General features: G+C 37.1%; 15 protein-coding genes and 2 pseudogenes across 22 annotated transcripts in view; 7 read left to right on the plus strand and 10 right to left on the minus strand.

The window, feature by feature from the left end:
- The first annotated feature begins 5,600 nt into the window (after positions 1 to 5,600).
- LOC121800778 (monothiol glutaredoxin-S12, chloroplastic-like) lies at positions 5,601 to 8,760 on the plus strand. Its single transcript, XM_042200284.1, has 5 exons — positions 5,601 to 5,947; positions 6,070 to 6,143; positions 7,628 to 7,702; positions 8,128 to 8,154; positions 8,460 to 8,760. The coding sequence occupies exons 1-5, from the start codon at positions 5,673 to 5,675 to the stop codon at positions 8,525 to 8,527; spliced, it is 519 nt and encodes a 172-aa protein (XP_042056218.1). The 5' UTR covers positions 5,601 to 5,672; the 3' UTR covers positions 8,528 to 8,760.
- An 8,192-nt stretch (positions 8,761 to 16,952) lies between these two features.
- On the plus strand, positions 16,953 to 19,128 carry LOC121752870 (protein LOW PSII ACCUMULATION 1, chloroplastic-like). Its single transcript, XM_042147963.1, has 4 exons — positions 16,953 to 17,231; positions 17,833 to 18,405; positions 18,575 to 18,625; positions 18,852 to 19,128. Exons 1-4 carry the CDS (start codon positions 17,062 to 17,064, stop codon positions 18,988 to 18,990), a joined length of 933 nt encoding a protein of 310 aa, XP_042003897.1. The 5' UTR covers positions 16,953 to 17,061; the 3' UTR covers positions 18,991 to 19,128.
- A 136-nt stretch (positions 19,129 to 19,264) lies between these two features.
- LOC121752875 (photosystem I reaction center subunit IV B, chloroplastic-like) lies at positions 19,265 to 20,503 on the minus strand. Its single transcript, XM_042147965.1, has 3 exons — positions 20,161 to 20,503; positions 19,726 to 19,791; positions 19,265 to 19,480 (listed from the first exon to the last, which is right to left on the minus strand). Exons 1-3 carry the CDS (start codon positions 20,389 to 20,391, stop codon positions 19,376 to 19,378), a joined length of 402 nt encoding a protein of 133 aa, XP_042003899.1. The 5' UTR covers positions 20,392 to 20,503; the 3' UTR covers positions 19,265 to 19,375.
- Positions 20,504 to 21,722: 1,219 nt separating this feature from the next.
- LOC121752877 lies at positions 21,723 to 27,158 on the plus strand. Of its 4 annotated transcripts, XM_042147973.1 has the most exons (6): positions 22,272 to 22,646; positions 22,885 to 22,968; positions 23,253 to 23,314; positions 23,709 to 25,426; positions 25,963 to 26,110; positions 26,458 to 27,158. In XM_042147973.1, exons 4-6 carry the CDS (start codon positions 23,756 to 23,758, stop codon positions 27,045 to 27,047), a joined length of 2,409 nt encoding a protein of 802 aa, XP_042003907.1. In that variant the 5' UTR covers positions 22,272 to 22,646; positions 22,885 to 22,968; positions 23,253 to 23,314; positions 23,709 to 23,755; the 3' UTR covers positions 27,048 to 27,158. The 4 variants fall into 4 exon arrangements, with proteins under 4 accessions (XP_042003911.1, XP_042003907.1, XP_042003914.1 ...); XM_042147977.1 differs by lacking the exons at positions 22,272 to 22,646; positions 22,885 to 22,968 and adding an exon at positions 21,723 to 21,998; XM_042147980.1 differs by lacking the exon at positions 22,885 to 22,968.
- Positions 27,159 to 27,293: 135 nt separating this feature from the next.
- LOC121752890 (tetraspanin-18-like) lies at positions 27,294 to 30,910 on the minus strand. Its single transcript, XM_042147982.1, has 6 exons — positions 30,559 to 30,910; positions 30,152 to 30,251; positions 29,312 to 29,392; positions 29,132 to 29,236; positions 28,181 to 28,369; positions 27,294 to 27,686 (listed from the first exon to the last, which is right to left on the minus strand). The coding sequence occupies exons 1-6, from the start codon at positions 30,777 to 30,779 to the stop codon at positions 27,615 to 27,617; spliced, it is 768 nt and encodes a 255-aa protein (XP_042003916.1). The 5' UTR covers positions 30,780 to 30,910; the 3' UTR covers positions 27,294 to 27,614.
- Positions 30,911 to 31,908: 998 nt separating this feature from the next.
- On the minus strand, positions 31,909 to 33,497 carry LOC121800788. 4 transcript variants are annotated; one of them, XM_042200296.1, is made up of 3 exons: positions 33,335 to 33,497; positions 32,721 to 32,966; positions 31,909 to 32,161 (listed from the first exon to the last, which is right to left on the minus strand). In XM_042200296.1, exons 2-3 carry the CDS (start codon positions 32,951 to 32,953, stop codon positions 32,071 to 32,073), a joined length of 324 nt encoding a protein of 107 aa, XP_042056230.1. In that variant the 5' UTR covers positions 32,954 to 32,966; positions 33,335 to 33,497; the 3' UTR covers positions 31,909 to 32,070. The 4 variants fall into 4 exon arrangements, with proteins under 4 accessions (XP_042056230.1, XP_042056235.1, XP_042056224.1 ...); XM_042200301.1 differs by having other exon boundaries at positions 32,721 to 32,972; XM_042200290.1 differs by having other exon boundaries at positions 32,721 to 32,993.
- An 11,609-nt stretch (positions 33,498 to 45,106) lies between these two features.
- On the minus strand, positions 45,107 to 49,555 carry LOC121800804 (zinc finger HIT domain-containing protein 3-like). Its single transcript, XM_042200308.1, has 9 exons — positions 49,338 to 49,555; positions 48,371 to 48,473; positions 48,209 to 48,240; positions 48,086 to 48,130; positions 46,487 to 46,642; positions 45,943 to 46,031; positions 45,770 to 45,820; positions 45,601 to 45,679; positions 45,107 to 45,309 (listed from the first exon to the last, which is right to left on the minus strand). Exons 2-8 carry the CDS (start codon positions 48,442 to 48,444, stop codon positions 45,650 to 45,652), a joined length of 477 nt encoding a protein of 158 aa, XP_042056242.1. The 5' UTR covers positions 48,445 to 48,473; positions 49,338 to 49,555; the 3' UTR covers positions 45,107 to 45,309; positions 45,601 to 45,649.
- Positions 49,556 to 50,567: 1,012 nt separating this feature from the next.
- Positions 50,568 to 53,714, plus strand: LOC121800809 (26S proteasome regulatory subunit 4 homolog A-like). The gene is made up of 6 exons (XM_042200313.1): positions 50,568 to 51,178; positions 52,166 to 52,411; positions 52,708 to 52,877; positions 52,949 to 53,165; positions 53,251 to 53,391; positions 53,537 to 53,714. The coding sequence occupies exons 1-6, from the start codon at positions 50,702 to 50,704 to the stop codon at positions 53,618 to 53,620; spliced, it is 1,335 nt and encodes a 444-aa protein (XP_042056247.1). The 5' UTR covers positions 50,568 to 50,701; the 3' UTR covers positions 53,621 to 53,714.
- An 884-nt stretch (positions 53,715 to 54,598) lies between these two features.
- On the plus strand, positions 54,599 to 56,663 carry LOC121804102. The gene is made up of 2 exons (XM_042203647.1): positions 54,599 to 55,733; positions 55,990 to 56,663. The coding sequence occupies exons 1-2, from the start codon at positions 54,840 to 54,842 to the stop codon at positions 56,527 to 56,529; spliced, it is 1,434 nt and encodes a 477-aa protein (XP_042059581.1). The 5' UTR covers positions 54,599 to 54,839; the 3' UTR covers positions 56,530 to 56,663.
- A 7,119-nt stretch (positions 56,664 to 63,782) lies between these two features.
- LOC121800815 (uncharacterized protein At4g13200, chloroplastic-like) lies at positions 63,783 to 66,344 on the minus strand. Its single transcript, XM_042200321.1, has 3 exons — positions 66,059 to 66,344; positions 65,547 to 65,701; positions 63,783 to 64,191 (listed from the first exon to the last, which is right to left on the minus strand). The coding sequence occupies exons 1-3, from the start codon at positions 66,240 to 66,242 to the stop codon at positions 63,976 to 63,978; spliced, it is 555 nt and encodes a 184-aa protein (XP_042056255.1). The 5' UTR covers positions 66,243 to 66,344; the 3' UTR covers positions 63,783 to 63,975.
- Positions 66,345 to 68,719: 2,375 nt separating this feature from the next.
- Positions 68,720 to 70,878, minus strand: LOC121800971 (annotated as a pseudogene).
- A 9,578-nt stretch (positions 70,879 to 80,456) lies between these two features.
- On the plus strand, positions 80,457 to 83,388 carry LOC121792070 (annotated as a pseudogene).
- Positions 83,389 to 83,705: 317 nt separating this feature from the next.
- Positions 83,706 to 95,908, minus strand: LOC121792077 (actin-related protein 2/3 complex subunit 1A-like). The gene is made up of 14 exons (XM_042189876.1): positions 95,828 to 95,908; positions 94,911 to 94,987; positions 94,638 to 94,732; positions 93,602 to 93,671; positions 92,545 to 92,614; positions 91,979 to 92,052; positions 91,861 to 91,897; positions 90,682 to 90,763; positions 85,240 to 85,328; positions 85,069 to 85,154; positions 84,458 to 84,518; positions 84,034 to 84,131; positions 83,852 to 83,932; positions 83,706 to 83,775 (listed from the first exon to the last, which is right to left on the minus strand). The coding sequence occupies exons 1-14, from the start codon at positions 95,867 to 95,869 to the stop codon at positions 83,706 to 83,708; spliced, it is 1,032 nt and encodes a 343-aa protein (XP_042045810.1). The 5' UTR covers positions 95,870 to 95,908.
- A 2,613-nt stretch (positions 95,909 to 98,521) lies between these two features.
- On the minus strand, positions 98,522 to 101,114 carry LOC121792086 (B3 domain-containing transcription factor ABI3-like). Its single transcript, XM_042189889.1, has 6 exons — positions 99,648 to 101,114; positions 99,462 to 99,554; positions 99,055 to 99,155; positions 98,902 to 98,948; positions 98,745 to 98,821; positions 98,522 to 98,662 (listed from the first exon to the last, which is right to left on the minus strand). The coding sequence occupies exons 1-6, from the start codon at positions 101,112 to 101,114 to the stop codon at positions 98,522 to 98,524; spliced, it is 1,926 nt and encodes a 641-aa protein (XP_042045823.1).
- A 21,409-nt stretch (positions 101,115 to 122,523) lies between these two features.
- On the minus strand, positions 122,524 to 123,833 carry LOC121752905 (DNA damage-repair/toleration protein DRT100-like). Its single transcript, XM_042148004.1, has one exon. The coding sequence runs from the start codon at positions 123,738 to 123,740 to the stop codon at positions 122,640 to 122,642; it is 1,101 nt and encodes a 366-aa protein (XP_042003938.1). The 5' UTR covers positions 123,741 to 123,833; the 3' UTR covers positions 122,524 to 122,639.
- Positions 123,834 to 131,755: 7,922 nt separating this feature from the next.
- Positions 131,756 to 134,151, minus strand: LOC121752912 (transcription factor bHLH130-like). The gene is made up of 6 exons (XM_042148016.1): positions 133,411 to 134,151; positions 133,138 to 133,289; positions 132,908 to 133,066; positions 132,763 to 132,828; positions 132,470 to 132,538; positions 131,756 to 132,369 (listed from the first exon to the last, which is right to left on the minus strand). Exons 1-6 carry the CDS (start codon positions 133,865 to 133,867, stop codon positions 132,313 to 132,315), a joined length of 960 nt encoding a protein of 319 aa, XP_042003950.1. The 5' UTR covers positions 133,868 to 134,151; the 3' UTR covers positions 131,756 to 132,312.
- Positions 134,152 to 139,355: 5,204 nt separating this feature from the next.
- Positions 139,356 to 142,013, plus strand: part of LOC121752922 (LOB domain-containing protein 4-like) — a 2,735-nt gene continuing 77 nt past the window's right edge. The window contains exons 1-3 of one of the 2 annotated variants that reach the window (XM_042148033.1): positions 139,356 to 139,652; positions 139,714 to 139,899; positions 141,549 to 142,013. The exon at positions 141,549 to 142,013 is cut by the window's right edge and continues 77 nt beyond it. In XM_042148033.1, coding sequence (XP_042003967.1) covers positions 139,720 to 139,899; positions 141,549 to 141,836 — 468 coding nt within the window. In that variant the 5' untranslated portion in view covers positions 139,356 to 139,652; positions 139,714 to 139,719 and the 3' untranslated portion in view covers positions 141,837 to 142,013. The remainder of the gene's footprint in view (positions 139,653 to 139,713; positions 139,900 to 141,548) is intronic. The other variant, XM_042148027.1, reaches the window with a different exon arrangement.

Here is a 142,013-nt window from a genome sequence, read left to right on the forward strand (position 1 = left end):
TATCCGTCAACAAAAAATAATTTTACTAGTAATAAATAACACCGAGCTTTATGTAAATTTAATAAAGTAAGAGAGGGAGAGAATGTAGTTAATGCATTGTTAGGGAAAAAAAGGAGACTCACCTTAGTGTAGTTAATGTATTGTTAGAGAAAAAAAGGAGACTCTGCCTTAGTTAAGAGAGAAATTTATCAAAAAATGATAGAAATTAATTTGAGCAGACAACATAAAATGGAAAAATAAGAATACTTTTCGTGGACATATATAGTAACAATGACACAAATAAGCATAAAAACACAAGAAATATAAATAGGGTCGCCCTGAACTCTAACCTGACACCTTCAATGTGTTAAGTTAACGGGATAACCAACTACATCACACCACCATTTGTCTTTAGAGTTACTCGAGACCTTCAATGGCCATTTCGATTAGATGGCTTGCTCAAATGAACCTCGTATACATTAGTTAATACTAGTCCCTCCGTCTACGAAAAATAGTCTCATTTTGCTATTTTGGGATATTAAAAAAATAATTCAATTTCTAAATAGAAAGTTTATGTCTCGTACTTACCCACTTTTTCTCTTCTCTCCCATACTTTACCTACTTTTCTCCTCATAAGTCTTGCTTTATTTACTTTTTCTACCTTTTCTCTTACTTTACCAATTTCATATTAAAAATCGTACCGTCGACAATTGGATTATTTTTTGTGGTATTTAGATGGTATGCACATGATATATGTTGTTCGTTTTGTTTTGATGGTCTACTCAGTTTCTTAATATTCAGTAAGGCAAATCGAAGTCGTGGCCTCTTTTATGCCAAAATTAATCTCGAACCAAACATATTATATAAATTCAAAACATATGTATATTATATAAGATTTTAGCTCTTAGACATTTATTGTCTATGAAACATCAAAACTTGGATATGAATGCGACCGAATGCAAACAAAATATATCCACTGATCTCAACTTAGTGCACCCACAGATCCCATATAGTAATTTATTCCACAAGCCCTTAGGAAAACAAGTCACATGTTTCTCCATACCATGACCCAAAATCTTCTGATTTGATGGCCCATTGTATAAAACTAATAAATAACCTATCTAATATATAAAAATTTCATTTCAATGCCCACAGTCGTAACATATAAGTCTGGGCTATATTAATGCATATATCATCGAATCATTCCAAAATGTAGGATTTCCTAAAATTGACCGGTAAGCCGTTGCCAACTCGCCTATTAGTTTTCTTGAACAAATAAGAACATTAAAACAACGTCATTCCATTTCAAAATATAGCAAAAATAATAAGTATCACAAAGCATTCTTTTGTATCTAATTTTGTTTTCTAGATCCGCTATGGCAGGAAGAAGTATGCTTCTCAACTATACTAGACTACCCTATTGTGTAGTGTGTGTTTCTTCTTCTTGTGAATTATTATTCTTCAATCACTATAGTAATGTCTGCTTCTCCATTCATACACCCCTAGCAATCACCACATGGACTTCAATTTCACTTACTATTGTTCTCATGTAATTTGTATACACTCACACATACATTGTCCCTTCCATGTCTTGCATGTTCCTCTATTAAATTTGTCATCTTTTGCAACTTGCAACTTATTACTAGCCATTCCCAACAATAAATGATACTTTACTTTAATTGACTTTTTTTAGTCCTTATGTTACACTCCTTCCATCATCCAAAAAGAAACATCAATGCATCTTAGAGTTTTAATAAAAAATTATCGCAATACTGCTAGTATAGTAAAATATACTTATAAGTGAAGAATGAAGCTAAATGAAAATTTCTTATTTTTCGCGAATGGACTAAAATAACAAAAGAGTACTACGTTAAGATAACTAATTATGTTCTTCTTTTTCTCTTTTCGCAATCGTCCAATAGCGATTCAAGTGGAGTCGTGGACTTGACCGATCCCATCCCCGGCCAGGCCCATGAAGGCCAAAAGCCTCCACTAAATTTGACATTGGGAATTGCCATTGACTCCATAGTGCAACAATTTCATCCCAACCATATAGTGTAAGAGTTTACTTCCATTCTTCATACCACCAATTACAGAGACAACCACCGCACCACCCTTCCTTATACACTATGTCCGATCCTACGAGTTTCGGCCCACCATTGCGTGCGTCGACCCTTGTACAAAGAGCCTTCATGTTGTTGACAAGAGTGTCCCAACTCTAGTAAGACACAACATCAAGCTCACAAGATTTAGGTTTCCTTGAAAGAAAGCAAGAAGTAGACAGAGTCGAGCCAATGAGCTGGAGATGCCGTTGCCTCATCATAATGTCCTTTTCATAGATGGATTGAGCTCAACTTCTAAACCAATCATATAACACTATATCATTGCATTATTGGAGAATTCTCCAAGAATATAAGGCAGTTTTGATGAGATCAAGGTATCATATTTGGATGCATGAATTGACTTGAGAGAGATGAAACTGACTATTCATTATGATCTCAACCCCAGATGGGGAGCACCATCAATTGCAATTTTCAATATATTTCTGACAAGGTAAATAATCTGTCTATATTCTGTCTGAATATTTTTTATTAGCACAACTACTGCATATTAATGTTGTCTCACTTTGAATAACTTTAGATGTAGCAAAATGGGCAAAAAGTTTCACTGAGAACTAATGTATTTCATCCAGTATATTTAAGGTTTGCAAAAATATTATGCAATTTTATAGACAAAGGGTATTTTTGAAAAAAATTCTACAATTTGCTTTATGACTACTAGTGATTTCATAGCTCCAAGCAACCAAAATTCAGTGTCTTAAGTAATCTGTAAGAATATTACATTACTTTGCATTTTGGTTGACATTAAAATTGGTGGATAAATGAAATTGTTATGAAATTAAGCTGGACTATGAGTACTTCAGCCCAATAAATATTATGCAGTTGATGGACTCCTCAAAGTTAAGAGGGCTTATCTATGTGGAAATTTTTGGGTATAAGAGTTATACTCATATTTATCCAAAGTTATTTGAATTGTTTATTTTGGGCAATAAAATTAGAATATGGTGTTTAATGAAAGTTAAATTTCGCAAGAAAAGAGAAAATATATCACTTATTTGAAGTTATTTCGATAAAAAAAAATTATTTACCTTGTACCTAATCCTGAGTACAAGCAATACTTCCTCTCTCCGTGAAATGTTGTCCACTTTTTTTGGCATTTCAGTCCGTCCGTGAAATGTTGTCTACTTTACTCTTATTTTTTTCCATTTTCGGTAAATGAAGTCCATTTTCCACTAACTCATTACACTCATATTCTATTATAAAACTAATATATAAATGTGGAACCTACATTTCACTAACTTTTTCAACTCATATTTCTTAAAACTCATGTCGAGTCAAGTCAAATATGGTCAACTTTTCGGGGACGGAGGGAGTATTTAGCAATGGTGAAAGAAGAGGGAGGTGGCAGCGGATGAGGAGAGTGAGCGTACCAGATTTTTGGCTATTATACATGACTATGTAGTACTTCTTCAATTCCTTCATAGTTGAGTTATTTATATATATGATAACTTTTTTCTCTTTCTTACTTTACTATCTCTTACTTTATTCTCTCTACTTTATTCGCTTTATACTTTATTCTCTCTACATTTTCCTCTCTCTTACTTTTTTTTATCTATTTATTTAACACACCCAACATTCTTTTCTAAAACTTCGTACCAAAAAGTTTTGCCACAACTAAGAAGAAACGGGGGGAACACTATATAAAAAACCTTATATATCAGATAAAGTTTATGAATTAATAGACATGAAATATAACTTAATTAGTTTATTATTTTATACTATTAATAAATATGGGATTCGAGTTAGACATGAGAGCACCCACAACCATGCTCTTGCCAACGAGCACGGTTGTGGGCCCGACCCCACGTTTTCTGCCTGCTCTTAGGCAAGAGCACAACACCCACAACCGTGCTCTTCCGCAAGGACGAGCACATGAGTCCCACTATTCCATTATTCAATTTAAATAAAAACATTTCCACAAAATTAAAATAGATTACACATACCCGGAATAATATTACAAAATACATTAAAAATTAAAAATTACATAATTAAAAATTCTAAAAAATAAAAATTACATAATTAAAATCCTAAAAATTAAAAATTTCATAATCAAACTCCTAAAAATTAAAAATTACATAATTAAATTCATAAAATTAAAAAACCACTACTCGTGGCCGAATTTCACCCACATGTGTGCAACGAAGGAATTCATCACCGAAGGCTGTACGAATGCCCTCGCAAAAATTTTTAAGACAAAGGATTCCAGTGGACTCACCGACATGCAAATACTCGTCGAAGAGGTCGGCCGTTTATCCAGTAGCGAGTTGTCGGATGATATACGTACACTTCTGCAACGCCGAGAGACTTTGCTGACCGGCTGCATCTGGACCTGTTTGGAAGAATTCAACACGGGCGGACAATGTGTTGACAATACGCAAAAACAAGCGATTTGACATGCGAAAACGGCGCTTAAAGTAATCTCCCGGAAACCGCAGCGGGTCGGCAAAATAGTCGGCAACGAGCCTTTCGTGGGCTCCCTCCCAGTCACGATGGATGTAGCGGCGAGTTGATCTAGTTGGTTGAGGAGGAGGGGCGGAGGTATTCGCTGCGTCATATGCTTCATAAGCGGCACAATGTTGTTCGTAGTATTCTTGTTCTTCGCGCTCCGCTTCTGCAATGAGATGAGTGAAATCCATTTGAGGTTTTGAGTGAGAGATGAATGTGTAGATAAGTTGTATGAAAAATATGAATGAGAGATGAATGAGAGATGATTTGATGTGAAAAATGGATGATGAATGTGTGTATTTATAGATGATTTTGGGAAAAAAATTTAAAAAAATAAAAAATACAGAAAAACGGGCAAAAAACAGCCATTTTTTTGGGATTGGGAAAATATTATTTTTTTATTTTTTGGTATTATTTTCGATTTTTTTTTAAAAAAAATTTTCCAACGGATATGCCGTTGGCCAATCACATGCTGACACGTCGCCTGCTCGCTGGCACGGACGTTCTCGATGCATCGAGCAGCGCCGTGCCAGCAGCGGACAGCGGTGTCGAGCCGCTGGCACGGACGGACGGACGAGCGCCTGCTCTCCGATGAGGGGAACTAACTAAAAATTCCAACCACAAATTCGTTGCACATATGCAAATATCCTCTAGGTGATTGTTAAGCAAATAAACTAAGAAAAATATTCTTAAATCAATATCGTAATTTACCAATAAAGTTTAAATATGATTATTGGATTATACTACTTTATTAGTCTCACAATAAGAGTCCTATTTTATCATTTTTATCCGTCTCACAGTCAGAGTCATATTTAACTTTTATCATATTTGATAAGTAGGTTTCACATCCACTAACTCACATTCTATTATAGAACTAATATATAGTGTAAAAAATAAAGTGAACCACACGTTTCACTAATTTTTTAACTCATTATTTTGTACTATATTTTTTAAAATTTATGCCCACGTCGAATAAATGTGACTCTGGGAATGAGGGAAGTATATTGTCTTTCACAGTAGAATAAAATATTTTCCCAAAAAATGAAAATAATTAAAGAACTAAATTTACACTTGGATAAAGTGTTCCAAATCGAACTTTGGCAAACGCATTCTGCAGAAACCTTGGCGATGGCATCAATGGCGGTGACGTGTCGTTTTACTGTTAAAGGCTTCGAGTCCAGGTCACTCTGCTCTCGTTCACCCTCTCTCCCCCAGTTTCATTCTCTTCCTACTAATCGTCGGAGCAGCGCCGTCGTCTCTTCTCGAAAGCCCGAAAATGTCGGGCTCCTCCGCATTCGGGCCATGAGCTCCGACTCATCGGGTTCCGGGCCCCAATTGGAAGTCACTGTGAAGAACACCATTGCTCAGAACCCTGTCGTGGTTTACTCCAAAACTTGGTGCTCGTAAGTGCATCACTGAATTTGCTTTTCTGTTTTCTATGTAATTGCTTCGCTGCTTTATTTCTTCATCATTTCGGATTTAAATTGTTTTGTTTTATACTTTTTGGGGATTTTCCCGGTGTTAGGTACTCTTCGGAGGTGAAATCGTTGTTCAAGAGACTTGGCACGGAGCCGTTTGTTATTGAATTGGACCGATTAGGTATGATTTTGAGCTATACCTTTTTCTTTCCATGGCGGAATTGATGTGATATTCTGTGTTATGGCTCATCTGCAAATTGGTGCGGATTTATTAGACATCCCTAAATCTAATGTGATGATAGTGAGTTAGAATTTGTTAATAGTTCCTGTGTTTGTTTGAATGTAGGCATATTTCAGTAGGATCAATCTGGAGAAGTCTTTGAAGAATAGATTGACTTAATATATTGATAAAACACATTTGAAGAATAAGATGGTCAAGCAAGTTCAAAACTAATCAACCTATTAAATTAAATGAGAGATTGACTTGGATTATTTTTATCGATCCATCTTATCGTTCAAGGTAAACTCTATTGTGCTACGAACATTTGCTTTGTATTCATACAATACTCTTACTATAACGTTATGAGAATACTTCTTTGGGCGTAGTGTTTTTGTTTTTAGCTAAAGCTTTGGGTAGGTGTTTGCCTGAAAGAAGGATGAGTAGTTACAACTTACATCTATAATATGCTAAGCAGTAAGCACTCAAGAGTGGAAGCCCTAGCTCCAACTAAATGCTAGCTAAAAGGTGGAGGATTAGCTCACACTTGAGCACCCACTCATAATTGCTTATGGTTTTGATGTGGGATGGTAACATACATCCCCTCAAAGAAGGTGGAGGACTGGCTCACACTTAAGTACCCTCCCATTATTGGTTATGAGTTCAATGTGGGATCATAATATCCATCCCCATAAATACCTGAAGTCAACAGATGTCTCATTTTGTTGGGTGCCTTCGATCGACCTAGGCAGGTCACCTTGCAGCCCTCTTTTATTATAGAAGTTATATACATACCGAGATCAAGCAGGTCGGGTTAGGCACTTAAGAAGTTAAGAATGATAGCTTAGGTCACCTCCGAGCCCCTGGTCTTGTGCAGTCCTCTCCCCATGTAAACCTCTTCCATACACATCGAGATCCATACGGTGGGGCAAATTTTAGGCACTCAAGAATGGAAGCCATAACCCTACTTAAAAACTATCTCAAAGGTGAAGGATTGACTCCCACTTAAGGATCCATTTATAATTGCTTTTGAGTTTAAGCTCAAAGGCAGAGAGGGCTGACTCCCACTTTAAGTACCCACCTATAATTGCTTATGGTTCGACGTGGGATGAGGTTTCATAGTTTATGGATTAGACAAAGAATTTGATCTTGCATAAATAGTTTGAAGAATGAGAATTAAAATTGAATCCATATAAAAATAAACATGGCTACAAACAGACCTAGAGGCTGAAACCATGCGTTTAAGCACTCAAGTTGAGTTTGCTTATTTCTTTTGTTCAAAAAGTGTCCACTTTAAAGGATCAGTGATCAACTCCTGCTGTAGACACATCCAAAGTTTAGGATTGAACATGATAAATTTATTTAAAATACCAATGTCATGGAAAGATGTGCAAACTTGTTTTTGCCTAAAGTGTATTGTCTGTGTCATGAACTATTCCCTTTTTCAGGTGCTGAAGGATCACAACTGCAGAAGACTCTAGAAAAACTTACTGGACAACATACAGTTCCCAATGTCTTCATAGGTAAGGAGCATTAGAGATTGCAGTTTAACGATTAAATATTCCATTAGAACTGTTCTCATTAGAAAACCATCAGCAAGGCATGGCTTGAGCAACGACGCATTGCATTCACTGAAAATTAATTTAGTTTTGCTATGCATCAACCAAGAGAGCTCTCTCGATTTCTCTCTCGCTTCCTTATGAGTTCCATGCGCAAAGCAATATTTCCTGAATTCATTCTTTTCTCTACACTGTTTTCAACTAAGTTAATAACAAAGTTTGTGATAGCACAAACTTTTAACCACTACATCGGTGTAAAAGAAAATGAAAACTCATCACAGTAGTATTTTTCCACTCATGGTAGATTTCTGTTTACATTTTAATTTTCCTTTCCTACTACTATTATTATTAAGCATTTATATCTAGAATTAATTGATCTTTCATGGCAGGGGGCAAGCATATTGGCGGTTGTTCAGGTACTTCTTTGCTTCTCATTATAGCTTCTTCTCATGATGCAAATTTCAGAAGCATATCTATATTTTTTGCTAAAACAAAAATATCTAAAGTTTTCAACGTGTCAAAATAGTTACTTGTTTGTTTTACCAATTTTTTTCTGATATATTCCTGCTAGACGATGTTTAACATTTTGTTTGAAAAGTTTAGATCCCAGTCATTAGATGGAAGTGGGAATTTTGTGATCTAAGATTTTTCCATGATTTAGTCGTATATTTGAAGCATTCATACATGAATCATTAGTGGCTTTTGGTTGTTGACGTTGCAGATACTATCAAGTTGTATCAGGAAGGGGAGCTGGAGACTTTGCTATTCGAAGCTGGTGCAAAAAAGTGAAGGTTTGTGATCTACCACCACCCAATAATACGCCATGGCTTCTCCCTGTATCTTGTTCATCTACATCTAGAGAGAGAGAGCGAGATGATTTTCATGTCTGGTCTATTGACTTTGGTGAGAATGTGCTTAACTCTATGTTTCTATTTTTTTCAAGTTCTCGAACTTTGACAAGAGTTGTAATTATAGTCCGAGAATGAGAACCCGTCTGAATAACCATGCCGGATTTTCACTTAGCTTTTGCATTGACACCGTAATTTATGATCCGATTTAAGTTTAAACATTCGATTGCCGACGTTAAGTTATATGTAGTCGTCGCATGCTCAAAGTTGAGATGTATGGTGATGGAGTACGTACTAAACAAGCCCAATAGCAGTGACGGCCCATCAGCCCAAAGCCCAAGGAAGAGTATCAGTTCGGCATTACCAAAGAGTTCGGCCCCAGCCTACAGCTCGGTAAAAGCCGACCAATCAAGCTCTACTCTCAGATCGGCAAAAGCTGCTCGGCAATAGTTCAGCAGTTCGGTCTCAGTATTCGACCGAACTGGGAGATAGTGGACTCATGCAGAACCTCCACGACCTCCACTACACGATCTATTTAGTGGTGGACCCATGCAAGATCTCATGATCTCCACGACATCCACGATCTAATTAGTGATGATGTAAGCCACGACCTAATTAGTGATGATGTAAGCCACGACCTAGTTGGTGGTGATGCAAGCCACGATCTTAGTTCAATGTATATATAGAACTTAGATCGGATAGAGAAGGTTAAGCTCTCTAGAGATAAAAGATCAAATAGCAAGTCTGTATTGTAAGCTGTAGAAAACAGATCAAGCAATACAATTCTGCCCTCTTTTCTTCCCGTGGACGTAGATTTACCTCAGTAAATCGAACCACGTAAATCTCTGTGTCGTGATCTGCATTTTCCTGCATTCATCACCATCAAAAATTCGCCAAACCATCACTGGCGCCGTCTGTGGGAAACAGAGAACCAAATTTGTGATAAAGCGAATTTTTGACCCTTTTTCCACCCCAAAAAAAAATGCATACCAGATCACATACTACCCGTAATACCGTTCGTGAAAACCATGAGGAAGCTAGTCCAGCCCGCAGGTCCGGAAAACAGCCTCGGGAGACATCTACTTCCAGTTTTCATGATGAAGGAACAAGCCGCTCAAAAGGTCCACACACCAAGTCTTCCCAGCAGCCTGATTTGAATGAGGCTGTCAAGCTGTTCTTGGCTGAGAAGCAGGATGAGTTCTTAGCCTTCCTGCAAAAAAGCCAAGAGCCGAAGACGAAAACGGTGGATTCTCCTTCCTCATCCAGACATGAAAGTCACTACCGCAGTAGTGCCGTGTCTTCCAGGAAGAAGAATCCTCAACCCCGACATGTTCCTGTTCCTCCTCGGTACCGGAATCACAGGAGATCTCCATCTCCTCCATACCGAAGAGATGTCGGGTTCGCCATGTACGGAGCATTGAAGACTCCGTTCTCGGACGATATCACCCGAACTCCCCTTCCACAGAACTACCGAACTCCGTCGATGACTTATGACGGGTTGGTGAATCCTCATGACTTCCTGGGACGCTATCAGTATAACATGGCGAACCAGGGTCTCAATGAGGTCCACATGTGCAAGCTGTTTCCCGAGCTGCTTATCGGGAACGCAAGAAGGTGGTTCGATAGCCTCCCCCAAGGCAGCATTAGATCTTACCGAGATCTAATGGATGCTTTCCACAGGAGGTTCTTTCAGAAAGCGGAAGCCCGAATCACTTCGGCTCAGCTGCTTTCTATACGTCAAGGTCGCGACGAAAAGATCAGCGACTTTATGACGAGGTTCCACAAGGAATGCCTACAAGTAGATTATCTCAATGATCTACTTGTCTTTTCGGCATTCCAAAATGGAATCCTGCCCGGAGCTCTCTACAGAAAGCTCGTGGAATGCAGTCCGCAAACAGCTCAAGAGATGTGGGACATTGCGGACCAGTTTTCTCGTGCCGATGAGGCAGACCGTCGAAAACGGTCTTTAGACAGCTCATCTAGAGAAGACAAAAAGAAGCCCGATCATAGCGATCAGAGGTTTCCTCGCCGAACTCCTTCCCCACTAAAGGAGGGATAGCGGTCATCCGAGGTGATCAAAAAAAGCGAGTGTTTGCAGATTGCGCTTAAAAGTGCCGAGCAAATCAGCTCGGCACCATCAAGCATAGCAATCACAGCAGCCGGAGTCAGAGGCAGGCGAAATGACCGAAGTCACACCGGAGCCGAACTCGATGGTGTACGGCACTAAAGCCGTGATTCCGGTTGAGATCGGCATACCCAGTCCCCGAACTCTTAATTTCTCAGCAGAACTGAATGAGGACGGACTGAGAGCCGAACTAGATCTGGCCGAAGAAAGAAGAGAATTGGCCTGCATAAAAGCAGCCAAGTACAAGGAGCAAGTAGCCCGGTATTATAACCAAAGGGTGAAAAAGCTGCAATTTCAAGTGGGAGATCTCGTCTTGAGAAACAACGGAGTAAGCCGAGCAGAAAAGCTGGGCAAACTCGAACCCACATGGGAAGGTCCATATCGGGTGCCAGAAGTCCTCGGCAAAGGGTCTTATAAATTGACTCACATGTCAGGAGAACAAGCACCCCGAACATGGTACGTTTCCAACCTCAAGAAGTTCCATTTGTAAGAGACAGTCCGGTCAGTCAGTCTTGTGTCTAGTTCGGTCCTAGGGGTATGTGCTTTCTTTGTTTTTTACTTGCGTTTTGTTTGTCTATATGCGTTGTGTCTGTCTATGTGCGTGTCGTCTCTTACAAATGTTACTGAGGTATCTTGTTCTTCAAAGGCTGATCCCCTTTTTAGAACATATATAAGCCAACGATTGTGAGTCCAAGCTTCTAAGGAGGATACAAGACCACAATTCAGCTTAAAAAACAAGCAGTTCGTCTGAAACGAACTGCAACAATAAGCCAACGATTGTGAGTCCAAGCTTCTAAGGAGGATACAAGACCACAATTCGGCTTAAGAAACAAGCAGTTCGTCTGAAACGAACTGCAACAAAGGGAAAGTCCGATCCACGCGATAAAACTCGCCGAATTAGGACAAGGGAAAGTCCGATCCACGCGATAAAACTCGCCGAATTAGGACAAGGGAAAGTCCGATCCACGCGATAAAACTCGCCAAATTAGGACAAGGGAAAGTCCGATCCGAGCGATAAAACTCGCCAAATTAGGACACAAGCTTAGTCCGGTCAAAGAAATTTACTTCATAAGACCAAAGACGAGTCCGGTCAAAGAAGTTTACTTCATAAGACCAAAGACGAGTCCGGTCAAAGAAGTTTATTTCATAAGACCGAGGACTAAGTCCGGTCAAAGAAGTTTACTTCATAAGATCAAAGACGAGTCCGGTCAAAGAAGCTTACTTCATAAGACCGAGGACGAGTCCGGTCAAAGAAGTTTACTTCATAAGACCGAGGACGAGCACGATGAAATTTTTTCGCTGAGCTATAAATACGCAGTGATAGAAGCGAAATGAAGATTTCATTTATTAAAACTTGTTCGGCATACAATTCTGCTGCCCTACGAGAAGGCGTTACGCCATTACAAAGGACTATTCTACTGTCCCTGGTTGCTAAAGTTGAGCCATCTATTCACAAAATCCTCGTGAAGCCGAGTTCGGGCGTTCTCGGCAGCTGAAGAATAAGCAGGTCGACGAGATGCTCTAATCGACCTACCGCCTCTTCCCTGAGCCCGGGAAGCTCTAGCACCTCGGCGGCGAAGAGTCTCTTCACGAAGCATTTGTTGATCTTGCTCACTCATAATCACAGCTCCTCTACGAACTTCAGTCCGTCCTTGTCTTGACGTTTCCGGTTGCTCCTGAGTCCGTTCTCGTCTTGACGTTTCCGGCTGTTCCTGAGTTCGTTGCTGACTTGGAGTAGGGTTTTGAGCAAGTGAATCAGGGGTTTGAGCTGGAGTGTGACCATCTGTTGGCGGGAAATGCCTAAGGAATCTCTCGATTGAGGGACGCCGGGAAAGAATGATGTCGTACCGAGAAGCCCAGCGCCGGATTTCACGACTTGTTGACAAGCCGAGCTCTCCAGCGCATTGTTCCTCCGGAGTACATGATATTCCTCCCACAGTTCGTCAACTCGTTCCTGAACTTCAGAGATGGTCATTCCCCCGCGCCTGCAGATGAAATCCTCATACGCAGTCCTCTCAGCGACGGCGGTATTCAGCTCGGCCTCCAGATCTTTCTTTTCGGACTCTAAGTCCTTATTGTCGGCCTCCAGCTTCACTGAACGAGCCAAGAGTTCGTCATTCTTCACCTGGTCAGCTATGGCTCTTTTCTCAGCTTCGTCTAAAGCCGAAGAGTACAGCCGCTTCCAGTGAAGTACCTCCAGCTCCTTAAGAGTTCAGAATATAGAGCAGCTATGTCAGTTCGGCATTTCAGATTACTGAGCAGGTAGTAAACCACAACAGGAGTAAAAGAGAGTACGAAAGGCTATACGAAGACACAAGAGCAGAAAGAAGAATTTTTTCATTCATAAGAAAAATTTTTTTCTACACAAGGGCTTCAAGGCCGTTTTACAAGAAGGAAGAAACTAAACTAAGAGAAGGGAGACGAAATCATACTCCGCCAGCTTCGTCTCCGCCTTCTCGGTGAGGTTCAGCTTCCTTCTCCTTGTCTGCTTCAGCTTCAGCCTCGGCCTCCCTGCTCTCCCCAGCCTGCTCGGCGCCACCGTAGCCGATCTGCTGCGCCTCCTGCTCGGCCTGCTCATCGCCGGTCTGCCGCTCATGCTGCTCGGTCTCACCCTCTCCATGGAAAATTGGAGCGGGTGAAACTGACCCTATGGAGGCAAAGATAGCCTCCATGTTCTCATCGCGGTCAGCTCGGCAACTACGAACTTGGTCTGCAGAAAGCAGGACCGAGGACGAAGCAAGCTCCTCAAGCACCGGCAGACTCTGAAGCCGAGCTGCTATCTCTCGGCCGTACAGCGGCAGGATGACTTCGGGACCCTGCTCGGCTTTATCGGTCATCAGTTTCAGCAGATCACCGACAAAGGCTGAAAATTGGTTGCTCAGAAAGAGTTTCTCCGCGAAAGCACGGAGAGCCTCTCCTTGGGCAACCACGGCGGCAGCATCCCTCCGTTTCGTCTGCTCTCGCTGGATGACGAGCTGGTTTTTGGCAAACTGAGCTTCATCCTGGGCCGAAATCCTAGCAGCTCTGGCTTTCTCAAAGTTTGCCTCAGCCTGCTCGGCCCGGTGACAAGCAGCCGCCAACTTCCTCTGCATCTCAGCATAGTCGTTGGACGCTTTGGAGAGTTCAACGGCGACGAGCTTGGAGAGCATATCGTTCCTCTGAAAATGGAAAAAGCAAAAAGTCAACAGAGGGGCCACAAAAAATACAGAAAAAAGCAAGGCCAGAAAATCAAGAAGAGAATTCACCTCGGCGAAGTCCGTGGGCCATAAAAAGGGCTCACAGATATGTTCCGAAGGAGGCGCCAAGACCACGTCTTTCTCTGGCGCTCTTGGGGGCTTCTGGGTCTTCCCCTTCCTACTTACCGAAGTCGACTCCGGCTTCTTTGGATCCGAAGAGGTCTTTTGCCTCTTCGGATTCTTCTCGGCATCAGGCGCCGAGCTGGTAGCCTTCTCTTTCTCCGGCTCCTTAAGCTCGGAGGATTTGCGGCTAATCTTATTCAGCATGTACACTGCCAAAAAGCAAGAAAACAAGGTTAGTTTTCGTCGTCAAGGCAGTAATGCATAAAAAAGAATTCCTCACCCTCAGTCTCTTCGTCCGAAGACGAGGAGTCGAACACGAAGTCGCCCTTGACGAGCTCAGACTCCAGGTACTGCTTCCTAATCATAGGAATCTTATTGAGCTCGGCCTCGAGCTCGTCCAACGGTTCTACCCGAGGATGAGGAATAACGGACTTCGGCCCTCTCCAGGAAAAGTCCGAAGCCGAAGTCCTATTATAAAAAAAGAAGCGATTTTGCCATTTCGGCCATTTGGTTTTACAAAAGGCTCTAAAGGGCTGTAAAGGGATCAAGTAAAACCAAGATCCCTTCCTCTTAAACTGGAAGAAATTAAGGATTGCCCTCAGAGACAGATCCTTGTCTAGCCTACGCAGTTCGGCAGCAAAGGCCGATAAGTGCCTCCAAGAGTTCGGAGTCACCTGACCTAAAGGGAGTTGAAAAAAATCTAGCAGCTCTACAAAGGCAGGGGGAAGAGGGAAACGAAGCCCGCATTCCAAGCCGGCTTCATAAACGGTGGCGTAACCCCCCGGCGGCGAGTCAGCCCTATGAAGGTCGTCGGGAATCGCAACCTTCCCCCCAGGAAAAAAGTATTTTTCGTGTAAAGATATCACAGTATCCTTGCTCAAGATGCTGTGAAAATACTCTACGGTCTTCTCCCCGGATTCTTTCCGGCTAGAAGACCCCTTATCCCCTTTCCTACCGCTACCTGACTCAGAAGAAGAAGAAGACATGGTTCTTACTCTTTGAAAGTCTGAAGAAATTCTTGAAAGCGGAAGGAAATTTTTTACGCAAAAGAGAGAGATTGCAGAAGAAGCAATAGCAAAAGTGTTCAACTGATGAAGAAAGGACGTATTTATCAGATTCGGAGAAGATTTCAAAATCATCGCACCGTTTCGAATCCCACCTTTTCAGGATTCAACGGCCGGATTTTACTGTCGCATTTAATGCAGTCACGCGCAAGGCACGTCCCCTAACGTCAGCCTCCCCCGTACCTTTATCCAGAATGCCGAAGTGACTCGCTTCACCGAAGTGATTCACTTCGCTTTTCGGGGGGGGTAGTGATGGAGTACGTACTAAACAAGCCCAATAGCAGTGACGGCCCATCAGCCCAAAGCCCAAGGAAGAGTATCAGTTCGGCATTACCAAAGAGTTCGGCCCCAGCCTACAGCTCGGTAAAAGCCGACCAATCAAGCTCTACTCTCAGATCGGCAAAAGCTGCTCGGCAATAGTTCAGCAGTTCGGTCTCAGTATTCGACCGAACTGGGAGATAGTGGACTCATGCAGAACCTCCACGACCTCCACTACACGATCTATTTAGTGGTGGACCCATGCAAGATCTCATGATCTCCACGACATCCACGATCTAATTAGTGATGATGTAAGCCACGACCTAATTAGTGATGATGTAAGCCACGACCTAGTTGGTGGTGATGCAAGCCACGATCTTAGTTCAATGTATATATAGAACTTAGATCGGATAGAGAAGGTTAAGCTCTCTAGAGATAAAAGATCAAATAGCAAGTCTGTATTGTAAGCTGTAGAAAACAGATCAAGCAATACAATTCTGCCCTCTTTTCTTCCCGTGGACGTAGATTTACCTCAGTAAATCGAACCACGTAAATCTCTGTGTCGTGATCTGCATTTTCCTGCATTCATCACCATCAAAAATTCGCCAAACCATCATATGGTGCTCAAAAGTTGCGTCTATATCTTGAACAGCCGTGTACTCTGATTGCACCCTTTTCATAATACTGTCGGATTGGAACGTGAGAGCCCTTGAGTTTGGGGTTTCAATCTTTGCAAGAAGTGACATATTAAATAAAGCATATGCTAATAATTTATAAATAAATTTCCAACGTAAGAATATATAGATGTTATCGATCCATAAAATTATTTCATCATAACCAATTGGGTTAATAATTGAATCTGTCGTGATAATATCAATTTCATCTCAATCTTTTTAAATGATCAATTCTATATAATTTTTTTATTTTTCAAAACTTTTTTCATCGGATTTTCATACGAACAATTGATCCGTGAGATGACGTGTCAGATGATGACTTTTAGAGCATCTCCAATGGCGGAAGTCCGGTCGGACGTCGCGACGGGCGACCGGGACGTCCGCCATTGTGGCGTTTAGGGTCGGATACGGACGTCCCGTGAGGACGTCGGCGCGACGGGCGGGTGGACGTCCGCCATTGTGGCGTCCAGTCGGACGTCCGGTCGGACGTCCCGTTTTTAATTTTTTTTTGTAAATGTTAATTGTTTTTTTAAATTTTTTTTGTATTCTCGGTCAAATTTTATTTCCGTAAATGTTAATTGTTTTATTTGTAAATGTATGATTTTTTTAATTGCGGGATGTCCTAGTGGGAAGGGCGATGAGAAGGGCGGATTGTGCAGGGGATGTCCTAGTGACGTGGCAGTGGGATGGGAAGTCCTAGTGACGTGGCAGGAGGTGTTTTTGGGATGTCCTAGTGGATGTCCTAGTGGGATGTCCGCCCACTAGAGATGCTCTTACTCATGAACAAATAAGGTGTATAGATGATATTAATAAAAATACAAATTAGAAAAATCAGAAAAAAAATTCTAAATAGTTACTAGAATACTCCATAATCGATATAATTGCAAAAAATTGGATATCGATAAATTTTAAAAAATGAATAAAATTATTAAATCACCACAAGCAAAAAGATCGTCGTGGCTGTATAGAAACAACGAGCACTCTGAATTTACAGCCTCAGAATATATAGTGGCAGTGACAGTTAGCCAACTATCAGTCTGCGCCAAGTGCTTGCCATGGCCGCGCTGCCGCGGCTCCCTACCCTCCTAATTGATTGCCCGGCATCTTTCCTTCACCGTCACAGTTTCGCCGTCACGAAAATCGACTACTCAATACGGCGCCGGAAAGGTCGATCCTCCGCCGTCACGTGCTCTGCCTCCAGAGGGCCTTCTTCGTCTGAGATCAGGTATCATGCCAATCCATCAAAACTAATTGCCCTGCTTTTTCATGATGTGCGCTACTCTTAATAATCAATCACATTATTGTGTTGGTTAGCTAAATGTGTGTATTAAGGATAAACACGATGGCACGTTTTTAATTATTCTGAATTGAATTATGGTGTAGTTTCATCAACATACGAGTATCGCTTAATTAATTGCTGTGTAGTACTTGTGCTAATATTCACTTCCCTTAATTAGTAGAGATTTTGTGCCCAAAATTGTTTTATGTTAATGGATGCTCTTAAATTCAATGTTGATTAGGGTTTATATATCTAATTAACTGAAGCTTTTGGTGTTCAATCTACTCTTGTGCATAACTGTATTTGAAGCCAATCTTACATTTGATTATGTCAGTATGAATTTGTACTCTTATTATTCAAGGAAATGAAACTATGACTTTTATAATTTCCTCTCACTTACTTCTGACTCGATGCATTGATATGATGTTTCACCTTGTGTCACAAACTCACATTATTACATTTCTTCGTTTCAGAATGTGAGGTGTTCATGTCGATTTCTATTGCTTCAGATAACAAGTGATCAATAACCATTTTATTTGTTGTCCAGTTCCACGGCCAAAATACGAAGTGAAGTTCTGTCTCCATTTCGCACAGTTCGAATGTTCTTTTATATTGCTTTTATAGCTAGTGGTTCCCTTGGAGGATTCATAGCCCTCAGCCAGCTAGTTGGTGCCCTTGTGAATCCATCAAGAGCTGCTGATGTCACCGACATCCTCAAGGATCTAGCCATAGATATAGGAGCAGTCTCTGCTTTTGCATTTCTTTATTATAGGGAGAACAATGCTAAGAACGCTCAGGTGGCTAGGCTTTCAAGAGAGGAGTTTCTCTCGAATCTCAAGCTTCGTGTGGATGAGAGGAGGATTGTTCCTCTCAGTGCTTTCAGGGGAATTGCGCGCCTTGTTATCCTAGCCGGTCCTGCAAGCTTCATCCAAGACTCGTTCAAACTCAGTGAACCTTTCTCCGACAGCCTCCTTGAAAGGGGGATTCTTGTTGTACCATTTGTGACTGATGGAGGTTTGCCTGAATTTGAGTACGAAGAGAAAGAAGAGACGAAGGATATTGATTCGAAAAGGAAGAGGTTGTGGCAGCTAGCGCCCGTTTACACTGCTGAATGGAGCGAGTAAGTTACTCCTAATTGTGTATACATTGAACAAGGAAGAAAAAAGCAAGTCTCTACATTTTCTTTTTGCGCTGATCCTCATTCCCTGCTGTTAGTTGTCATCTCATGTTAGTTGGAAAGTTGAAAAGAAAGGATTAATTTTTGATGTTTTCGTGTAAACCGGCAACAGGTGGTTGAATGAGCAAAAGAAACTGGCTAAGGTCTCTCCTGAATCTCCGGTGTAAGTCTCCTTAAAAGAATTTCTCAGTGCATTATTCTTGTTTGTGGCATCTCTGTGTTTGGGACTGAAGCTTTTGAAATCAAAGTAGGGGAAACACTAGGATTGAGTATTTGAAGAATAAGATGATCGATTATGATAAAAAAAAATAATCAGACCATTCTATCATACAAAGCAAACACTCCTATAAATTTAATATAGGGATCTGATTCTAATTGTTGATGTCAAGGTACTTGTCTCTCCGTATGGATGGCCGAGTTCGAGGCAGTGGTGTCGGCTATCCTCCATGGAATGCGTTTGTTGCGCAGTTACCACCGGTGAAGGGAATATGGACAGGCCTCCTCGACGGCATGGATGGTAGAGTTTAATAAGCTATATAAAGTGCCTTCCTTCATACTACATATTCAATTGTTATTTCTATACTTCGTTTATATGTATTTTAGCAATATACAAGATGGAATAAGTTCGTCGGTCATTAAATTTTTTTAAATTAATTTAGTTTGAAATGATGGAATTTGTCAATGTTACCAATATTGAAAGGTTTGGTGAATCGATGGCCGCTCCCGATATGCAAAACTTCTTTTACGATGAAGGCATCAAAACGTTATAGTTTTAGAATTTAATGAAATGGATAGGATAGTGTAAATCAGGCAAAAATAAACACACGTTGAGACTGGGAAATGTATGATACAGATGTTTGAGATAGAAATTAAATAGGAAACAATTAAGGATGATACAAATTAATCAAAGAGTTCATGCAACGGCTTCCACTTCATCCAAAGCGTAGTTGTTTGTAGATACATTTGCATAGTTCACTTTGTTGAACCGCACCACCACTGGGTACCGAGTCTTTGGGTCCTGAATCATTTTAGCATTTTAGCAAGTAAATATTATAAACAATTAGGTAAAGAGTCGATTTTGTCTTATTGGTTTTAGTGCTTTAACGAAAATGTTCCAAAAGTGTCCAGACAAGTTGCTCAACGGTAGATGCAATCTCATCTGGAAAACTTTTTGTTGGGACATTTTTAACCTAAAAATATGGAAAATATTTGTTAAATCACTAGTAAAAAATCGAACAATATCTACACGTTAGGTTCTCTTACCTGATCAACAGCAACAACCGAACCAACACCCTTGTACCAGTATGATTCCTTCCTAAGGATTCTCACCTGCAAGAATCAATGAATTATAATTCCACTACTTAGGTCCAAGATCAATAGTTCTGTTTTTGTATTTTGGTTAGTGTAAAATTAGGCACTTTCTATTTTTACTGAGTTTATCTCCCTAACGAGATGGATGGGGCATTATATTCTAATTGTACTAATATACTATCAAATTATCAATATTTTCTTTCTATCTTTCACTATCATACTTCACCAATTTTGCATTAAAAATAATATTATCAATCAAAACTATTGACAGTAAATATTGATTGTAATCGAATGATAACGATTCCTTCAAAGCAGCTATCGTTAGCATAAAAATCAAAGCTGGATTTATGATCACGACAGTTGAAGAACATGCAAATTAGTTACTACCTTAGAGCCTCTTGGGGGGCCAACTGGCGGCGGCTTGGCTACTTTAGGGGCTTCGGCGGTGGCGGCTGGTTTATCGGCCTCTTCCGCTGCTGCCCTTACAAGGAGCCTAAAGCTTCTGGTGTTGTTGGTAGAGAAGCAGACCATGTTGGCCTTAAGAGTGGTTGTGTTTGATGACACATTTTGTGCCAACACAAATCCACATGCAGCTGATGCTATGCTGCTGCTTGCCATTTTGCTCTTCAAGATTCACACAACACAACCTGTTTTTGGTGTGATTGGATACAAACAAATTAGATTTAATTAAGGAAAGTGAGGAGATTTTAGAGATGCATTGAATTGAGGGGATATCTTCTTTTCTGGACTAGAGAGCTATGCTGTTGCTTTAGCCATTCCGGATCTGCCACGTGGACACCATATCCCCTTCTTTTGGATAATGTCATCTATGCCATTTCTATTCTCTTTTTTTTCCTTTGTTGGTTTGGAACACCCTCAATCTCCGTCTACGAAATTATGGAATGTGAAGAATCTAAGTTGAATATTTAAGAGAAAATTGCATTTATATTAAATTTGTAATACAATATAATTATATACTTAATAAATTAATGAAAGTATGAGATATATTTATCAAATATAGTATAATACTGTTAAAAATCAAATAAGATAATAGTACTAGTATACAAATGACAAATAATACTTTATTTTGCAGATTTAGAGGTGGAAAAATATTCAAAATCTGAAAATTTGATCTGAACGAAACCGAAATTTAAAATTCAGGTTGTATATTTTGAATTTGGTTCGGATGTTAGGATCAGATATTTAAAAATTTGAAGTAATTCAAAATATATTTATTATACAGTAATAAAAATATTTTAATTATAATCCTAACAATATAAAAACTTTGTGTTAAACAATTTTTATGATATTTGATGATGCGTAGTATTAGATTTTCGGATTTCGGCATTGGATTTTCAAAATTTTATTTTTAGTATTGGAATTTTCAATTTTTATATGTTTTTATGCAATTTGGAATTTTTTGGGACTGGATTCATTTTTCTATAGTATTTTGGATTTTCAAATCGAATTGGATAAAAATCTAATATGAAATCCAAATACTCACTAGACAAAGTGAAGTGACTATGGTATACACTTTGATGACATTGTTAATGCATTGCGTCTGTCCTTTAATTATAAGCATAATGAAGCACAAATAAATGATTTAACATTAAAGATGGTTTTGGTAATAATTAAAAATATATTTTGAGTGGAGATTATGAAAAGTGAAAAGTCATATCATAGAAATAATAGTAATTGAATTAATGTATATTAAAGGTTATACTATATTATTGTACACTGGTGGTATCCATAATATATTATGTGGTGGAAACCATAAATAGAAATATACTCAATAATTTGTGTACCCACTAAAATTTAAATAGAACATTTTAAGTCATAGTATGAAATACAATTAAAGCTAGTAATTTTCATTAGTAATTATATTTTTAATTAATGAATTATAATTAAGGTATACAGTAGTTTGACTCGTATAAAAAGAATGAATAACATTAACCGAATTCCGGCGACATTCACGACGGAGTGTGGATTCCGGCGAATGCTCCTCTTTCACCGTTGCCTCTTACTTCAGCTACTGATCCGCTGCTGAACCTAATCAAAACTACTCGTTTTCACTTGGAATATTTTGAAGAGACTGCATTGCTTCGATGCTCGCATTATTTGAATTTCCTGCTTCAAAATTCTCTCCTTGAGTGCTCCGACAATTTCGGCGGTGCTTTCTGCTGCAATTCTGCCTTGTTGTCTACTTGCGATCTCGCTATCTGAAGGTACAAACACCGTGTTGGAATAAGTTCTACCTTTAAACTTTCATTTTTCCTGCTGTCTTCGCAGGTTCAGCTTTTTTCCGTGATGATTTTTTAATGAGTGTTTGCTTTAAAATGTTCATTTTTTATATAATTTTTTGTATTTTGCAAACAAAATTGAAGTTTAACCTTCCACTTTTGCTATGGTGATGAACTTTAGCACTGCTCATATAGTAGGAATTCTGATTTGGAATTTTAGGCATACATGTGACTACAAATGCCTATTATTAGGGTTAAAAATCGAGTAGTGTGGTCCTGAGACTGTTTCTCTCCGTTTTAAATAAATTGCTGTCTCTATGGTTCTTCGATTGAATCAGTATATATTGGAGGAACATGGAGTTCAAAAGGGGATATTTGGTGATTGGTCACATCTTGATGTGAGACATCATGGAAATATGCCGTAAATTCCTATTTACAGGGCTGTGTGTGCTGTGAAGTATTGTCTTTGTTATTCTTTCTGCATTTGTTCCTTTCTGCACATTAATCTAGGGGAATTTGTTCTTTACTTGATTGGCTCGATGGCTCTTCACCTTTAATTCTCATTTGCCCCTTCATTCTATTGTACTAATTGCCCAACCTTTTTGTATCTCTTTAGAGCTTCAACTTCTTTTGGTAATGAAGATCCCTCTCTCTCTCTCTCTCTTGCTTTTCTTCTTGTTAATATTCTTGGTTGTGGTTGTAGAGTAGGGAGGTTCCTTTTGCGAATGGTGGTTGCAAATTTTAAAAAGCACCTTTATGTATATGTTTTCAACAACTTTATGAATATCCATTCCTTTTTGTTTTCTTTGTGGCTTTTATTTTAGTCATTCACTATTACTGACTTCTCTTTTCCTTTTTTTGGGGGGTGGAGGGGTGTGTGTTTGAATTGTTACATTGTGTTAACGACTGGCCTCTTCAAGAAACATAGGAGTATCTGCAAAGAGACTGCTCAATGGTAAACCACATCAAGCTGGTGCTGAGATTCCTATTTTGTTTATTGAAATATTCTGTCGAGACGATAGGATTGAGTAGGCTAGCTCGGTTGTATCGTTGCCATTAGATTTTATTTCTTCATACATAAGCTAACAAATGAATGGCCTTGCATGATTCTTGGCAAGTGAAGATGTTCATCACGTAATAGTTTCACTTAGTCCTCAATTTTTTTTCCATTGTCGTCTTGCTATTGGTATGTGGACCATATTGTCATGGTTTATAGTGATATTGTATATTTATTTACAGGTTTGCAACTATTCAGGAGCAGGTCAGATGGATCAAAGATAAGTCTTGCTCATCCAACAGATGTAAGAGTGTTAATATCTTCAAACCATTACAGCTTTCAACTCCCAGTTGCAAGATATCTTTGTTTAGAAATCTCGAAAACAATTCTGCTATCTACATCTCACTTTACAAACATATGACATCTGCAATAGGAATTGTTTCCTGCATTCCTAAAACAATTTATAAATTCTTTCTTGTGTTTTTTTCTAACAACTTTATTACACATGATTTGACATCTACCATTGAACAATTCTACCAAAACCACCTCTCTCAGTTTCAGTTATTAGAATTCTCAATACTCTAAAAGCTCCATCAAACACCCTATTAGTTTATTGATTTGCAACATATATAAGTTTTTCATCTTGTGCTTTCCTGGTTGACCTTCATAATATATGTCCTGATGTTTTCCTACTGCAGTGTTTCAGAGCATGAAAGTACTCAGTGCATAAGACCGGTCCATCCAAATGGAGTCAAGAAATGATCCACCTAATTTGGTTGCTAAATTAATGGGACTTGAAGCCCTTCCCAAACAGAAGCCCGGCTCAGTTGTTCCAAGAAACCATTCTGGAGGTTATCCTCGAAATAGTTCGGATGTCTCTATGAGTTACTGGAAACAACAGGATGAATTCTCTCACTACCTTAATCCAAATGAACACAAAGCTACTCTTGAAATTCGGCAGCAACCGCAGAGATCAAGTCACGTGGCAAGATCTAAGAAGACAACAGATGACAGAAAGATGGGTCTTGTTCGTCAGAATTTTATTGAAGCAAAACGCCTTTCTGTGAATGAAAGACATCGTCAATCTAAGAAATTCCAAGATGCACTAGAAGTTCTGAGTTCCAATAAAGACTTATTCCTTAAATGTCTGCAAGAACCACATTCAGTGACCTCTGAGAATCTTTACAGTCGGCAGTCTGCTTCCAGTCATCCAGAGACAAAACGGATCACTATTCTTAGACCTACAAAGAGGATAGAGAACAATGACTCTGTGGAGACTGGGATTAGAGATACAAAGAAAATAAAGAAAGGGGCCTCTCCTCAGCAGAATGGACTGGAGAAAGTTCAACCAGGAAGTTCCTCTCCTGAAGGTCTTAATTGTTACAAAAATCCCTCTCTACCGACAAAAATTGTAGTTTTAAAACCTACACGTAAGAAAGCATGTAATGATATGACTGTGGCTTCTCCACATTCAGAACAACCAATGTTGCTGCAAAGGGAAGACTTCTTTAGGCATATTGAAGAGGGCGAGGGTCAAGAATCAAGAGATGTAGCAAAAGGAATCGCTCTGCATGCCAAATTTGGCCAGCATCACAAAAATGGAGACTTGATTTCGTCTGTATTATTGAATGACTACATAGGAGATGATAGCTCATTTAATAAATTAGAACTTGGTTACGTCGGTGATAATCTCTGTCATTCAGAGGCCATATCATCTGTATCTAATCTTTCTGGGGATTATGTTGATATGCTTAGCCCTTACTCTACCTGTACTTCATCTCGGCCATCTTATTCTCCAGAATCATCAGTTACCAGAGAAGCGAAGAAACGTCTTTCTGAAAGATGGGCCATGATGCCACCTAATGAGATTGGTCAAGAACAAAAACAATATCAGAGAAGCTCCAGCACTTTAGGTGAAATGCTCGCTTTAACTGAGACAAAGCCATTGTATTCTCATGGCGAAGAAGGCAGTTCAAGCCAGGAATCTGGGGACTTTGATTTTCTCTTCGTTAATCAATGGAGAAGAGATGGAGAAATGGATAATCCACCAAGAAATCTGATGAGGTCAAAATCTGTTCCAGTATCTGGTTGGATTGGAACAGGGTTGAATATTGGCAGTTCAGTTTCAAGAGAGGAGAAATCAGAATCTTATAAGGAGGATGGAAAAGTAAGTTATGCTAAATCATCACTCAAAGGAAAAGTTTCAGGTTTGTTTCTCTCGACGGAGGCCAAAAAAGCCAATAAAGAAACGTCTGTAGTGTCCCATACCAAAGATGGCTTTTACTTGCATCCTGGAGACATTGATAGGACTGTAGGTCTTAATGACAAAGGGTCCATTCATGCTTTTTCCCCGTTGGAACCATCAAGAACAGCGCCGTCCTCTGAATCCATTTGCACAAAGATGATGTCTCCTGAGGTAAATTGTCCAAATTTCTTGTACTTTGTTTACATCTTCTGCTTGATGCATATGTTTTTTTTGCGATGATCAGAGATGTAAGGATTGGTCATATACCTAAGTTGATGCTTTTAATGATGCTTTCTTCATCGGTTACTTATCACAATAACAGTCATTTTCCACTGCCAGTTTTTCTTTTCTGGTTTACAGCTCTATGCATGGTAATTGATTTACTGAGTTCTATGTGCATTATCCAGAAAAAAAAAGTCTCTTTTGAAGTTATGAAAGGTGGTCATACTGTCATAGTGCTATCTAACAGTCACAGATAAAGAAATATGCAGAATTACTTCATGCTTAGTTTGTGATAATAGTCTAATTTTGTGCACTGCTCTGGGTCTTACTTTGGCTACCGCTTGCCTTTGTGGGGGCATTTACAAACTTGTGATTGCAGATGTGAAACAGTCAACTCTATTTCATACCCACCAAATTTAACTGACCAAGTGATTTCTGTACTGGGAAACCTGGAGACCAAATAACATGATTTGCCACTTTTTCAGAATGGATTGGTCACAGAGAAACTCAGGGCATCTCGAAGCCTAAGCAAAAATCTTGACCAGCCTAGCCCGATATCTGTCTTAGGTCCATCATTTGAGGAGGAGTATATACAAAAGTCAGCTTCTTATTATGCTAAGCCTGAACAACAAGGTAACATTCATATCTCTCGAATTTCTTGAAATCTGCTTGGTTCTTTCCATCCTCCCATTTTGCTTTTGTTGAGGTGAAAGCACACTTGCTTATTATATTTATATAGCTGTATACCCAGTTATTCTAATAACCACAGTATATAAAATCTGCTAGACATTTGTAACGAAAAAAATACTTTCCAAAACATCTGACCTCAATCTTTGTATCAAAAATAATGCACACAGTTCCAGTCTTGTCTTTACTTTCCTAGGTTATAATCTATGAAGAATGGATGGATATAAAACAAAATGCATTTTTACATTTTCTTATTCTGTATTTCTCAGTTTCTTTCCTTCTCACCAATTCAGGAGTGGAGTCCCCCCGTTTATCTATAGGATCACGTATGATTGACAAATCGCCACCTATCGGGTCCATTGCACGAAGTCCTTGTTCGAATGACCCCTTTGTAAATGCAGGCTCTTCTCACCCCTCCAAGAAATTAACCACCAAAGAAACAGATGAAGAAGAACGAAACGGCCTTTTCTTTATCAAGGGATTATTAGCTGAGGCTGGTCGCCAATATGAGGCCCGTCCTACCTCGTATGTGACAAGATGTCACTCACTTCAGAGCCCATTGGACCCATCTTTTAGAGGCCAGAGTATTAACTCTCAAGATGACAAGAATCTGCCGGATGGCACGCTAAGGCAGAAGCAAGCAGTTCAACAACTCGTGCATGATTGTGTAAATGCAGCATTAGTAAATGCAGGATATGACTCACACCTGGGCCAAAGACTCCATACATCCACTATACCCAACTTGATCGGGGAGAAGGTACTAGGCAATGGTTGGATCAATCATTTTGGGTTGGAGATGGATGATTTATGCAGGAAAATCGAAGGGAGGCTGCTAGAAGAGCTAATGCAGGAATTGGTGGTTGAATTGGCATGTAGAATGTAACAAGTCTTCATTCATTTAGTTAACAGCTTGTACTCTGCTATAGCTTAAAGACTCTGACCATTCTTGTACTATGCTTTGACTCCATATATTGATCATAGCTGTTACAGGGCATGAATATTTATTGTTAAATTTTGTTTTTTACTATATATTGATATATAAAATACATACAATTAGTAACAAGGGTTAAATGATACTAATATAAATATAGAAAGGGTTATTTGTAGGCAAATAACCCATATAGATATGTTACAAATAATAATGGGTTGTTATTTCAAGTAGAAATGGGTGGAAACATCAGTGTCTAAGAAGAAATGGTTTGGTCCCTGAATACTAATTACAGAAAAAACAAATAGCACACCAAAAAATTACAAAGAATCTTCCCTTTTCCATAATGATAACCGTAGTCATCCACACCATATTTGGATCAATATACACCACACAACTGCAAGTAACAAACTCTATCTAGCCAAACTTAATAAATCATATAAATATAAATCTCACATAAAGCTGATCACCATTACTGCTCTTCATTTGCTTCAAGAGATTTCTCACTCACACTTCATAACATCAGCTGCTGATGCTTTTGGATTCACCAAATTTTGGTTTCGCGTCACTGCTGCTGCTGGTATTAAGTCCATACTGACAGAAGAAATTGTATAAGAACAAGAGCAACTCTACAAATTCAAGACGCCATCTACTAGCGAAAACAAAAATGTATGCCTATACGGAAAAATCCAATACAGTATCTCTGAATATATGTCCATTTTGAGTATGAAAGTGCAAACTGAATCCGAAGCCTACCATTAGTCTGCTATCAAAAGCATTTTCATAATCCTAAACAAGTAAACAGACCATAATATACTCAGAGCGAGTCTAAATTGTGAATCTTGCATTTTCATTCTGTCAAAATAAATTTTCAGTCAACTAGTTCAACATTCTGATATATCTGGCATATGATTTGCTACTAAGAACCAAAGCATGTGCAAGCGGACAAGCACAGCACCTGTATTAGATGACCGAAACATCACAGGACACTATTTCTTTCATAATTTAGTTGAATGAATACCAAAAGCTTGAGCATAGTGATGTTACCAGCACAGTTTGTATTTTTTAGTAACTTATAAGGTACTGACCTTTTCTCTCATCCTTACACTCCAGATATCAGAATCACCTCTAGCTGAACCAGATGCTTGGCCTGAATATGGACTAACCAATGGTTCCCTACTGCTATTACGGAAACCATACTCAGCCTCGAGATCGTCATCTTCATTCTGACTAGAAACCAAGGATCTCAGTACTACAGCAAGAAGTACAGATAAGACCTGTAAAAGTAAAACTGCTTAACTGTGGTTTCAAAATATTCCTTCTTGAATTACTATCAAATACAATGGAGATGCCATATCCATTAGTAATCATGATACAGGTTTTTACTTTTTAGAATATATAATAGTAATAGATGTTGTATGGCATCATAAGGCTAATTTCTAATTTACTACAATCTCGCACGATTGGTAAGAGGTGTTGCAGGCATCACCAACCATGCACCTGGATACAGAAGGAATAAGCATATTGCAAACTTATAATAGCAGAAATGCTGGACAAACCTCTGTATAGTCAGTTCCAAACTTGAGTATCAGGGATATGTAGGAGAGATTTTCAAAGTTTCTTAGGTATTCCATGATCTCAAGAACTACTAAACATCCTCTCAGTTCAGAATTAGCTGTATGGAAGCACATTAGTAACATAGGTTTGAATAATATATTGCACTAAATCCTGTCTGTGACATTTTAAAGTTTGCTTTTGTTATCCACTCTCAAATGGTAAATAAACACTGAGTGGAAAACTCATTAACGTCTGAGAAACTAATTGACCACAAAATTGGTTGTACACATATACCTATATGCAAACTGCCCCTAGGAAGCAATGAGCTTCTAAGGCATCTTGGTTTTTTATACACTAACTAGACAAAATAGTAAACATATTGAATCCAAGAATTTCACAATTAGTGTAAGCTGACACATGAAAACTAAATAGAAAATCACAATTGACATGCTAGTATAGTCGTACAGAAGACTAAAACGTGCCTGTACACTAAGAATAACAATGCCGACCCACATAAAGACATCAGCATTATCATTGATGAAGGTCCACAATCTGTCAAGTTCTCCAGTGGGATCAAATGGGATATCCTGAAGAATAATTACATCATTGGTAAGGCACAAGGATGCACTGAAACATCAGCAATCAAATGATCGCAGGATTACCTTCTCCCATTGGCGATCAAGAGCAATGAAGATCACTAAACCCACTTCCGATAAAATGAATAGGGTAGTGAGTACAGCATACTGAAATTATATGGTCAAGGATATACTTATTACACATTCGGGATGGCTCATAAACTTCGGTGTCTGCCATAATTCTTCCAACTAAAACAAACAAGGTGCAGTTTTAAAACAATTACCTAAGTCTAGGTGGATATAAAATGTGAACATAACATCAATTATTCCTCTCAGGACCAAATTACGTGCATTAAAATGCACCTTGATGACAACAAATCTACAAAAGTGAAGTATGAAGTATGAACCATCAGCCTCCATCTTCCTAGTTCCAGCATTGCCAATAGATATTTTTCAATACATTTTTTCTTTATACAGCTCAGGATTATAATGTGTGAGTGAAAGTAATATCTCCTTCTACTCCTCTCACTTTCTTAATTCTCCATGTTAGCAGCCTCTTGGCTTTGCATTGACTACAATTTAGTACAGTCCGCATGTAGAGCAGTTTCTACTTTCTATGTCAAACAGCATCATCCATGAGAATTATACAACCAAAGTAGCAGAAGATGGTTGCAAGTATGGCAACAAGGGACGTTCTCCGCATCTTCTTCCTCTCAATACTTCCCATGATTTCCTAACGTTTTAAAAAGGAAAAGGACAAAAACACCACCACCATCGAACATCAGATTGTTCTAACACCTAAAAAAGTCCAGAAATCTAACAGTCTTGCTGATAAACAGAAACATTAACAAATAAAAGGTAACAATATTCTAGTAATTCCATGAGGGCGTAGGGAGAAAGAAAAAATTGGACTGAGCAGAAGGATACAAAGCAAAGGCAACAGCCGCTGATGGCCTCCGCACCAATGAATCCAACGAAACTGATGAAGACTATCAAAATCCCAGTTGCCAAAAATGCATATGTAAACCTATACATGACATAAAAAGTTCCAATTATTGCATCAGCTTCAACCACAACACTTACCCTCAACCATAATTCCAATTGGGAAAATAACCGAGCAACAAAATTAAAGAAAAGTGAAAACTATCAAAATCCCAGTTGCCATAAATGCATAACCAATTCCTAACATAAAAGGTTCCAATTATTGCATCAGCCTCAAGCACAACTTTCCCTCAACCATAATTCCAATTGGGTAAATAATCGAGCAATAAAATTAAGATCGAAAACAAATATATTAACGCGAACAATTAACAAAAAAGGTAAAATTTTAGTACCAAGGAGCTGGGAGAGAGCTGAAATTGAAGGTGAGCGCATCGTCAGGGTTAAAGACGCCGGAGTTAGGGCGGAATCCGGAATCATTAGGCGGAGGGTGGTGATGCAATTGATTAAGCACATATGCAGAATATATAATTATGACAACACCCACAAATGCGTTGAGGAAATTGAGGAATTTGAGGATGAAAGCTAGACATGTATGGGAACATGGCGTTCGCATTTCGATTTGAGAAATGGAAATTTTGACTTTCGATTAATCTGCAGCAGAATGATTCCTTTTTGAGTATGAGTTCAATAAAATTTCATGACGTTTAAAGGCTGAAGACTCGTTCCCATTAGGGCTTATCCATAAATATTCAATCTTTAAAAAGGATATTAATATTTGTGCATTCCATTCCATTCCATTTTCTTACAGTGAATGAAATTGAAACAATGTTTTTTTTTTCTTACAGTGAATGAAATTGAAACAATGTTTTTTTTTTAAAATAAATGACACCTCTTATCTTTTTTCAGCATTAAAGTGTATATGAGTATGAAATAACCACAAGTATTGTAGTCTAATGGAGCCCTTTCTATTTGAAAACTCAATAAATAAATAAATAAAGTTCAGACATGAATTAGGAAGGCTTATCTGTAAACAATTTTGTCCCGTTGATTTAATTTACAGTAAAGGTCAGGCATGCCTTAAAATTTATTACTCCCTCCATCCGCAAATAGGAGTTTCGTTTTTCCATTTTAGTCCGTCCACAAATAGGAGTCTCGGTTCACTTTTACCATAAATGATAATAGGAGCTCATATTCCACTAACTCATTCTATTCACATTTCATTTAAAAATAATATATACAAGTGAAACCAATATTCCCCGAACTTTTTTTCCACTCATTTTTCTTAACATTTCTTAAAATATACAAGTGAGACTCATATTCCCTTAACTTTTTTCCACTCACTTTTCTTAATATTTCTTAAAATACGTACCGCCAAGAAATGGAACTCCTAATGGCGGACGGAAGGAGTATTTTTTTAAAGGGAATTAAGAATATTGTAAATTGTAAGTTGAAGAGTAATCTTAGAAATGAGACTTTGAAAAAAAAATTAAAACAGCATTCAAAGTGTAAAGACACCAGTATTTAACCTATCAAACAGATCCAGACGCATATTCTTTCCAATTTGGTAGAAAAAAAAACCTATCAAACAGATCCAAAATGAAAATTATAGGTCAAAAATCCATGTTCAAAGTTCAAACAAGGTTCAAGTTAGTATTACAGAATTAAATAGAAAGGAATAACACAAAAAAGTTATAGGCAACTGCAAATTGCAACAGAAGCGATAAAGGTTATAATCATATCCATATCAAAGCAACTATTGAATATTATTGATAATCACCAAAATATGTTGCAGGGTTGAACATATGCAACTTGCATCTTAAAACATGATCACCAGAATGCTGCACTGCAGAAAAAGTCATAGATCGCTAGCGTTTCATATAAATTTAGATGAAATGAGATCATCTTTATCGGCCACTCTTTTTAGCACGCTTCCCTTGCCCTTTCTTTGGTGGCCCCTTCTGGCGACGCTTCAACATTTCAAGCCTGCTCAGTCGCCTGCCACGATAAATTAAATTAGAATTGCAGCAATTTGGTTCTAAATAAACGAAAGAATTGTTCTTTTAGGACCATTCCAATTCTATAATGTTATCATCCCTATTTGCTGAGAAATCAGTCCACAAGAACACTATCACATCAACTTTCTTACAACCATACTATTTCTCACACACTATGCCACACCCACAGGTGCTAAGCGCTAGCAGCCCTACAGAGTTTATTTGTGGAGGCTAACAAGCATAATTGGGGGAATTGTTTCATCTACTTTATTCAGGTTGCATGACTGACTTGAGATTAACCGGAAAACAGATTATTGATTTTCCCATTAAACGTAGTTCAAAATTACCTACGATTGACAACTTGAAAAATAGGTGGCTTAGTGTCCTTATATCAGTCTATAATCTATACATAGAGAATGCAACTCAGCTAATTTTGTTCGAATAAGCATGCTCGATCCAAATGCCAGTAGCACCCATGTTATGGTTAACAAGCCTCACAGTCTCTATCATCTATGCAGGTAATACCAAACAAAATCAAGAAAATGGGTGGAATCTCTTACTCTTGTTCCGTCTGAGCCATCACACGGGGATCGTCCCTGTTGATATCATAAGGATACCAACCTGCAACTTTGTCACCAATGAGCTTCTTGCGAAGTATTTTGTTGGCGGATCTTTGACCAGTTGGGTTAAGAAAGTGGCCGAAAATCCTAGCTCTAGCTTCAGTGACTCCTCTGATGGCCACTTCAGCCAGCGCTTTCTTCAAGCCTCCTCCTAAGCTGCTCCCCACACTCATTTCCCTAATCTCACTATTTCTGACTTGTTCAAAGGGTAATCTGGAATTATGAGTGATGAAATTGCTTAAACTTTATAGGTAAATCAGGGTAATAAACGTAAAACAGTAACCAATAAGCTATAAATCAACCCAAACACATTATCGCCCATGATAAATTAATGTCTAGGGTTAACGAAAGTTTTAATTTGTTGATCGAAACTACTATTGATTTCTGGAAATGCTACCATAAGGAAAATATCAACTGAAACCTAATATCAACTGAAAGGATTAGGAGGATGAAGGTTAGAATTTACCGCAACAACAGAATATGCTTTAGCTCTAAATGCGTAGGAAGGAAGTCACAAATGTTTTAGCCCTAATTATATTAAACAGAACACTCACCGTCACCGTCAACTCCACGTCTTGCGGAAGGGAGGGGTCTCGGATTGCGGCGGTGCTACTTATGCGAACAGTGACTGTGGGCGGCTATCCTCGCCGGAGGTGAATTTGTGTGTGAGATAGAAAGGTATGAAGGAAAGAGGAGTTGGGATGGGCCTTTTTTCTGTTGGGCCAATACCCCAATAATTTTAGCTCAAGCATTTATCTTTATTAAATATTTTGTTAATTAATTTACTAGAAGTGTATATTGATGGAGTATGACTTTCATAATATCATTATCAATGAAATGGAGTATAAAAACCGATTACATGCATATTAGTGTTACTAAGGGTGAGCATTCGGGGTTCGGTTCGGTTTTTTGCCCAAACCTAACCAAAACTGAAAAATCGAATGTCGTTCAAAACTCAGACCGAACTGAACCCGAAAAACCGAAAATTGAACTTCAAAAATCGAACAAAACCGAATAAACCGAAAAACCGAAAAAAAAACATACTATATATATGTAATTTATTTATTTTATATATACTAATAGAATATATATATATATATATATAGGGGAGCGTTATTCTCCTTTTCACATCTTAGATCCTTTTTCCTTCTTAATATTACACGTTAGATCTAAGGCATCAATGGATCAGATTGATTCTATAAAACTGGTTCCGTGTTGCATTATAGAAGGTGGTTGTATGCATTACAGGGTTATTATTGACATTTGACGGAAAAGTAACTGCCACATTTTGGTATCTGCGAATAATGCACCACATGGTCACGAGTAATGCATATAATTGACTATATAATGCACAATATGTGAACTGCAATGCATACGAACAAGATGTGCTGTGTTATGATGTTTGACACACGTTTCTTGTTTCCCCTAAGGGTTTAATAAGCTTAGGGGCTAGGGTATAGTACGTAGACATGTATGTAATCTTCACATGGTAACGAGTAATGGATATAATTGACTATATAATGCACAATTTGTGAACTACAATGCATACGAACAAGATGTGCTGTGTTATGATGTTTGACACACGTTTCTTGTTTCTTCTAAGGGTTTAATAAGCTTAGGGGCTAGGGTATAGTACGTACGCATTAATAACAAATTATAAAACGATACGAATAATTCATAAAATTGTCACGAGTAATGGATGTTATTAACTATATAATGCACAATATGTGAACTGCAATGCATACGAATAAGATGTACCATGTTATGATGTTTGACACACGTTTCTTGTTTCCCCTAAGGGTTTAATAAGCTTAGGGGCTAGGGTATAGTACGTAGACATTACTAACAAATTGTTGTTATTGGAATATACGTATGTGCATTATTTGGTTTAGGTAGTGCATTATGTAGCTGTTAATTGTCATTATCTCAGTATATTATGCATTATTAGAGGTATTGTGTATATGGGTTAATCAACGGATTGAAGATTACATACGTGCATTTAGTAATGTCTACGTACTATACTCTAGCCCCTAAGCTTATTAAACCCTTAGGGGAAACAAAAAACGTGTGTCAAACATCATAACATGGTACATCTTATTCGTATGCATTGCAGTTCACATATTGTGCATTATATAGTTAATAACATCCATTACTCGTGACAATTTGGTGAATTATTCGTATCATTTTATAATTTGTTATTAATGCGTACGTACTATACCCTAGCCCCTAAGCTTATTAAACCCTTAGGGGAAACAAGAAACGTGTGTCAAACATCATAACACAACACATCTTGTTCGTATGCATTGCAGTTCACAAATTGTGCATTATATAGTCAATTATATCCATTTCTCGTTACCATGTGAAGATTACATACATGTCTACGTACTATATCCTAGCCCCTAAGCTTATTAAACCCTTAGGGGAAACAAGAAACGTGTGTCAAACATCATAACACAACACATCTTGTTCGTATGCATTGCAGTTCACATATTGTGCATTATATAGGCAATTATATGCATTACTCGTGACCATGTGGTGCATTATTCGTAGCGGTTTCCAGCCATTATTAGATTACTATTGTACCCTCATAATGCACAAAATAGGACAAATAATGCAACACGGGATTAATTACTCAATGTTGATCTTGACCGTCCATTTCTCTAATCTAATAGCTGATATTAAGAAGGAAAAAGGAGGGAATATAGGAAAAAGGAAATGAATACATCCATATATATATATATATATATATATATATATATATATATATATATATATATATAGGTTAGTGATCAAGATATAACTAATTTTAAGTGTATAACTAGAGAACAAATCTCAGCCACACATCTTAATACTTCAAATTAATCATATGGCTTAGCTATTTTTACCTGTTTTAAATAAAAAGTAATTAAGAAGGGAATTTTTGGAAACTAAATTCAACTCCAACCGTCTCCTTCTAATTTCCAACTCCAATTTAAAAAATGAGGCTTCTATTCACACTCATTTTCCTCTCCCCTCTCTTCCTCCTCTTCCCAGCCTCCGCCGCCGAGCTCAAACGCTGTTAATTGGAGCAGATTCATCATCAGTATCATCGCTGCTCTCACTTAATGGATCTGGAGCATCTACGGGTAGAGCTCGCTTCGTCTTCTTGTCATCGTCGCCGTCCATCCCTCCGCCACCGCTCGCCGCCGCCACAGATATGGAGAAGATCAGACGCTTAAGCTGGAAATTAATTACTTCTCTTCTCTCTCTAGCTAACAATTAGTATTTCTCGATCGCAAGCAGAATGGAAGAAGGAGAGTCCTATTTGTTGATATGAAATTGGGAATAAATGCAGTTTGGAAGAAAGATTACAGCTTCAAATTGCGTTATGTACACACATTGTGATGATGAATGTGATGGAATCTGCAGATTCATTTTTTGAAGAAGAAAATATATGTGATTTTGGCTAGGATTGTGGAGGTGGAATATGAAATGTATAGTGTCAAATGATTTAAATAGTCAATAAATATACCATTTTTTTAATAAAGTTCAACTCTCGAAGGTAGCAATGACTTTAAAGACTAGATTTCTACTACAAAAATATTGTGAAATAGTAGACATTTTTAACGTAATGTGATGGCTACAATAAATCAGACATAATGAAGGTGATGAATTTCTATTAACATGATTTTACTTCACTCTGATTAACAAAACATATCACTATTAGCATGATTTTACTTCACTCTTATTTATAAAATACATCACTCTTAGCATGATTTTACTTCACTCTTATTTACAAAACGCATCACTCGTAGCATGATTTTACTTCACTCTTGTTTACAAAACACATCACTCTTAGCATGATTTTACTTCACTCTTGTTTACAAAACACATCACTCTTAGCATGATTTTACTTCACTCTTGTTTACAAAACACATCACTCTTAGCGTGATTTTACTTCACTCTTGTTTACAAAACACATCACTCTTAGCGTGATTTTACTTCACTCTTGTTTACAAAACACATCACTCTTAGCGTGATTTTACTTCACTCTTGTTTACAAAACACATCACTCTTATTATGATTTTACTTCACTGTTGTTTACGAAACACATCGCTCTTAGCGTGATTTTACTTCACTCTTGTTTACGAAACACATCACTCTTAGCGTGATTTTACTTCACTCTTGTTTACAAAACACATCACTCTTATTATGATTTTATTTCACTGTTGTTTACAAAACACATCACTCTTGGCGTAATTTTACTTCACTCTTGTTTACAAAACATATCACTCTTAGCATGATTTTACTTCACTCTTGTTTACAAAATACATCACTCTTATTATGATTTTACTTCACTGTTGTTTACGAAACACATCACTCTTAGCGTGATTTTACTTCACTCTTGTTTACGAAACACACCACTCTTAGCGTGATTTTACTTCACTCTTGTTTACAAAACACATCACTCTTATTATGATTTTACTTCACTGTTGTTTACAAAACACATCACTTTTAGCGTGATTTTACTTCACTATTGCTTACAAAACACATCACTCTTAGTGTGATTTTACTTCACTCTTGCTTACCAAACACATCACTCTTAGCGTGATTTTACTTCACTCTTGTTTACAAAACACATCACTCTTATTATGATTTTACTTCACTGTTGCTTATAAAACACATCACTCTTAGAATGTACAATTTCCATTTTTTCACATTTACATTTCACGCACTGAAAAAAAATGTACAATTTCCATTTCATATGCAGAAGATGCATATATGATACATCGATCTATCTATTTGTCTCTATATTCTCCTTCACGCCTCACAGTCTTCTGCTGTGCCTGTAAAAAACAATCACTTTTTATTAGCCGATTTATAGTTCCAGAAAAATTTATAACAGATGCAAACATTCCTATTTATTTTCATCTAAACACGAAAAAACTTGTTGAATTTTTTTCGATTTCATTCTCGAACATGGATACAATGAATGCATGTAACATATGCTACAATTCTAAAGCAGTGATTGCTAATTTTAGAGAAGAAGTACCTGCAGTCTCTGATCTTGGCTTGAATCTTTGACGACTACTGCCGTTCACGAGCTCGGCTGAATCCACTCACCTGGTGGCGGAAATCCGATCTCGATCCACTGTTTTTGCCTCTGATTCCACTTTCTCTATCCTCAATTTCATCCAAATTCAGACGCTGCTCGTCGGGTTCAGACGATGAGAGAGCAGAGAGGATCAGAGCGATATTGAGCGCGGTTGGTGTTGAATATGGTTTCCAAAAATGCCCTTTTTAATTAATTTTTATTTAAAACATGTAAAAATAGCTAAGCCATATGATTAATTTGGAGTATTAAGATGTGTGGCGGAAATTTGTTCTCTAGTTATGTACTTAATGAGCATTTGCCTTAGATCACTACTATATATATATATATATATATATATATATATATATATATATATATATATATATATATATTGGTGTGTTAAAGTCCTTCGCAGCTTTTCAGTCCAATGATCTTTTTAATCACAGCCCTTGGATCCTTGAATTGAATGGTTGTGATGATCTGCATTATCTGACGAAAAATTTGCATTATTAGTCGGTGTGCATTATTCAACTAAAACTCTGCATTATTACACTATAATGGTGCATTATTAGTCGGTGTACATTATTCAACTGAAAATCTGCATTATTAAATGACACGTGGCATCAATCTAACCGTTGGATGACAAAATCGTGGGGCTGAGATTAAAAAGAATAATAGAACAAAAGATACAAAATATGTATTCATTTCCTTTTTCCATCTTTTGTTTTATTGTTATTTTCAATCTCGGCCATTCAATCTGAAGATCTAACGGCCCCAAATAATGCCAACTGATTTTAAATTAAATCAATTAAAACAACGAGAAGGCTATTTTAGGTACATGCAAAAGTGGTTGTTATGGAAACTCCCATGATTTTCTCTTCCAAAATCTCAGCGGTTATTCTCTATTGAGATCACGTTCAATCTATGTTATCTCCCAAAAATTTTTGCGTCTACACTCCATTGATATCATTGCGTAAGTTCGTCGTTTTTTTGGTGTTTGAAGAAAACCGATTTTTTATTTATTGCATACATCGCCGATTTCTGGTAGTGCGTCATTGGTGGTTTGGATTAACTGAACAATGGAAGAAGGTACATATTTTTTTCCGTTCCAACACTGTGTACTCCTACTTCTTCGCAGATTGCAGAATTGGTGGATTAGTCAATCGTATTTGATTTTTAGTTTTGTTAACAAATGTCACGAGTACTATAGTAATTATGTAGGTTCACTGCTCGACACACCGGTCTGGTTGACGCCAAACGGCGTCCAAGTCCACGAGTTTCAATCATTGATCTAGGGTTTAGGGAGCATAGCGGCTAGGTACTTTGTCTTAATTGATAAACGTAATGTACATATACTAGCATGTAATGGTTGTTTTAATTTATGTAATGCATGTTTAATGATCTATAATGTATATTTTAACTGACCAGTGTAATTTAACTTTGGTCGTGTTTGATTGTTCGTCGCACGTTTCATGTTTTACCAAAGGGTTTAGCTATCCTTGAGGCTAGGGTGTAGTATGTAATAAGTTTTAAAATCGGCGTCTAAGTAAACGGGGTTCAGATATGCAACAAGGGTTTATAAATCATATCTGCTCGTTAGCAATTTTTAATTAATACACGCAATGTACATATTCTAGTATGTAATGTTTGTTTTGAGTTATGCAATGCATGATTTGTGATGTTTAACGTATGTTTTCACTGACTTGTTTAATTTAAGTGAAGCCGTATTTGAATGTTCGTCGCACGTTCCTTGTTTTACCAAAGGGTTTACCAATCCCTGAGGCTAGGGTGTAGTATGTTCTAAGTCTAAAAACGTTGTCCAAATACACGAGCTGCAGTCATTCATCTGGGGTTGCACATGTATAGCGCGTAGGTAGTTTTTTTTACTGATACACATAATTTACATATTGTATAGTATAATGAGTAGTTTAGTTTCTGTAATGCATTATTTGTGATATGTAATGAACATTTATCCTGACCCGTTTAATTTAAGTTGTGCCACGTTTGGATGTTTGGCACACGTTTCTTGTTTTCCCTAAGGGTTTAACAATTCTAGGGGCTAGGGTGTAGTATGTACACATTAATAAAAGCATTAACAAAGACCACGAGTTTGAGTTATAAAATAGTGTTTTGTTATAATTGCAGCTATGGATTATTTTTGACTGATTTACATAATGCACATATTATACAAAATAATGGTTGTCTTAGGTTCAGTAATGGTCAAAACATGACCTGTAATGTACATGTCTGTTAAGCCCTTCTTATTTTCGTAGGTAGAGTCGAAGAACTTGGCAATTCTCTTCAAGCTGGTACTCCGTCAACCTCCGCCTCTGAAAAGAGGCGGATGATTGAAGAGTTTTATCGTATGGTAAGGCCTGAAGTAGTTGAGGTCCATCCTCCGGATGTCGTGAAGACCAAGGGCCATGCTAGCAGCTCAGCGAGCCATCTGATTTCGAAGAGAGAGAAGGCTATAAAGGATGCTACTAGGCCTCTTAGACGGTGTAAGGCGTGCGATGAGATGGGTCATCACGACTCCAGAAATTGTCCAATGCTTAAAGAGACGGCGATGGAGAAAGAGACGTGGAAGGGCAAGAGGCCAGCTTGACTCAGTTTCGATACACATAACATCAATGTTTTTTTTTGTACTGAGTAGTCTTGTGATTCGAATGGATGTCATAGTATTCCCAGTGTCAACATTTACCACATCTTGTTTTTGCATTATTACAATGTTTTTGTTCATTATTGGATTTTATCTCTTCATTTACTCTATATACTTGGGAGATTAACTCAGTGAAGTACCAATGTGCATATTGATACTTCATAATGCCAACTATATTGCAAATAATACATAATGCATAGCATCAATCAAATAATGTACATATGTATATTCCATTCACCACTTTTCCCACACCAGCCAGTAAGCAGACACATAATGCAAAATACTTGACAAATAATTCATCCCAGAACATAAATAATGTAAATTATTAATTGACTAATGCGCACATTGATACTGACAAAAGCAACAATTCACCCATATACACGATAATTCTCATAATGCGTACTATATTGCAAATAATGACAACTACTTGATAAATAATGCACAACCTCAATCAAATAATGTACATGCCAACTATTTGATTCGTAATGCATAGCCCCAAATTCAGTTTGTTATAGCAAAACGCACTTAACCATTTGTTCAAAATATACCACGCCACAAGTTGGCTGTGTCCACTATCCAACATGAGTCTACACAAATTTTGACTGTTTAAATAATCAATCCAGCAATTAATTGTCCCATCAACCTCCATCACACCGGCCTAAAGGCTCACTCACTCCAGCCCATAACTTTCGGCCCACTGTTCGAAGTTGAACTTGGCCGGTCGCTCTCTCCAATACCTCGTGGCTTTAAACTGGTTTGTGCCACCTCTGGTGTTGTATGCACAAGTAAGGAGCGTCTTTGCAAACTTGATTCTGAACATCTCTAAGCTCTTTGTGCTTTCTGCGCTCAGCCCGCACTCCCAGTCCTTCTCCTTCTCCCCGAAGTACGTCTCCATATGGCGCATGACGTACACCCCAGTCTCCAATGTTACTAAGTTGTTCCTCCAGGGCATTGTCACCACATGAGTACTGCATTTTCGTACTAGCCCTGCCATCTTGGGTACTTTGCACTTGGTAAGTGCATCCGCCAAGAATTGTTTCTACAATAAATAGTAAAAGTGTGTAAGAAATCTGTATAATGTACATGTACAAACTCGGGTAAATAATGCACATATTTATATTCCATTCACCAATTTTCCCACAACCGCCAGGAAGCAGACACATAATGCAAAATACTTGTCAAATAATGCATCACAGAACATAAATAATGTGAATTTTTAATCAACAAATGCGCACTTTGAATCTTCACTGAGTTAATTCACCCATATACACAATACTTCTCATAATGCATACTATACTGCAAATAATGACAACAACTTGATACATAATGCACAACCTAAATCAAATAATGCACACATTTATATTCTATTCACCAATTTCCCCACACCACCCAGCACGCAGACACATAATGCACAATACTTGACAAATAATGCTGCCAAGAACATTAATAATGTAAATTTTTGATCAACTAATAAACAATAATTCTCATAATGCATAATATATTGCAAACAATGACAATTGCTAGCTACATAATGCACAGCCTCAATCAACTAATGCACATATGTATATTCCTTTCACCAATTTTCCCACAACAACAAGTAACCAGGCACATAATGCAAAATACTTGACAAAGAATGCATCCCATAACATAAATAATGTAAATTTTTAATCAACAAATGCGCACAAACCAGTCTTGCAATTACCCATCCAGCCATTTACCAAAGATGTAGATGAATGCATAATGCAAGCCTAATTGATGTAGAGCTACTGATGCAATTATACAGTCAATCAACTTGTTTGGTTACCTGCAGCGTGTGTAGGTTGAGAGCGCGACGAACGACCTCTTTTAGTCATTGTAAGTCTGTCATAAAAACAAGAAATAAGATTCCCGAATCCATCATTTTAAACCAAAAAAAATGTTTGTTTTCGGAGTCAGAGAAAACCCTGACGAGCACCATTTTTTGATTTCGAAAGGTCGCAACCAAGTCGATCTTAAAATCATTGATTTTCGTGTCTAAAAATTGATAAAATCGACTTCTAGTCGGGCTTTACCATCATCTACCGGGTTCAAATCATCAACAAGAACAGTTATGTTAGACCTACCTCGTCGACGCGGTGAACAATGTAATCGTCCGCTTCCGGAATTCGAGTAGGACAGAGAAAACGACGCCGAACGGTGGTGGCGGCTAGGGTTTGACGTTCAATGGAAGTTGGGGAGACTGGAGGCGGAAGAGTGGAGATGAAGATTTGAGTTTGGAATGAGAGAGAATGAATCGACGCTGGGACGTGTATCAATTGCCCGCTTAAAATTCGCACATTCCTTTTTTGGTGTGGTTTTAATTTGGTATTTTGATGTGTAATTTTCGAGCTTTTATATTAATGGATTAAAAACACACAAGTTTAATTACATAGCTCTAATATTACAACCTATCTGCAAGAGTACATAGTCAGCTGTAGTACTTCGAGTGTCGAACCACAGGGAGGCGTAGATTATTTAATTCCAAAACAAACAAAAGACAAAATTAAAAAGGACTTTGTTTTGAAGGTTTTGATATCTATAAGCTAATGATAAAATTAAGCTGCAAGTTAACTAAGGAAAGACTAATCAGATGGGAGAAACATGTCACTCCAAGTTGCTCATTAGACTTGAATCATTCTACACCTATATCGAAAGCACATATTTGGGATTAATTAATCAACCTAATCGCGTGCACTGAACATGTTTGCGACGTATAATTCATAGTCAGCTGAACACTTGTTCCATGAATTAACTTTCAACGATATTAAATTCATGCGGAAGCGCGGGAATAAAATATCATCTACTATAAGAACTTACCTAATCCATTGTCAAATTATCCTCTGAACAATTCAAATTCAACAACACATCAATTGATTAGTCCATCCAAGTTCATGTTAAAGAGACGATAAGCAAGGATTAAAAAATCTATAACGATAGAGACCTCTAAAGTGATAGAATCTAACATTAAACACATCAACGATGTCAAAACGTGAATTCAAAGGTGCAGATACGTTCATACAAGTCTAAATCACAACTTGGAGCAACATAAAGAGCTTAGCCTAAGCACATGGTAATAATAATAATTAAAACCGTAGGAAGCTTGCTCTTGTTGAGTGGAATGGAGATATGGAGATGGATCGTCGGATTTTCTTCCTTCTCTTCCTTCTCCTCTCTTTCTCTCCTTTCTTCTCACTTTCCCCTCTGCCAAAAACCGTCACTCTCCCTATTAAAAAAACGTCCCCTCAACTCCCTCTCTCTTCTCCTTTTTGTCTTCTTTTTCTTCTGCCACCTTCTGCAGTTTTTCTCTTTTTTTTTTCTTTTCCTCATGAAACTGCCTCATTTTCCATCATGAAACGCCCGAGAAACTGCTACCCGGCCGGGTAGAATTTTACAATTGCAAAATCACCCGGCCGGGTGGCCAATTTCTTGTACTTGCTGGAATTTTCACACAACTTTTTCACCATCCGAGTTTCATTCCTTATTTCACCATTCATTCATCTTCCTACACCACAAAACATACTTTTGCAAGCATCAAACTATATAAATCATGTAAAGTTAGGGGAATAAAAATGTACAATTTGATTCACATCATATTTTTACTAGTTTACCCTCATAATGCACATATTCCTATCTATAATGCAACACGTGATAGTAAAATAAGAATCCATCCGGTCCCTTGATTTATCTAATCTAACGACCCAGATTTAGAAGAAACTTAAATCTAAGGGATGAAAAGGAGATTAAGGCTCCCCTATATATATATATAATATAATATTAATAATACATATAATATACTATATTTTATAGTAGAATATATTAAAAGAATATATATATATATAATATTAAATTAATAGAATATATATAATATTATTTAAAATATAGTAATTCGGTTTTTCGGCTTTTTTTCCACCTGAAACGAACCAAAATGAAAATCGAAATATTTGTATTTTCAAAACCGAACCGAACCGAAAAATCGAAAAAACCGAACTGAATTTCAAAATTTTGGTTTGGTTTGGTTCGGATATTCGGTTTCCGATTTTTTTGATCACCCCTAAGTGTTACTATTCATGCATTTTATGTATCTTAACGTAATTACATTTGTTACATTTAATTAAGCATGATAATTTTTGACATGACATATAAACAAACAAAATTGTCTTATTAAAAATGAAACGTTCCTAAAATGGAAACAACATCAACTCTACGTATCATTTTCTTTTACCTTATTCTCTCTTTATTAAAAAAATAACATTACATAAAATCTTGTGTTGAAATAAAATGTATTATATTTAATGGGACAGAGGGAGTAGATGAGTGTCTCCCAACACTAGATTATTCTCTTTTAATTTTGTGTTGAATTCATGTCATGTTCAAGTAACTCATTAATAATTATATTACCATTTTAATAAATTTAATACTTTATTAGAGTTATGATTATGTTTTTATTTTCTCACTTTTGCATGCTGCATTTATTCAATGCTTCTTCACCAATTCCCCAAGGGTTCACTCACGGTCGTTGTGTTGTGTTGTCGAGTTTGTGTCATTATATAGTTGCCACAATTTGGAAGACTACAATTAAAATGAAGCCAACTTCCACTATCCAACCCAACCAAGCAAAATAACTGAAGGACTAGTTAATCTCAATCTATCGATCTAACAAAATTCTTTCTTTGGTGTCCAAACTCATAACAATTGTTCCATTGTATTTTCATTTTGGTTTATCCTTCCTCTTCAATACCTTCTCTTCTTGATTTCAACATATACTTAATGTGTGGAGGCTGCACAATAACATCCAAAAAACTAGTTAATGACATCAAAATTCAAACTATTACAACTTGATAAATTAGACTCATTCCAACAAGAATTTAAGTAATCATAACTAAAACTGCACACAATAATGTAGTATTTGCTCATTTAACCAGGATCTAGCGGCCTTTGGGGCATGGTTGAATGCATTCTAGCCATGGTTTTAAGAGGATGGCGAATCAGAGCACCATACCGAGATGTCCAAACTAGCAGCACCATCGATATGCATAAGTAACAGAGCAAGTAAGAAAGAGTTATATTACCTACAACTTAACAAGGATATTGTTGCAAAATCATGGCTGTCCAGAATACTCAAGCATCAGGGACAATGGTAGACAAGATCTGCGATGCGAATAATGTATGCAAAAAGGCTAAAATACCGCTGCGTCCACACAGGTATTCACAGTAATACCTAAATATATTAAATGATACCTTTTCTGCAAATTGACTAAATGATTCCTCCTCCATGGCTTTATCAAGCTCCTATTGAAGAGAATGCAACAAAATGTTCACAACTCCAAAAAGTAAAATCACAAATTTGAATATCCAGGAATTCTAAAGAGGATTTTTTTCAGAGAAGGAAGAGCATCATTGATCACACTTACGCTCTCAGGATCTGCAGAGCAATCAATGCTGTGTATCAGTTTCTGAAGCTTTTCATTCTTTACCGAATCACGAATTTCATTGGATGAAGCTGCAGGAGAAGCAGAAGGAAGTGTTGACACCAGTGAGTTTGAAAGACCTTGACGGTTAAAATGCTAGAATAATAGGGAGAAATGGCTTAGCATTTGTCACAGTTAGCTAAGAATAAGGAGGTTTGTCTTAGACCGACAAAGTCTAGCTAGAACAGGGAAACATGGGAATAAAATGAGTCGGGAAATCAAAATGATTTGGAAAAGCATAATATACGGTGGCAAATCTTACTCCATTCACATGATCATATCAGATGGTGGGGGTCATAAACCCTAACTCTATTAAACTGAACACAACAGCTGCCTCCCACAGCCAAAATGAAAATTTCTGATATAGTTTTCACTATAAGATCGGACAAAAGATACAGAAATTCAAAATAGCACCACAGAAGAAGCCAGCAAGGTTAAAATCCTAGGCATGGGAATTTCAGCATTCAGAAACTGGCATGAAACTTACCAACAGACTGCAGTTGTGACTCTTGCAACACCTCACTTGGCTCATCCACATAAGGGGGTTGGTAATCATTTGTTGTTGAACTAGGAGGTGGTTGGTTATCATTTATCGTTGAACTAGGAGGTGGTTTGTTATCATTTGTTGTTGAACTAGGATCTGCTGCAATAATTAAATTGTACACGACATGACAATATAAAATAAATGTGAGAAACTTATATACTAGTATGCAATAGAAATATCAAGATCATACTGCAAAACTATTGCAATGAACTAGGTTTTCAGTTTATGATTCAGTGATTCACACATCAAATATAGCTAGAGTAAATTATAAGTAAATACTTCCAGCAGAAGGCCAACTAAATGAACTAATAAGAATTAAGTAACATAACCTGTCAAAATATGAGTTTATTAGAAACAAATGAAGCTCCAAAAACAACGGTGTTTTGCAATCTTGAGGATTTCTGTAGTATACAGTGTAGTTTATTTTAGACTCCTGGTTGAGCTATTTTTAGTAACTTAGTTACAGTGATATACTTGCGAATTTATTGTCAAGCCATCGTTAGCTGCAAACTGTTATTAGCAAGTTGTAACCAATTTTTACATCAGAAGGTGACATCAATTCAGGTATTTTACTGTCCCTACTTCTCTCTCCACATTCTTCCTCAGACCGCAATACCCCCAAACTGAGACTGAAGTTGACACTAAATTCTTCCCGAATTCGCCTATTTGAGCTGAATCTCAAGTCTCAACTTGATTCTTTGGTTTCAATAGTTAAATTGGTGACAAGTTTTATCAGATCAAGCTGTACGCATACTTTGACATGTAAAACATACACATCTTGATGCTCATATACATATTTTTGAGAAATGAGAATGCATATTAAAGGTAGCGTGGATAATGGATCTAAAGGAAAAGGCTATCACATAATGAAGGTTGACATGGATGCAGCTAATGACTCAATAGAAAATTTCCAGCCAGAATCCATGATCAATGGTTGCTGCACTACACATACATAGTAGCCCCTGCGTGCATATAATGATATACACATTACACAACGAATGATCCACATGCCAGTTTAGTTCCTTTGATGACAGGCTATAGTACAAGAAATCCAAAAAATAAGACATTTTATGTCTACCTTTTCTTGTCACATTTGGCAATCCCAAAAATATCAGATGCAAAATGGGTGTAGAAAATCATAATAAAAAGATAATTTGCTGAACCTCAGAGGCAGCTTGATTTCAGTATTCAGACAAGCAAATAATCTTGAAAATTTGAAATACATATAAGCAAAGGAAAGAAATTCATATAACTGACACGTTGAAGGAGGTCAAACAAACCATCTAGACAGGAAGACGTGGGCAAGCAAATTAATGAGAGCATGTCAACATAATAGCTAACAAATCTCCATGTGCAATCGTAATTCATCAGAGGCATCTCCATACAAAATTACAAAAACAGACCTCAAACATAACGAAATCAGTACTTCAATCATGAACACAGGTTAATCAGGAAACAACATTGTAATACGTTCAGACCCTTATTAACTATAGCTGCAAGGACACAACAACCGGCATTGAAAGAAGAATGGAAACTACTTACAAACTTTTTCTTCCTTTAAAGATTCTGTCTTCTGGCAAGGAACTTCTGTAATAACATGGAAGGAAACACTTCAGTGCTTGAATAGAAAGGATACCAAAACCTTAGGTTAGACTATTGGTTTACCTTTGTGTTTCTTGAAGCAGGCCACAGAACAACTTCGAACCAGCACCAGCAATCAATGAAAACTCATAATCAATGACTAATAAATGCGGAAATTAAAACTTGAAAAATGAGATTCTTCCAAAAAATATTCACACACTCGAAAAGAACAAGAGATCGACTTACTAGGTTATTAAGCAAGTAGGGCACTTGTACTTAGATTGTGCGTCATCACACACTTGACATTTCTTTTGCCCCATAAAATAGTGTAGTCTGCAATTTCAGCACTCTGCATCATAGCAGAGAAAGGTTTTCAGTTCGTTTGATGTTAGCTTTCCTCATGTTATCAGAGTTCACTTCTTGTCGTTGGAAATATAAATATAAATATAAATATAATAGTTTACCATCCACTAGCTAAACAGAACTGAACCAAATACAAATATTCGGTTCGGTATGGCGAAAACCAAAATTTCAAAACCTTGCAAATCATCAATCTTAGTATTCTATAACTAATAAACTTAAACTACATCGCCTAACCAGAAATTCAATATAAATAGAGAGAAAACACTACATATGTCCCATTAACAACATCCCAAAACAACTTTTGGGTTGCCTCATTTATAATGTCTCAAACTCAAAAAATAGCTTTAAATTGTCTTACAAGTAGGGTCCCTTTAATATATTGACACAAAAACTGCATTTCTTATTCTCGATGATGGATCCTTCAAGGACGTAATTGATGGGATGGAGGGAGTAACATTCTTGATCAAGTTTAATTTATTTTCAAAAGTTTAAGTACTCATCTAATCGCTCAAACCTATACAATAAGACAAGACTCAGATGTTAACATTTCCAGATATTGTGCCCACCTAAAAATCTATTGAATTGGGTCAAGAAAATATACTTTACGAAATTGGTACTCATCATTCTGCAGAAAAGAAGTGTGAGTAGATATCAACTTTGCCATATCTGAATCATGACCAAGAGTTTGCAAGGTCTGCATTTCTGACCTTTGTTACCTCTGTGCAACTTGATTCAATTTACCAATGAAATTCAGTTACTCATACATCGATAGTTATACTCCCGTTAACACTGATATACCATATCTAACACAAAGAATCTCAACCCTAATGATCTTATACAGAACACTCACCGTCGCCGCCACTCCTCGTTCTGCGGCTTCGAGAGAAGAAAGGATGGTTGCGGCGGTGCTACTTGTGCGAACAGTGGCTTTCAGCGGCGACACTCGCCGGAGGTGCCAGGCGGTGAATTGTGAGAGATTGAGATGGAAGAAGATGAGCTCAATATCAGTGTCTTGTGTGTGAGAAAGATATGAACGAGGAGAGAGAAAAAAAAGTAAGAGGATTCTGTAGCATCTCCAAGTGGGTAAGACTAGAGTATTCAGTATAATAAGGCAAACGTCCCAACAGCCACACTACTTTTTTGTCCACGCCCCAATTTTTTTATCCGCCAAAAAAAAAAGATTTTCGCCACTATAGGCGGACACTGTCAATAGCCCCAAAATTTTATAATCATCGAAATTTAAATAATTATAAAATGAGCTAATTGAGACCGAATATTCGTTGTCGCCATATGGAATTTAAATAATTATAAAACGAGCTAATTGGGACCGAATATTCGTTGTCGCCATATCCCGACGGGTGAGAAGAATAGCCGTCATATCCCGACGGCTGAGAAGGATATCCGTCATATCCCGACGGCTGGGAAGGATTGCTGCCATATCTCAGTTCGTGCGAGCCGGGTGATTCGTCGTCTCCACCGTGCATTTTTTTAGAGTGAAAGGGTAGATAGTGAATGAATGGAGAGTGTGTGAAAATGATGTAAATGGATGGTGGAGAAGTGGTATTTATAGGGTTAATTTTCGAAAAAAAAATTGAAGGGGGCGACCGGCGCGGCGATGGGCGACCGCCACGTCCTCGCACATATCTCGCCACTCGCCCTTCCGCCCCGTTTTTTTTATCCGCTTCGGGGCGGACGTCGCCCCCACTATAAGCCGCCCTGCTATCGCCCCCTACGGGGCTATAGCCGCGACTTTACTATAGTGGGTACCCTAAGATATATGGAGATGTATATTTCTTATTTACCTTTTTGAATATGTTATTATATATTTTTAAAATAATAAATTCTAAATAAACTAAAAAGGGGCAAACAAAAATAATTAACCTTTTATCTTTTTTATCAAGAAAAGGTAAAAATATTTTCTTAAAAGGAAAGAGGTATAATTCTTCTGCAAATTGGAGTATGAAATTTTATAAAAAAGAGGTAAATATGATATTTATTTCTCTTTATTTTTCATTTATCTTTTTGCTTTGAGATGCTAGCCCTATTTTATATTTAGAGAGAGAAGGAAAGAGTATTTTGAATTTGAAAATATCTGCCAACAGTTAACATTGTTTCACCATTCTTTCTTGAACAGAAAGACTAAGTCCATAAATTTGTCAAACACCATCGTTTAAGGTTTCAATTTCCCCTCAATCTCCACCCCTAATTCACACCATGGGTCAGGGCACTCCCGGCGGCCTCAATCGCCAGCTCCCCGGCGACCGCAAGAGCGACGGCGACAAGAAGGAGAAGAAATTCGAGCCGCCCGCGCCTCCCACGCGCGTCGGCAGGAAGCAGCGCAAGCAGAAGGGGCCCGATGTGGCGGCGCGGATACCCACGGTCACGCCGCTGACTAAGTGCAAGCTGCGTCTGCTGAAGCTGGATCGAATCAAAGATTACCTGCTGATGGAGGAGGAGTTCGTGGCCAATCAGAAGAGACTGAAGCCGCAGGAGGAGAAGACGGAGGAGGACCGCTCCAAGGTCGACGATTTGAGAGGCTCGCCGATGAGCGTCGGGAATTTGGAGGAATTGATTGATGAGAATCACGCGATCGTTTCGTCCTCAGTGGGGCCAGAGTATTACGTCGGGATCTTGTCGTTTGTGGATAAGGATCAGCTCGAGCCTGGATGCGCGATTCTTATGCACAATAAGGTATGCTCTTCTTTGCTCTCAATTTGAAAAAATCGGTGGTTTTCCATTTTATAGTCTTTTCATAGTTATGTGCTCTGAACAGAAAAATGGTGAGATTGGGCATCTGTTGAAGTTTTATTTTGTGGTATGGATTATGTAATTTTGATTTTAAGCCATGGCATTTCTTAGAGTATCTGGTTTTCCTCTTTGATTTACACTTAAGTATGTGAGAACTTATGCTTCCTGAAAAGTATATAATCCTTTAAGTCTAGAGCTTCAGGTTGGAATTGTTCTTGAGTTTGTGTTGTTAAGAACTTATGTTAACCTTGTATTTGGGAGCAGTAATCCTCACAGAACAATTTAATAGTCTGTAAAGCTTAGACCTAGAATTTGAGAGTTGATCTTCTATCTGGATTGTCACTCTTCTTGCTTCTGTATTGTGGGCTTCACCTAGCATTTGATATTGAGTGGTGTGTGTGTTAGGATTTATGCAATTAAAATTTGGTGATGGCTCTACGAGAAGTTCAGTTGAGATTGTTCTATATCATTTGAAATTATTTTCTCCATAGAATAAATTATGTGAAAATTCTGAACTCGTGAAAGAAGATGAATGTTCATTTAGAATCACAATAACTTTTGAATGCTGATTAGAATGATTTTACTTCTCCATACCATAGAATAGTAGTTCCAAGTTCTTTTTTGGGACTTCCACTCCAGATTATGGGACAAAAGGAATTTTGCTTTTAGGTTCATGGATTAGTTAAGGCTTAGTGAGCTGAGTAGGCTTCTTAAAGTTCATACTTGATTCCTTTGACTGGATTTATGGACTTTGTCGCGAAAAAGGTGATGCATGTATTTTATTTTGCATCAAAAAAAATTTCCAGAAAAAACTTATCTTAAGAAAAGCAAATCCTTTCCTTGATAAAAGAGGGCAAATGTGGTGAATGAGTTCCCCACACAGTTACTGCTCTGTGAATCTTATATTGGGTGTCCCTCGTCTTATTTCAGGTTCTATCTGTTGTTGGACTGCTTCAAGATGATGTTGATCCGATGGTATCTGTGATGAAAGTTGAGAAAGCTCCATTAGAGTCGTATGCTGATATTGGTGGTCTGGATGCCCAGATCCAGGAAATCAAGGAGGCAGTTGAGCTTCCATTAACTCACCCAGAATTGTATGAAGATATTGGTATCAAACCTCCGAAAGGTGTCATTTTATATGGAGAGCCTGGAACAGGCAAAACTTTACTTGCAAAGGTACGTGAACTCGATAGTGGGCACTGGCCTTCTATGTCTCCCTTTTGATCCCATATATGGACTTACCGGCTTAAGCTGAAAGAAATGTGGGAAATGGGGAATTTTTTTGTGGTTGTAATTGCTTACATGTCACAATGGAAGGCCGTACTTTGTGGATGGTTACTTCACATGGCTTCCCTTAAAGTGGATTATGCCATTCTGTCCTTGATCTACTGATTGATTTACTCAGTTGGTTTACATCTTCAGTTTTTGTCTGTAAAGTGCTTGGTTCTCATTATACTCTTCCAAATTTCTAGGCAGTGGCAAATTCTACATCAGCAACTTTCTTGCGTGTCGTTGGAAGTGAATTAATTCAAAAATATCTCGGTGATGGTCCTAAATTGGTGAGAGAGCTTTTCAGAGTTGCCGATGACCTCTCACCCTCTATCGTCTTTATTGATGAAATTGATGCAGTGGGTACAAAAAGGTAACATCAAGATGATTGCTGCCTTTTACTCTTGTGCCAGGGATTTTATTCGATAAACTTTCCTTGACCAGGTATGACGCCCACTCAGGTGGCGAACGCGAGATTCAAAGGACTATGCTGGAATTGCTGAACCAGTTAGATGGTTTTGATTCAAGAGGAGATGTAAAGGTAATCCTTGCAACAAACAAAATCGAAAGCCTTGATCCTGCTCTCCTTCGTCCCGGTAGAATAGATAGGAAAATCGAGTTCCCCCTTCCAGACATCAAGACAAGGAGACGTATTTTCCAGGTATGTGTAGGTAGCTTACGAATTATGATATGTCGCCAAAAATAGCCACCAGAGTGAAGTAGAATATACGTTGTGTGATGCTTAGATACACACATCGAGGATGACACTGGCTGAGGATGTCAACCTGGAGGAATTCGTCATGACCAAAGATGAGTTTTCGGGAGCTGATATCAAGGCCATATGCACGGAAGCCGGCTTGCTTGCTTTGAGGGAGCGGCGAATGAAGGTTAGATAAACCATTTAATTAAGATAGTTTCATCTGGTGAGGTCAAGTTTATAAATATGAGAGTAGTTTTAATTTGTAAAGAAAAACTTATTAGGATTGAAATAGACAAATTTATATGTTGACATTTAATTTTCTATTTTTTTAGGTGACCCATGCTGATTTCAAGAAGGCAAAGGACAAGGTTATGTTCAAGAAGAAAGAGGGAGTTCCTGAGGGGCTATATATGTGAGAATATTTTCACTTAGCTTTTTAATGTTGACTCATCATTTACTAAGATGAACTGAATTTTTTGGATATTCTAAAATCCTTGATCATTTCTATCATTCGAGCTAATTTTAATTGATTTATAGTAGTATCACATTGGAATAATAGAATTGGGAAAATCATAGTAAGATTGAACAAAAACGTATGAACAAAAACTTAGTAATCAACATAGTACTCCCTCCGTCCCTATGTAGTAGAGGCGTTTCATTTTGAGCATTCGTTTTGAAAAATTGATAATAAATAATTAAAATAGAAAAAATTTAAAATAAGAGAAAAAATAATATAGAGAAGACTTTTAACTATATTATTCTCTTTTTTTACTTTACTTTTTTTACACTTTAGCTATTTATTATATTTTTTCAAAATGAGTGCTCAAAATGAAATGCCCCTGCTACAGAGGGACGGAGGGTGTAATACTCACCATTTCGCTTTTGGTGTTTTGATATTTGGGTCCTTTTTGTGCTGCTTTGGGGGTTTCTTTAGGTCTTTGATATGTTATGTGCAACTAGGGGTGGCAAAATGGATAGCGGGTAATTTCCATTTCGACCCGATACCCGCCGGGTATTGGGTACCTGTGACCGGGCGATAACGGGAAACGGGGTGGATCGGGTAGTACTCCCTCCGTCCCACATTTAGAGTAACAATTAGTTATGGCACGAGTTTTAAGAAATTAGTAGAGTGTGTATTTAATGAAGTGAGAAGGTAGAGTGTGTAATAAATGAAGTGAGTAGGTGGAAAGTGAGATAGGTTGACTTTTTTTAGTTAAAAATTGTTTCTTCTTTCACTTTATTTAATTTTGGTTGTTTAAATAAGTTAGACTTATTATTTTTAATTTTACAGCTTGGTTACTCTATTTCCTTTACATAAAATTAAGATAGGACAAAATTAAATTTTAAACTAAAATTTGAACAAGGAGCAATCACCTAATTTTCAGCCATCACATCAACACAAATTTGAAGAGGGAATTCATTCCATTTTCATTTACTCAAACCTCCAAATTAAGGAGGGAAAAATAATTTACAATCCCATGGAGGGAAAAATCCAAAATCAAAATAAAGGTAATCTACCTCTATAAATACATTCACTCCACATTTACACCAACAATTGCCAATTCCACTTACCTACACACCAACCAAAAGGTATTTATATGTAAATTCCCCTCAGAGCAATTTCATCATAGGGGAATGGAAATGGATCAAGATATGGAGCAACAGATGGAGCAACAGATGGAGCAGGAGAATATTCAGGATGCAGAACTGGAGCCAGGGCCGAGACAAGGCCTGAAGTTGAGCAGCCAAATGAAGAACCATATTGTACAGTTCCTACAACAGCAATGCCAAGCTGGAGCACTGCCCCATGGTTCATTTCAAGAGGCAGCCAATAGATTCAAAGTGCACAGAATTACAGTGAGCCGATTATGGGGGATAGCCAAACAGCAAATGTCAGATGGGCAGCCTGTTATCATGAGGGGCAGAGCATCAGGATATAAAAAGAAAACAGGTACAGTACATTTTGATGATGAAAAGTTCAAACAATTGTCTTTTCTTGAGAGATCTTGCTATAGAAAGCTTGCATGTAAAATGGGTGTTAGCAAGACAACAGTTGGTAGATGGGCAAAGAGTCACCTGATAAGGCCACATACAAATGCCATAAAACCAGCACTCACTGAAGCAAACAAAATCAGTAGAATGAGATGGTGTCTTACTCATATTCAGCCAGCTTTGGATGAAGGAAAGCTTCTTTATCATGCTATGCACAATACAGTTCATATTGATGAGAAATGGTTTTACATGACAAAAGCTTCAGACAGATACTACCTGTTGCCGGATGAGGATGAGCCTTACAGGTCTTGCAAGTCAAAAAGATTTATCACAAAGGTGATGTTCATGTGTGCTGTAAGTAGGCCACAGTTTGGCACAGATGGTCAGACCATCTTTGATGGTAAAATAGGCATATTCCCATTCACAGAACAAGTTCCAGCCAAAAGGAAGTCCAAGAATAGGCCAAGAGGGACATTAGAGACTAAACCTATACCATCAGTTAACAAGGAAGCAATGAGAGAATGTCTCTTGAATCAGGTATGGATATTTTTATCCCCTCACCTGCCTATTAGACATTGATAATGTCATCATTTAGCATTTTTTACATTGATTCATTCATCAAAGGCTGCAATTTTGCAAATCAGATCCAACAAACCAATAAAAGGCTGCATTTTTGCAAATCAGAGCCTCCAAACCTTCAAAGGGGTGGCTAGGTTCACAAAAACACAACCTATCAGACATTGATACTGTCATCATTTAGGATTTTTTACATTGATTCATTCATAATGCACAGATTATTCCAGCAATCAAGGCAAAGTGGCCAGCCAATGCAAGCAAGGATATCTATATCCAACAAGATAATGCCAAACCTCACCTAAGATCTTTTGACTCACAATTTGATGAGCTTGCAAGTTCAGATGGATTTAAGTTCCATCTAATCAGCCAACCAGCTAACTCCCCAGACACCAATGTATTGGACCTAGGCTTTTTTAGGGCCATTCAATCACTACAAGATGATAAAGTAGCAACCAACATAGATGAATTACTGGGTAATGTCTGGAGTTCTTTTGAGGAACTCACACCACAAACTCTGAACAATGTTTTTTTAACATTGCAAAGCTGCCTCAGTAAGATCCTTGAAGTGCATGGAGGCAACAACTACAAAATACCCCACTTGAACAAGGAAAGGCTGAGAAGAACAGTGGGGCTTCCTACATCCCTAGAAGTTGGGGAGAATTTGGTCAAAGAGAGCTTGGAGTATCTGCTACTACCTCAGAATGATGTGGGTGCCTCATATGACATAGGGCATTTAATGAATGTTTTACAGCTCTAAATAATCTACTTGGATGTTAGGGTTTACAGTATAAGCATCAAAGTAGTTTGGTGTTTAGGATGTAAACTTGTTTTTTTGGTTATAGCCTACATTTTGGGTTAGGTTTAATAGGCTGATTTCTGTGGAATGGTAACTAAGCCTGCTTGTAAATCTATAGACTACATTTTGTATGTATTCAAAGGCTGTAATTTTGCAAATCAGAGCCTCCAAACCATCAAAGGGTGGCTAGGTTCACAAAAAAACAACAAATACAGAGACATCATAGCTGAGCATGCATAACTCTCAGAAAAATATCATCACAGAGGAGCAACATTGCAAATCAGACCCAACAAACCAATCAAAGGCTGCAATTTTGCAAATCAGAGCCTCCAAACCTTCAAAGGGGTGGCTAGGTTCACAAAAACACAACCAATCCAGTCAATAAACAGATAATCAGATGTTATTCATCACAAAAACTTCATCATATGACATCAAACAAGATCAATTCATGCCAAAACAGCCTCCAAACCAAGCAAAGGGGTGGCTCAGAATTGAGAAAATACCCACAGTTTAGATGAGATCTTTCATGCCAGGCAACAAAATAAGCAGCATAGCTTTCTCATTCTCGGTGTACTCCACCTTTGATGAAGAAGCTGGTTGAGGTCCAGATTCGTCACAGGAGAGGGACGGTTCAGACCCGTCGAAGCCCTCAGCCGGCGGTTGGCGTTCAGACCCGTCAAAGCCGTCAGACGGTGGCTGGATTTCAGATCCGTCGAAGAAACAAGCCGGTGGGGGAAGCTCAGATTCATGGACGACCTCAGACCCATCAACGCCCGCAAACCATCTCCGATGTCCAGATCGGTGGTAACAATCGACCACACGGTCGATTTCCCACCGTTCAATCACTTCCGGTGGTGTATCAGGGACTATTAGGGTTTCACACTCCGACAATGGATCCCAACCTTCCGCCATGAGAAGCGAATAGAGAGAGACGGGAATGGTGGAGTGATAATAGTAGGAGCCGATTAGGGGTCCAACAATTTAGATCGGCGATTGGAGTAGGAGGCGATTAGGGTTCGGGAATGGGGGAGACGGGAAATGGTGGAGAGCGAGAGTAGATGAAAGTCAAATGAGGGGGGTTGGGGGGTTGGGGGTGGGGTGGGGGGGTTATGTTTTTTGTTTTTTATTTTGGGTTTATTTTTGTGTTTATAATGGCATTTGAGTGTAATTTTGTTGAATAATAGGGTAAATTTCTATGTCCAAAAATGGAAAATTCTAAATGTAACTCTAAAACTGGGACGGACTTTTTTGGCAAAATGTCACTCTAAAACTGGGACGGAGGGAGTATGTTTTAGAGTTTTGACGGTAGCGGGTATACCCTCCGCAACCCGCACAGCTATATCCGTTAGTCCCAATAATACCCGATATTATTAGTATTAGCTATATACAATCTTTTAATACTTTATGGAATCTAAGTGTTTTAAGATATCTTTTGAAACATTTTTACATTCCAACGAATATTTAGTTGAAAACTCACCGAAACTAGTTATAGAGTTTCCCCTCACTTTTATTCCTAATCTATTCAAACTTACCATCAAAATTAATTAGGAATTTATATTGTCGACTATTAGAGTTTTCAAATTTTCTATTTTAGTTAATTAGTAGTAACAAATATTTTATGTCCCATAAATTTACTTTCGGGTCGGGTACGGGATACCCGACACGGGTATCAGGTAATCCCGATATGTTGCGGGGCAGGTATTGAAACAACAAATTTAGTTGAAATCGGGTACGGGTACCCGACTTGTCGGGTGCGGGTACACGCGGGTAACCCGTTTCGCCACCCAAGTGCAACCTTAAGCTAACTAGTTTTTTTTTTTGGTGTTGATAGTGGGATTAGCTCGCCCGTCTTTGGATGCTGGCTTAGTGTTGCTTTTTTGTTCGCTGTTGTTTTCTATCTCATTGTTGGCCTTTTGAACTTTAAATTTGCATGTTGTACCTTTGCTCGTCATTTTTAGTTTTGACCTTTTTGAATGCATTATTTAAATTCTCAATTACTTATTTTTGACGACCTAAGCAAAATAAATTGGGTCACAATTATGGTTATATTATGAGTTTAATTGGTGTATTTGATGGACTGAACCAAACACTTTTTCTCTATTTTTGTCCTACGAAAGAACTGTGGTTGCTTACTTTTATCGGTGTGACCATAACTTGACATTCTTGAAATAAAATATAACACTATTAATCACATAATTAGTTTGTTACTACTCCTACTACATTTTTGTGAATCAATCCACAATATATTTGACATAACAATTCAGATTTCGTTCTTTTATGGGTCGTGATTTTCGTCTTACGATCTACCTATTTTAAATTAAAGATTACAAATGATTTGATTTTTTAATTTGAAAATCATCCACACGATCGATATAATTTATTTAACTGATTTTTGTCCATTAACAGTCAAGTAAGTAGAACAATTACGTTTTATACTTTCTTTTTATAAAATAATTGTGTTCAACTGATATTTGTATGATTTCTGGCCCTCGGCCTAAGAAATCATTCATAAGCTCAATATGATTTTATTTTTAAATTAATTCAGAATATTCTGAATGTTGATTTTACTTGTTATTATTTGCATGAACAGTAAATAGTTTGAATAATAAAATGTTAGACATATTTATCAGTAAAAATTGGTAAGATATTTTTGCAAAATTCCTTCCTAATAGTGGTGTTCTGAATTCGTTTTTCTAATATTTTTCTGGCACAATTTTAAAAATGATATTAACATATTGGGGTGTGAAAAATCAAGGTTATGTATTTTGAGTCAAGTAATTTAAATGTTTGATCTCTTATATTGTTACAAATTGATTGCTAGTTTTATTTATCTTTACCCAAAATAGCATTAGCATTAGTGAATAATAGTCAAAATAGAAAATGAGTATTATTACAAAAATAAAAATAAAAGTATTATGGCATAAAACCATTATGTCAATAACTCACTTCTTTTATTTATATACCAATATTAAAAGCCATTGGACATAAAATATGATTTCGTTTCCAAAATGAAATATGCAGTTTAGGCATGGCAAATAATCTTAAATATCAAAGGAATAAATGTCCATTATTACAAGAAATTGCAATTTAAGTGTGACAAATCATGCCAAAAATTATACCCAAAAACTGCTATAAAAGGCGAAACCAGTAGTAAATGTTCTCCATCAATTTCAAACAAAATTTATCTGTCAATTTCAAAATTAAATTTCTAGAAAATGGAATCGAAAAGAGGTCCTAGCATCATAATGGCTGTTTTTGTTGGACTCATTTGCATGTCTTTGCTCTCAAGCTCTGTATCTGCAGGCAAGTGTATTTATATATCTATCTTTTATTTATTTTAATTAATTAATTTTATATATACATGTCTAAACTATTGAACTATCTTTTTATTTTTTATTTTCAGAGACACGTGACGAAGTAACAAAGATTCTTCAAGGACCATGCTCAAACTATCCAGATTGCAATGATCATTGTGTTAAATCAGGATATGCAAAATATGGAGGAGAATGTATTCCACTTGTTCCTGGAAAACAAGATCTTGTTTGTGTGTGTTTAGTGCCAAATTAGATATTGTTATGATGATACTCATAACATGGGAATTGTCAACCTATTTCCCTTCGATCTGTTTGTTTTGATGTATAATTAAATGAACTCGATACTTATATACTCGTATGGAGCATATATTTAAAAATTTCCCTCTTTTTTTCAAAAATATTTCAACTGAATTTTCGTTTACTTGTCAATTCATTTTCATGAAAAATGTTAAAAAAACATATATAAATACTTATTAAAAGTATAACGTGCACAAATAATAGTGGAGTATATAAATAAAAAAAATATATATCTATATTTACTATCCAATAGTTATACGTAATTATATAATAGTAATTCATATTAAGACATTACATTGTGTTTTGCCAGCCCCATTATCAGATTATTCGTGCGGATTCGTGTCGTATTATTGTCTCTGTATCACAATTCAATTAAAGTAACAATTGATTCATGAATTTTTACTCTTTCAGGCCTGTGGAAAGGTAACATGATTCCTTAAATTTTAAATTTTAAATTTCTGTGTTTGATTTGAATTTTAATCAAACTGGAAAAGTAATCAGAATTATGAAAACAAGAAAAATAGTACCAACTTTCCATTATTCCGAATCATAACTTTTCTTAGGTATACATTTTTCTAATTTTAGGATTCTTATATATTTCGGTATTTAATGAAGTGGAGTATAATTTTATTATTATTATTATTAATTAATTTTTAAAAAATATTAAAACTATAAAACATACTTAAACTATGATTACAATTATTACAATAATTATAATTATTATCATAGAGATAATTAATAATCTATTATACAATTACGACATAATTATTTAAATTATGAATGAATCATATAATAATGAATTATTATTAATATTATTATTATATAAATTAATAGTTAATCAACAAAGTTAAAATTTTAAATTATAAATTTTATTCAATTATAATATTAATAAATAATTTTAATTATAAATATTTATTATTATGATGGAAAATTTATATTTAAAGTATCCATCATAATAATATATATAATAATATAAATATTATCATTACATTTTTAATTTATTTACAAATTTTAAAATATATTATTATTATAACTCCTGTCCACTTTTGCCATTTTCGTTTATCCCCCACTAATTGTCCACTTTCTTTTAAATGGTAAGTAGATCCACATTCCGCTAACTCTTTCTATTCACATTTTACTACTATAAAACTAGTATATAAAAGTGAGTCTCATATTCTATTAACTTTTTGAATCCACTTTTCGTTACATTTTTAAAACCCGTGGTACCAAAGTGGACAATTATTGGGGACGGAAGGAGTATTATTTTATTACTAAAAATACTTATTATTCCGTACTATATTTTTAGGTTATTGTTTAAATGAACTACATAATTTAAATCTTGATATTTTCTAACATGGGAGAGTAAAATTTTTAGGAATCATATTCTCATATTTCATATTTCATATTTCAGAAATCATTTTCCTAAATCTTTTATTTTTATTTATTATGACACGTGCTCGATTATTTAGATAATTATATACTATTGACCTAAAATAATTCTCACCATTCCGTAATCAATTTCACTTGGTACGTCGAATATTACAATGTATTATTAAATAGGATTTTTGGTAAGTGCTCAGAGAAGAAAAATTTTTAAGAATCATATTCTCATATTTCATATTTCAGAAATCATTTTCCTAAATCTTTTATTTTTATTTATTATGACACGTGCTCAATTATTTAGATAATTATATACTATTGACTTAAAATAATTCTCACCATTCCGTAAACAATTTCACTTGGTACGTCGAATATTACAATGTATTATTAAATAGGATTTTTGGTAAGTGCTCAGAGATTAAATATTCCTCCAAATATTACCTAATATTAATGATTAAATATACAATTTGTTAGTTAATTACGTACTACTATACTTTTGTGAATCAATCGATTAGATTTGGTTTTTTATAGACATGATTTAACTTTGGAGCCATGGTGATTACTATAATAGGATTAAATTTATTAGTTAGAAAAAAAAAGTATGCATTTTAAAAAATTCTGATTCATTTTAAAATTTTGAATATTTTATTTGAATATCTACTACGATCTACCTATTTTAAATTAAAGACACTACAACAAAAAAAATTCACTAAAGTTATTTTTAATACAAATAAGGACGTTAATTTGTGTTTCTAAATATACCAACAACGTTTTAAAAAACGTCCTTAATGTTGGTGTCCCAACTAAAATTAGAGGACGCAAATGGAAGTGTCATAAAAATAAAAGATTAAGTTAATTTGTCCTTAATTTAGGGACACTTTCTTTTGCGTCCTAAATTGATTTTATTTTTAAAAAAACTTTCCAACGCAAGTGATTGTGTCTCAATTTTTGTGTCCCTAAAAGATAAGCTATTTTTTTAGTATGATTACAAAATGATTTGACTTTTTAATTTGAAAATCATTCACACGCTCAATATGAATTATTTTATCTGTTTTTTTTTCATTAACAAGTAACTGGAACAATTAAAACTTATGCTCCTTTATTTAAAATGTAACCAAATTTTACAACCAGATTTTATCTGTTTATTTTTTAATTTGAGCAGTAAAATTATCGTACTACCAAATTTTGTGAGCACCGTATTAGTTGTTAGCAATAATAGTTGTTAGCAATAATAGTTGTTAGCATTAATAGTCTATGCTTGGATATATATTCACTCACTAATTTATAAATCTCTTAGGCCATAAATTTTACTAATTCAAACTCATTTTTATATGGAGTACAAAATGTAGTCGAATAGTGCTCAAATTATTCATTTCATTTACAATATGCTGGCCCAAGCAGTCATGCATGGACATAAATACACGTCCAATAAAATAATTTTTTATACAACAAATATATGTGACCGCACAACCAAAAACTAGTTTATTTGAAAAAACATAAGTTTATTTATGCATTTAATTAAAATATATGGATGTATATATAGTACATGGAAAGTGCATAATATTGTGGTCATATATTTATGATTTGCGTATAATTTTTTTACTTTTTTGGAACCATAAATGTAATTAGTGCATACTTTAATTCAAATTTTAAAAATAATAGAAAGAAAATTCAAATATTAAAATAAAAAATGAGGTTAAAGGCTAATAAATCTTTTTAATTTGTCCACTTACTATATTTATTATTTTAATATATAATTAATAAATCAAATTATTAATATAACCTGATTTTGGTTGTACAAAATTTGGTTGTTTATCATCCCTCTTTTTTATATATCTCCCAATATTAAAAAGCCACGGTACATAAATGTAGATTTGGTCTTATAAAATAATGTTGGCAAATCAATCGAATAAATTAGACACGTCAATTCAGATACTGGCAAATATATAATCCCAAAATATCAAGAGGATTATATGTTAATTAGTAGTACAACGGTAAATTGCATTTATGACAATAATCATGCCGTAATTACTCGAACCCTCGACATATAGATTGGAGGTGAAGCGTCTTAACCTTTCACTTTGATTTTTTTTACCTTTCACTTTGATTTTTTTTATTTAGACGCATAATTCGTTGAATATGATACTTTTTGAGTAACCCCCCCTAAGAATACTCTTTTGCTGCATTTTGTTTATTGGTTGAAAAATTTTTCATGCAAAAATATTCTGAGTAAGCCATCTTCTCTTATTTTCATATAACTAATGACAAATATTATTATCTTAATATTTCTATGATAAATTTGCAATAAAAAAGAATACACATTGCATGTATTGTAAATAACAGCAATATTCCTTCTGCTCTATATTGCAGGGCAAACTATGCAAGGGGCAGTGATCATACGCAGCATCACTAATGATCAACCATCATTGGGAGGATTGTCCTCACGGTCGACAGGCTCCGATTGCAGGGACGAGGTTGTAGAGTTCACAGACTCAGCAGGTGAGTATGTGTTCGATGCTACACCATTCACAGCTGATGTCTTGTCTGCACCAGACTTAGCCTGGGGAACGAGCCCTTTCGCTTCCATTGCTGCTTGCTCTTTGGCCCGTCGAGCCTTTTCCAACACCTCATTCTGCAGCAACATATACAACTTAGATCTTAGATTGCCACAACTGGCAATTCTTAGAAGCCTTGTTAGAAACAAACTATACTTCAACTGAAAAAGATTACATTTACAATTCAAAGACAGGGCAGAATGCATATAACAAATAGTAGCAAAGGCACATTTGATTCACAATGTACTATTATCGTAGCTTACACCGGTAATGGCTTGCAAATGTAGGACATACAACATTGTTGTATTTCAAACTGACTATCACAACAGCACATGAACTAAATAACCTTTCATGCTTTGGCTTATAGCACAATGACTTTAAGATTTAGCTAGCGACAAGTTTGCGATCTTGAACTTTTTCAACTTTTATGAGTACTAATTTTAGATGATTTATTCGTAATTGGTCATCTCTATGTCATATGAATGCATAATCATGATCCAAAGCTTCAAAAGACATCTACTTACCAATATGAACCACTATTCATATTACACCAAATCAAATTATCTGAGTCACCCCAGTTTTGAAAAGTGGAAATTCAAGAAATTAATTAAACCACTGCCCATATTAAGCTGGGCGAGAGCTACACTCTTTTTTGGTATATCTCGAGTGTTGAGATTTCTTGAGAAAATGTTACAGTCTGTCAAACAATTTAGTTAAGGGAGACCATGATGTGACCATGTCACAAACTGATTATTGATCCATCAGAATTTTTCTCCATGAAAACAATGTGAATCATTCAATCATGATAATAATCAAGTAAGCAAATTTGAAACATAATGACAAATGAACCGGTTGTTGGCACAGTGGAGTATCACATTACAAAATAAGGATGAATTTAAAAGGCTTGTTTTCATACACTTGAAAAGGTCACAAACATTTCCAAACACAACAGGACTTGCTAGACTCTTCATGTGTCTAATTTCTCTCAACGACATTTAAAAATCGAAATACTATTTAATCCTCTATAGTAAGGAGGTGTTTACTTTGAGTGATAGGATAGATAGATAGATAGATAAAAATAATACAGTACATCCATGGATTGATTAATTTTGAAATTGTTTGATTATCCAATGCTTCAAATACTCGATCATAGATTCATATGTCCTTTCAAACACCCCATAAAGGAATTAGGGGCACCACAGCATATCATGGCCTAAAAACAAAAGCAGATGGAGTGTAGAAACCAGTTCTCTCTCCAAAGCTCACAAGCATCACACCAGCCCATTCAATGGTGAATTATCCCTTCTACACACTCAGCTATACAAGCATATGAATGACAAATGACGCAGCAGCTAATGAGCCAAAGTGTCTGGTAAGATATAGCCCCCTCATCACATGACAAGAATCGTATACGCAAGCAGTGATTTAGTACCTGAAATTCTTCTACTTGCTTCTGTTGTTCAGCTTGCAATCTGCCAATGGAGCTCAAAAACTCACCCACGACCGACTCTACACGCTCATTAAGTGCTTCAGCCACTGCCTTTCCCAAGAAAAATGCATCTAAAATTGTTCTGCTCTCATTCTCACCTGAAAAATGACAACTTTTTCTTAGGTAACGAAAATAATTTTCATCTTAAACTAGCTTATTGTCATTACAATCGACATAATTGTCTCAAATCCCTATCATAGTTACAAATTGTATTCCCATTCTGAACTGATTTTTTTTAAAAAAAAGGTAATTTCCAGTACAGACTTGTTTATAGCATAGAATTTGCAGTTCCGATATCTCAATTCCAACTCTATGAACAGAAACCTAAATAGCTGGAACATAAACCGTAAAGAGCAACCACCAAGAACACATATAGAGAGAGGGGGGATTACGGAAATTAAACAAAATCGGGTATTGAGATTGATAGGCGGAGACAGTAGAGAGAAGAGGCGTACCGGAATTGCGAGTGCAGTTGCAGCTGAAAGTAGTGGATGGAGATCTGGAGGAGTGGAGGTGAAGGTTGGAGGGGGAAAGGGGGAGGGCAGGTAGCTTAATAGAGCAGCGAGGGACATGGATTATGGATGGGGAAGGAATCGAATACGAGGGTGGGCAATGGGATGCTGACAATCGCCCACTCATTTCCCTTCTCCCTTCGTCCTCTCTCTCTCTCTCCCCGATTACAGACGGTGATGAACTGATGAAGTCCAGAAGTCGTAGGCGTCTCGTAGATTTACTGGACACCACCCGATTAAAAATACACAAAATTTAGTTATTCATAGGGAGATTAAAAAATATTCATAGGGAGAATGAAAAATATTCATAGGTTATTAATTATATTGATTTTTAAGGATTAGTTATAATCTATGTATTCAATTTTTGATGTTATATTAAGTCCTACTAGTATTTCAAACTCTCCTTTTCTGAAAATTTCATGATTTTGAAGAAAAAAAAATTATGTCCAATCTTACACAACATAACAGTGAAATGATGATCCAACTTGTTACATACTTCAAGATTAGTGTTATTCTCATTTATCCTAGTTAATCCATATAAGAGCATCCACCGCTCTGACCAAGATTCAAGCCACAGGTCCCCTCCCAAGTCATCATTCCGCTAAATTTCAGTCCCAGACTACAACTCCTCTAACCCTACAGGCCACATCCAAGCCATAACTATTAAATTACACTATTCACAACTACAACATATTTTAATCGTAAAATAGAATACATTGAATAATTAAAACATGGAAAATTCATTGTTCATTCCAAAAAAGAAAATTACAAATCCTAGAAAAAAAATTACAAGTTCTAGAAAATAAAATACAAGTCCTAAAAATTTTAAAAAATGAAAAAACTACTTCTTCATTTGTGCGCGAATGTAGGCTATCATCTCATGGTGCAACTCGAGCTTGAACTCCGACATTGTCGAGGTATCCCTCGATGTCAACTCCGTCAGCTGGCCCATCCGCAAAGTAATACTCATATCCGACATAGAGTCGGATATCTTATCCAAAGAAGGATTAGGTGGCGGCGGCATAGTGGGGTAACTCGTAGTTGCCTTCCCCTTCGCTTTCCTCTTTGCCGATTTTGTTCCCATCAGACGGCTTTGAGTACTAGGGGATGAGATGAAGACGTCATCGTCCGTCACTTTGAGGTCGATTGTCGGACCTCCTTCGCTCGAAGAGTAGTTTTCGGCGGCGGAAACTTTGGTTCTCTTCGGCGCCCCACTTGCCCCTGGTTCTTCCCCACCGGTGTACTTCAGGCTCTTCTCGACAATCTTCCAAACGTCGTAGTACTTGAAGTGCTTCTTCCCGTCAGAGTAAAACTCCTCCCTAGCTTTCTCCACGAGGTCCATCTCGTTGTGCCCGCTCGGCTACATCCGGACTACGTTAGTTTACTTGCCATTCCTCTTGTTCATCTCCTTCTGGACCCGACCCCAATGCTGGCGTAGCTTCACGTAGCTACGCTCGAACATCATTCTAAATCGACTAACGTTATATTTCTGGGCAATCCGCTCCCAGAACACTTTGCTGCTCTGCTAGTTGCAGATGATAGGATCCTCGCAGACGTCGACGAAGTTCTTGGCCAGCCACAATGTCTCATGCGGGCTATACTTCTTCAGCCCATCATCATCCGCAGCCGCAGCCTTGCCCTTGCCCCTCCCTTCAGCGGGCTCCATATCACTAATGACGTACTCATCAGTGCTAACTGGCGATGGTATTTCCATGTTGGGCGCCACCCCCGGACTAGGTGTTGCATTTGGGTTGGGCGATGCCGGGAGGTACCGGTTATTGGTATTGACGAACTCGTCTATCGTTCGTCTCTGTTAAACCACTCCATAGCAGCCACAAATAAAATTTAGAGGATAGAAATGGAGAAATTGTTGGAAGAATGTTGAAGAAATGGAGTATAAATAGGAAAAAAAATAAAAATAAAAAAAATAAAATAATGGGGCTTGCGGTCCGGCCCGAAGCACCTCCAACGCCGGGCCGGGACTCGTTCGGGCACGGCCCGAGCACCTATAATGCACAGCCAGGACGGGACCTGGGCGCGGCCCGGGTACGCGACTGCGTCACCAGGTGCGGCCCAGGCCGCGAATATGCTCCCTCCAACGCGCGAAGCCGCGGGCCGGAACCCCAAGTGCGGTCCGGCCCACAGCGCTAGTGATGCTCTAAGAATTTGGTAAATTGACTCATCGTTTCATTGTTGTAAAGTGGGATATAATTAATTTTTCTAAATAAAAATTGATTGTTTATAAACCATGATATAGGTATATGTCTTTAAGATGACGAAAATTAGGGGCAACAATTATAATTATAATTATAATAAATTGCGCTAGAGGTTTCTGGATATTTTGAGGTACTTCTTTTTAATTCTTGTATTTTTTAAAAAGTAGTAAAAAATATATGAAATGGGTTTTCCAGAGGCTGATGCAATTTATTTCATAAAATATTCATCAGATAGTAAAAAATAGGGACTTTGTATATACATAACTTACTCCTCACCGGGATACAAGGAAGGGCCTTCTTTTTTCTTTTCTTCTTAGTTCTTACTATAACATCACTAGAATTTTTATCGCTCATATAATAAAATATACATTAAATTCGAAACATGAAATTAAGATTATATAAATCCTACCATTTAAAATTTACTGGGTCCTCAAATAAGTTGACCCAATAATAAATCTTTATCTAGTCCATAAACATAATGAAAATACAAATATACCCAATCAAAAGAATCAAGAAGTGGGTAACTCCACAATCTAAAACAACCCATTAATACAAATGAGACCCTTTATTCGTTACATCGATCTCCACAAACTTCCCATCTCCACACCACATATACACATATCATTCATATAAACACAACACAATTAAAAATAAAAAATAAAAAAAAATCAACAAGCCAACTGATCTCTAAACTGTGAGATCTCTTCAAAAATCGGCAGCCTTCTCGTTCTAGGAGGCGCCCATTCGTTCATGACACGCTCTAGAGCTTCGACAAAATCATCCTCGAAGACAAAATCATCTTCGAAGGGCGGGGTCATTGGGCAGCTTGAAATCGAGCTCCAACGACAGCTCTCCGGCCTTATTCCTCGGACTTAGGGTCGTCAGAGCCCGGGAGCTTGTGTTGCAGCACCTCTTGAAGAACCAAGCTAGCCTCATGGTAACGTGTTTGCTTGATGAGGCAATGGCATAAGTTTAAGGCCTTGTTCGCGTCCGGATCGATCATTTGAGCTTTCCGGTATACCACTTCTGCTGCTAGGAAGTTGGACTTCTGCATATATGCCCAAGCTAAGTTTCCCTGTGTTTTCAAAGTAATCAAATTATTTACATATATATGTACTTATTGAAGAGCAATAAATTAAAATCCACATACCAAAATTCTTGATGTTTCTTGCTTGACAGAAACCTGAAACTTCTTCCCATGAGATCTTGCAGTTTTGGTGGGCTTCCCATTGAAAGCCTCCCCTAAATATATGAGTTTGAGCTTATGTTTTAGAAGCACAATTTGCTCATCAACTTTTCCACATTTCTGCAATGTTTATATCCAAACATATCAGTATGTGTATAAAAACATTATATGTTTAGGGGCCGTTTGCTAAGGTAGATAACTCATCTATCTTAGAGTTATCTGACCGAAATGACCTAATCAAATGGTCCCTTAATGTATACATACATACCTTGTACAAGTCTATGAGAATGTTATCAAGTGACTCTTGGGAATTTCTGGGGCAAAAGGAGCGGAAGGATTTGATGGCTTCGATTGCCTCTTGAGGTCTGTTGAGTTGCTTCATGACGACGGCCATGTCTTTGAGGGCGCTTTCGACTCTATCTCCCTGCGTTTATAGCCTTCCAAAACCACACTATCGCTCCCTCCGCATCCTTCTCAACTAGCTGCAAATGCAATCCAGCATGTAACCATTTCATATCAGAAAAATACGAAAGCAAAAGCATACTTGTGTTAATGTTGTTGATGGACAAAATAGTGTTAGGAATGAGATTCTATCAATGTATTTATAAATTTCATTTTGGATACTGTAACTCCTAGAGAACTAGCTAGTCCATAACTTTAATTTTTCCATCACAAAATAGAAGTTATCATCTGCATAATAAGCCTCATAATTGTTACTATAAATAAAAAACAGTCAATTTTTATCTTATACAAAAAAATTTTATTTGAAGTGCAATTAAATAGGAGGATTAATACCACATCCAATCAAATCATAATAAAATTAATTACATAGGTGTAGATTAATTAATGTACATGAATAAAAATACCTGAAATGATAAAAGACAATGTCAACTACTCTCATTAGATTAATCTCAGGTACAACAATATGTAGCACAAATCTCCCTAAACTATATCATATCATCCTTATAAGATCTAAAATTCCATTATAACAAACACATGGTATCATTAATTGATCCTTAATTTGCTAGTTAGCATCATAATCAAACTAATGATGAACAGTAAAACATAAAATCTCAAAAAGGAAGAAAATGAAAAAGTATGTGATTACCTGAGCATGTTTAGCTCGGACATAAGGCCCATCGCCACAAGGAACTTTGTGAATTACATGAAAGAGATCATTTCCTCTCTTCTTCCTCGACCCACTTTCCATTTTTTTTTTCTCTCTCTCTCTATGTATATACTATATATATGTGTATCCAATTGGTGAGGAAGATATTGGAATGAATCTAGGAAAAGAGCAGATGCAGATTGAGATTGAGAGGGAGAATTGTAGTCATTTGATTTATATGCTGAAGAATTATGAGAGGTGAATGAATGTAGACGGTAGGACGTCCAGGTTCGTTCTTGTGTTTGTCAACACAAGGTTTTCCACTTATCCTGTCTGACACGTGTGAGTCTTCTTCTGTTCGCCAAACAATAGTAAAAGTAAATGAAATAAGTATCTACGAAGGACGAAAATGACAAATTTAAATGATAAGTGGCGAACGAATGAAGTAGTAATACATATGAACTCCGATGGCGCATTCGGTTTGAATATGTGACATACTCTAGATTGAATTGTCTCGTGTACATGCTCTAGATAAACTGAATTTGTGTATTGGAATGTTTATCTGAAATTTGATGACAGTTCAAAACCTATAAAAGGAAAGGTTGTTTTTTTTCTATTATTGCAGGAGATCCTAATTGAATCTATTGCAGCCTCGCAGGGATGATTTCATCTAGGGAATTTCATTCTTTTACACAATTTTATGTAAATTAATAGTGAAATGGTAATTCAATTTTGATCTTATTATTAAGATGAGTATAATTTTACATATTTTTACTGAGATGAGTATAATTTTATAGTTAAGGTGAGAATGGGTATCCAATTTTCAGCATTTAATTAAAAAACATTTCGGGATATTTATAAATGAGTATATCATTAGTTTTGATGCAGATTGCTTTGACAAATATTTTGACTAGGACTATTGAACTAAAAACTCATTAGAGCATCCACAGTGGTGCGGAATTCCCGGCAGAATTCCCCGCGGAATTCCCAAAAACAACTCCTGCCATGTCATAAGGAATTCGCACTGTACTGCCACGTCATAAGGAATTTTCATTGCACAGTGGCGGAATTCCCTGCGGAAATCCCGAAGGAATTCCCACAATTTTAAAAAATTCACAAATTCACAAATTAGACAATTTCCAGAAGTAAACAATTTACGGAATTAAAATTCCGATGCGAATACGGAGAAAATGCAACCACTTTATTAAAAAAGCATACTTCATTAAAAAAAAGTACATAAAAATAAAAACCGGCTTCTCGCTCCTCGAATTCCTCGTCGCCAGTCCTCTCGCCTTCCCCACCTTCGCCGCCGTCGCCGCCGCCACCCCCCTCGCCGTCATCGTCCGACATCCCGTCGAGCCCCAAATCGCGGCGTATACTATCGAGGAGGGGCTTAAGCTTTCGCTTGTAATGGGGGTCAGTTGCTTGGCGCATACTATTGAGACTGGGGCATCATCCCCGGCATTTGAGGCATCGCAGCGGACATCGGCGTACTCCCGCCGATGGGAAAATGGGGCGTCGGTGACTCGCTCGAGGTGGGTGAATCGCTGTCGTGGTGCTCCATTGTTGATTCACAAAAAATGTATTTTTAGAGAGAGAGAAACTTGTTAATAAAGTGGTGCGAATGAAATGAAGTTCAACGGGATATATATATAGGAACCGGAAAAAAAATTAATGCATTAAACGGAAATTCCGCGAGCGTCAACGCAATGGCGGACGTTCGCACGGAATTCCGCTCGGAATGCCGCGGAACTGCGAATTCCTTCGCGGAATTCCATATCCGTGCAGGGGACGCGCAATGGCGGACGTCCGCCACGGAATTCCCGCACGTCGGTGGGAATTCTGCGTGGACGTCCGCCATTGCGGATGCTCTTAGAGTACTTCAAAAGTGGGGTGGGTGCAAATTAAGAATACCATTTTGTAATTTGATAAGAACAGTAACTTTCTAGAAACGATTTAAGTGGATTGTAAAGAGAAAAACAAATCAAAACAAAAACATTCTTGAGAAGCCCCAGAATGAATCTGGCCTTCAATACAAGGAAGATACAGTATACATATATGTATGTATGTATATATGGCGACGGCAACGTAGTTAACCTTGTTCTGGAATTTGGCGTAACGAATCTGGACGATTATTTGGTAGCTAGTTAGAGCATCTGCAACGGTGGACGGACGGCGTCCGTCCGTCCGTGCCGCGGGCAAGGATGAGCTCCGCCGCTGCTGCGTTCGCGCCGCTGGCACGGCGCTGCTCGATGCATCGAGCACGTCCGTGCCAGCGAGCAGCTGACGTGGCGCGCAGTGATTGGACAACGGCATAGCCGTTGCCTTGGAATTTTTTTAATTAAAAATCAGTTTTTAATTAAAATCAGTTTTTAATTAAAAACCGATTAAAATAAGAAAAATATTTTTCCACTTCCAAAAAAAAATATATCCGTTTTTACCGTTTTTTAAAACACTTTAATTTTTTATATTTTTTCCCCCAAAAATACACATTGTCATCTATAAATACCCCAACTTTCACACCCAAAAATTCACACCACAATACACAATTCTCATCTTCATTCTCACATATCCATTCTCATCTTCATTCTCTCATATCCATTCTCATCTTTATTCTCTCATATACATTCTCAATCTTTCTTCCACTCCTACAACATAACAATGTCCGGCCAAGGCAATAACCCCCCAGGCTCCCACGGTTGGAACTCTGAATGGTTCTCTTCACAACCGTTTCCTAGTCCGGAAATGGAATATTCGGCCCCTCCTCAAACCCAAAGTTCGGGCGTTCCGGGTGGCTACCGGCCATACCCAATCGACGACCAAGATGCCCCGAAGGGCAATACTGGTGGACACCCGAGCCTAGGCCGACCGCCCCCTCCCATACTCCGACTCCTCCTACTCGCGGTGTCCGCACACCGTACACTCCGGCAGAGATGGATAAATTGTTCGCAGCATACTTGGAAATCTCCGAAGATCCGATGGTTGGCACGAACCAATCCGGCGATCATTATTGGTGGCGCATCTGTCGCCGGTACAATGAAAACCTGCTGGCGGGAACAATCGAGGGCAACAACGAGAGTATGGTGCGCAACGCCATATACAAAGCCAACGAAGAAATTGGCAAGTTCAATGGCTATTTCCTCCAGGAAGAGCGGTCGACGGGGAGCGGCCGGAGCGAGGTCGACATCATCACTGCCGTGATGAGCACCTATCAATCCATGAACTACAAGCCATTCAAGTACCTCAACGTTTGGCAGGAGAAGCGGACGCACACGAAGTATAGGGGAGGCATAACATCCTCCTCTAGCAGCTCCTCCAAACGGTCAAGGTCGATATCCCTATCCGACGCCGGCTCCGAAGAAGAAGGCGGGCAGCTGCAATTTTTAATTATGTAATTTTTATTTTTAGGATTTTAATTATGTACTTTTTAATTTTTAGGATTTTTAATTATTTCGTTTTTATTTTATTTGTCATTTGTAATATTATTTAGGTTTTTTTAATGAATTTTAATATTATGGAATATTTTTGTTTAATTGAATTTTTAAATTGAATGTGCTCGTACTTGCGGAAGAGCACAGCTGTGAGGGTTGTGCTCTTGCTAGAGAGCAGGCAGAAAAAGTGGGGCTGAGCCCACACCGTGCTCGCTGGCAAGAACACGGTTGTGGGTGCTCTTAGCTTACTATAATTAAGTTACATGACAGTATATTTATGTGTACCATTATTTTTGGAGCTAATTCATACACTACACACCACACTCAAGCACATTAAATCGATAGACTCGCTTTAGGAAGTAGTGTATATTTTAAAGAGCTCGCTTTAGGAAGTAGTGTATATTTTAAAGAGCTTATAAGCTAGAGATGAAATTACGCGTCAGAGAAAAAAAAAGAAGTCATAGTTAGACATAAAAAAAATTACGAAATGGGAATAATATGCAAAATAATAAACGATAATATAATTATTTTTGTAAATATAATCTTTCGAGAAAATAATTTGTTGTTGAAAAACTTATTTTTGGGGAGAGTTATATTTATATGTTGAACTTTATAAGCTCGGGAGGTGTCCAAGCTCCCGATCAACGATCTCTGTATCGATTTCAAATTGGAGAAGACGAGGGAGATGAGAGGCGACGACCGGTGGCAATTGAGAGAGAAAAGAGCTAGGATCTTGTAGGCAACCAGGGACGGAGCTACTTGAGTCCCACCTAAAAAAATTTCGTTCATACTATTTTAATAGTAGTATTTAATTTTTAATGTTTTTCAAATTTTTTTATATATTCCTTTTCAAATTTTAAAACAATTCATATATATTTATGCCCCACCTAAATAGAATTATTGGCCCGTTCTTGCAAGCGAGGCAAGTGGTGATTAAGTGTTGATGATGGGGGACTACCCTCCATGATTTTTATTGGGAGAAAATAACAACATGTTTAATAATAATAGGACAAAAGGGATTGAAAGCGGGTTGTGAAATTGACGAATTTTAGGGCTTGCACGTGGGCCTAAAATTTTAATATTCTTTTTCTCATGAGATTCAAATTATATATTGTGCCAATAAACACATAATTAGACTAGTTAGTGTAGTAATTGATAAAAATATATGATTAGATTTTTAGAAAATAAATAAATCACTATAAAAATACTGTACTACATTAATTGGCTCTTTAATTAAACAATGCAGTTGATCCCTACTTGGATCCGCCACCAGGGCATGCAACAACATCTCAAGTTGGTTTAAAGAGTTAGTTAGCAAGAAAACAAATCTTAAAATTAGTTAAGACATATGCATATGTTGATTAGCATGTTCATTAAACAAATAGAACTTCAATCATCCAACCACAAACTAACATAAATATCCTGACATTTCAACCGATAAACATGGCAATTATGACATGTGAAACATTAGATCTCTGCATCCCATCTTCACAACTCCAGCACAACAACTGTCCAAAATTAGTAAAATGTTACAATTAGATCACTATTTACTAATTCAAATCATAATCAACCAAAGTCACTTATATCCACACTCACATTCAGAATCTGTGGTGATCCAGTTTCCCGGCCGAGAGCGGCCTCTAACGCGCAGAGGCGTGGAGTTCAGTGAGGATGCACCGAGGAGGTGGTCGTGTCTCAGCGACGAAGCCACTGCAGAGATGGCGGAATAGACAGATGAAGTGGTGGAGCAGCTCTCCACATCCCATCTGAAGCTTATTTTTGGAGACTCGTTGCTCAGCTCGTCCTCGTCTCTCACCACCTTCAGCCCTGCTGATTTGTTCCTAAAATGCAACACCTGAACATCCCGATATAAGAGGCGGACGCAGAAAAAAAGTTTGGCAACAAGGGTGTTAAAATTGAAAATAATTAAATAAATACTTTTTCCGTTAGCCACTAACCGTCTTAACTGTGAACGACAGAGTTTTAGTGTAAATTTGATAAAATAAGAGAAAAAAATAAAATTGTTTGCCCAAGTTGAATAAATTAATATTAAGTGACAAAAAAATGAGGTGGCATATTACCAAAAATATAAAATTAGACTATCGTTAAATGGTTGTAGACTTGTGGAATAAAATTTATTTAACTTTTTGGGGTGCTCGAGCTCCCCCAACACATCCGGTGTGATATAGATCCCACAATCAAATAAGCAATTAATGTTATATGGTCAATGATAGGGCCGTTTAGCATTCTAAATCGAAAATCTTGAATTCGTCACTGACAAGTAATATTCTCAAAAATGAAAAGTATATATGCATATAAATGTTGTTACCTTTCTACCAATGTATTTGCTCCTTTGTCAGTCCTGGCAGCTGCTGCCCATTTCAGCAACACCTTCATCCTTGCAATGGTGTTCATCTTGTCGCCTTTCGTCTTCTCTTTCTTGCTGTCTGTGTTCGGACATTGTTCGCTGCTTGTTGCTGCTGACGACGACGACGCTGAATCAGTTATAGGTAAGACTTTGTTTCCTACATGAGATGCTGCAGAATCCACCTTGTGATTAGCAATCTCTTCTTTCTTAGTCTTCATGTAACCTTTTCCCTATTTCTGTCTCCTCTCCTTAATTCCTCTTTCAATTAAGGATCTGTTTTATATATAGTATAATAGATTTGTTAAAATTATTTTTGCATGTGAACAGCGATCATTTTGGTTCAAGAAATTGCGTGGATAGATCAGCTGCATGTTACGTTTTGTTTATTTTTTTTTATTATAAATGATTCCAAAATGTGGATAGTGAGGAGAGAATATGTGAGACAGTTTGTTTGGTCAAATAGGACAGCAGTGGTAATCTATCTGTGCTGTCTCTATATCCCCTAAGATTCTATCACTTTGCCAATTTCCTCTAGTGGAAAATGGGTAATTAATAACGTAGAAATGAGAAGATATCTATGTGTTAATATCAATATAAATGTGATTAATATAAGATGGTGAGACAACTAGGCAGTAAGTGGGGACTGGTTGGCTTGTGATTCGAAATGTATATTGTGTTGGCAATTGAAACTAAAAATATAACATATAACTGTCCCACATCGGTGTCAAGATAAAAACTGAAATAGTATATAAGTCTCATGGGCCCCTCCTCCTATCACCAATTGGTTTTAGGATGGAACCCATGGATTTCTATCATGGTATCAGAGCGGGTCGCCGACTGTGGGTCATATTTAACTGACCCAGCAGTATATCTGGGCTGAAACCGAAAAAAAATGACTGACCCAGCAGTATTACTGGGCTGAAAATTTGGCCAAGTGGTCCCAACTGATCGGAAAAAATTTGGACCGATTGTCCAATCGATTAGAAAAAAGTCCAACCCCTCCAAGGGGGCTGAAACCGAAAAAAATGACTGACCCAGCATATTACTACTGGGCTGAAAATTTGGGCCAAGTGGTCCCAACTGATCGGAAAAAATTGGACCGATTGTCCAATCGATTAGAAAAAAGTCCAACCCCTCCAAGGTTCACCTTGAAGGAAAAAATTGGACCGATTGTCCAATCGATTAGAAAAAAAATTGGACCGATTGTCCAATCGATTAGAAAAAAGTCCAAAAATTGGACCGATTGTCCAATCGATTAGAAAAAAGTCCAATGAACCTTGAAGGAAAAAATTGGACCGATTGTCCAATCGATTAGAAAAAAAATTGGACCGATTGTCCAATCGAAACTAAAAATATAACATATAACTGTCCCACATCGGTGTCAAGATATAAAACTGAAACTAGTATATAAGTCTCATGTGCCCCTCCTCCTATCACCAATTGATTTTAGGATGGAACCCATGGATTTCTATCATATTGTTTTTAAAAGTTTCATCATATGATTAATCATGAAATAACTTAACCTTTACGTATTTATTTGAATATACAATTCTCTCAATGCAACTTAAGAGCGTGTTTGAGTGAAGTGTGTTTGATAAACTAATGATATTTTTATGGTTAATGTCCAAAACACTCTCTTTTACTTTACTCTTTCTCAACTTTAACTATTTATTATTTATTAATAGTATTATTTTGTAAAACAAGTGCAGAAAATGAAACGTCTCTATTAACATGGAACGGATGGAGTATGTATTTTTGGTGGATGCGTGAAAATGTAAATAGGCATATTTTTGTGGTCTAAGGAGTACTAATTTTAAAGCCCGAGATAATTAATAAGATATAATGATAAAATTAAATTAGTAGTGATTTTTATTTTATTGTTTAATAAATAAAATAATTTAATAGGATCGATCTAATGAAACGTGGGCCATGTTTAGTAATCTTGTATCTCGGGACACGAGTATTTAATTGGCCCAAGCTAACCTTGGGCCTGTATCAATTACTCCTACGTGTGATTATAATGCAAGTGGAATTGGGTTTGAACCGATTATTGAATTTGGATATTCATGTTAAATAATTCGGTGAAATAAAAAAACAATTCCCTTAAATAATTGGTCCAAGATGCATATGAGCATGTAGATAAATAGATTCAATTCTTAACTTGGAAATGATCCAATGTCAGAATATACATCGGGATGCTCGATTCATGTAAACCAAAATGGGTGCCAAATGTAAGGAAGTGAAATAAAATCTTACTCGATCCATCATTTAAATATTCAAATCTGAGCAGCCCATGCGGCTTTGTGTATATGATATGATTTGGGTAAAGACTAATTCTTTTAAAATAGACAAAAAGAAAATGAAAAATTGAATAGTATAGCCTCAGAAAAAAAGAAAAAAATCGAAGATGAGAAAAGAATTTGTGATGAAAATGTTAAACATGAAGATGCGAAAACGGTGTACAAGTAAAAGAGGAACATGTTGGATAGGGTTTGGCGGTGGAAAGTCAGGATAAAAATGGGGCAATTACTGGCTAACCCCATCACCCCCCTTTATGAGTGAGAGAGAGAGAGAGAGACGTGCAAATTGTTGGATACTAGCATATGGCATTCATGACCCTTGATGACTGTGTGCAGGATCCATTTAATTATACCATTACATTAAATATAGTGAGATTTTAAAAATCTATAAATTGGAAGGGTATGAAGTTTGAGTTGTTGGAATCACTTAGTGTGTGTGAATCTAGAAGAGGAACTTGTGGGATCAGACATAGTTGGCGTCGAAAGGTAGAGGCGGTGTGGTGGTTGTCGTTGCTAATGAATGACGGATGAAGAACGGAAGTGAAACCTAACCCCAAAGAGTTGGGACAGAGTTTTGCACAGTATGATCGCTGATGAATCTGTAAGTCAAATTTAATGGACTTTTCCGACTCTGATGGGCCTGCAGTAGGGTCTCGGCTTCTTTTCGAGAAAACATATGTAGTCATACTGTTCTTTGTTATTATACCCTAAATAAAATAGAAAAATAAAAACATAATTTCATATTTTAATTTCTAGATGATGATACATATACTAATGAAGCATGAAGGATTTTTTTGAAGAAAGTAAAATAAAAGAAGGGATAAAAAGAACATGGTATATGGGCATATATTCCAGTAGCAGGTTAGTTGAATCTGTATAAAAACCTCAAATTTTGAGCACTCTTTTTTATGAACAAGATAACACCAACATACAACTACATCTCAACTCATCCTTCCAATAAAATGCACAATCAATTTGCCTGAAAAAGGGTATAATCTTTACACACACACTCTCTCTCCAATCACTCTCTTCAAAAACTACACTCTGAGTTGAGTGAAAGAGCATTTATCTCTCTCTCTTATCCCTTCTGTGTGGACCCATACATACCACCTTCTCTTGTGCCAAATGTCTCAAATCCCAATGCACACTCTCCCTTATAAATACCACACACACATTCCAACCTTAACCAACATCTCTCCTCCCACATTCCAAATCAAAATTCAAATCACACACACTACTACATCAAGATTCAAGACTCTTCTAACAGGTTTATTCTCTTCTCTGCTCATCTTTCTCATTTTTTTACTGTTGAAGTACAAACCACACCCAAATCAAAAAATACATAAAAGTTCCAAGCTACTATATATCTATCCAACTCCATTAGTACGAGAACTTTTGAAAAATCTCCAAGAATATAAACTGTAAAAGTTTAGTCAAATGGACAATATCATACTAACGTGAGTTCAGAAGTGCATCGACGAATTCTCACATCTACACTAGTTGATCTATTAATATTACAAAAAAAATTGGAGATGACTCGAACTTCCAATTTATTAAACAGGAAATGGAGGGCTCATCGAATAAAGGAGAAGAAGCAGCAAAATCATTTCCATGCACATATTGTTCTAGAAAGTTCCACAGCTCGCAGGCGCTAGGCGGCCATCAAAACGCCCCACAGAAGGAGAGGAGCGCCGCGGGGAAGACGAAGAGGGCGGCCACGGACTACGCTCTGATGCCGTCGCCGCCGCCCCTCTTCTTCTCTCCCGGCTACCCCGTCGGCATTATCAATCCACCGCAGTACGCAGTTCACGGTGCGGCGGCGCTGTATCAGTACAGCGTTGCGCATGAGCAGAGCTCGGCGTACTGTGGTCAGTGGAGTCGGGTTAGGTGCATCGATGACGAGGATTATCACGAGAGGCGCGCGCAGAGACCAGAAGCTTGATTTGTCTCTGCATTTGTAGACAAATCACAAATGTAATGTGTCCACACAATTCAGATTTTAATCAACTACTACTAATAATATTTAGTCTCCGATTTGATCTGTGCCGGATTCATTACATGGACATAATTTGCAGTAAAATGTATAATTTAGAATTTTAATGAATTTTGTATTTCAGTCAAATTATGGTGGATTGAAATTAATTAGAATTAAATAATAATATGAAATAAAAATGAATAAAATATAAAAAGATGAGGTAAAAAGTACTAGTAATAATTAGGAGATAAAAAAAAAGGGAAGACGGTTGATGATGTAGATTGTGGATAAGCAGCAATGTTTGTTGTGTGTGTTTCCGACATCTTTGTGTCGGATATAGAATGCATCTCTATAAGAGATAAATGCATCTCTCTCTCTATAAGACTATTAGGCAATTATTATATATCACATAAAACATGCATTCTTAACTAATATTGGGGCGTCGTATACACGCTTTAAGACCAACAAGTGCTGCCGGTCAACTATAAATAAAAAACTCATTCGTTGTGCTCAAACACCAAACACAACACCAACTCTAACAAACACTAAGCAATTTTTTAACTACATATTATCTTCTCATCACTATTTATATATTAATATACAACAATATTTTGGTCATATCCCACAGACATCACAAGTAATAAAATTCAAATTCGTAAATGACACGAGAGAAATATGAATTCTCACCGACAGAGACAGATATATAGTATTAAGCTAGGATGAATGAAATTGGAAATTGGAAATAACCTAATAATTGACCTAACTGACGACGGTTAAGTCCAAGTCCAATTAAGTTGGGCAAAATACAATGCAAACCATATACTCATATAGTATCTTTGTATATGTACGTACGTGGACTTTCCACCGCTTTCATATGTATATAAACACTCTCGAGCCTTCTCCAATTCATTCATTCATTCCCATTTCTACTGATACAAATCAAGCAACTCCTCCATTGATTCTTCTTCTTTCTTCTTCTTCTTCTTCGCAAGCTTCTATCAATGCCGATTTTCTTCAAAACATTTGCTCTCTCTATATTTCTGCTGCTCGCCATTGCAACTCCCGCTGCATCAAGGTACTAAATTATCTAATTCAATCTCTTTAATCAATGTGAGTTCATCAATTAAATTTGTTTTTTGTGGTTTGAACTTGCAGATCAGAAATGCAACTGAAAATGATCCCGCAGCTGTAGCTGCCATGGTGATATGTAAGCACCATCATATTATAATACTTAATTAACTTGTCAACGAAAATATAGGACTATTCGAAACCGAACAGAATCGAGGAAGTTGGAGTCCTTATCATGTGGGACAGGAAACCCCATCGACGACTGTTGGCGGTGCGACCCCAACTGGATCCGCAATCGCCGCCGTCTGGCTGACTGCGCGATCGGCTTCGGCCACAAGGCCGTCGGGGGCCGGGACGGCCGCTACTACGTGGTGACTGACCCGAGCGACGAGGACGTGATGAACCCGCGCCCAGGCACCTCAGGTATGCCGTGATCCAGGACCGGCCCTGTGGATCGTGTTCAAGCGCGACATGGTGATCACGCTCAAACACGAGCTCCTCATCAACAGCTTCAAGACCATCGACGGCCGCGGGGCCGACGTCCACATCGCCAACGGCGCATGCCTCACCATCCGGGGCGTCACCAATGTGATCGTCCACGGCCTCAGCATCCACGACTGCAAGCCCACCGGGAACGCCATGGTCCGGACCTCGCCCTCCAGCTACGGGTACCGGACCATGGCGGACGGAGATGCGATATCGATCTACGCATCGAGCCACGTGTGGATCGACCATAACTCGCTGGCCAAATGCGCCGACGGGCTCGTCGATGCAACCATGGGATCAACCGCGATTACTATTTCCAACAATCACTTCTCTCACCACAATGAAGTTATGTTGTTAGGACACAGTGACTCATACATGGGAGACAAGGGGATGCAAGTAACTGTGGCATACAATCATTTTGGGGAGGGCCTAATCCAAAGGATGCCAAGGTAATATTTATCTAAAACAATTAATTAAAATATAATACATCTATTATGCTAATTAGACCAACAAATTGTATTTATAACTCAGGTGCAGGCATGGGTATTTTCATGTGGTAAACAATGACTACACTTCATGGGAGATGTATGCTATTGGTGGTAGTGCGAATCCCACCATCAACAGCCAAGGCAACAGATTCCTTGCCTCCAACAACCCTTTTGCTAAAGAGGTTTTTTTCAATAACTTCAAAAAAGCTTAGCACCAAATTATAGAAATAGTACTAAAGTATTTTTCATCGTGTCAACCAGGTAACGAAGAGAATAGTGAATGATGAGACGTGGAAGAGCTGGAACTGGAAATCGGAGGGTGATCGTCTGCTAAATGGCGCGTATTTCACAGCGTCGGGGAAACGGGAAGCAAGCAGCTACGCTAGGGCTTCGAGCCTTGCAGCCAAGCCTTCTTCGTTGGTAGCAACACTCACCAGTGATGCTGGGGCGCTACACTGCCGCAAAGGTGTCCGCTGCTGATCATCAAGATTATATATTCTCTCATTGACGACAGATTACATTACATTATTTTGACATATGTTTCAGTTAGAATGAATTAAATTCTTTTAGAGGCATAGAAAATTATAGGAATTGATTTAACCAATATGTACCTTTGTTTCTAGTCTTTACATGTAACTTGAGAATTCAATTTAGTTTTTTTGTCACCTTTTATAACCATTAAGAAAATACAACCGGAAAAATATATGGAAATTTTCAAGTCAAGAAATGTATGAAACACCTAATAACTGGGTAACTTATTTTATTTTCCAGTCATTACAAATACACATAAATCACAAGAAAAAAAGGGGGAAAGGGTGCATAATAGATCAATTTTAGGCTCTTAAAACATGAGTACTATATTAATTGTGAATAAACTCAAAGAATCTAGTGAAGGAGCCTGTGTACAGATCAATGAGCACCAATCATCCGAGCATAACGCTCCTGAAAATGCAATATATTAACTTCATCCTTGTAAATATTCCATCAGATCTTGTTGCTGTTGTAAATCCCATGTGACTACCTTGCCATCCATCCTGTGATAAGCGTGACAATCGATTATGTAAGAGGTGGTGGTACGTTAAAATTTGAGGAAAAGTTGGTTCAACAAACAAGTGCTGAAATGTATTCGAACCTGCAGTGGTGAATGTAGTAACTGTGGCATCCCTTGTTTTCTTCAAAGGCACAACAGAACTAGAATATGGAAGCAGGAAAGAGGAGGCAGAAGTGAAGAGGAAAACAAAATGTACAGTTGAGGAAGAGGAACAATAAAAACAAGGGGGTTAGAGTCATACGTTATACAATTATCATGAGCACGTGTTCTTGAAGACTCATTGGCCTCATTGCTACCAGACTTCGATTGGCCGTACAATTTTCCAAATGTCCCTGATAACTGAACGGAATGAAAATTAATATCAGAGTGTGCTATGGTAATCACAAGATATATCCAAAACCAACTAGTTTATGTCAGCTATTCTCATTTTCCCATAACAAATAAAAGAGCAGGGTTAATACTTGTTTCACAAATAAAGAACACAGATATTGTACTTTTGAGCTGACTTGTAGCTGCACTAAAATAGTCTAGGTATAATAAATCAAGCAATATTGTGAACTTATAAATTGCATTACCTGCAGATCTAAAAATTTGTTGTGATTTATACGAGTCATTAATTGTAAATTGTGCGATGACTAAACCAGAAGAGTACGAAGAGCACATACCTGCGAACCGTATTTTGCATTTGAAGTTTGTTTCCTCTCATCAAGAAACCTCAAGAAACTCCTACAATTATAAAACAAGAATCAGTTAGTTTGAACTTCTGGCATAGCTATGAAATGCATCCTGCTGATGTCACTTTGCCTCTACTCTCCACTTTTTATTGGTAATTTAATAAAGGGAAAATCATTTAAGAAATAAAAAAATGGTGAATTTCTACTGGCCATCAAACACTCGTATAACTTAACAGGTACCATTAAAAACATGTGTCAAAAGTTGATGGGCAACCATTAAAATCTTCAAAGAAAACATTCTGATGAAATATGTGACTTCCTGAGAATGAATTGACCACCAGGTTAAGGTAGCATGCTTTAAATGTTAAGTGGACAAGTTAGTACTCATTAGCCATGACTATGCTAAAGTTGATGACTAATTGATTTTTAGTTGAACAAACTTTTCTGTAACATATAGTCATATACACAATGGAAGTATATAGTGATACACTAATAACAGAGAAATTCAAGACAAATAAATCTGAGCCACACTATCCATGTTATTAACATATGAATATAGGAGGAAATAAAATAAGAAAAGCTAAGTAAAAAGTTCATCCTACCATAAACCCCTTTCATCTGCCGCGAATACCATGGGATTGCAATCATATCCCACACCAATAACCATTCTTTCAGAAAGGAATAAAACCTGAATCATATACATCATGAAAAAATTATACATAAAGAAGATCAAAAGAAAAGCTATCAATGTTTTAGAGTGGATGCTGACCCACATCTCGAAGAGGCAGATCTCGGAATGCTACACTTTGAGCAGATGGAGAGGGACCAATTTCGTCAACAAAGTAGATCATCGAATCATGGCCTATTCACAACAGAAAACATATTTGTCATCAAAACTGATTTCAAATCCCAAGAGCTGCAGCATGCAACTATAGAGCTTCTGGATTACACCCCATGGACTAACTTAGTCTTAAAGGATCTGTGAATCACTATTGAAGTGGTGTAGCTGCATTGCAGTAAGGCTTGAAGAAACTGAGCCCAGGCCCACATCAGATTACTCTCTCTGGCCCAGCTCAGCCCAACTCAAGAAGAAGCTCGGGTTAGATAGACGGTTTTACCCAAATGCTAGTTCTGGAAACTGTGTATATATGTTGTATAACAGAATGAGAGAGAGGGCGAGAGATACACACAATACACACAACACATAGCTGATCCAAGAAGCAATTCACTCGAGCAAGATAGTTTCGATTGAGAGAGATTAGTTTAGAGAGTTCAGTTGTAATTGTATCTCTGATTCTTAGTTGGTGATTGAATAAGAACAACTCCATTTTCGTCCGTGGATGTAGATCTCGAAAGAGATTGAACCACGTAATCTCCTCGCGTCGTCTACCATCATTTGTTCATTCGATTTGCACAACAAATTGGCGCCGTCTGTGGGAAGGATTCGATGACGACGCCGAGGATCGAAGCGGAGAAGTTCACAGGCCGGAATGATTTTGGGCTTTGGCGGATAAAGATGAAGGCCTTATTGATTCAGCAAGGGCTAGCTGAGGCGATCAAGTCCAAGACGCCAGAGGTCGCCGATGGAGAGGATCCGAAGCAGACTCTCAAGAAAAAGGAGATGTTTGAGAAGGCACATAGTGCCATTGTTCTGTGCTTGGGCGATAAAGTGCTCAGGGAAGTGTCAAAGGAGACTACAGCTGCTGGAATTTGGGATAAACTCGAGCATCTCTACATGGTGAAGTCTCTTGCCAACCGCCTCTATATGAAACAAAGATTGTACTCCTATAAATTCCAAGAAGGGAAAGCTATAGAGGAGCAGCTCGATGAATTCAATAAAGCGATCGATGACCTTGAAAACATCGATGTAATTCTTGATGCTGAAGATAAGGCCATCCTGCTTCTCAATGCGCTACCAAGATCATTCGATCACCTCAAAGACGCCATGTTGTATGGGAGGGAGAAACAATTACCCTCGAGGAAGTGCAATGTGCCTTGAAGGCTAGGGAGTTGCAGAAGGTATCAAGCTCAGCAGCAAGCACGAGCCGTGACAGTGCAGCTGAGGCTCTGAATATTAAGAAGTACAAGGGAAAGAAGCAATCCAAGGGCAAGGATGGAGCTGGCAAACCCAAGATGCAGGGGCAAAAATCTCTTGACAGTGACAAAGAAACCAGGAAATGTCATTGGTGTGGCAAGCCTGGTCATCTCAAGAAGAATTGCTACGCATTCAAAAGAAGCAAGCTGAAGAGAATGGGAATTCTAGCACTGCTGATTGTGCGGAGGAAATGGAGCCAGCTCAAGCTTTGAACGTGGTTGGCAAAGAAATAGCAGAATCTTGGATAATGGATTCCGGCTGCTCGTTTCACATTTGCTCACATAGGGCATGGTTTGAGAATCTTAAGGAAGCTACTGGCACAGTCCTTTTGGGGAATAATCAGGTATGCAAGGTACATGGAATTGGTAATATTAGATTCAAGATTCATGATAGTTCGGTTAAGCTTTTGACTGGAGTTAGATACATCCCTGATATAAAGAGAAACTTAATCTCTTTGGGAACGTTGGAATTAAAGGGTATTCATTTGAGTCATCACATGGCTGTATGAAAGTACTGAACGGGAAGGACATCATCATGAGAGCTATAAGAAAAAATAGCTTGTATTATTTGGATGCTGAGACCATCCAAGGAAGCGCACTCGTGTCAGAGAGCAGTGATTATGAAACTTGGCATAACCGGCTTGGTCATGTGGGACAGAGAGGGATGAAGGAGTTAGCTCGCAAGGGGCTAATCCAAGGAGTCGATCCTGAATACTCGAAGATGTGCGAATCATGCCAGCTTGGAAAAGGAAAGAAGCTCCCATACCAAACAGGTAAACACACCTCGAGTAAGCCTCTTGATTATTGCCACAGTGATCTGTGGGGGCCATGTTCAACCAACTCGATAGGAGGGGGAGGTATTTCTTGAGCATTATTGATGATTTCAGTAGGAAAGTTTGGGTGTATATTCTCAAGGAAAAATCAGAGGCATTTGAAAAGTTTAGGAGTTGGCATGAAGCTGTGAAGGTGGAAAAGGGGCATGGTCTGAGGTGCCTTAGAACGGACAACGGCTTGGAATTTTTATCAAGAGAGTTTGAGAACTATTGCAAGAAATATGGGATTAAAAGGCACAGGACCGCACCTGGGAATCCGCAGCAAAATGGGACAGCGGAACGAATGAACAGAACTTGTTGGAAAGGGTTAGGTGTATGTTGATCACATCTGGTGTTCCAAAGAGGTTCTGGGCAGAGGCAGTTTCAACGGCTGCAAAGATGATAAATAAATGTCCTAGTTCAGCTATCAGCCATGATACTCCCGACAACAGATGGTATGGCAGTCATGGCAGTTACAGAAACTTGAAAACTTTGGGTGCAGGGCATATGCACATATTAGGCAAGGGAAGCTGGAGCCGAGGGCCTTAAAGTGCATTTTTCTGGGATATCAAACTGGAGTCAAGGCCTACAGATTATGGAGTACAGAAAGTGGGAACCAAAAGATTATTATCAGCCGAGATGTTGTTTTCAATGAATTGGAGATGCCGTACAAAGATGCAGCTTCAGTCACGGAGTCACAAGGTCAGAGTGTGAAGTCTGACATAAACCATGATCTTGGTGATAAAAGTGATCAGGATGATCTTGGTGATAAGAGTGATCAGGATACCGTGATAGGTGCTGATTATGAACACAACTCAGCAGATTCAAGTGATCATGGCAGTTCATCAGGCCCACAACCTGAGTATCCTCCACCCTCAGTTGGTAACCAAGGTAATGATGATGGTTACTTGCTAGCAAGAGATAGAACTAGAAGGGAGGTCAGACCACCTGCAAGGTTCAGAGATGCAGATTTTGTATATTATGCTCTTTGCATTGCAGAAGAGCTGGAGTTGAATGAACCGAGCAACTACAAAGAGGCTATTGGAAGCAGGGATAGACAGAAATGGATTACTGCAATGAATGAGGAAATAGAGTCACTGCTAAAAAATAAAACTTGGGTTTTGGTTTTGAGATCCATGATCCAACAGAGGCCCATTAGTTGCAAGTGGATATACAAGAGGAAGGTGGAGGCCTCACAGAATGACTCTATTAGGTTCAAAGCAAGGCTTGTGGCAAGAGGTTCACGCAAGAGGAGGGGATTGACTACAATGAGGTATTTTCCCCGGTTGTAAAGCATAGCTCTATCCGAATATTGTTGGCAATAGTGGCCCATCGGAATTGGGAATTGCAACAGCTAGACGTAAAAACTGCCTTCTTGCATGGGGAATTAGAGGAAGTTATATATATGGAACAGCCACAAGGCTTTGTCAAACCCGGAGATGAAGATAAAGTTTGTCTTCTTAAAAGGAGCATCTATGGGCTGAAGCAAAGCAGCCGACAGTGGTACCTTAAATTCGATGAGCAGATGATGAAGATGGGATTTAGGAAGTCATCATTCGACAGTTGTGTATATATCAGATACAAGGAAAGTAAACCAATCGCATACCTGCTACTATATGTAGATGATATGCTTGTGGCAGGACCAAGCAAATCAGAGATTGCTCAAGTCAAGGTGGAGCTTGAGGCAGCTTTTGAAATGAAAGACTTGGGAAATGCGAAGAGGATACTTGGGATGGACATCATAAGAGATAGAGCAAAAGGAAGCTTATGGCTGATACAACACAGCTATGTCAGAAAGATGTTGAGTAAGTTTCAGATGACTGACTCTAAACAAGTCTCAACTCCATCAAGTCAGCAATACAAACTGAGCTCTGAACAAAGCCCAAAAACTGATGCAGAAAGAAAGAGGATGTCTAAAGTGCCTTATGCAAGCATAGTAGGCAGTATAATGTATACTATGGTTTGCACCCGTCCTGATTTGGCCTATGCTATAAGCTTGACTAGTAGGTATATGAGTGATCATGGAGAGACTCACTGGCAGGCATTGAAATGGACTTTAAGGTACTTACTAGGTACTCAGAGTCATGGCTTGTTATACTCTAAGCAAGACGATGTAGAGACTGATGAGTTGATTGGGTATTGTGATGCTGATTATGCAGCACATTTGGATAGCAGAAAATCACAATCAGCATATATATTCAAGATTTATGGGACAGCAGTTAGTTGGAAGTCGAGTTTGCAATCGGTGGTTGCACTCTCAACAACGGAAGCTGAGTACATTGCTTTGGCTGAGGCAGTGAAAGAGGCAATTTGGTTAAAGGGGATCCTTGAAGATTTTGGAGTCCATCAAGATACAGTGACTATCCTCTGCGACAATAATAGTGCTATAAGTCTGTCAAGACATCAAGTTTTCCATGAAAAGAGTAAGCATATTGATGTCAAACTTCATTTTGTAAGAGATGAAGTAAGAAAAGGGGTAGTGTATGTAAAGAAGGTGCATACTACAGAGAATGCAGCTGACATGCTCACCAAATCTCTACCAAGTTCTAAGTTTGAACATTGCTTGGACTTGGTTGGGCTTGTTCCTCGGAGATGAAGGTGGTTGATGAGGATGGAGGTGTTCCAACAATTCAGCTAAGGTGGAGATTTGAAGTGGTGTAGCTGCATTGCAGTAAGGCTTGAAGAAACTGAGCCCAGGCCCACATCAGATTACTCTCTCTGGCCCAGCTCAGCCCAACTCAAGAAGAAGCTCGGGTTAGATAGACGGTTTTACCCAAATGCTAGTTCTGGAAACTGTGTATATATGTTGTATAACAGAAAGAGAGAGAGGGCGAGAGATACACACAATACACACAACACATAGCTGATCCAAGAAGCAATTCACTCGAGCAAGATAGTTTCGATTGAGAGAGATTAGTTTAGAGAGTTCAGTTGTAATTGTATCTCTGATTCTTAGTTGGTGATTGAATAAGAACAACTCCATTTTCGTCCGTGGATGTAGATCTCGAAAGAGATTGAACCACGTAATCTCCTCGCGTCGTCTACCATCATTTGTTCATTCGATTTGCACAACAACTATAGAGCTGCAACATGCAACTAAATAACAACTGATCTTTTGGTGATTCACAGATATTTAAGACTAAGTTAGTCCATGGGGTGTTACAATCCAGGAGCCTATGTCCCCCCATTTATCAAAGGATTCCTTCTCTTCTTTTCTTTCTTTTTTTGCAATATAAATCAGCAGCATACAGTGACATGAAGTTTTAAGTAAGACCTTTGTGGTAACAGAGAAAATAATGATTAGCTCACCTGCGTAGGCTAAGGTATTTCCACTTGGGGACCACCTGATACCAAAGGTCCAACTGCGTGAAAGATCAAGCTGCATGATTTGCTGGACAGCAAATAATGTTACAGAGACAATCAAGTAAGTAAATAGATAGAGAACAATGCGCTGCAGAATGAAACTTAGAAGGATCAACCTCCTTATAAGCCACTATTTTTTGCTAGTAAAAACACTATAAGAGCATTCTCATGCTATTGCTCTATTTTAAGAATTTAAGTGCTTCTACAAATTTTCTTATTGATAACTTATATCTTAATTTCAGTATTACAGAACAAGTTTAATTCATTGCATATCAGTTGATGAATCAATTTCCAAGTAGAATAGAGGAGCATTTAAACTAAACTAATGTTGGAATACAAGAGAACATTTGTGGTGCATCAGAAACCAAAAGTAAACTCAGCGCTCACATTATAAATCAGGCCAACAATGAACAGCCATCAATTAAAATGTTTCAATATTTAACTACTCGGAAAGGAAATGTCAACAGAGATTCTGCAGTTCCCAGACCCAGGCAATAATTTTAGCAAATGATTTGTGCCTGTGGGAAAGTTCTATACTGTTTTTTTCCAAAATTTTGGAACTTCAAGTTGCTGACCCTTCTTTTTGTATAAAACATTCAAAACTAGAAGTTACTGAATAACCAAGAGCATATCGGGAATTACATCCAGATAATGATGAACTAACCCTCATAGTAAGTTCCAGCAGGTAGGCCGTAGACAAGCTTGTTTCTAGTTAAGTAATGAAGAACGACATCAAAAGATTAATATCAAACTATCAACAGATACTTCTTACTGACACTATCAAGGCCAAATTATTTTAGTGTTATTTTAAAGACAAACAAATTACAGCCACAATGCTCAAGATGCCTACTGATACCAGTAAGTCAGAGACACTGCTGGATTTGTTTTACTTTTACAAAAGAATTTAGCCTAAACATACAAATTAGAGCTGGCTGCTGAGAAAAATTAATTCTAAGAGCTGCTCCTACAGTGTCACCTGCAATTACATTTCAACCACCTCTAACATTATGGTGTATTGTTACACTACCTTATTAAAGCTTTTAGCTATAAACAAACAATACCTTTACTAGCATATCATCAACATCTAGACCAGGCTATTTACATGTGAAAGGAAATTATCAGTACCTCTCCGAATTTTGAATCAGAACCACTGGAAGTGTGCCTGCGAGATTATAAGAGTAAGCATAAATGCAATTATAAATGAGAACTCAAATGACTGAGAACTTTGTGCAAAGATACATACTTGGTATCTACACCTTTAATGAAAGTGGAGAAAACTCTGCATTTTCCATCTGTTGAGGTGGTTGCAAGTAATATCTGAACAGATGTTGAGATTAAAGAGGTAAGATGATGTAGTTCAGCCTTCTAAATTTAGAAAGCAAAGGGATATGTTACTTTATTGTCAAAATTTACTGATTGACATTTCAGCAAACAAAACTGTGCCTTAAGGCCAATTTGGTGTCCCGGAGATCATTATACAAGACAATATATATCATATTCTAAATGGAAAAATACATGTGGATGCACGACCCTTGGCAGTGCTTGTCCAAAGCTGTTTTTCTTAAGACACAATGTGGCTTGATGACAAACTAACTCAACTGAACTCGAACTTCAGCAATTACCTCACATTCATTTACATACCCCATTTACTTGTTATCTATCAAGTGCTTCATGCACAGGCTTCATAAATCTCTGAATCAAAGTGCACACGATGCTCAAGTACATCACATGTTACATACAATGTTTTCCTAGATATTAAGTGTAGAATATAAATATATTGGTAAGGAAAATATCACTGAGAAGCCTCACATTATTAGGATGCCAAGCAATACTTGTTACAGAAGAATCATGCCGCTTCCGTATAATTTTACTGACCCACCTGTAGGAAGTGTAAAAGATCAAATATTAATGCACTAACAGTCACTCTTTCTTCATAAACAAATATATTAAAGAAAAGGAAACATTTCAGAATTCTGACAATGAAGAAGAAAAATATCATAATGTACTCAAACATATCTTTCTAAAAAAGATCTAAAGATCAATTTGATGTTAATTGACCCATCTAAATTGCAAGATATGCTATTAGAAATGATCATGTATGGCTATATTTTCCATTCAAATTTCTAAATTATAACTTGCTATGGGAACAAAGAGACTAGGATGTCAGAATCTTGGCCATAGTTCACTCAGCTGTCAACTTCCTGATAAACCTAGTAAAATCCTTCTATCCAATTTAAACTCACCCCTGCAAACCATAAATAAGAGTAGCTCATGGCTATTGCCATACTGGAATTCCAAATTATGCTGTCTTTCCGGAATATGTTTTCTTTAGTTTCTTCATTGATCCCACACAATTTGCATTGCATACGAACTGAGTATGTACTATGTTGTAGGAAGAATATTCAAATATAACAAGTTCGTAGCCACCAATTTTTTTCTGGAAAAATGCCCTTAATAAAGCAAAAAGATCTTTACTGACCAGGTATTTGATTCAAATTTTTTAAAAAATTTTGTATTTCATGTTTATTCTAATTCTGTTCACTGTATCTTGTGTTTGGTGCATAGAAAGATATTGTAGCTACCTTAAAATGTGAAGTTCATATTTTTCTATACAAAAGAAATTAATACCACTAAACTGAAATTGAGTACAAGAAATCACATTCAATGTTTTAAAACCAGGTTAGCGATAGAATCATAGAACCACTAGCCTTATAGGCCACTGGTGAGATTGATCACCCAACTCAACTACATCATCTCATACAAATGATAAGGAATCAACATTGGTAAGATGAAAATTTTCTTCAGGATAATGTTATGCATGACATGCATCGCCATTGAAGAAGAAGATAGTACTAGTAGATCTTACCAATTGTTCTCTTGCTCATAGTAGCATATACAAACAGTTTTAGCTCCACTTCCAACAGCAAATTTGTTCTCTAAAAGCGAGATGTTAGTCAGACAAAATACTGAGATAGACTCTTCAGATGCAAAATCAAGATGACCTCTAGTAATTTTCCAAAGTTTTATATGATAATATTATAATTCTAGAAGACAGTTTCAAACTGAACTATAGAATAAATGGCAATATACATGACAAGAAAATAGAGTCACCATATCCTGCATTGATAGATTTTATATTCATCCCAAGATGCTCAACCAATGAAACTTGATTTAATTGTTCATCAGTTAGAATAATCACCACCACCCTTACTCACACAATGACACAATAGCATAATTCAAGAACTGCTCAAGAAACCTAATCAAACAACTTTAAGTATATCTCGGCTCACAGTCTAATCAAGAAACATCATCAGTTTCACTTTCAACAAATCCACAGATAGCCTGCTTGCAAGAGTATCCAGTTTTTGGGAGTTAAAACGCTGGAGAAAGTAAGCAAGTAGCTAAAATAAGAATGGAGAACTTTTGGGAATGCAGTTCAAAGGTGGAAATAAGATAGGAGGGTGCAGCTTATATTAGCTGCAACTGAAGTAGGAGCTTTTACATATCCTTAATGTATTCTAAATTGAATTTTGAATTTTGACTTAAAGAGATGCACTTCAAGAAACTTAACAGATACATTACGCAGATGTTACATTCATATATAATTGAAATACAAAATATAGCGATGAAGAATAACAAAAATATTGGACATGCAGCATATACAAATGATACTCCCACAGCTTTCAAAAAAAGGCAAGCCAAATACTCTGAATGTTAACACTTTCCCCAGCGCATCATGTACCATACATCCTAGCCTCATTAGTAAATGACTACTATGCAACATTTAGCGATAAGTTTTATTTAGTACAATGTAGATAAGGGCTGAATATGAAAAGGATTGCAAAATTATAAAAGTATAAAAACTGCATATGACATCAATAGAAAGAACTTGGTTAAGGTACCTTTTGGACTCCATTGCACACAAAGTGCTGCACGGTTTAGCCTGAGGATTACAAGAGTTGGGACCCATTCCGATGCTTCTTGTGACCAAACATATCTAAGAGAAATAGAATAGTTTGTCAGTGTATAGATCAACTGCAGCAAGAAATTGTCAATTGCATCAACTAGCAGGAAGAACACAAGAAAAGTGCTAGCAACAAATGAATAACAGGAACTAATACATAGTAATTTTAATAGCAGAAATAATACTAACGCTTAAACTTATTGCCACTTACGAATTCCGATCATGAGAAACAGTAACTATTTGATCCGTGCGTCTGCTCCAGTCTATTCCTGAAACAAGTTGATCATGCTGCAACCAGAAGTTAAAAGTAAGAAGAAAAGAACTGATAGGAAACTGTCCTCTAGAGCAATAAGCGTAGAGCAATAAGCAATAATTTAGATGAAAGACTTAGACTAAATAGGGTGCTTGGTGGTGAATTCAGGGAGGAAACGAAATGGAACCAAAGCTGCTGTGTGGTACAGATGAGCTATTCCTCAATGGTACTTTTGATGCCCAAAAGTGGGAATCAACCATACCCTAAAAAATAGTGGATCCAAACCCCTTGCCTATCTATTATCAGTGCTCTTAAGTCCTCAGTCAGTGACCAACTGACCATATAAATAACTCAGCAGCGATGACTTCAGCACCATGACAGCACAATTAACTAGGATATTTGTTTTTAAAGTTTCGCTAGTTCGTATGCAAGTGCCAGGTTTGCACTTGATCAGGATAATTTCTATTAGGGGAGCTGTGTGAAATTGCCCAAACTTGATTCACTAGCCTTGAGAGAAAAATTGTCCATAATATTCTTAACTTCATGACATTGTCGATATCAAGAAGACCCATCTATCAAATTGAACAGTGTCTACTAATTCACGTGAAAAAAAATCCACCAGAACATGAGATTCCTTCTACCTCTATGCGCCATTATCATATTTAGTCACCGCAGAACTATGCCAAGATACAAAGAACCATACCTACAGAGAAGAGCTTCGTCTCTTTCTAACTAAGGTGTCCAATGTTCTATCACAAAGCACATTCCATCAGATGAAGGATGCTGGAAAACCACTCTAATTTCAACCAACCATCTCTCGCTCTCTCTCTCTCTCCACTGTCACCCACATACGCACAAAAGGTCGTCACGGTTACCTTATGAAGAACATGGATCTTCTCCCACTTGCCTTCCAACATCTTATAGATATGCACTTCGTTGTTATTGGGACAAAAAGCTATCAACTACAATTCGAAAATGGGAGAAATTACGAGCAGTTCAAATCGCCCAAAACCACGCATAAAAAAGAAAGAAAAAATCATGAGAAGGGTTTACTGGATTGATCTGGGCTCCAAGCATGACAGGTGATGCACGGAGCGAACTGATGAACGGAGACTGAAGCCATTATCGCATCCAATTCTTCTAAAGTTGAAATGATTCAGAATTCTTCAAACCCAATTCAGGATTTTAATCGGGAACGAAATCGAAATCGAAATCGAAATCGAGGCGATGGGTAAGACTAAGATCTAATTTGATAGCATCGATGTACCTTACGGAGAGAAATTGAAGAGAAGCTAGATTGTCGTTGTTGCTGCTGGCTTGAGATGAACTCAAATCGTCATGCTTAAGATTGGTTCCTTGCTAATTAATTACTTAACTAATTATTTTAGTTTACTTATTTAGCTCTGATATATGAAGCAATGGGCCCGCGTCCAAATAGATTGAAAATATTTTAAATTTATGGCTGAAATTTTCTAGCCCATCTATACATATCAATTACCTCTCAAACCCGATTTTTTGTGGGTTTATTACTATATTTTATTTGGGCTAATTCTAATCTACCCATCTACTGCGACTGAGAATTTTTATGCATTAGTCACAGTGAATATGACATGTTAAAATTGATAATTAAATAAACATGAGAATTCAGAACAAATATATGAGAACTCAAATATTCAAAGTTGTGCTACTTATATGAAAAAGAAATTGAAAATAATAACATCACATCGCTATCATATTTTATTATTCCTATAACTTAGTTACTTGACGCATTAAACATTACTAATAAATTTTAGTCTTTCTGCCAAGAAAAATGTTTCCATTGCTGTAGAACGTTAGTAATAAGTATATAAAAGTATGACTGATATTCTACTAGTTTCTTCCACCCACTTTCTTTAACAAAATTAAACCATTTTTTAAAACCAAGATTCGATATGAAATAATTAATGGTCCAAGTATGACTGATATTCTACTAGTTTCTTCCACCCACTTTCTTTAACAAAATTAAACCATTTTTTAAAACCAAGATTCGATATGAAATAATTATGAGGACCCGAGGAAGTACATTCATCCTCTGCCGTTATAGCTAACATCTAGTAGACGAGGATTAGTTGATGAGTGCTTGAATTAATAAGATTATTGACGTCAAAATACATAAACTTTATTTTGCAGACAAAACTTTGAAAATCATTCATAAACTCTAAAAATTATATTAGTCAAAATTATATAATGAGTAAGTAGTCTATTTGGTAACTCTTTTCGTCGTCAAATATTTGATATTTCACATATGATGAACTTATACTATCACAAAAATTGTTTAGTTGTTATGATCGCATGAAACTTATTTTTATACTAACTTGAATTTTACAAAAACAACTTAAAATCGTTCAATTGATGTGCCTGTGAATATTTTTGCCTTGGAGAGGTTGAATTTGTTGGCCCAAATATATATACTTGCTAGATCATCTAAAATTTCACCTCACAAAGTCACAATAGAGAATTCGCTTTGATATGTCGGAGTAGTTATTCATAGAAGATCATGAACTCCACTTAGAAAAGAATGATCAATAGAGTGGTACTGGATGATATGCTACATACCTTATGTGAACTTCTTATGTGAGTACCACTCTCATTTGATGCACGTTTAACGTTGTTCGTTTTGATTTATATAGTTAGTTTGATTATAATACATTAAAAAATATCATGACAATTTTAATTTCACAAAATTCATAAATATCAAAGCTGGGTTTATTATTTTATTAATTTATTCTAAATTATAGAGAAAACGAGCAAATCGAGCTTTATTTTTATTAATTTTTGAAATTTAAAATTTCAATAACATTCTTAATATATAAGTAGAATCAAACTAGCTAAATACTTTATATAAACTAAAATGAACAAAACTAAACGTGCGTCAAACGAGAGTGATGCTCACGTTAAGAACTAAGAAGATATGTAGCATATTTTTCCTCTATATAGTGGTTCTAGTATTTTTTTTGTACCAGCAAAAATAATTTATTTAGTACAAAATCATTTAAATAGTATTATCACTTACCAAGGAGTTAATTTTTTCACACTTTATACTCTCACCACTATTGAGTTAATATTTTCGCCTAAGGATTATACTTAATGATATATTTTCAACTCAAAACATATCCTCAGTTCAACTACTTGAGGTGTAACTTCTTCATATCTCAGTAGCATTCCTAACATTGGTACATTTCTGCTTCATACTGAATATATACAAGGAAAAGAATAAGTAAACATTTGGTTGAACAACAAAATGTAAGAGAATTAAGAACACATGATCTTCTGATAACAAACAACTTATTGACACAAGATTACATATTATTAATTCGATGTTTGTTATGTAATAACAATAGAAATAAAAACTAGCAGCAAAGGATGTGGTTGCTGCTGAAGGTGCAAAATAACCTAGGAGGGCCAAAATGTTTATGTACCACTATTAGGATTTAGGACCCATGAAATATTCATAGAAGAACAGTACAAGTAGTAAAACCCAAACTCTGTCAGTTGGAACATATACACCTTTTCCCCGGCCTCACACAGATTCATCTTATAGCCTGTCTGATCGGAGCAAGCGGGGAGGAGCTGTTGCCACCGAGTGATGATAGGCTTCGTACAGTCCTCCTTGCCGGCTTCTTGCCCTCAGGTTTGCCACCCGGCTGTCGCACTTTGACTCCTCGAATCATCTGTGTCAAGCCAGCATTCGAGTAAGTAGGAAATTGAGAAACACTTAACAACATGATCATATTAACAACATAATTAACTTACATATTTCCCACATTTGGTGTCTGAATAGATGACAATGAAATCTCCTTCCTGAAGTCCATTGGCCCTCACAAAATCCCCTACAATTAATAACATAAATTAAATCATAAGGTAATTGGTAATAATCGATTTCCCGGTAGCAATATATGGTCTTCTTTACCAGTATTCTCCAGAAGGTACATTCTGCTTTTGTTGTTAGGCCAAAACCTGAAATTAATCCCCCAAAATCATACAATCAGTTTAATCACAAAATGATAGTACTAAAAAAATACAGAATGTCAAAGTTCAATCCGACTTAATTCGAAACTATTACCTGTAACGCATATTCCAAACACAAGAGGTTCCAATGTCTTCCATGGTAATGGAAATCCCATCTCTTGTTTCCAGTTCTGGGAGATGGCTTTCAGCCTCTTTCTAGAACCACATTGCAATTTGATTTGTTTAGATCTCATAAGAAAATCTAACTCATCTTTATGCAATTTTATCAAAGGAATAGCAATCATTTTAATCACGAAGTTTGATCAAATTATGATGAGTCTTGTAATGTTTGAAAACGGAAAACTAACCAAGTTTCAACAATGGAAAATTGGAACTTTGTGATTCAAGTAAGTTTTCAAAAACCTTTGAAATTCACAAGGATTTGACCAGAATTAGTGATTTAAATGACTTCTGTTCTTTTATGAAACTAAACAAAAACAAGCAATTAAGAAAGAAGTATACTTTTGGCAGCACAATTCTTCCCAAGTTACCAACATCACTTTGCTTCAACACTTTCTGCAGCAAAAACTTCAAGTTCTTCTCAGTCTTCCAACCCTAACCACAAACACCAAATATTTCACAATTTAATAAAGCATACAAACATCTCACATTAAAAAATGAATTACTATTTCACAACTCAAAACCAACCTGTTGTGGCCTCCGATCAGAAGCAGCAGCAGCCGCCCGTTGGCTGTTCTGCTGCTGCACAGCAGCTTGATCCGCAGAATTTGGTTGCTGCCCGGCCGTAGGAGAAGGGTCACCGCCTTCACCCGTGAACCAGTACCCCCAATCCCCCAGAGAACCATCATGCTCGCCGCCATCATCCACACGAGAATCGTTCAGCTGGCCGTCTCGCTGCTGATTCAAGCTGCTAGAGTGACGGTGAGGGTGCGGATACAGCTTCCGCTGTCGCGCCATTCTCTTCTTCCTCGCCTCCTTCGTCGCAGAAGACCCGAGTCTCATCACCCTCTCCCCATTCGGATCGTACATTTGGTACGGATTACCGTACAAACTCTGCTGCCGGTTGACAACGCTTCCACCATTATCAGGAAAGGGGCTGAACTGCTGCTGCTGCTGCTGGAACGGCGCTGCCATCGCCCACGACGGAGCGTGCTCCATCATCGGATACTCCGCCGAATGCTGCAACGGAATGCCGTTCACAACTCCACCGTGATTCATCGGCATCGGCTGAGCAAAAGATGGCTGCACAGCCACCTCCTGCTGCGGCTGTGGCTGAGGCTGCATCCACTGGGGCGCGTTTGGATCAGGATTGTAAATGAAATTAGGGTTTGAATTGACCGGATCAGCGAATTGAGCAGTTTCATGGAAGGGGAAAGGTGCGGAGGCGGCGCCTTTCGCCTTCTTTTGAAGGCGGTGCTGCTCGACCCAGTCGAGGATGAGTCTGAGAAGCTGCTTCTTTCCTTCACTAGTGGTCCCCAATTTCTTCGAAGCGCTTTCAATCGTGGAGCGCTTCAGCTTGATGCTTCTCATATCCTCAGCAGATATGTAATCCTTGTTCTGTTTCAGCCATTCTAAGAAGATCATCGCCAGCTCCGCGTCCCCTTGCAGGAAGCTCAAACCGCCATTCTCATCCTCCGCCTCGGAAGCCGCTGGCGCCGGCGCCTGCTCTTCCACCAATTCCTGAGGGTTTTCACTCTGGAAAACAGAAGAAGGGTCCCAAAGCTCGTTGCAGTCGATCAGATCCATGTACCCGAAGCTCTCCATCATGTCAGCATCAGAGGCGGTGGAGGATAACGCCGCTCCGGCGGCTGCCCCGGCGTCCATTTTGACCTCGTCCTGAAACTGTTGGAAGCTCATCCTTCCGGCACTGTCCTCCTCCGCATCGGACCTCATCACCGCCCACGACACGGCCGATGTGGCCGAGGAAGACGAGGACGTCACCGCAATCGGCTTCAACGCAGGCTGAGTGGAGGAAGACGAAGACGAGGACGACATGCAAGGGAAATCCGGCAGGGAAGGGAAATCGACGCAGAAAATGGAGGCGTCGTCCATATCAAGCCACATGTCTTTGTCAACAATCGGATCGAAACCGCTAGGGTTTTGATCGCCGCCCGCCGCCGTCAGATCTTGCTCCGCCGCTTCAACTTTTCCCATCTTTCAAAATTAAGAGAGAGGAGTTGGCATATGGATATAGGAAATAATTGGTACGGACAGATTTTGTAATTGATTTAAGGTAACAAGTGTATGAAAAGGGGCTTCAAGTACAAAACAAGGATGCAACTTGCAGCAACATAAAACATCTGAGATTTGATATTTAGGGAGATTGAGAGAAAACCCTAGGTTGCAAATTGCAGTGAAGAGTGAGAGAAGCACCACCACACTTAAATAGGTTGCAAGCCAACAACCACCATGAATGTTCTGGAATTGCAAATTAAATTTTCTTTGCTACAATGGCTTTTTTTTGTTGCAGATAAGTTCAAATCGGTTTTTTTTCCTCTTAAGAGAGAGAGAGAGAGAGAGAGAGAGAGAGAAAAGAGAAAAGAAAACAACCAAAAAATTTCAGAAAACCTCGTGCTATACTTCCTCCAATTTATCTCCGGTTTATCTGCATTCCGCCACTCTTTCCCATTTCAAAAAGCAAACCAAAAATGTCAAAAAAAATTATGTCATTGCAAGTTCCATAGCAGCTCAATTCTCTCTCCACCTCTAAATAATACTAGTATTCAATGCGGATATAGATACAAACTCACATATACATACAGAGAGAGAGAGAAAGAGGGAGATTGGACCGACTGAGGGAAAGGCTCTCTTGCTTAATGTGGCTGGAATTGTCACCATTCGTTGATGAAACTGTGACGCTCTTTGCTTTTCCACTAAATTTCCCCCTCGCTCTCTCTCTCTCTCTAAATTTTCTCGTCGTTTTGTGAGGATGAATTTTATTTTAAGAAAGGCATAACATTAGCCAATAATAATTTAACACGTTAATTTTAATTTTATTTAATATAATTATGATATTAATAAGTTGGTCTAAGATATACATATATGGGAGCCATGCAGTTTGCATGCGGTGTCGTGCTCACGTGAACAGTTGAATTTACCAAATGGTTACTGGCCACGTCATGTCATGTGGTGATGTGGCGAACTTTGCAAGCGGTGGTGGAATGCGGCAATGTCCCACTTTTAAGTTAGATTTTGTTATCAAAATAAGACATGATTTTAATGCATACTTCAAATTTAATTTGAATTATTAGATCTGAAAATAATATATGTATGTCTTATTTAATTTTTTTTAAATGGACAAAGGATTTTATGGGATTTCGTTATGTAATTTATATTTATGATAAATTCATATATAAAAATGATAATATTCTTTTATTTTATTATATTTACATTATTTTTGTCTATCACATGTAACCGTCGCAATCAACAAAATCTCATCATCGTATTTATTTCAATTTTCCAATTTTATTTTCGGCTCTGAATATTATCGATGTATTCTATATAAGATTTTTGTATTTATTGCAAATTGCCCATTTTTTACGATGCCAAACTTTTTCAAAAGTCTTCACATAGTTGAAACGCTTCTTGCATCTGCTCATAAATGTTCAACGCATTTTTTAGATTATTCGTTAATTAGATTCGCTCATTTAGTGTGACTTCACGATGAGCGCACATAGATTTAAATTTCAAAATTAGAGGTTTCGAAGTAAAATCAAAGCGCACAAGGTTTTGCGATATATATGAAACCACCCGACTCCTTGACTGACAGTTGTCCTTACACATCAACAAAAGTCTTTCCAGCATGGTCTGTACTCACTAAGAGCATTTCTGACCATTTACACTTGACCCAAACTCATTTTAGTATAAATGCCACATCAAGTAGTGATTTTACATCAACCATTTACACTAAATTCAAACTTAGAAAAATATTCTTTATGTTACCTTTTTTACTCACAAAATTTGAAAAAGTAATTTGAGTTTGTTTCAATGTAAACCTAAGATAGGTTGTATACGAAAAACTCTACAATTCACTTTTAACCCGATTTAGTATTATTCGAGCAATTACGCACGAATAGAATCGGTATATTATTACATTGTGTTTGCTTGTGCATTTTATAAGATGTTTTATAAACATTTAAATGCATAAGAAGCAAACAAAGCCTAAGTCTTTTGCTTAGTAGACTGGTTGTGGACGTCATCCATTTTAAGGTAACTACAGTCGGTTCTATGCAATGCTTTGCAAAAGAGAAAGAAGAATTTCACAACCTAGATAGGCTTTGGCTACCTATCGCGAAAGGTTGCAATGTCAGTCCGATTATTTCTAAGCCTTATTGAAATAAGATGACGTTGGTGTTGTATAGCATTGAATGGATCTAACAGCAAGACGTGTCTTTGTGCTATCTACTGAAAGACTAGGTCTTGATGAATAACTATTTCTTAATGTGCATACGTTAGCATTGAGCATACGGTATTGGTTATTCACTACTTTGACTTATCAAATGGTGCGGGTTTTTCGCAACTCAATAATCTTGATATCTTGGGTAGTGGTAATTAATATCTAGAGGTGCTAGGATTGCTATTATGTTGAATCGTGCGTGATGTGAGTCTCGTTTGATAATGTCCTCAAGAGGAGCTTGAACAAGGTTTTATTATTCGGAAACTGGCCAGTTGGAATTTAATTATTCCCTGAATAATAAATAAGTGTTTCTTGCTAAGTGCACTCTTGGAATTAATAAGATGTTAATTAATTAAGTCCATAGTAGACTTCAATTAATTAATGGACATTTGTATCTTAAGCGCGGGAAATAAACATTTAAATAAAATGGAAACCCGGATTACTTGTAATTTTGGATTTGGACGGGCAGTGCAATATTATTATTGTAGTGGCTGATAATGATATTCCAATATAAGCTTGTATTAAATTGTGTGTTCAATTTAATTAGTAAAGCTAATTGGGTGAGGCCACATCCAAACCTCCATAGATCCTTGACTGGGCCAAAATATGAACTTAATATAAATAGGAGAATAAAGGAGAGACAGAATTAATTAATTTCTCTACTGAAAATTTCTTCCCTCTCTAATTGGAGAAGGGGACGAAAATTTAATGTTTTTCTCCTCCGTGAGGTGAGTTTTTCAACTCTCCTCTGTGAGAAAATTCTGTCTTCTTTATTCGAGTCCTAATATTTTGATAAGATCAGCCCACACTGATGTCAGAATACAGTTCGGGAACCAGTTAGAAGATCTGTGGTCTAGTATTGAAGATCATCGTGGAGAAAGCGTAAGCAATCGACGATTGGAGAATGAAATTGGTAACTCTATACCGTAGTATTCATGTTTTAGGATTTATATTTTCTAAGTATGAATTATTTTCGTTCTAGCATGCAATTCTGTGTTAACATGTGAATTGATTGATCCCATAATCTGTCAAATAGATCCTACGTCTGGTTTATTTGTTTTGTACAAGTCTTCTGCTATGTAAGGGGATTCAAACCCCAACACTAACTACCCGGCTCCTTGACTCATAGTTCTCCTTATATACCAGGCTAAACACGTCTAACCTTAAAGTTATATATAAGATGGACGCATCTCCCCACCAAAAAAAACTCATCTGGTTGGTATGAGTAGTTAGGGATTGGTAAAACATAGTACTGACAAAATACACTTATAGTATCGTGAAAATATTAAATTTTCGGTATACGTAATTTTCGATATAGTATGATACCTTACTAAAAGATTTTGATAACGAATCATAACACCAAATAAACTATACTTAGAATTTACTAATATTTCTTTTTCATTCATCTATAACTATTACGATTCAAAATCTTATAAAAAGTTTTCTTTATATAATTTTTCTTCACACCTTTAATCATAGAACTCAAAAATAGAATTCAATGTAGATTATTATAAAGTTAACCAAAGATGGATTAATTTTTTTTTAAAGACCAAATTTTAAAATTAAATTTATTGTTATTATGTGGAGTAATATATTTACATACTCCCTCCGTCCATCATTTAAAGAGCCATTTGATTGTGTGTGTGAGTTGGTCAAGCGGTAGAAAGGTTAATGTCTGAGGTCAAAGGTCTCAAGTTCGAGTCCTCCGTGGCGTGACCTTTCAATTTAAAGTTATTTATAACCATTAAAAAAAGAGTCATTTTGACTCGGCACGAGTTTTAAGAAAGTATTTTTTTACTTTGTGAAGAAAAGTAAATGGAGAAAGTGAGTGGAGTGTATGACTCATTTAAAGTATTAGTTTTACATTGGATTATTAGTGTAAAATGTTTGTAGGATGCGGGTTCGCATACTAAAAGTGGAATAAAGTAAATGATTATATAAATCGTGGACAAACCAAAATGGCAAAAGGATTCTTTAAATCGTGAACGGAGGGAGTATTAAATATCATTAATAATATTTGAATAAGTTAATTCATGACATGTAAAAATCGTAGAATACTGTAAAGTAATAGTACAAAGATAAAATTAAAATACAAAATATAAAAATATAAATAAACTAACATAAAAACACTAACAGAAAAATGTAATGGTAAACAAAAGAAAGAAAAGTTGTATATATGGGGCTAATAAAAAGATTCGGACATCGGAATCAATCATGATGCTTAAAATATTTCAATTATTTACACTAAACTTAAATCTATTTTAAGGTATATCATATAAAATATTATTTTTTTATTTTAATTATTTATACAAAATTTAAACTTTAAAAAATATTTCTTATTTGTTACCTATTTTTACTCATGAAATTTAAAATTGAAGCTTGTTTTAATCTGAACATAAAACAGAGAACATATTTCACTCAAAAACTGAAAATAAAATTAATTTTAGAACAACAATCAAACTAATTTTGAAGTATTATTGGAGATGCTCGATAACACCAATTACACTATTTAAGAATATCCAAAAAACATTAATACATAAGTATAAAAAGTTTAATTTATTGTGGGCCCAAGGTCCTATGTACACACACCCATATGTGTGCGCATCGCAAATGAAAATATTAGGTCATCCACAACGTTGTCACTATACCGTCCCTTAAAACACTATTTGCGGGCTCCACTGTACTTTTTTAGTCAATCCTTTAACTAAGGGATGGAACCTGCAACCCTCCGTCCCTTAACTGTCCCTCAAATTACTATTCATTCAATTTCATTTTTTTTCCACCAAATTCAATTAATAAAAACACACTTCATTAAAAATAAAATAACATTACAACATAAAATTCGTAAAAAATTAAAAAATATATAATTAAAATCCCTTAAAAAATTAAAAATACATAATTTAATTTTCTCCACTAATGTTTGCCCAAATGTGCTCCATGAGATCATCTTGGAGTTGGGGGTGGGCGGAAGAGTCACGTGTCCTTGCCCGAATAGACAACCGTTCTTGTATAGACGGATGCACTCCACTTCGAGGCGGACTACTGGCGGTTGAGCTTCCGGGGGCTTCGGGGTCGAACCAATTTCCCGCCTCGGGTCCTTCGTCTTGGACAATCATGTTGTGCAAGATTATGCACGTATACATGATGTCGACCATGTTCTCCATGAACCACGAACGAGACGGGGCTTTGATAATGTTGAAACGCGCTTAGAGAACCCCGAACGCCCGCTCCACATCCTTCCGAGCAGCCTCATCTTCTGCGCAAAAAGCGTCTGCTTTGCGTTAACAGGCCTAGTGCACGTCTTCACGAAGGTTGGCCACTTCGGGTAGATGCCGTCGGCAAGATATTACCCCATTCTATAGCACCGGTTGTTAGCGGTGAAGTTGATGGCCGACGCTTTACCATCCAAAACTTCGGCGAAGAGGTCGGATTGCTGGAGCACGTTTATGTCGTTGTTCGAGTCGGGGACCCTGAAGTACGCATGCCAGATCCATAGCCGGTAGTCGGCGACGGCCTCGAGTATAACGGTAGGGTGGTGCCTTTGTGGCCGCTCGTGTACGACCCCCTCCATGCCACCGGGCAATTCTTCCATTTCCAGTGCATGCAGTCGACGCTGCCAAGCATCCCGGGGAAGCCATGCACTTGTTCGTGAATGCGGAGCAGGAACTGACAATCTGTCGTGCTTGGATTCCGGAGAAATTCGTCGGTGAAGGCTGCCCGGATGCCTTTGCAGAATTGGAGCAAGCACATTCTCCCTGTGCTGTCTCCAATGTGGAGGTATTCGTCGAACACATCCGCCGTTTGTCCAGTCGCAAGCTGACGGATTGCTGCAGTACATTTTTGCAGCTTCGTGTGGCTGGGAGGGTCGACGGCGTCGAACATTTCTTGGAAGAACTCTTCCCGGCCCGCCAATGTATTTGCGATGTGGAGAAATAGCGGTCGCCGCATGTGGAAACGGCGACGGAAGTAGGTATCTCCCCACACCGGATTATCGCAGAAGTAATCGCGAACTAACCTTGCAGCGGCTTCCTCCCGGTTACGATGGATGTAAGTCCGGGAGCGTCTTTGGGTCGGCACGGCTTCCTCCGCTTCCCGGCGTCGATCTTCTTCAAGTGATTCTTCCATTATTTGACGCATTTGCTCATATGGATCCATGAGATCGATTAAATTTGGGGGAAGAATAGAAGAGAGATGATTTGATATGAAAATTGGAGAGGAAATGAGGATGATTTGGGAAGAATAGATGTGTAGTTGTGTGTGAAATGAGGATGAATTAGGAGTATTTATAGAGTATACAAAAATGGAAACGGCTATAAAAAACGGTAACATTACCGTTTTCACAATTAATTTTTTTTTTAATTTCGATTTTTTTAAAAAAAATGAATTATTGCATTAACGTGACGAATCTCACTCGCGGGCCGACGAGTGGCCGTCACGCATCGCCTGGGAGCTCGCCACGTCGCCTCGGCGCGTGGCGAGACGTCACGCGATTGGTCACTGCGGGACAAGTTGCGGGACATGCTGGGGACGGGCTGGTGACGGGACGAGACGCTGCAACGCGTCCCGTCCCGGTTCCGTCACTGCGGAACGAAACACAGGCCACCCGCACGGGTGGCCTTAGACTCATCAGAAAATGGAATGCCATAGAAATGTTGAGCCTAAAATGACTATAATTTAGTTATGTAACTTATGTTGAAGTAATAACTAGAAACACAAGCCATATTAATTCTGTTTAATTTTACGTAGACTAATAGTATTCATGAGTTTAAATTACTAAAGCATATAGTACCTTACAAATTATACCGTGCACTTATAGCATAGTTTAGGAACAAATGTTTAGGAACATATAGAGAACAATCCCTTATAGAGAACATATAGAATATGTTGATTTTACCAATAAATAAATACGAAAATATATTATATTGATATTAATACGAATTTATTCGTTATTGTAAGACTACGATTTCTTCACTTATCTAACTTAGAATTAGAAACAATCCCTTATCCTTGACAGCTAACAAATCCTAATTGAGGCCACAATATTAATCCTCGGTAAGAGGAGTCCAGTCTAATTATTTCATACTACTATGTTTATTTTAAAATAAGAGATTGGAGTTTGACCAACATTTTAATATTAGCGTGAAACATGAAGATGGATCATATTCTCACTTCCAGAATCTAGTGATGTTCTGTGTATTATACTCTCTCTATTTATTTCATTTAAATTTCTGGGTTGAAAGTTATACATGGACAACTACGTAAGGAAACCTTCATCTGATTGAAGATACTTCTTCATTCCTAATAATAGCACCAATTCTTTAATTAATGTGTTCTCACAACGGCACAACCTATAAGCTACCCTCAACTAAACAACCTAAATTTAGTAGTATTAACAAAATGCAAACTCATATATTGTACAAACTTCAAACTTTTCAACACAGTATCAACATAACGTCAACACAATGTCAACACAGTGTAAAATTCCAAGATTCCGATGTTAACACAATGTCAATACAATTTCAACACAACATCAACCGTTGACATTTTTTTGTTGCTATTATTTTATCATCTGTTGATATTTTTTACGGTCCAGATCATAGTTTGGAGTTTGTACAATATTTAGAGTTTGCATTTGATCACGTTCCATTAACAATTTACGTATTTTATAATTACAATGCAATTCTTTTAAACATTAGAGCATTCGCAACGCGAAGCTTTCATCCCGGGAAACTACAAGAATGCGTTGCAGGCGTTCCGCCCTCCTGTCTGTTACTTGTCCTAGGAACCGTTCCTTAGAATTTTTTATATTTTAATTATTTTATTCTCTCTTTCTTGATAACTAAGTATTGTAACAGTAAATAAACTATCATAGTATATATATTTTTTATCCATCCATCCATAATGGCTACTAATGATTCAATTTTGTACACTATTCATTCGATATTTTTTCTAGACAATTTTAATTATAAAATTCCACAATGAAATCCAAGACATTATTTTTTATAAAAAAATAAATTTTAAAATGAATTCAAGGTACACGTATTAAACCAAGTGGTGCATATTTAGAAAGTAAGGCAATCCAAATAGTAATCTCTCTATACCAACTAAATTGAGTCAAATTTTTTGAGCACAAATATTAAGAAATTGTGTTGAAAAGTAAAAATGATAAATAAAACAGGAAAGATAAAGAGAGAGTAAAGTGAGTAATAGAATAAAGTAAAAGTGTTGAATGTTTTATTTTTTATCGAAAGGGGAAATGAATCAACTTAGTTGTGATGTCCAAAAAAGAATACAACTCAACTTAATTGGGACGGGGGAGTATTTAATAAGTCTCAAAAAAACTGTTGTAGTTTATATAAGCCCAAAAGGTACTTGAAAACTCATACTACTATTTCACATTATTTTATGATCCAAGTGAAATTATAAGCCCACATAATACTCTCACTGAGAAAAATGGAGAAATGCTTTTTATGGAATTTGGTTATGTAAATTCTTATATATATGATAAATTTATATATAAAAACTGAGAGTATTCTCTTATTTTATTATATTTACATTATTTTCGCTCATCACATGCAACCGTTGCAATAGACAAAATCTCATCATCGTATTTATTTCAGATTTCCTATTTTATTTTTTTGCTATCGAATATTATTGGCGAATCTATATGATATCATCATATTTATTGAAAATTGCCCATATTCTGCAATGGCAAACTTTTTTGAAAGTCTCCTTATAGTTTAAACGTTTCTTGCTCATCCGCTCATAAATTTTCAACCCATTTTTTAGATTTTTCGTCTAATTATTCGCTCCGGTATAGTGACTTCACGTTTTATAGAGCGCACATAGATTTTAAATTTCAAGATTAGCAGTTTTAAAATAGAATTGAAGCGCGCAATGTTTTGCAATAGGGATGTAACCACCCGGCTCATTGACTAATAGTTGTCCTTACACACCAATAAAAGTCTTTCCAACATGATCTGTCCTCACTAACTATCCGGCTCCTTGACCCACATTTCTCCTTATATATAAGGCTAAACACACTTAAACTTGAAGTTCTTTGCACTATCTAAAAAAATGCATCTTGTTGATATGAGTAGCTAGAGATGGTGAAACATATTATAACACCAAATAAACTATAGAATATGGTAACGACAATGCATCATAACATCAAATAAATGATAAAATAAATTTATTTTTTTCATTTATCTATAACTATATTATGATTCAAAATCTTATACTAGTATTCTTTTGATAATTTTTCTATAAATCTTTAATAATATGACTCAATGATATAGATTGTTATAAAGTGAATCAAAGATGGATTAATTTTTATTATAAAGACCAAAGTTTTAAAATTAAATTTATTTATATTTTATAGTACTAATATATTTACACATTAAATATCATTGATAATAAATAAATTTTAAATGGTTAATTCATGAGAAGTAAAATAGTAGATCATCTTAAGAATAATAGTAGAAAGATAAAATTTAAAAATAAAAATTAAAAATACAAAAATATATACTCCCTCCGTCCGGGAAATGTTTTCCAGTTTTGTCATTTTGGTCTGTTCGTGAAAAGTTGTCCACTTTGTTTTTTTCTATTTTTGGTAAATGGACTCCACTTTCCACTAACTCTTTATATTCACATTCTATTATAAAACTAATATATAAATGTGGGACCCTCATTCCAGTAACTTTTTCAATCCACTTTTCTTCACATTTCTTAAAATTCGCACCGAGTTAAACTTACAATATTTCATGAAAGAAGGGAGTATAAACTAACATAAAAACACTATCAGAAAAGAAAAGGTAACAAATGAGAAAAAATGAAAATAGTGAACTAAACAATACAAAAGAATATAATTGTTCATATGGGCTAATAAAAAGGTTCGGACATTGGACCTCAATCATGAGGCCTAACAGTACCAATTACACAATCCTAAGAATATCGATAAAACATGAATGTACAATACTCCTATATAGATAAAAGTTATTTTACTCTGGGCCCAAGGTCCTATATAAACCACCACCCCCACATCCTCCCCCCCCCCCCCCCCCCCCCCCCCAAACCAAAAAAAAAACCGAGCATATAATATCCAAATGTAAATATTAGTCTCATCAGAAATGGAATGCCATAGAAATCCTAGGGAGGCAATGAATTGTGCCTAGAATGGCTATATATAGTTTAATTATGTTGAACAGTTTAAATAATAATTAGAAACACAATCTTAATTATGTTTTAGTAACATAGACTCAGGCCATTCACTATAGTGACGATAGCCTAGTTCAAACTATCGTGCACTATAGCATGGACTCGTCCCTTCGCCTCGTCTTACGCCATCAATCTAATGCATGTACAATGTCAATCAAATTTAATTGGCATATTCAAGTTAATGAATTGACATTTTTACTATACCGTGTTAACATCACGAGAACCACGAAAACTACAATGTATAAGAAATGATCAAAAGCCCGTTCTTGAATTAATTAATATAAGACAAATTTCCACTTGACACCACTAGATACCACAATATCATTTAGATCTAATAAGTAATAACTAGGATTTGGAGTAGTTAGCAATTAGCAAATATTCCTATTTAGCAATTAATCACATATCTATATTAACTTACGTAACATATGTAACTAAATTGATGTATCAAATATAATATTTTGAAATACAAATCAATAGATACATCATGATTTGCATTACACCATGCTTATGGGGTCGGGACAGTTTAGTACTACTACTTTAGTTCATCAATTTAGTTTTTGGACAGTTTCGCTAAATATTACTCCTATTAGATTATGATTTTAATTAACAATTAAAAAATGATAAATGTACGTAAATTCTTTAAATTTTAAAATATAATTAAATTTAATTAAAAATTAGTTTTGTTATTTATTGTATTATATGTAGTAATGAAAGAAGTGCTATAAAATTTTTTTATGTCAAATCGTAAAATGATTTCAAGCTTAATTCAAATTAATTATACAATATTTAATAAAAAAAATTCTTAAATATACAAATATTTACGTTAAAATTTCATTTATTTAAAGTGTTAGCAAAATGATTAGTATGAAATTTATTTTAAATCAATTAATGTTTATAAATCGATTTTCAATTCGATTATGTACGTACAATTATGTACATTTATCAATATCCTTAATAATTTTTTATCATCTTCAGGGTATTTCCCAATAAATTAACAATAGTTTTAAATTTAATTAAGGAGATGCTGTGTTTACTTCAACACAAGTACCTAACTTCGTTTTATTGCATAAATATGTAGATGCAAATAGCTGGCCATTTTATTTAAATTGGTCTTGATAATTGGGCTTGAAGTTGGTGAGAATTGATTTTAATTGAATTCTCTCTTTTATTGGCCTAGCCTATAGAGAGGTTCATTCAAAAATATAGCAAATAGCTTAAAATTACGTATTTAATTCCAATTAATGTATTTTGATCATTACTGATGTAAGTTGGTTTGATCATTATTAATGTAAGCTGGGCAAAAAAGTTGCGTGAGTTCACTTCTCCCTGGTTATGAGTTATGACCACTTCGATATGTGTAATTTTGTAAGTAGATAATTAATGAACCAAATCAATTCTTGCATTCATTTTGTAATTAGAGTAATTGGTTGTGTAGGAAAATTAAACTGTGCATCTCCCAATCGAAGAGACTCACTAATTTCTTGTAGACGACGAGTGGGCTCGAACGAAACAGATCACGTGGTCCTCTCGTGCCATTTATGATCGACATCATCTGAAGTTAGCATGTTGCTTGGCTTCATAGAATTATTTTGGCTTCATAGAATTATATTTATTATGGATAAATAGTTGGAAAAACCATAAAGATTGTTGAGGATTATATTGAAAAATATCATGAAGTTATGATATGTTATGTTCATAATTCTGACTGTCACGGAGCTGAATAAATGAAGTTATGATATTTTTGCAATCCTTTTAATGAGATACTATGAATTTTGGATTTAATTTATAAGATAAAGGAATGTAAAAATATAATAATAGAAAAATATACTTTTTCCCTTCCACAATAGGAGTTACATTTGGTGTAAGCACGAGTTTTAAGAAATGTAAATAAAATGGTGGGTTAAAAAAAATAGTGGAATATGAGGTTTACTTTTTTACACTGATTTTATAATAGAATGTGAGTGAAGTGAGTTAGTGGAATGTGAGACTTACTTATCATTTAGGCAAAAAATGAAATGCGACTCTTATTATGGGATGAACCGAAATGACATAATGTGACTCTTGTTGGGATGGATGGAGTATCATCTATAAGATCTATTCTGAATATTAAATTTCTTCTTTTGATATTAACGATAGAGCTGAATTTTGAAAAGTAACCTTTGTCTGAAAATAATGATCCAGTTTTGGATATAAGGTTTAGACGTTTAGTCATAAATATCAATTAATCCTACTATTGATTTGGAAGGATTGATGATAGAAACTATTTTTAAAATTATAAAATAAAATAAAATATGAACTATGACAGTTACAATATAAACATCATTTTCAAAAGTTGGCCAATGGCAACTCAACAGGAGTGGCATTTATTTGGGTGTCGTTTCTTTGTCATTTGGCTTCACATTATTTTATTAAAGGGAATGATTAATCTCACAATAGGGTACTAATACTATAGTTCGGTGTTCAAAATTTCAAATCAAAGACTAAACATATACAATTATTAGATTTTTTATTATATAAGTTAGGTTCCACATACAATTCTCAAACTTTAATTTTCGACGGTATAACTATGCAGCCACATTATGATTCTCTATACAAGACTTTCCTAATAATAATAATAATAATAATAATAATAATAATAATAATAATAATAATAATAATAATAATAATAATAATAATAATAATAATAAAAGCTTAAATATTTAATATTTATCAAGAGTTAAAAATCTGAAATTTTAAATTTGTTACTAAATTGAAGAATATGTATCAAGACATTTGCTTAGTCGGTTTTGATTGAAAAATGAAGAATAATCTTAATAATAATAATAATAATAATAATAATAATAATAATAATAATAAAAGCTTAAATATTTAATATTTATCAAGAGTTAAAAATCTGAAATTTTAAATTTGTTACTAAATTGAAGAATATTGATGGAGTACGTACTAAACAAGCCCATCAGCCTAAAGCCCAAGAAAGAGTATCAGTTCGGCATGACTAAAGAGTATCAGTCCGGCATGACTAAAGAGTTCAGTTCGGCACAACCAAAGAGTTCGGCCCCAGCCTACAGCTCGGTAAAAGCCAACCAATCAAACTCTGCTCTCAGGTCGGCATCAAGCTCTACTCTCAGATCGGCAAAAGCTGCTCGGCAATAATTCAGCAGTTCGGTCTCAGTATTCGACCGAACTAGGAGATAGTGGACTCATGCAGGATTTCCACCTCCACTACACCCACGATCTATTTAGTGGTGTCAAGCAGTCATTAACTCATGCAGGATAGTGGACCCATGCAAGATCGCCACGATCTCCACGACATCCACTACCTAGTAAATGGTGCTGCATGCCACGATCTTGGTTCAATGTATAAATAGAACCTAGATCAGATAGATAAGGTTAAGTTCTGTTAAGCTCTCTAGAGATAAAAGATAAAATAGCAAGTCTGTATTGTAAGCTGTAGAAAACAGATCAAGCAATACAACTCTGCCCTCTTTTCTTCCCGTGGACGTAGATTTACCTCAGTAAATCGAACCACGTAAATTCATTGTGTCGTAGTCTTTATTCTCTACCAGCATTTACTAACATCAGAAATTCGCGGATTCATCACTGGCGCCGTCTGTGGGAAACAGAGAACCAAATTTGTGATAAAGCGAATTTTTGACCCTTTTTCCACCCAAAAAAAAAAAAAAAAAAAATGCATACCAGATCACATAACACCCATAATACCGTTCGTGATAACCGTGAGGAAGCTAGTCCAGCTCGCAGGTCTGAAAAACGGCCTCGGGAGACATCTACCTCCGGTTCTCACGAAGAAGGAACAAGCCACTCCAGGAGAGATCGCACCGAGTCTTCCCAGCAGCCCGATTTAAATGAAGCTGTCAAGCTGTTCTTGGCCGAGAAGCAGGAGGAGTTCTTAACCTTCCTGCAGAAGAGCCAACAGCCGGAGAAGACAACGGCGGATTCTCCCTCCTCATCCAGACATGAAAGTCACTACCGCAGTAGTGACGTGTTTTCCAGGAGAAAGAATCCTCAACCCCGACATGTTCCTGTTCCTCCTCGGTACCGGAACCACAGGAGAACTCCATCTCCTCCGTACCGAAGAGATGTCGGGTTCGCTATGTACGGAGCATTAAAGACTCCGTTCTCGGACGATATCACCCGAACTCCTTTGCCGCGGAACTACCGGACACCGTCAATGACTTATGACGGGTTGGTGGATCCTCATGACTTCCTGGGACGCTATCAGTATAATATGGCGAACCAAGGTCTCAATGAGGTCCATATGTGCAAGCTGTTCCCCGAGCTGCTCATCGGGAACGCCAGAAGGTGGTTCGACAGCCTTCCTCAAGGCAGCATTAGATCCTACCGAGATCTAATGGATGCTTTCCACAGGAGGTTCTTTCAGAAAGCGGAAGCCCGGATCACTTCGGCTCAGCTGCTTTCTATACGTCAAGGTCGCGACGAAAAGATCAGCGACTTCATGACGAGATTCCACAAGGAATGCCTACAAGTAGATGATCTCAACGATCTACTTGTCATTTCGGCATTCCAAAATGGAATCCTGCCCGGAGCTCTCTACAGAAAGCTCGTGGAGTGCGGTCCGCAAACAGCTCAAGAAATGTGGGACATTGCGGACCAGTTTTCCCGTGCGGATGAGGCAGACCGTCGAAAACGGTCTTTAGACAGCTCATCCCGAGAAGAGAAAAAGAAGCCCGATCAAAGCGGCCAGGTGCTTCCTCGCCGAACTCCTTTTGAAAGAATTCAAAGGGCACCGGTACAAGGCAGATTGGGGCCACGTCTCAATCCTGAGAAGCCGCCCGCTCAGTTCGTACCATTAAACAAGTCAAGAGCGGAAATTTTCGAACTACATTCCGATATGTTCGAAAAACCAAAGCGGATGACGAAATCAGCCGCGCGGCGACCTCAGGATCAATATTGCTCCTTCCATCAAGCCCACGGTCACGATACCGAGGAGTGCCGAAATTTGGCTGCAGGTATTGATGTTCTTGTGAAAACAGGAACGTTAAAAAAATACCAAAGCAAGCAGCCGAAAAAGAACAAAAGGCAGAGAGGTGCGAACTGCAATCCTCAGGATCCGAAAAGGCATGAGGATCCCGAAGACGACGACGAGCCGCAATATGATGGAGTAATCCAGACTATTGATGCTCTCCCTGCCGGGAAGACTAAGTCGTCCCTAAAAGCAGAACGCAGAGGTTCCAATCAAGAGGAGCCAACACATAAAAGGCTGAAGAAAGACGAAGTGATTACATTTTCAGATGCCGATCCCGTCCCAGCCATCTCTCCTCACCAAGATGCTATTGTCATTCAAGCCGGAGTGGCAAACAAACTGATCCACAGAGTATTTGTGGATACAGGAGCGTCAGTCAGCATTCTTTTTAAAGAATGTTTCGATAAAATGGAAGTAGATCCAGCTCGGCTCAGTCCGGCTCCACTTCCTCTGAAAAGTTTCGCCCAGGAGGACACCCGCCCTGAAGGTATTATCAGCCTTCCGATCACGGTGGGAAAAGCGCCTACAAGCTCCAATACGATGATCGAGTTCTTTGTGGTGAAAGCTCGGTCCCCGTACAACATCATCCTGGGGAGAGACTGGCTCAACACAGTTCGGGCCATTTGCTCTACTTATCACCTCACCATCAAGATCCCCACTAAAGGTGGGATAGCGGTCATCCGAGGTGATCAAAAGAGAGCAAAAGAATGTCTGCAGATTGCGCTTAAAAGCGCCGAGCAATCAGTTCGGCACCATCAAGCATAGCAATCACAGCAACCGGAGTCAGAGGCAAGCGAGATGACCGAAGTCACTTCAGAGCTGAACTCAATGACCGTTCAGTTATACGAAGATGATCCATCCAGAACGGTCAAGATCGGCTTCGCAGGAACGCCTCTACTCCGGGAAAAGACTATTCAGCTCCTCAAGGAGTACAAAGATGTCTTTGCATGGTCTCCGTTGGACATGACCGGAGTGCCCCCCGAGGTAATCACTCATCGGTTAAATATTGATCCTTCAATCCGGCCAGTAAAACAGAAGCAAAGACTCTTTGCGGCAGAAAGAAGCCAAGCCATCCATGACGAAGTCCGCCAATTACTAAAAGCGGATGTACTATTCGAGGTAAAATATCCTTCTTGGGTGGCCAATCCGGTGATGATCAAGAAAAAAGAAGGAGGATGGCGGATGTGCATAGATTTTACCGATCTAAACAAGCACTGTCCTAAAGATTGCTATCCCCTTCCGAATATAGATAAAAAAGTAGAAGCTTTGATCGGCTTCGAAATTTTCTGTTTTCTTGATTTATACAAAGGATATCACCAAGTGTTGATGGATGAGAGTGACGCTCCGAAAACAGCTTTCATTACCGATTTCGGCATTTTCGCTTATAAAAAGATGCCATTCGGTTTAAAGAATGCCGGAGCCACTTATCAAAGGATGGTAGACAAGCTTTTTCGGCACCTAATCGGAAAACAGGTTGAAGTGTATGTCGACGACATAGTTATCAAAAGCAAAAGCACTTCGGAGTACGAAGACAACCTCAAATCCACTCTCGACGTGCTCCGAAAAGCCAACCTCAAACTCAACCCCCAAAAATGTACCTTTTTGGTAGATTCGGGAAAATTTCTGGGTTGTTGGGTTTCAAAGGACGGACTCAAGGCAAATCCCTCAAAAGTTCAAGTTATTCAGAACATGGCGATGCCGAAGTCCATACACGATGTGCAAAGACTAACTGGATGTCTAGCCGCATTGAATAGATTCCTTTCCCAAGCAGCCGAAAAGCAACTGCCGTTCTTCAAAGTGTTAAAAAAGGCACCAAAGTTTGAGTGGGGAGCCGAGCAGAAAAAGGCTTTTGACGAGCTCAAAAGTTATTTAGCCGAGCTTCCAATTCTCTCTGCTCCAACAGATGCCGAAGTGATTTTCTTATACTTAGCGGCATCCGATCAAACCATTAGCGCGGTGCTTGTACGAGAAGAAGGCCTAAAGCAGTTTCCCATCTACTTTACAAGCCGAGCATTAAGAGATCCAGAAACAAGGTATCAACCTCTGGAAAAAATTGCTCTGGCGTTAGTAAATGCAGCAAGGAGACTGCGGCCATACTTCTATGCTCACAAGGTATGCGTCTTAACCGATCTGCCTCTTCGGCAAGTTTTGACCAAGCCAGAAGCATCAGGCAGAATCGCCAAATGGGCCATAGAGCTGGGAGAACACTCAATCGAGTACCTACCTCGGAAAGCCATCAAGGGACAAGCCTTGGCAGATTTTCTTGCAGAGGCCAAGTTCGATCAAGCAATCCCTGTCATTGCCGAACAGAAAAATTCTACCAATGCCGAACTAGCACAGCCCTTGGAATCCGAAGAAGAGCCGCCGGACTGCTGGAGCGGATTCGTAGATGGAGCTTCGAATAAAACGGGAAGTGGAGCTGGTATTCTGCTTATCGCTCCCGATGGACACGAGGTAACCTATTCACTTCGGTTCTCATTCCCAACCACTAATAACGAAGCCGAATACGAAGCCCTCCTTGCCGGACTCCAGCTGGCGCAAAGTCTATGTATCAAGTCTCTCAAAATCCATTGTGATTCACAAGTCATAGTGAATCACATGTTGGGTACAAGTGAAGCCCGTGATGAGAGGATGAGGAAATATTTAGACAAAGCGCAAAGCATTAGCCGAAGTTTCTCTTATTTTCGGATAATCCGCATTCCCAGAGCAGAAAACAGCCGAGCAGATACTTTAAGTAAGTTAGCCGCATGTCCAAGCTCAAAGGTGGAGGAATTGATGCATCGAAGCATTGATGAAGCTGAGGTACATTCAGTAACCAGCTCGCCGAACTGGATGACGCCGATCTTACAGTATCTAGATCAAGGACAACTGCCCGAGGATAAGAGGGAAGCTCGGAAAATCACATACCGAGCACTTCGGTACGAACTTCATGGAGGAGTCTTATACAGAAAGTCCTACCTTCAGCCGTTATTACGATGTATAGGGCCAGAAGAGACGGACTACATCCTCAGAGAAGTTCATGAAGGATCGTGCGGCAGCCACATCGGAGCTAGAGCTTTAGCTAAAAAAGTTCTAAGATGGGGATATTACTGGCCAACCTTGGTACAAGAAGCAGTGCAGCTCGTCAAGACATGCCCGAAGTGCCAAATCCATGCAAATATCCCAAGGATGCCGCAGACCGATCTATCCACTATGCAAAGCCCTTGGCCTTTTATGCAATGGGGTATAGACATAGTAGGGCCACTACCACAAGCTCCTCGGCAAATAAAATTCCTAATCGTTGCCGTGGACTACTTTACGAAGTGGGTGGAAGCTGAACCATTAGCTACGATAACGAGCTCGAAGGCATTGGATTTCGTCTGGAAGAACATAGTGTGCCGATTTGGCATACCCCACATCCTCATCTCGGATAACGGGACTCAGTTCACCGACAAGACGTTCAAGAATTGGTGCCAAGAGCTGAATATTCAACAGCGGTTCACTTCGGTCTCTCATCCACAAGCAAACGGACAAACGGAGGTAACAAATCGTATCCTGGTGAAAGGGTTAAAAGCTCGGTTAGAACAAGCCAAAGGACAATGGGTAGAAAATCTCCCTCAAGTCCTATGGTCCTACCGAACTACACCCACAACCTCCAACGGTGAAACTCCGTACAGTCTTGTGTACGGCACTGAAGCCGTGATTCCGGTGGAGATCGGCATACCCAGTCCCCGAACTCTAAATTTCTCAGCAGAAATGAATGACGACGGACTGAGAGCCGAGCTAGATCTTGCCGAAGAAAGAAGAGAATTGGCATGCATAAAAGCAGCCAAGTACAAGGAGCAAGTAGCCCGGTATTACAACCAAAGGGTGAAGAAGCTGCAATTTCAAGTGGGAGATCTCGTCTTGAGAAACAACGAAGTAAGCCGAGCAAAAAAGCTGGGCAAGCTCGAACCCACATGGGAAGGTCCGTATCGGGTGTCAGAAGTCCTCGGCAAAGGGTCTTACAAATTGGCTCACATGTCAGGAGAACAGGTACCCCGAACATGGCACATTTCCAACCTCAAGAAGTTCCATTTGTAAGAGACAGTCCGGTCAGTCAGTCTTGAGTCCTGTTTGGTCAATGTGCTTTCTTTGGTTTGCTTGGTCTTTGTTTGTCTCTGTGCGTTTTGTCTGTGTGTTTTGTCTGTCTCTGTGCGTGTCGTCTCTTACAAATGTTACTGAGGTATCTTGTTCTTCGAAGGCTGATCCCCTTCTTAGAACATATACAAGCCAACGATTGTGAGTCAAAGCTTCTAAAGAGGATACAAGACCACAATTCAGCTTAAACAAGCAGTTCGTCTAAAACGAGCTGCAATAAGCCAACGATTGTGAGTCAAAGCTTCTAAAGAGGATACAAGACCACAATTCCGCTTAAGAAACAAGCACTTCGTCTGAAACGAACTGCAATAAGCCAACGATTGTGAAGTCCAAGCTTCTAAAGAGGATACAAGACCACAATTCAGCTTAAGAATCAAGCACTTCGTCTGAAACGAACTGCAACAAAAGTCCGATTCACGCGATAAAACTTGCCTGAATTAGGACAAGGGAAAGTCCGATCCACGCGATAAAACTCGCCGAATTAGGACAAGGGAAAGTCCGATCCCCAAATTAGGACAACGGAAAGTCCGATCCGAGCGATAAAACTCGCCAAATTAGGACACAAACCAAGTCCGGTCAAAGAAGAGTTCACTTCATAAGACCGAGGACAAACATCAACTTACCCCGTACCTTTATCCAGAATGCCGAAGTGATTCACTTCACTTTTCGGGGGGGGGTAGTGATGGAGTACGTACTAAACAAGCCCATCAGCCTAAAGCCCAAGAAAGAGTATCAGTTCGGCATGACTAAAGAGTATCAGTCCGGCATGACTAAAGAGTTCAGTTCGGCATGACTAAAGAGTTCGGCCCCAGCCTACAGCTCGGTAAAAGCCAACCAATCAAACTCTGCTCTCAGGTCGGCATCAAGCTCTACTCTCAGATCGGCAAAAGCTGCTCGGCAATAATTCAGCAGTTCGGTCTCAGTATTCGACCGAACTAGGAGATAGTGGACTCATGCAGGATTTCCACCTCCACTACACCCACGATCTATTTAGTGGTGTCAAGCAGTCATTAACTCATGCAGGATAGTGGACCCATGCAAGATCGCCACGATCTCCACGACATCCACTACCTAGTAAATGGTGCTGCATGCCACGATCTTGGTTCAATGTATAAATAGAACCTAGATCAGATAGATAAGGTTAAGTTCTGTTAAGCTCTCTAGAGATAAAAGATAAAATAGCAAGTCTGTATTGTAAGCTGTAGAAAACAGATCAAGCAATACAACTCTGCCCTCTTTTCTTCCCGTGGACGTAGATTTACCTCAGTAAATCGAACCACGTAAATTCATTGTGTCGTAGTCTTTATTCTCTACCAGCATTTACTAACATCAGAAATTCGCGGATTCATCAAATATGTATCAAGACATTTGCTTAGTCGGTTTTGATTGAAAAATGAAGAATAATCTTACAAAGAAATCACCTGCAAAATTAAACAATTGTACTGGTACATTTTACAATATTTTTTGAAATGGTGGTGCAAAAAGAATAATACGCCTATGACCGTTACAAATTGAAGATAGGGAAGTAATATATGCATGGGAATGTGTGCACTAACTATAGTAGTAGTAATTATTATACTTCTAAGTTCTAACGGACATGCTATATTATTACTTGAAATGTTCCACACAAGTTGGATATATTAAATGAGTATGCAAGTACACAAAATATGTGGTGAATAGGCCGATTTTATTAGTAATAATTTATCTCATTTATCAAAGTTAAGTTATGCATGTAGATAGTAGATTAGCTTCAAAGTTTATGTGGAAATGGAATAATTGATCTGTAAAATAAGGGGAATTGAAATTGTTTACAAAACATTATTGTAATCTAGTAGTAATTTCTTATTATGAGTATATTTAATGAAAAATTAGGAATATACACTTATTATATATATATTTAATAATACAATAATAATGAAACGACGACAGAAACATACAATTCAAACTAGCAAGCTCGAAGCGGCTTCCCGCATAGGCAATCATTGTAGGTAAACGACGACGCTTCGAGGTGATCAAACGGAGCCCCCACCGGTATCGGCCCACAGAGGTGGTTATGGCTGACGTCGAGATGCCCGACGAACGTCGCCGTCGATATCGATTTCGGAATCCTCCCTCTCAGATTGTTGTACGACAAATCCAGCACCGTGAAGTACGATCTCGGCCCGAACGCATCCGGAATGTAGCCTTCCAAAGCGTTCCTGCTCAGATTCAGTATGCTAATTCCCGAATTGATCAGCGTCGTCGGAATCTGGCCGGACATTTTGTTGCCGTCCAGATTTAGAGTTGCGAGAACCGCCATTTTGCCGAGCGCGGCGGGGATCGGGCCGGAGAGCTGGTTGAGAGACAGATCCAGATCTGAGAGGCGGTAGATGTAGGAAATCGACGCCGGAATTGCGCCGGTGAGCTTGTTTTTGCTGAGCAATGCGCGGCTGAGCATTCTTAATTTTCCGAAATTTCTCGGAATTGTGCCGGAGATCTGGTTGCTGCGGATGTCGAGATGCATCAGGGAGGAGAGATTGGTGAGGGAGCGGGGGATGTAGCCGGAGATCTGGTTATCGGCGACGTTGAGGACGGTGAGGCGGCTGAGGCGGCCGATGTCGGCGGGGATGGGGCCGGTGAACTTGTTGCCGACGAGGTCGAGGATGCGGAGGAAGGGGAGGGAGGTGATGCAGGAGGGGATGGGGCCGGAGATGCCTTTCCAATCGGCGATTGTGAGGCTGGAGAGGCGCGTGAGTCGGCAGACGGCGGGGGAGATGTGGCCAATCATGTAGCCCGTGCGGTTGGCTTTTTCGAATATAGGATCCTCCGATTCGCCGCGGAGGTTGATGTCGGCGACGCGGTGGGTCTCAGGGTCGCAGCTGACGCCGTACCAGCGGCGGCAGCAGTCGGTGCCGCGCCACGTGCGGAAGATGCCTAAGTGGCGCTCGATGAGGGTGGATTTGAAGTAGAGGAGGGCAACGCGGTCGGAGGGGAGGCAGGCATTGGAGGGGAGGGTTAGAGAGAGGAGAAGGATGGCGGAGAAGGAAAAGAAGGCGGCGGTGGCCATCGGCGGTGAGGTGAGTCTGAGTCTGTCTCTCTCTAGAAGTTGAGGTTTGTGACAGAGGTTTGCATGTGAGAGTTGGGCTACTTACTTGTTCAGTGAGAGCATGCACGTTAAATAGTGTGGTTCTATGAAATGACGGTATTACCCTTCCACGTGTCGTGTTTGATTAAGGGTATACAGGTCAACATGGTTTGGAGATAAGATTGGCTGAATGAAGTAGCGTGCCGTGACGTATTGTTGGAAGAGTAAATTTTCAAGTAGACTCCATAAAATTGACTAATTATTAAAGCTAAATTCAGATAGGTTTGGCAAGAAAATTTTGAAACGAACACAAACTCGTATAAACTTAAATGCGGTTATGGATACAACACGATCAAATTCATGCTAACACATCATTATATGAGTATGAACTATTGAACTTGACAACATATGATAATAACAAGAACGATTCAGGCAATGTGACAAGAAAAGCAAATAATGAATGCATAACGAACTTGCAGATTGGTGATATAGGCATGGAATGAAAGGAGACGGCACATGAAAGCGAGAAACAATCACAGATTCACAGCTCATATAAAGTACTACTCCTAACAAAAAATTAAAAATAAGAAATAGTAATACTAGTGATATTTATAACTATTATTAATAGGATACACGAAATCAACTTAAATTATCATGTCTTCAAAATATGATAAAATTTCACACTATTTTAGTAATTTGGTATGTGTTCTTATCAAGTCGACATTATCCGTGCTAGTAATTTAAATTCGCAATTCACGTACATAACAGCCAATTAAATCTCTTTACTACAATTCACGAATAAAATACTCTGTACCTTTTAATAGTGAATTTATCTTATTGGCATGTATCAAAACCTCATGAGCCAATTGATGTTAATTAAAGGAAAACATATTTTTATGCAAAAATAAGTCATTATTATCTCAATTATAATAAATATATAGGTTGATTAATAAGAGCATCTCCAATGAAAAGAGTAAATGGAGATAAAGAGAAATAACTATCATATTTACTTCTTTTTCATAAAATTGCATGCTCCAATGGAAAGGGTATTTGAGGAGATATTATACATTTTTTCATTTTGAAAATGTATATTTACCCCTTCTTGCTACAAAAGGTAAAAAGTTATTTATTTATTTGCCTTTTTAATTTACCTTCTTTTCTTGGAGTTCATTATTTTCTAAGAAGACATAATTACCTTTTTAAGAAGGTAAATTAGAAATATACCTTCTCAATTTACCTTTTTCCTTGGAGATGCTCTAACGGATCTTCTAATAGTCGAATTGGATCCGTTTTTTTTTTCAAAACTTTTTGGAAAAAATATTAAGAAAATGAGAGTAGTTCCTTTTCACATGAAAAATTATCAAAAAATTGGATATTTTTAAAAATAAAAAAGTTGGATAAACACTTATATAGTAACTTTTTATAAAGATTGATGGGGTCAAATGCTTCTCCATTGGATCACTCCCATGTGAGACCACAACTTCTTTTCCTACAATTAGAAAGATTCATGAACAAAAACTATTACTACTACAAAACTAGTGTAAGATTGATACGGCAAATTATTTTACGTACTGTGAATTTAAATTAATTTTAATAATATATTTATAACTATAAAAGTATAATTTTATATTCTCAAGCACTTTTTTTGAAAAGGTATGCTAAAGGACCGCGTACTGAAATAGATATAACATATTTAAAAAATAAATACTTTTGTAATCAATATGGTCTATGGGTTTACTAGTCAAGATATAAAACCCCTTTTCCACAATTTTTTTTTTCAGATTATCATATAAGAATAATAATAAAAAAGATATATTCATTTTTCATATAAATAAATAATACTATTCATAAAATATAAAAAAATGGATCGATACAACTTCCTGATTTTTCTTTTTGTGTGAACTCCCTTCCCGCGTCCCGGACCTCGGTCCGGGAAGCGCAATGGAGCTTTGATCGTAGATGCTCTCACAGTCTCACTTGTCGGTCGATAGTGATATTTGAAATTAGTGGTTAGTGCTAACTAGACTTCAATTCCTAGTAACAACTGCAGCATATGGAAAAGGAGAGGAAATGGAGGATGTTTTGCCACGTATCAATTAATCGTCCAGATTCAAGGTATTGTTTATTAATATTCCTGTGTATTATTGTATTTTAATTACCTGAGATTAAACAATTAATTATTTAATCCTTATCACACGTTGATAATCAAAATCATGCTAAAAAATCGAGTCTAGACATGCTCTAAAATAAGGTTTCGACTTTTTAACATTTTGATTGTCTCCTAACCAAGGTAATATTACGAAGCAAGTAGTAGTTGATTGACGATGAAACACATCCAAATTAGTAAAACGTTTCTCTTCTATTGAGTCAATTATCAAAACCTAATAAGAAAAAGGAAAGCAAAGTAGGATTTGAGTTGGAAATGAGTAACATGATTGAATTCGTTTATTTATTTTCACAATTAATTGAAGAGGTCCACCGTTTTTGGCTGCCTCCCAAAATAAATGTGCACATGATTGATCTGAAGATATTGAATTATTAGTTTTTGGAGGAATTTGAAGATATTGATTGTAGCATTTTAATAAATGGCTTTTAGGAATGACTCAGATGAGAGAGAGTAATCTATTATGGCTTTTGATTGAATGCATTTTGTCATTTGTTGAATGCAGAATCGAAAAGAGTATTTTTATTGAAAAATGAACATACTAACTCAATCACTCTACCATTTAGGCCAACTCAATACTTAAGTAAAATATGCTAACTTAATATACATAAACTTAATCTTGATTTAGTTTGTTAGTGCTTCCATGCTAACTTAAATGTTCTACTAAATAAGTCTTAAACCAAGATAATTTATTTATCTTGAACTCATCTACTTTATCAAACGGATCTTGAAAGTATATACTCTATTAGGACTAGAGAATTAAATTTGAAATAAAATAGCAAATGCAATGACGATCTTAGACTGCTGGCGCAATTTTATGAAATAAATTCAATTGAAAGGCGAACGAGAAATGAATTTAATTGGTCTTGTTATGGATACTCCTATGAATTATCAACAATCATAATGACAGTAGAAGTGACTAATTGTCATCTCACTATTCTTATACTACTAGCTGCCAAAATTCACATTCAACATTTTGTGTAACTACAAAATTGGGCAGCCACTATTATTTTCTTTAGCAGATTGCGATTGAAGAATTCTAGCTTGTCCCACGAATTTAAAAACTGGTACTATTAGTAATAGTGAGATTTAACATTATTTGTGATTGTTCCGCGCGATCTAACTTAAATAAGATTATACTCCCTATGTCCGCGAATAAGAGTTCAATTTTTCAATTTTGATCCGTCCACGAATAGGTGTTCCGGTTCATAATTACTATGAAGGGTAAAGATGCCCCACATTCCACTAACTCACTCAACTCACATATCATTTAAAACTAATATATACAAGTGGAACTTATATTCCACTAACTTTCTTTCACTAACTTTTCTTAACATTTCTTAAAACCCATGCCGGATAGGAATGAGACTCATATTCGCGGACGGAGGGAGTATTTGATATTCAACAAAATTTGCTATATATTGTCCTATATAATTCAGGATCCTAATACGGAGGAGCGAAATTTTTTTTGTCAAAAGCTAACGAAGGGGAGAGGCGATGTCGGAAGCTATTGAAGGGGCGACAATGGAAAATTCATGTCCGGGTCCATGGTAGAGGGTTTCCGGGGAGGGTCGGTCGCCCCCTCTTGACCCCTGGATCTGCCACTGTTTGATATGACAATTATACGGGAATAAACCTATGGACGACTTAAACATGTATGTACAATTAAAATAATAGGGAACATCTTTTTTTGGTCTGCGAACTTTGTCAAGGTATCATTTATGGTCCGTAACGTTTCAAAATGGCATTTAACGTCCATAAAATTCGATTTAATATCATATGAGCTACTTTTTCATCGTTTAAAAAAATGGGTGAAAATATCCTCAACTCAATGCCATGAGGGGCAATTCTGTCTATTAGAGGGAACATCTTTTTTTGTCTGCGAACTTTGTCAATGTATCATTTTTGGTCTGTAACGTTTTAAAATAACATTTAAGGTCCATAAGCTTCGATTTAATATCATATGAGCTACTTTTTCATTGTTTTTCGAAAACAAAATTTGGCGAAAATACCCTCAAGGCCATGAGGGGCAATTCTGTCTATTTACTCTCTCTTCTTGAATAAAATCTTTAATTTATCTCTCTTTCTTCTTCCCTCTTTCTTTCTTCAGGTTCACGTTTTTTAAGACTTACTTTCGATTAGGGGGAAGAAGAAAGAAAGAGAGATAAATTAAATATTTTAGTGGAGAAAAGAAAGTAAATAGACTGAATTGTCCTTCATGACCTTGAGGGTATTTTCATCCAAATATTTTTGAAACAGTGAAAAAGTAACTCATATGTTATTCAATTGAAGTTTATGGACCTCAAAAGCTATTTTAAAACGTTACAAACCAAAAATGATACATTGGCAAAGTTCGTGGATCAGAAAAGATGTTCGATGTTCACTCTTATAATAATTATTTTCGATGCTAAGCAAATACTTTCTTGGTCCGGCGATAATAAGCGATATATGCCCTATTCTTTTAATTTCGATTTGCTTTCCATTATACTCCCTTCGTTCCGCGGTAGTTGAGTCATTTTATTTTCTGCACTCGTTTTGAAAAAAAAATGATAATAAATAGTTAAAATAGAGAGAAAGTAAAATAAGTGATAAATTAAGGTAGATAAGAGTATTAACTACATTATTCTCTCTTACTTTATTTTTTCTCCACACTATTTTTTATCATTTTTCTAAAATAAGTGCAGAAAATGAAATGACTCAACTATCGCGGAACGGAGGGAGTATAGCTTACTGTATTTAATTTTCACCTTTTTTAATTAGTAGTTCTCGTAGTGCACTCACGTATTTTATTTATATTTTATTTTACTATAAGAGTGAACAAACACTATATTTACGTTTATACTCACGTTTCTTCAGACTTTTTTAAATTCACAGCGAGGCACGTATTTGCCGAACGAAGAGAGTAAAATAAAATCCTGGTTTTATCGATCAAGTTGGCATAAACTCTATCTTTCAATAAATACGATTCCGACAATAATCCGAACTCTGTCCCATTTCCCATGTTTGGTGCATCAAGAGGATTTTAATTATATACTACTATTATTGACATATTTTTTTATTCATAATTGACAGGTTACCACTCACGTAAAAACCGGAAAAATTCATATATTTTGACCAAAAAAATAAATAAAAATACAACTGTTAAATTGAGGATGAAGTCCATTTCCTCGGTTAATTACTGTCACCGTCTATAATTAATATACTAGCAAGATTAAATCTCATGATTAAATATATATCATGTTTGGTTCATAAGATTGAACCCTTCAACTTAATCATAGATGGATAGTCTCATGATAATTAGTCATTGCCTCCCCCTCCAACTAAAATAATCCCACAAGTTAATCCTAGATGGATTGTCTCATGATATTAGTCATAGAAACTGAACGCCACCTAGTAAATTTTTCCTTTTTAGTTCTTCATAACTTTATATTTTTGGTAATTTTTTCATTAATAACGTGCTTTCATTTTCATTGGTAATATTTACAATTATTTTTCTATTTAATTCTCTTATTTTATCAATTTTTTTATAAAAATTCGTATATGATATTATCAAAACGATTGACAATGGACGAAGATAAAATATTTTCAGATTTATCAAATTTCACTACAGCTATGACCCAGATTCTCGCCCCATTTAATGAATCGGCCCACAATAATTGGGGAGCAATGTTGGGCCCACAACTATTTTTTAATTCAATAAACCGTGACATTGGCTCATTCTGATCAAAAACTATAAAATACTTTTATAAAAATATTCAATTATCGATGAAGGAAATCTGTAGTTTTACATGTTAACATAATGAATAATTTTTTTATAAAATTCTATGTTAGTCATAATACTAATCAATAATTTTTTTTATAAAATTCTATATATTGCTTCTTATATCACATAAATCATAATACTAATAAAAAAAATAGTTTAGAGTTCAAATTTGATCTGGTCCTTATTCCTAAATAAAAAAAGTCAAACATCAGACAACAATTTTGATGTCACCAATTTTACTTTTGGTGCATATAATTTACATAAATAATTTATTGACATATAAACAGTTTATAACGGAAACATCAACCATTTTAAAGCCTCCACACACATGATGATTGTTGAAACTAATTTGCATGTGGAATAATGGTTCTACAAGCCCTACTTATTTTATTAGAAGATAGTTTCGTTGTTGTTTACCTTTGTCTGATTTTTGTTTCATACACATACTCCATCTTTCTAGTGATTGAGATAATTCCAGAATATGTGTTGGATAATCATGAAAAGGTGTAAAATCGGGAGGCTCTACTTAAAAAATACAAAAGTTCATAAAACATGTCAATAAATCTTCAACTAATTCAAACGTATTTAATATGTACAAAAAAAAAAAAACTCCCCAACCCCGCATAAATTTAAATTCCCTCTACCAAGACATGATTGCAGTTTGCCTCAAAACGATTTGAAGATCTTTGATCATCGTTGCTCATAGATGAACTTTTTATATTCTTAGAGTTGGTTCCTTTTTTTTACAATTTCCATTAAAATTCAGGGCATTTTTTTCAAATTTATAAAAGTGGCTATTTCTATAACTTTCATGAAAATTCAAGTCCTATAAAAAGAACTTCAAAATTGAGACTATAGTACAATTTACACATTCATATGTGAAAGCTAATATTGGATGTAATCGTATATTAAAACCCACTATGATTCTTAAAATCGGTTGAGAAACTTATACACTTTGATGAAAAAAAACCGATGCAAGACAAACTACTTTTATTTCACCACAAGTTCAATTCCAACAATCATGATCACAATATTAAAACAAAAGAAAACATTATTGTGTTTGCCGACAATTGTGAATATTCTTTAACTCAAAGAACCATCATTTAAAAGAGAATAAACCTACTCCATCATGAGTAGAATACTTGGGAACCAACCATTTTAAAGTAAAGCGTGAGCAATTCCTTTACAAAGGAATCGATTATCAATACTCATGAATGGAAGAGGACAAGATTTAGTGCATAGTGAAAAGGAAGAATGAACATGAAAACTTGCTATAAATGGCAACATGTGTGGAAATGGATTGTGGTAGTGGAATACAGCTCAAAGAAAGCATCACCCTAGTTACCTTGTAGGGGCCATCTATAGAGAGGATTGGGAGAGAGCATTAAAGTGGATGAATTTTAAAGAAAGTTAAAAATGAGGAAGTTATTATGTAGGCATACATGCGTAGGGAAGCAATAGAGTGCTTTCCTTAAGAAGGAAAAAAAATCTTATTTTTACAATTTGGTTTGGTGTTGAAAATGGATGGTTAGATTCAATGTGAAAAATGTCATCTAAAAAAGGTAGGGGCAATGCTATAATCATTGTAATAATAAATGAATGGCAGACAAAGAATGAAGTGAAACTCGACTAGATTAGATTACATCATAGAATTAAAGACAGCTCAAAAAATCAAATATAATTGAGTTTTCGATTCTAATAGATGAAAAATGGGATCAGTCGATCCCCGACCCCGTCTAGATCCGACATTAGGTATATTTGAGTTTTCGATTCTAATAGATGAAAAATGGGATCAGTCGATCCCCGACCCCGTCTAGATCCGACATTAGGTGGGAATCGATTAAGTTAACAAAAGTAGACTACTAACTAAACATAAACGGACACCTAGAGAGTGCTTTTTTAGAGAAGTTTTTATGGACATCACTACCATCTTTTTCCTCAGTGGGGTACCAATTGTCAGTTAATTAATGGATTGCCAAAGGTGATTTTGTAAATATTCCAAATATAATCTCCTTCATTAGGAATTTTTACTTTTCATTAGCTATTATTACCCTTTCCAAATAGGTTGCATTTACTTCTCACCAAAACTTCAACTTCAACAGGTAATTCAACTCATTTTATTTAGAAGAATTTGTATAGACTTCACCTAACATAACAATTTACCAATTTAAGAAGTGGGAATGCACAAGATTTGCCAATTTGGATAATAAAAATACCTTTTCTAGCTATCATAATGGAAAAACATACTTTTATTATTAAAACCCCATTAGTATTTGGAGAGTCATTTTGGATAATCAAAGTGCAGTTATGACTCTCGCATATTTAATCTTTAATAATAAAAGTGACCAGAAAAGCTCTTTTTTTTTTTCTAAAAATCAAAGATAGCTAGATAAGTACCCATTTCTTTTTATCCAAATCGACAATTTTGTACATGTCTTTCTTCTAAAATAGGAGTATGTGACAAGGAGCTCAATCTAATTGAACCTCAACCTCAAAACAAAAATAAAAAAGAAACATTGATTAAGTTGATCAACCTAAGGAAGAGAAAACATCAAGAGACTTACAATCTGATAGAACATATATACTGACACTGAACTTGGCTTTTTCACCTTCATCATCTTGCAACATCAGTAGCCATTTGATCTAGCTGAGCAGCTACACTTGGCTTGATTACCCGAAAGCGTCTAACAATTGAACATCGATCGATCGAGAGAGAGTCAATGCAATGCAAAGAAGGTAGAGTTGAGAGTGAAATTTGTGTTACAAGGGAGATGGATGACACACCTTCACTTGTCTCTGAAGATCCTTTATGTAATCAACAGCCAAGTCCAGCATATCCGATGTATTCGTTTGCTACAAAATCGAACGTAGTTAGCTATCTATAATTAACACACCAAGTATATTAAAATTTCGATTACGAACTTATAATGTTTTAAAATTCTAAATTATGGACTACCTTAACATTATAACTCATCTATTCAGTCCTAACTGGCCAGCGATGAAGTGCAAATCAATTGGTAAGACGCTTAAACTATTACACGACATTATGCATATGAAGGTAAGAAAAGCATCATCACCTTCTCCATATTGGGCACGAGTTCTTGAAGCTTCCTCATCCGCTCACTGATCTTAGTTCTTCTAACCTGAAACAAGATCATTACATCTTAGAAGCTTCATCTTCTATCGAATCCGAATATGTCGATTAATTTTCCAAATCAGTACCCTTTCAGCAATGCTCCGAGGATGAGTAGCACAGCCCCTCTTGGCTCTGATCTTGCAAGGAACCGAATCTTCCAGAAGCTTCTCCATTGCCGCTTTAGGCAAGCTCAGGTGATGAGACAAGAGAGTCGTCTTCGGCCGATTATTTCCTGCTTCCTTCTTCTGCAAGTGTTTTCCCCATCGTCAGATTCAAGCATGGGGTGAATTAATTAATGAATTAATTAAGACAAGACCTGATCGTTTAGGTAAGAATCAGACAAGAGTGGCGAACCATCCCAAGGTAAACCAGTGATGAAGTCGACATCATCGTCTGCATTGCCTTTGCTCTCGATTTCTGAAATCGAGTTCATCGCCGGAGAAGAAGTGTAGTTCATTGGTTTGAACTCTGTAGGTTTTGCAGAAAGTAAAAAAAAAATGAAATTGTGAGCGTTCATCATGCAATCTCAATTGAAATCCAACAATTCTCCCCTCAAACAGATGATTAAATTAGAGGAAAGAAAAATTACCATTTTCGAAGTTTATGTTGGCGAAGAGGCCAGCCGGAGAACTGCTGTGGCGAATGAGGGAGCCGCCGCCTTCCATCTTGATCTGCGGCGGAAACGGTTTTCCGTAAGAGGCGTCGGCGTCGGAATTGTGGGTGGTCGGAAATATCATCTGAGATGCGGAGGAGTAATCGTTGCTGTGGTGCCTCTGCAGCTTCTGCGGCGGGGGTTGAATAAAGTCATCATTCTCGGGCTTTCTCGGCGGGAGAGGAGGGGTGGCGGCGGCGCCAGTGCTGTTCATGAACCTGGAGAAGATGACCTGCGTCTCAGGGCTGGAGGCTCGAGGGTTGAAGAGCTCGGCGAAGTCTTCTTCTCCGAATCCGCCTTCGGAGCTCAGAAGGCTAGTCAGATACGAGCTCGGGGCCGACCTGTATCGGGTCAGCCCCGAGCCCATCTGCGTGTTTTGCTCGAATTGATTCATCAAATTCAATTTGGAAATTGATTATTGAAGATTTGAGGGGTAGTGTGAATAGGAATCTATCAACTTTGATCCTTTTTAAAAGAGAGCTTTTTTACCCCCCAAACAAAAAAAGTGCTCCAAGATTTGAGCTCAAAGAATGGAGATGGAATTTGTTGATAGAGTAGGAGTTGAAGTGAGAAGAGAGAGTTGAAAAATGGCGTGGCCAATGGGAAGGCGTGGACACCAGGGATCTCGGACTTTAGGTGGAAAACAATTCTAGAAAACATTTTGGCATTTAATAGCTTTTGATTTTTCTCTCTTTTTTAATGATGTGTTGATTTTTGGACCTTGTTTGCTGTCCTAGACAACAAAGTCTAGATAAAATAGCAAGATATTTTATGTTGATCAAGCGAGATCAATATTCTATGGTATGCGTACTTGATATACTATTTGGTAGGTTAGATAAAAAGGTGTCATATCATCATAGCTTAAGTGTTTTATGCGATATGCCTTAACTCTTTCCCGGACTTTCTAGATTATGAATCTAGGATACTAAAAAGGTAGTCATATGCAAATATATGATCTATTTATCTTACGTTCGATTTGTTAGACAAGATAATATAATATTCTCTTTTATCTCATTTAAGATTACCCATTACTAAAAGTAGAAACCCTTTTATCTCTGCATTATTTTCTCTTTCTTACTTTAATCTCTCCATCTGACACACAAAATCATATTGCATAAAATCTCGTGCTGCTCAAGGAAGGGGTCATCTTCCTTGGGACAGAGGGAGTATGAATAGAGTAAAATCGGATTTTTTCAGGATTAAATTAGTCATAGAGGTAGAACTGATATGATTAATCATGAAATACAATGTATGAATATTGACACTGTAAAAATGGACCAAAATATATTGTTACGGGCAAAACTTTTGGAAAAAAAGTCAATCGAGCAAGAGAAAAATAGATATGACATGTAATCACAAGTAAATGTACCAACCGAACGACCATGATAGGTTCTTAATATTTTTTTGAACTACACCGACTTGGCCGTGCCTACTTAGTCTTTATTAAAAATCTATTCGTATTCAAAAAACAATGAAATGTACTAGTAAAATATTATAGTCAAATGAATTATTCGGGCTGGGTCGGGCCATATGTGCCGTAGTAGTAATACGAAGGGCCAGCACGGCCCGAAATTAGGGCAGGGTGATTTTGTTTCGACAGCTTTACAGTGACCTACTCTGTGCTTTCTTTATAATACCTATAATATATTCTCTTACTATAGTTTAAAATAGTAATTTATTTTGTATCGATGAGTGGGGATAATAATTTATTGTTTGTAGTCCATACGAAGATGGTACTATCATAAATGGACAGGTGTTGAGTTTGGTGAATGATAGTATAAGATGTGCGTTTTAATTAATTATTTTCTTCAAACATCATTATGATTAATGGGGGAAACTGTTCAGTTTGTAGCCTTGCCGCTTTAAAAACCAGTCATTTCTATAAGGTGGTGATAATTTGACAAAATTAAGACATTAAACTGGCCATTTATTAGACACACTTATTTGAATTATTTCTAAATAATTAAACTTGAACAATTGATAATTTTATATACCTTGTTATTAGGTTACAATAAAGCTGTACATGAATAGTAAAATTTAATTTCGTTACATCTAATATTGGGATTTAATCTTAGTTACGCATTATGATTATATTATCTCACACTGACGTAGCTGTATTATGTAAATTTGTCAACTCGAGGATAATATGGAGTACTAAGGTAATAAAATTTGAGTTCTAACAAAATGTGTTTAGTGAAATGTTCACACGTTGTTAAGAAAAGCTCAAAATAATCAATCTCTCCACCGACATACTTAAAAGTTTGATGAATTCTTTATAATGATGACTTGTGTTAACAGTAAGGGTTAGATTCAATTCAATCTACTTCAGTGTTAAAAATAGATTTCGAATAGTTCGTCACCAAAAAAAAATAATCAAAGGAGATTTTGAAAAGATTGGCATCTTGAATTTTAAATTGGTGTTCATATATATAATTGGCATGACATTGCCGTGCCGAGGTCGGCCCACATATCTACAGCTCATTCAGTAGTTAATTGCACAATTAAAGTCAACAAAACATTATTAATTGCTAAAACATTACGAATTAGTGCATCTCACTACGCAAACTCCATTGTTTAATTAATTAATTTGTACATCCCATTATCATTGAATTGAGCACTCGAACCTTTTCAATACACTGACGAGACTTAATTATATACTCCAAAATATTTGATAAGTATTCATATGGTAAACTTGGACCTACACCAAAATATACCAACCTAATAAATGTGGCTTGGAAAGCCCATTTAGCTCAAAATAATATTGAACAAACCCAATTTTCATCAAGAGCTCAAGTTATATTTTAGCCCAAGTAAAAGCCCACGTTGAAATTTTAACTTCTAAATCACAAGTCTAACATAGCCGAAGTACAAGCCCACGTTGAAATTCAATTGCTGTGCATAGACAGAAAATAAGTGAATTCATAGTATTTTATAGGCTAGAAAAAAAATGAGTATAGTGCCAAAAAATATAAAATTTCTGTATTATGAGACAATTATCCCATTTTGGAAGGTCATATATTTATTTTTTATTCATTAAGTACTAATATATCCACGATCAATAGTCTTGCTAGTGGACAACATGTGTTTTAATAAAAAAAAGTGGTAAAATAAAAAGAGACATAAAGAAAAAAGTGATCGATGATGTTATTAGTGTAGAATGAAATTCACTGAGAAACTTACCAAAAATATAAGGTGACTAATTTTTGTTGACGAGCACCGAAACTCGTCATAAAAGACTAGTTTGTCAAGAAATAGAATTCAGTTACTCAAAAAAACTTCACACGAACATTAATTACACAACCAGACATAGGATATTAGAATCGGTAAGATATAACATATCAACCAATTTGCTACAAGTCTATCATAATCATTACATAACTGTTTATATCTTGAAAAATTCACCTTGAACTCGGCCAAGCTTGACTTTATAAAACGAAGACTACATAAACATAACTATTTTAACCGTTTTTAGTTTGGTAGTTAAGGCATAATTACTGTCGGTGGCTCCTCATTATTAGAAAAGAAACCAATCACAATCATAATAGTAGTGAGACACAATCTCACGCACGCGCCTTCGACACCGTTTCAATTAGCCTCCGTCGGCCCCGGCCGCGGGTCCCCTCTTTTCTCTAATGGTCAAACTAATCAATTTTCCAAACTTTAACTTACTATTGATTTTGAACTTGAATTACATAAAAATTATGAACCTTACCCAACGTGTAGTTTGAATTTATAAATAGGAGAACTATGATAAACTATTAAACCGTGATATATATATATATAGGTGTATATATATATATATATAGGTGTGATCAAATACAAACTCTCTATAATACAAACTATACAAACTGATGTCAACGGAGTGTACAAATTATGTCAACGGGGTTGATATCAACGGAGTGTACAAATTCCGTCGGGGGGCTGATATCAACGGAGTGTACAAATTCTGTCAACGAGGGCTGATGTCAACAGGGTGTATAAATTATGTCAACGGGGGTGTACAAATTCTGATTGTTCGATGTCAACGGAGTGTATAGATTTGTATGAAATGTTGACATTAGAAAAATCTCTTATATTAACCGTTGATTAATTGTATTAAGTGAGTAGGATTAAAGTTTGTATAGTTTGTATTATAGAGGGTTTGTAGATATATATAATCATTGTAGTATGTAGAGAAACTCCATTATTCTAACACCGCATGCATCAATAAGTTACCTACAAAACTACAAAGATCATCTCAAGTTCATCTACTCTTTCTTTTCATTGGTTTAGACATATTAGATGTTCTACCTACATATAACATATTTCCTCGGGTCCATCAATTGTCATTAGACCGAATGTCAAAATCGCTGGCGATTAATGGATGTTGACTCATGTGAGCGACGAGAATTCGAATGTTTAGATTGCCAAAAAATTTATATTAATATCTGCTATAAAATTTCTCATTTTAATTGACAAATTTCTTAAAAACTAAAACATCGGCTATTCATTTTATTCTCCTTTCATGTAACTGATAAATTAATGCTGCTGAAAATCTTACATTGTACAAAAATTGCTTCATTTAAAAAGAGGTTGAAGGAGTATAAAATAAAAATCAAAAGTTGAAAATTTTTCTAATTTTCTAAATGTACAATAAAATGAAACTAGCTATAAATAGAATTAAAAATTAATTGCAAGTACTACCTCAGCCCACGCCATTAATTGTAAGCAAATAAACTGGTAGTTCTTTTGTAAATGCAAACAGGTAGTACTTATTTTTGTAAATGAAACAGGTAATTAGTGTAATCAATGAAATTAAGCATGAACTTATCTGTAATCAATGAAATTAAGCATGAACTTATCGGCCAGTAGTCAAATCCAAAGGGGGTTAATAATTAACATAGTGTTATTATGTTACATCACAGGTAGACATTTGATCAAGATGCCATTCATGCACCTAAATCAAAATAATGCTAAAAATTGAAAATAAATTCGATGATACGAATCGCCGAATTTTCGATTCTTGCCCACAAATACAAAAGTTGTAAAAAACATATGTAAAATCAACCAGATTTCGTATCTTGGGTTACTTCAATTTTTCTGTAGTGGGTCCCACCCGCCCTCCTTTCAATTAATCATTACTGAAAAAAAAACCAACAATATTCGAAGGTTCAAACTCAACTCCTATATCAGGCACATAATCGGCAACAAGTGACCTATAGTTGGTCATGTAACAACAAATACATATTCAATTCTTCGAGGCTCATTCAGTACCACTTTCGTAGACATAACTCATACCAAAATCCATTATTTGATTTATTTCTCTATAAATATGGACAATCCAGACAATCTACTCGGCTATATCATGGTTTGAATGATTCTTACAAGTGCCAAAACACTTATATCTACCTCCTATCATTCAATATGTGGACACTAACTATCACTCTCGGCAAAAAAATTTCGAACCCACTTCGACCGGACCAATTCAAGATCTACAAATTAGTCCCATTACAACTGGCTATAAAGTACTCCCTCCGTTCGCTATTAAGTACCTCATTTTTCCTTTTTCGTCCGTACGCCATTAAATGTCTCATTTCACTTTTACTCTATTTGGTAAGTTGACCCTACATTCCACTCACATTTTATTATAAAACCAATATATAAATGCATGACTCATATTCCACTCACTTTTCTACCCACTTTCCTACATAAAGTTAAACAATTTCTTAAAACTCATGCCGGTCAAATATGAGACATTTAATCATGGACATGAAGTATTTGCTCTTAGGGGTGAGTATTCAATTTTCGGTTAAGTTTTTGAGCCAAATTGTATTAAACCACGCCAAACTGAAAATAACAATTTTGTGAAAATGAGAATCAAACCAATCCGAATTATCCGAAAATACATGAGAAGGTGCAGGAGTTTTAAATACTCATATAAACTTGAGATTATTACACTTCCTCGAATCATCTACTACTACTATAACTATAGTTTTATTTATGATATAGTCATATAGTAGTAAGTCTTAAATTACGAATATGTCATGATGACGGCTGACAAGAGCGGCGATCGACACTCCGCAGTCTCCAATAAGACCAAAAAGGCAAAGAGAAAAAACACTGCGCCGCGCTGCCCTTCCATGGTCGAGTGAGTGATTTATTATCTCTCCAAAAGTAGACCAACAAATTAATTTAAAGTGGTATGTCCTCTTTCCTAACTACTTATATATAACTGCTACTCCCTCACTTCTCAACAAATAGATTAAGATGAAGGAGAGCAGCAGCAGAAAGCAAGGCGCGCCGGCGCCATGTGCGGCCTGCAAGCTCCTCCGCCGCAGATGCGCTGAGGATTGCGTGTTCGCGCCTTATTTTCCGGCGGACGAGCCCCACAAGTTCGCCAGCGTGCATAAGGTCTTTGGTGCTAGCAATGTCAATAAGATGCTTCAGGTTCATTTCAAATCTCTACTCCTCTAATATTTTACTATTTTTACATAAACTGATTTTATGTGTTTAGTTATACTAATTTTATTCCTACAATCCATTAATTCTTTTTTTTCATCAAAAGTTTATGATGAATTGATACATGACTTGAAATTCTTGCAATATGGGATTTGTGTTTAGGCTATGTATTGAGATTTCTTTCTTTTCAATCTTTGCTTTGTTATTTTTACTACTCCTATTATACTACTTTGTTTTTTTGTTTTTGTTTCCTTTTTTGGAAGTCTTAAAGTAAATATAGTTAGTTCTTCTTTTATGGGACAACTTTTATTTTAATATTACTATTGCGATGGCAGTTAAAACCAGTTTTGTGTAGCCAATATTTCAAATGTTTAATTTAGTCAAAAAGCCTAAAATCTAGTAGTAGTATTAATTAAATAATGTCTAGTCAGTTACTCGACTCCATTAGTCACGTTTTTTTAAGTCCCATCCATCTTTTTTATAAAGATGTTATAGCTACACTTACATATAAAAAAGCAGTTAAATTTTTACTTAAAAGATTGATTCACCCTCAAATGTAAATATATTTTTAAATTTTTGTGACACGTATAAGAGAACTAAAATTTTTTGTCACTACTAGATTATTTTAATCAAGATAGTGTGGTGTAACAAGATTTACTCACTTTCCAAGAATTTAATTGTTTTATTATTAGGTATTTTAATTTGATGTCTTTCTCTTAATTAAAGAAATGCATTTTTTTTCTGGATACCGCAGTTAACTCTAGTGAGTATGAAGAAAGAAACTTGAATATAAAAGGCATGAATGGGTGAAATCAATTGATTAGTTTGCATACGCATGACTTCTCAATCTTTATTCTTACGTATTTATAATTAAATAGCTATGCCAAAGGATCTATCAAAGAATTGCATTTTACATAAAGAAAAAAGAGACATATAAAGAAACAAAAATGAAAAATCGGTCCTTGGGAAAAGTAAGCAAGTAGCGTCAAATTAAATAACTAAACCATTTCCTTAGAGATTGAAATAAGTAATCACGCTGAGTGTACATTAGAATTGAAAACTCCATTAAATTCAGCCTTACAAGTTGTCGCCGACCCCATGCATGGTGCTACAATTCTTCTCCAACCTTTTGAGATTATGGTTTACTTTTATTTTTCGTCTTTCATCTATTATCAGCAGCGACGTCTGCCTCACCAGTGCTTCCTTCCTAGTAACTCATTGTGTCCAAGTCTATAAATTTTATTTTCTAGATCCGCTCATATTAATATCTAGTTTATTTGGTCAACGGTTTATCAGTTAGTTCAACGCCAAAAGTTAGAACATATTTCCGTCCCACGCTACTTTTAGCTTTGTAGATCAGTTTTCTCCGACAAAGTCATAAAAGCAAGAAATGATCCACCAAAGTGGTTTAGCCTTTAAAGTTGTCCCACTTTTATTTTCAATAAAAATAAAAAATATGCTTGATTGCAATTACAATCTTTAACAAGACACATTACTTTAATTTACTAATCAAATGATTCAGTTACAATCTTTAACGTGACACCCCAACCTCTAGTCATGAAATCATGGCCCGTGGTCCAACAACAAAATTTAATCACATAATTATTACATTTAAATTTTTTTTTTCAAAATTGTAGGAGTTGCCTGAGCACCAGAGAGGCGACGCGGTGAGCTCAATGGTGTACGAAGCGAACGCGAGAGTTAGGGATCCAGTTTATGGGTGCGTGGGTGCGATATCGTCTCTGCAACAACAGATAGATGCTCTACAAACGCAACTTGCGCTTGCGCAGGCGGAGGTGGTCCACATGCGCATGCGTCAGTACTCATCCTCGCCCGACTGCGCGTCTCCATCCACGAGCGGAAGAAGGTCTCACAATCACCACCCCAAGTCCTCTTACAACATGGATGATTCCTTCTGGAATTAGGTTTCCATCTTATATTATTATTATTATTATTATTATATTTATTATTATCCATGGCCTTTCTCTTTTATGTTTGCTTGTCATGATTTTTTTTTTAAAAAAATTCTCTCTTTTTTGAGTGTTTTTAAATTATTAAATATATATATATATATATATATATATATCTTGCCTGACCGGCCA

Source organism: Salvia splendens, chromosome 1 (genome assembly GCF_004379255.2).
Source record: "Salvia splendens isolate huo1 chromosome 1, SspV2, whole genome shotgun sequence".
NCBI classification, from domain to species: Eukaryota; Viridiplantae; Streptophyta; class Magnoliopsida; order Lamiales; family Lamiaceae; genus Salvia; species Salvia splendens.

Coding starts and splice junctions, on each gene's coding strand:
- LOC121752875 (XM_042147965.1), bottom strand. CDS start 20,391: ATGGCAAGCAGCAGCATAGCATCAGCTGCATGTGGATTTGTGTTGGCA. Junction 19,792..20,160: donor GCCCCCCAAGAGGCTCTAAG/GTAGTAACTAAT, acceptor TGATTCTTGCAG/GTGAGAATCCTTAGGAAGGA. Junction 19,481..19,725: donor CGGTTGTTGCTGTTGATCAG/GTAAGAGAACCT, acceptor AAAATGATTCAG/GACCCAAAGACTCGGTACCC.
- LOC121800778 (XM_042200284.1), top strand. CDS start 5,673: ATGGCATCAATGGCGGTGACGTGTCGTTTTACTGTTAAAGGCTTCGAG. Junction 5,948..6,069: donor TACTCCAAAACTTGGTGCTC/GTAAGTGCATCA, acceptor TCCCGGTGTTAG/GTACTCTTCGGAGGTGAAAT. Junction 7,703..8,127: donor AGTTCCCAATGTCTTCATAG/GTAAGGAGCATT, acceptor CTTTCATGGCAG/GGGGCAAGCATATTGGCGGT.
- LOC121752905 (XM_042148004.1), bottom strand. CDS start 123,740: ATGGCCACCGCCGCCTTCTTTTCCTTCTCCGCCATCCTTCTCCTCTCT.
- LOC121800788 (XM_042200296.1), bottom strand. CDS start 32,953: ATGAGTGTGGGGAGCAGCTTAGGAGGAGGCTTGAAGAAAGCGCTGGCT. Junction 32,162..32,720: donor ATGGCTCAGACGGAACAAGA/GTAAGAGATTCC, acceptor TTATCGTGGCAG/GCGACTGAGCAGGCTTGAAA.
- LOC121792077 (XM_042189876.1), bottom strand. CDS start 95,869: ATGTTGGAAGGCAAGTGGGAGAAGATCCATGTTCTTCATAAG. Junction 94,988..95,827: donor AGATCCATGTTCTTCATAAG/GTAACCGTGACG, acceptor TTCTGGTTGCAG/CATGATCAACTTGTTTCAGG. Junction 92,615..93,601: donor TATGAGCAAGAGAACAATTG/GTAAGATCTACT, acceptor CACTTCCTACAG/GTGGGTCAGTAAAATTATAC.
- LOC121752870 (XM_042147963.1), top strand. CDS start 17,062: ATGGCCGCGCTGCCGCGGCTCCCTACCCTCCTAATTGATTGCCCGGCA. Junction 17,232..17,832: donor CCTTCTTCGTCTGAGATCAG/GTATCATGCCAA, acceptor TTTGTTGTCCAG/TTCCACGGCCAAAATACGAA. Junction 18,626..18,851: donor GTCTCTCCTGAATCTCCGGT/GTAAGTCTCCTT, acceptor GTTGATGTCAAG/GTACTTGTCTCTCCGTATGG.
- LOC121804102 (XM_042203647.1), top strand. CDS start 54,840: ATGGAAATGGATCAAGATATGGAGCAACAGATGGAGCAACAGATGGAG. Junction 55,734..55,989: donor GAGAATGTCTCTTGAATCAG/GTATGGATATTT, acceptor CATAATGCACAG/ATTATTCCAGCAATCAAGGC.
- LOC121800804 (XM_042200308.1), bottom strand. CDS start 48,444: ATGGGGCAAAAGAAATGTCAAGTGTGTGATGACGCACAATCTAAGTAC. Junction 46,032..46,486: donor GTCACAACTGCAGTCTGTTG/GTAAGTTTCATG, acceptor CTTCTCCTGCAG/CTTCATCCAATGAAATTCGT. Junction 45,821..45,942: donor GCTCTGCAGATCCTGAGAGC/GTAAGTGTGATC, acceptor TCTCTTCAATAG/GAGCTTGATAAAGCCATGGA.
- LOC121792086 (XM_042189889.1), bottom strand. CDS start 101,114: ATGGGAAAAGTTGAAGCGGCGGAGCAAGATCTGACGGCGGCGGGCGGC. Junction 98,949..99,054: donor GTTTGGAATATGCGTTACAG/GTAATAGTTTCG, acceptor GATTAATTTCAG/GTTTTGGCCTAACAACAAAA. Junction 98,663..98,744: donor ACACCAAATGTGGGAAATAT/GTAAGTTAATTA, acceptor GGCTTGACACAG/ATGATTCGAGGAGTCAAAGT.
- LOC121752890 (XM_042147982.1), bottom strand. CDS start 30,779: ATGCGAACGCCATGTTCCCATACATGTCTAGCTTTCATCCTCAAATTC. Junction 29,237..29,311: donor TTGATCGCCAATGGGAGAAG/GTAATCCTGCGA, acceptor ATTATTCTTCAG/GATATCCCATTTGATCCCAC. Junction 28,370..29,131: donor TTGTTATTCTTAGTGTACAG/GCACGTTTTAGT, acceptor TTACTTTTACAG/GTCTTATCTGTACTTCTTGC.
- LOC121800809 (XM_042200313.1), top strand. CDS start 50,702: ATGGGTCAGGGCACTCCCGGCGGCCTCAATCGCCAGCTCCCCGGCGAC. Junction 52,412..52,707: donor GCAAAACTTTACTTGCAAAG/GTACGTGAACTC, acceptor CCAAATTTCTAG/GCAGTGGCAAATTCTACATC. Junction 53,392..53,536: donor TGAGGGAGCGGCGAATGAAG/GTTAGATAAACC, acceptor CTATTTTTTTAG/GTGACCCATGCTGATTTCAA.
- LOC121752877 (XM_042147977.1), top strand. CDS start 23,756: ATGGAGTCAAGAAATGATCCACCTAATTTGGTTGCTAAATTAATGGGA. Junction 25,427..25,962: donor CAAAGATGATGTCTCCTGAG/GTAAATTGTCCA, acceptor CCACTTTTTCAG/AATGGATTGGTCACAGAGAA. Junction 26,111..26,457: donor TGCTAAGCCTGAACAACAAG/GTAACATTCATA, acceptor TCACCAATTCAG/GAGTGGAGTCCCCCCGTTTA.
- LOC121752912 (XM_042148016.1), bottom strand. CDS start 133,867: ATGAATCAATTCGAGCAAAACACGCAGATGGGCTCGGGGCTGACCCGA. Junction 132,829..132,907: donor CTCGGAGCATTGCTGAAAGG/GTACTGATTTGG, acceptor ATCTTGTTTCAG/GTTAGAAGAACTAAGATCAG. Junction 132,539..132,762: donor TCGTGCCCAATATGGAGAAG/GTGATGATGCTT, acceptor TCGATTTTGTAG/CAAACGAATACATCGGATAT.
- LOC121800815 (XM_042200321.1), bottom strand. CDS start 66,242: ATGAGTGGGCGATTGTCAGCATCCCATTGCCCACCCTCGTATTCGATT. Junction 65,702..66,058: donor CAACTGCACTCGCAATTCCG/GTACGCCTCTTC, acceptor GTCATTTTTCAG/GTGAGAATGAGAGCAGAACA. Junction 64,192..65,546: donor AGCAAGTAGAAGAATTTCAG/GTACTAAATCAC, acceptor ATGTTGCTGCAG/AATGAGGTGTTGGAAAAGGC.